The 124736-nt window shown below is 48.2% G+C and overlaps 3 protein-coding genes across 3 annotated transcripts; 2 read left to right on the top strand and 1 right to left on the bottom strand.

Moving 5' to 3' along the window:
- The first annotated feature begins 13534 nt into the window (after positions 1 to 13534).
- MAPK1IP1L (mitogen-activated protein kinase 1 interacting protein 1 like) lies at positions 13535 to 21631 on the top strand. Its single transcript, XM_038756687.1, is given in 5 exon segments — positions 13535 to 13620; positions 18722 to 18742; positions 18821 to 19023; positions 19025 to 19457; positions 21365 to 21631. Coding segments are annotated over 4 exon segments (666 nt in total). The 5' UTR covers positions 13535 to 13620; positions 18722 to 18724; the 3' UTR covers positions 21377 to 21631.
- Positions 21632 to 43610: 21979 nt separating this feature from the next.
- Positions 43611 to 70624, top strand: LGALS3 (galectin 3). The gene is made up of 6 exons (XM_038756482.1): positions 43611 to 43664; positions 55348 to 55369; positions 60697 to 61041; positions 64057 to 64145; positions 67661 to 67829; positions 70379 to 70624. The coding sequence occupies exons 2-6, from the start codon at positions 55352 to 55354 to the stop codon at positions 70532 to 70534; spliced, it is 777 nt and encodes a 258-aa protein (XP_038612410.1). The 5' UTR covers positions 43611 to 43664; positions 55348 to 55351; the 3' UTR covers positions 70535 to 70624.
- Positions 70625 to 72073: 1449 nt separating this feature from the next.
- Positions 72074 to 118730, bottom strand: DLGAP5 (DLG associated protein 5). The gene is made up of 19 exons (XM_038756580.1): positions 118649 to 118730; positions 116755 to 116990; positions 112665 to 112855; positions 111328 to 111390; positions 109514 to 109613; positions 107805 to 107927; positions 106618 to 106694; positions 104801 to 105075; positions 103772 to 103887; positions 100424 to 100559; positions 97809 to 97894; positions 94945 to 95105; positions 89836 to 89928; positions 86510 to 86735; positions 84476 to 84629; positions 79986 to 80106; positions 77129 to 77369; positions 73813 to 73862; positions 72074 to 72588 (listed from the first exon to the last, which is right to left on the bottom strand). Exons 2-19 carry the CDS (start codon positions 116987 to 116989, stop codon positions 72466 to 72468), a joined length of 2571 nt encoding a protein of 856 aa, XP_038612508.1. The 5' UTR covers position 116990; positions 118649 to 118730; the 3' UTR covers positions 72074 to 72465.
- Positions 118731 to 124736: the final 6006 nt, after the last annotated feature.

Below are 124736 nucleotides of genomic sequence, written 5' to 3'. Positions count from 1 at the left end.
GGTTGAAGCCAGCTCTTTGGGGGAATAGAAATAATGATGGTATTTTTTAAGCGCTTCCTACGAGCCAAGTAATAATAATAATAATAATAATAATAATCCTCTCCCCGGCACTTAGTACGCTGCTCTGTACCTGATGGATTGAGAAATGTGGGAAGTGAGAATATGAGGGTTGAAGCCAGCTCTTTGGGGGAATAGAAATAATGATGGTATTTTTTAAGCGCTTACTACGAGCCAAGTAATAATAATAATCCTCTCCCCGGCGCTTAGTACACTGCTCTGTACCGGATGGATTGAGAAATGTGGGAAGTGAGAATATGAGGGTTGAAGCCAGCTCTTTGGGGGAATAGTAATAATGATGGTATTTTTTAAGCGCTTACTACGAGCCAAGTAATAATAATAATAATAATAATAATCCTCTCCCCGGCGCTTAGTACGCTGCTCTGTACCTGATGGATTGAGAAATGTGGGAAGTGAGAATATGAGGGTTGAAGCCAGCTCTTTGGGGGAATAGTAATAATGATGATATTTTTTAAGCGCTTACTACGAGCCAAGTAATAATAATAATAATAATAATAATAATCCTCTCCCCAGCGCTTAGTACACTGCTCTGTACCTGATGGATTGAGAAATGTGGGAAGTGAGAATATGAGGGTTGAAGCCAGCTCTTTGGGGGAATAGAAATAATGATGGTATTTTTTAAGCGCTTACTACGAGCCAAGTAATAATAATCATAATAATCCTCTCCCCGGCGCTTAGTACACTGCTCTGTACCTGATGGATTGAGAAATGTGGGAAGTGAGAATATGAGGGTTGAAGCCAGCTCTTTGGGGGAATAGTAATAATGATGGTATTTTTTAAGCGCTTACTACGAGCCAAGTAATAATAATAATAATAATAATAATAATAATAATAATCCTCTCCCCGGCGCTTAGTACGCTGCTCTGTACCTGATGGATTGAGAAATGTGGGAAGTGAGAATATGAGGGTTGAAGCCAGCTCTTTGGGGGAATAGAAATAATGATGGTATTTTTTAAGCGCTTACTACGAGCCAAGTAATAATAATAATCCTCTCCCCGGCGCTTAGTACACTGCTCTGTACCTGATGGATTGAGAAATGTGGGAAGTGAGAATATGAGGGTTGAAGCCAGCTCTTTGGGGGAATAGTAATAATGATGATATTTTTTAAGCGCTTACTACGAGCCAAGTAATAATAATAATAATAATAATCCTCTCCCCAGCACTTAGTACACTGCTCTGTACCTGATGGATTGAGAAATGTGGGAAGTGAGAATATGAGGGTTGAAGCCAGCTCTTTGGGGGAATAGAAATAATGATGGTATTTTTTAAGCGCTTCCTACGAGCCAAGTAATAATAATAATAATAATAATAATAATAATAATAATAATCCTCTCCCCGGCGCTTAGTACACTGCTCTGTACCTGATGGATTGAGAAATGTGGGAAGTGAGAATATGAGGGTTGAAGCCAGCTCTTTGGGGGAATAGTAATAATGATGATATTTTTTAAGCGCTTACTACGAGCCAAGTAATAATAATAATAATAATAATCCTCTCCCCAGCGCTTAGTACACTGCTCTGTACCTGATGGATTGAGAAATGTGGGAAGTGAGAATATGAGGGTTGAAGCCAGCTCTTTGGGGGAATAGAAATAATGATGGTATTTTTTAAGCGCTTCCTACGAGCCAAGTAATAATAATAATAATAATAATAATAACCCTCTCCCCGGCGCTTAGTACACTGCTCTGTACCGGATGGATTGAGAAATGTGGGAAGTGAGAATATGAGGGTTGAAGCCAGCTCTTTGGGGGAATAGTAATAATGATGGTATTTTTTAAGCGCTTACTACGAGCCAAGTAATAATAATAATAATCCTCTCCCCGGCGCTTAGTACACTGCTCTGTACCGGATGGATTGAGAAATGTGGGAAGTGAGAATATGAGGGTTGAAGCCAGCTCTTTGGGGGAATAGAAATAATGATGGTATTTTTTAAGCGCTTCCTACGAGCCAAGTAATAATAATAATAATAATAATAATAACCCTCTCCCCGGCACTTAGTACACTGCTCTGTACCTGATGGATTGAGAAATGTGGGAAGTGAGAATATGAGGGTTGAAGCCAGCTCTTTGGGGGAATAGTAATAATGATGATATTTTTTAAGCGCTTACTACGAGCCAAGTAATAATAATAATAATAATCCTCTCCCCGGCGCTTAGTACACTGCTCTGTACCGGATGGATTGAGAAATGTGGGAAGTGAGAATATGAGGGTTGAAGCCAGCTCTTTGGGGGAATAGTAATAATGATGGTATTTTTTAAGCGCTTACTACGAGCCAAGTAATAATAATAATAATCCTCTCCCCGGCGCTTAGTACGCTGCTCTGTACCTGATGGATTGAGAAATGTGGGAAGTGAGAATATGAGGGTTGAAGCCAGCTCTTTGGGGGAATAGTAATAATGATGATATTTTTTAAGCGCTTACTACGAGCCAAGTAATAATAATAATAATAATAATCCTCTCCCCAGCGTTTAGTACACTGCTCTGTACCTGATGGATTGAGAAATGTGGGAAGTGAGAATATGAGGGTTGAAACCAGCTCTTTGGGGGAATAGAAATAATGATGGTATTTTTTAGGCGCTTCCTACGAGCCAAGTAATAATAATAATAATAATAATCCTCTCCCCGGCGCTTAGTACACTGCTCTGTACCTGATGGATTGAGAAATGTGGGAAGTGAGAATATGAGGGTTGAAGCCAGCTCTTTGGGGGAATAGTAATAATGATGGTATTTTTTAAGCGCTTACTATGAGCCAAGTAATAATAATAATAATAATGGCATTTATTAAGCGCTTACTATGTGCAAAGCACTGTTCTAAGCACTGGGGAGGTTACAGGGTGATCAGGTTGTCCACGGGGGGCTCACAGTCTTAATCCTCATTTTACAGATGAGGGAACCGAGGCCCAGAGAAATTAAGTGACTGGCCTAAAGTCACACAGCTGACAATTGGCAGAGCCGGGATTTGAACCCATGACCTCTGACTCCAAAGCCCAGGCTCTTTCCACTGAGCCATGCTGCTTCTCATTCATTCATTCAGTCGTATTTATTGAGCGCTTACTGTGTGCAGAGCACTATACTAAGCGCTTGGGAAGTACAAGTCGGCAACATATAGAGATGGTCCCTACCCAATAATGGGCTCACAGTCTAGAAGGGGGAGACAGACAACAAACCATGTATACAGGTGTCAAAATCATCAGAACAAATTGAATTAAAGCTATGTGCACATCAACAAAATAAATAGAATAGTAAAATAGTAGCACTTTGTCTACCAACTCTGATGTACTGTAGTCTTCCAAAAGCCTATTACAGTTCTCTGTACGTAATAAGGGGTCAAAAAATACCACTGATTGAATCACCTCTTTGAACGACCCCCCCCCAAATTTACTTTCTCCACATTTTTTATAAATGTAAAGCACCGATGAACAGAACTAGAGTACATCAATCAGGGAATCTACCAGACAAGAACAAAAGTTTGGATAACTCGTGTATCCTTCTCTGGGGTGGTGATTCTATAGTACTGTTCTAAGTGAGAGCCCACTGTTGGGTAGGGACCGTCTCTATATGTTGCCAACTTGGACTTCCCAAGCGCTTAGTGCAGTGCTCTGCACACCGTAAGCGCTCAATAAATACGATTGAGTGAGTGAATGAATGGGTTCAAGCCCCGGCTCCGCCAGTTGTCAGCTGTGTGACTTTGGGCAAGTCACTTCACTTCTCTGGGCCTCAGTGACCTCATCTGTAAAATGGGGATGGAGACTGTGAGCCCCCCTCATGGGATAACCTGATCACCTTGTAGCCTCCCCAGCGCTTAGAACAGTGCTTTGCACATAGTAAGCGCTTAACATGTTTTGTTTTGTTTTCTGTCTCCCCCTTCTAGACTGTGAGCCCGTTGTTGGGTAGGGACCGTCTCTATATGTTGCCAACTTGTACTTCCCAAGCGCTTAGTACAGCGCTGTGCACACAGTAAGCGCCTAATAAATACGATTGAATCAACAAATGCCATCATCATCATCATTATTATTATTATCATTAAATGTGGGAAGTGAGAATAAGAGGGTCAAAGCCAGCTTTTGGGGTTAATAGTAATAATGATGGTATTTTTTAAGCGCTTACTACAAGCCAAGTACTGTTCTAAGTGCTGGGGTAAGAATAATAATAATGATGGCATTTATTAAGCGCTTACTATGTGCAATGCACTGTTCTAAGTGCCGGGGAGGTTACGAGGTGATCAGGTTGTCCCACGGGGGGCTCACACTCTTCATCCCCATTTTACAGATGAGGGAACTGAGGCACAGAGAAGTGACTTGCCCAAAGTCACCCAGCTGACAAGCGGCGGTGCCGGGATTAGAACCCACGACCGCTGACGCCCAAACCCGGGCTCCTTCCACTGAGCCCCGCCGCTTCCAGGACGGAGGGGAAAGCGAAGGTTCAGTGAAGTCACGGAGCCGATCAAGGGACGGAACAGAGCAAGATCGGGAAAGAGACCGTTTCATTCATTCATTCAGTCGTATTTATTGAGCGCTTACTGTGTGCAGAGCACTGGACTAAGCGCTTGGGAAGTACAAGTTGGCAGCATAGAGAGACGGTCCCTACCCAACAGTGGGCTCACGGTCTAGAAGGGGGAGACAGGCAACAAAACGTATTATAATAAAATAAATAGAATAACTATGTACAAATAAAATAGAGTAATATTTATATATATCATTCATTCATTCAATCGTATTTATTGAGCGCTTACTGTGTGCAGAGCACCGTACTAAGCGCTTGGGAAGTCCAAGTCGGCAACATGTAGAGACGGTCCCTACCCGACAGTGGGCTCACAGTCTAGAAGGGGGAGACAGACGACAAAACAGAACATATTAACAAAATAAAATAGAATAAATAGGTAGAAATAAAAGAGTAATATTTATATATACCATTCATTCAACCGTTTGATATGCATTCATTCGATCGCATTTATTGAGCGCTCACTGTGTGCAGAGCACCGGACTAAGCGCTTGCACCATACGAGGTGCCGGTTTGGACCAGACGGTTAAATCGGAGGAGGTTTATAGGAGCACGACACAGTAATGAGAATAAAGTAACTGAGAGCTAAGGGAGCTCGGTCGTAATAACTTGGATTTTCATTCATTGAATCATATTTATTGAGCGCTTACTGTGTGCAGAGCACTGGACTAAGCGCTCGGGAAGTCCAAGTTGGCAGCATATAGAGACGGTCCCTACCCAACAGTGGGCTCACAGTCTAGAAGGGGGAGACAGAGAACAAAACCAAACAGATTAACAAAATAAAATAGAATAAATATGTACAAATAAAAGAGTAATATTTATATATATCATTCATTCAACCGTTTGATATACATTCATTCAATCGCATTTATTGAGCGCTCACTGTGTGCAGGGCACCGGACTAAGCGCTTGCACCATACGAGGTGCCGGTTTGGACCAGACGGTTAAATCGGAGGAGGTTTATAGGAGCACGACAGTAATGAGAATAAAATAACAGAGCTAAGGGAGCTTGGTAGTAATAACTTGGATTTTCATTCATTCATTCAATCGTATTTATTGAGCGCTTACTGTGTGCAGAGCACTGTACTAAGCGCTCGGGAAGTCCAAGTTGGCAACATACAGAGACGGTCCCTGAAACGTTAACTTTTTACGCCCGGGGCAGGCGGGGACGGCCCAGCCGCGCGAAGGACGTCAACACCGGAGAGCCTCGAGGAAGGTCGGAGTAGAGGCCGTTGGCAAGAGGAGCGAGGCGGAGACGGGATTTACGAGTTGGGAATCTCGGCCTCGCTTCCGAGAAGCAGCGCCAACGGTGGATAGAGCCGGGGCCTCTGTCGCCCGTCGTCCGGGGATGGGTTCGTTCAGTGATCGGCGAGGCGAGAGAGCAAGAGGCCGGGGACGGAAAGCCTAAGTTTTCTATAAAATTTATTCCGCGAGGTGAATTGAATTTATGTAATTGTTTAGGCGCAATGGATTGAGCTTCCCTTTCGGGAGGAATATAATCAATTAGCAATATTAGAGCTTCCCTACACGGGAGGAACACAATCATCCTTTAATCGCACGTGGGTGAGTTGGTTAACTCTCACCCATGTGCACTTCCCACTCGGGAAGAATCCACTTACTTTCCCACATGGGAAGAATTCATCCCATTCCCCGCGCACGTGGCGGGCGGCTAGCTCTCACAGTGTGCTCTCCCTACGTGGGAGGAATCATCATCATCAATCGTATTTATTGAGCGCTTACTATGTGCAGAGCACTGTACTAAGCTCTTGGGAAGTACAAATTGGCAACATATAGAGACAGTCCCTACCCAACAGTGGGCTCACAGTCTAAAAGGGGGAGACAGAGAACAAAACCAAACATACTAACAAAATAAAATAAATAGAATAGATATGTACAAATAAAATAAATAGAGTAAAAAAAAATATGTACAAACATATATACAGGTGCTGTGGGGAAGGGAAGGAGGTAAAATGGGGGGATGGAGAGGGACGAGGGGGAGAGGAAGGAAGGGGCTCAGTGTGGGAAGGCCTCCTGGAGGAGGTGAGCTCTCAGCAGGGCCTTGAAGGAGGAAGAGAGCGAGCTGGGCGGATGGGCAGAGGGATTGGGGGCATTCCAGGCCCGGGGGAGGCCGGGGGTCGATGGCGGGACAGGCGAGAACGAGGCCTAACGGTGAGGAGATCAGCGGCCGAGGAGCGGAGGGTGCGGACTGGGCTGGAGAAGGAGAGAAGGGAGGTGAGGTAGGAGGGGGCGAGGGGATGGATGGACAGCCTTGAAGCCCAGGGTGAGGAGTTTCTGCCTGATGCGCAGATTGATTGGTAGCCACTGGAGATTTTTGAGGAGGGGAGTGATATGCCCAGAGCGTTTCTGGACAAAGATAATCCGGGCAGCAGCATGAAGTATGGATTGGAGTGGAGAGAGACACGAGGATGGGAGATCAGAGAGAAGGCTGGTGCAGTAGTCCAGACGGGATAGGATGAGAGCTTGAATGAGCAGGGTAGCGGATGGGATGGAGAGGAAAGGGCGGATCTTGGCAATGTTGTGGAGCTGAGACCGGCAGGTTTTGGTCACGGCTTGGATGTGAGGGGTGAATGAGAGAGCGGAGTCGAGGATGACACCACTCATAATCCACTCATAATTCCCATCAGCAGCGGGATACCTGGGTCCCACCCACGAGACACTCACCCATCCCGCGGCCCTTGCCTCAGTGTGTCCTGGTTGTAGAATGGGCATCTGGCCTTCTGGGCAGGGAGAGACACGCTCCTGCGTGTCCTGGTGTTCTGACCCCAAAGGTCAGAGGCGACAGGTATTTATTGCCTGTGCCCCTAGGCCATTCCAGCTTCCGGCCTCAGTCTACCCAATCTCTGCCCTCCCCCCCTCCTCCTTACCTAATTTGATTGGCACGGGGGCGAGGGACACCTGTATTCCCAGCTTGGGCCGTCAATCTAGCAGATTTGGTCGCGGGAGCCGTATCCCACCCTCACTTCCGAGTTCCGCCTGCTGGCTCAGGTGGTCACGAGATAACTTTTGACCTTGAGATGGCCGGTACCCGAGGGTCACCTCGGGACAGCCTCGGAGACGGAAAGACCTGGGTTCTAATCCCAACTCTGCCAGTCACCACGGTAGTGATAAAACGCAAAACCGCGCGCCAGGCACCGTTGTGAACGCTGAAGCAGATACAAGGTAATCCGGTTTGGGACACAGTCCCTGTCCCACATGGGGCTCATGGGCTCAACCCCCATTTTCCAGATGTAACTGAGGCCCGAAGAAGTGACTTGCCCGAGGTCACGGAGCAGACCGGCGGCGGAGCCGGGATTCGAACCCACGTCCTCCGACTCCCGAGCCCGGGCTGTACGTGTTTCATCCCTTCTGGCGTGTTTTCGGGACATCCGTCAGTTCTCGATATTCCATAAAATAATAATGATGGCATTCACTAAGTTTGCCACGTGCCAGGCACTGTTCTAAGCGCTGAGGTAGATCCAAGTTACATTTTCTAACTTCCCCAACCCCCCAAAAAAGAAAGAATTCGCACAAAATGGTCATACGTGATCTTCCTATCACCCCAGTGTGCCCTTGAATAATTTAGAGGGGAGTGCTTTAAAGGAAATCCCAATACGAAGGCGATGGAAGGAAGCTTTTAGTCAGGTCTGGGGCTAGATTTATTGATTTTTTTTTTTCCTTTTTGATCAATCCTGGGTTCTTCCCTCTGTTTAGAGGGAGTAGCCAACTGTGGCTAGTGAGTTTGGTCAGAAATCAAAGAAACAGATTTATTGATTTTTTTTTTTCCTTTTTGATCAATCCTGGGTTCTTCCCTCTGTTTAGAGGAAGTAGCCAACTGTGGCTAGTGAGTTTGGTCAGAAATCAAAGAAACAGATTTATTGATTTTTTTTTTTCCTTTTTGATCAATCCTGGGTTCTTCCCTCTGTTTAGAGGGAGTAGCCAACTGTGGCTAGTGAGTTTGGTCAGAAATCAAAGAAACAGCGTGGCTCAGTGGAAAAGAGCCCGGGCTTTGAAGTCAGAGGTCATGGGTTCAAATCCCAGCCCTGCCAATTGTCAGCTGTGTGACTTCGGGCAAAGCACTTCACTTCTCTGGGCCTCAGTTCCCTCATCTGGAAAATGGGGATGAAGACTGTGAGCCCCCCCGTGGGACAACCCGATTACCTTGTAACCTCCCCAGCGCTCAGAACAGTGTTTTGCACATAGTAAGCGCTTAATAAATGCCATCATTTTTATTATTATTATTAATAAATCATACAGAGACTGTCCTGGGATGAAAGGGGAGCCCAGCATTCACTTATTCTTTGCAAAAAAAGAACAAATGTGACAAACAGAGCCCAGTTGTAATTTTTGAAATCAGATAAGTTTCTCTTATCTTTTACAAGAAAATACATACAGCACGACATTACTTATTCATGAATGAAAGCCATTAAGGGAATAAATCAAATCAGCAGCTTCCTGCCTCCAATTTGAATCGTTTTATAGATCATGTATCAGAAAGGCAGCTTCCTTCCCCTGAAACAGAGACCTGGCACTCGATGGGATTTTTTTTTTTCTTTAATAATCGTAACTTTCTCTTTTAAAACATTCCTTTTTTTTTATTTCCTCGTCACTTGTCGCTGCAACTCAATTAGTAAGGAACCTGGATGATGACTGTAATTTCGCCGTGAATTTTTCTTTTTTAATTTAAAATTAGCAAGTGGTATCTGTGTAGTGCTTGATATCTGTATTCACCATAAAGAAACCTTGCATAAAAGTTGTTCCGCAAAGAAGTTAGGGGTTTGAGTCTAATGTGAGTCATCCTTTTTCACTTGGGAAAAATTCCCTGCCTCCCATTCTTCCCAACCACATCTTAAGGGAAGGAAAACTCGTGGGTAGGGAATGTCTTCTGTTCTTCTATTATTTTCTCCGAACGCTTAGTACGGCGCGCTGCCCCCCGTAAGCACTCGATACATTCCGTCGATTAATCGATTGGAAAGGTAGCCAAAGACTATTTGAAAAGCTCACGCTGGGAAAATCATCATCATCATCATCAATCGTATTTATTGAGCGCTTACTATGTGCAGAGCACTGTACTAAGCGCTTGGGAAGTACAAATTGGCAACATATAGAGACAGTCCCTACCCGACAGTGGGCTCACAGTCTAAAAGGGGGAGACAGAGAACAAAACCAAACATACTAACAAAATAAAATAAATAGAATAGATATGTAGATATAGAAAATGACAAAAAAAGGTGGAGTTTTCTCTCCAGGATCGGTAATGGATCCCAGTTTCTCTTTGAGCGATAGGGTGGTTTGGCCCGCGTGACTGCGACTCACCTGGAATGAACTCTTAGGAACGGGAATACCGGGCGTGCGGAAAGAAGACCGGGTCATCTGCTTCATTCCTTGGTTTTTCCGAAGGCGGGGCCTGTCGAATCATCATCATAATCATCATTGAGCGCTTACTGGGTGCAGGGCACTGTACTAAGCGCTTGGAAGAGTACAACACGGTTGGCACAGACGTTCCCGGCCCACAGTGACCTTACAGCCTTGCAGTGTGAGGTGAGAACGCTAAACTACAACTTCAAACGGTAAAATCAAACTGAATAAATAAAAGAAAACCTGAATTAAAACAATTTCAAGGCCCCATTAACCTGAATTAAAATCATCCCCCAAAGTGGGGGTTTATTCCCTGAAAAACCCATTCAGCACTCATGAATCAATTGATGCTAAGGTTAGCGGGGGTTTTGCGGGTACAAACGAATCGTATGTTCCAATAATAATAATGGCATTTATAATAATAATAATAATGGCATTTCCAAGCGCTTAGTCCAGTGCTCCGCACGCAGTAAGTGCTCAGTAAATACGAATGAATGGACTGTGGGACGGCAGTGTGGTTCTTTCGGGGAAGAGATGGTGATCTGCCAAGACAGATCATATCACGTCTTCAGGAGATTAAAAAAAAACCTCATTTTGTCGTAGAAAATCAGTAGATTCGATGCCTCTCTTCGGGTCTGGATATTAATACCTGATAAATTCGCAAATTTAGTAGCGAGTGGAGGTATATGTGACTGTATTCACGGACAATTTCTCGGTAGTCACGTTGGTGGTCTTCTAGACTGTGAGCCCACTGTTGGGTAGGGACCGTCTCTATATGTTGCCAACTTGTACTTCACAAGCGCTTAGTACAGTGCTCTGCACATAGTAAGCGCTCAATAAATACGATTGATGCTTAGTACAGTGCTGTGCACGCAGTAAGCGCTCAATAAATTCGAATGAATGAATGAATGGCCAGACGGTCTAGATTTTAAAGTCGTCATGGGTGTGGAACGTCCCCGTTCACTGTTGTACTTTCCCGAGTGCTCAGTGTACTTCCCAAGCGCTTAGTACAGTGCCCTGCACACAGTAAGCGCTCAATAAATACGATTGAATGAATGACTCCCCACAGCACCTATGTATCAATCTGTAATTTATTGTTTTATCTATTTGTATTAATGTCTGTCTCCCCCACTAGACCGCGAGCTCGTTGTTGGGTAGGGACTGTCTCCATATGCTTCCAACTTGTACTTCCCAAGCGCTTAGTACAGTGCCCTGCACACAGTAAGCGCTCAATAAATATGATTGAATGAATGACTCCCCACAGCACCTATGTATCAATCTGTAATTTATTGTTTTATCTATTTGTATTAATGTCTGTCTCCCCCACTAGACCGCGAGCTCGTTGTTGGGTAGGGACTGTCTCCATATGCTTCCAACTTGTACTTCCCAAGCGCTTAGTACAGTGCTCTGCACATAGTAAGCGCTCAATAAATACGATTGAATGAATGACTCCCCACAGCACCTATGTATCAATCTGTAATTTATTGTTTTATCTATTTGTATTAATGTCTGTCTCCCCCACTAGACCGCGAGCTCGTTGTTGGGTAGGGACTGTCTCCATATGCTTCCAACTTGTACTTCCCAAGTGCTTAGTACAGTGCCCTGCACACAGTAAGCGCTCAATAAATACGATTGAATGAATGACTCCCCACAGCACCTATGTATCAATCTGTAATTTATTGTTTTATCTATTTGTATTAATGTCTGTCTCCCCCACTAGACCGCGAGCTCGTTGTTGGGTAGGGACTGCCTCCATATGCTTCCAACTTGTACTTCCCAAGCGCTTAGTACAGTGCTCTGCACATAGTAAGCGCTCAATAAATATGATTGAATGAATGAATGCTCAGCGCACAGTAAGCGCTCGATAAATCCGACTGAACGAATGAAGAGAGCGTGCTTATTCCCCGCTCCTGCCCAAAAAGCCTCCTGAATTTCTCTTCCGACTCCTATCTCTGGAAACTGAGGCTGGACTGCTTTCTTCTTTAATGCCTTGCCTTTTCTTTCGTGTAAAAGAGTGAAGTAAAAGCTTTTCTGTCTGAACAAGACGGAATTTCTGTGGGATTAAAGCCTGGTAAATGCAGTGTGGTATCCCCCGGCACTTAGAACAGCGGCACATAGTAAGCGCTTAACATCATCATCATCATCAATCGTATTTATTGAGCGCTTACTATGTGCAGAGCACTGTACTAAGCGCTTGGGAAGTACAAATTGGCAACATATAGAGACAGTCCCCACCCAACGGTGGGCTCACGGTCTAGAAGGGGGAGACAGAGAACAAAACCAAACATACTAACAAAATAAAATAAATAGAATAGATATGTACAAGTAAAATAGAGTAATAAATAATGGTCACCTTGTGTGTCCCCATTGCTTAGAACAGTGCTTGGCACATAGTAAGCGCTTGAGAAATGCCATTATTATTATTTTTATTATTATTGCAGCCACCCCAGTTTTTAGAACAGTGCTCTGCACCTAGTAAGTGCTTAACAATTACCATTATAATTATAATAATAATTATTATTATTACTTGTAAGTAGGCCCAGAAGCCGTCGACGCCTCGCAGCTGAGGCGAGCGGGGCGCGCCCCCCCCGCGCCTGCGCAGTGAGGTGGAGCTGCAGGGCTGAGGGCAGCCGGTAGGGGGAGCGGGCGCCGGACCCCTCCTCGCGCCTGCGCAGTGAGGGGGTGCTGCAGGGCAGGGGGTGGCCGGTAGGGGGCGCGGGCGCCGGGCCCTTCCCCGCGCCTGCGCAGTGAGGCGGAGCTGCGGGGCAGGGGGCGGCCGATAGGGGGCGCGGCGCCGGAAGCGCGGACACTGCCCCCCTACGCCTGAGCAGTGACGGGGAGCTGAGGGGGGCCGGTAGGGGGCGCGGCGCCGAAATTTAGTACTGTATTTATTTTACTTGTCCATATTTATTATATATATTTTATTTTGTTGTATGTTTTGCTTTGTTGTCTGTCTCCCCGTCCTAGACTGTGAGCCCGCTGTTCGGTAGGGACCGTCTCTATATGTTGCCAACTTGTACTTCCCAAGCGCTTAGTACAGTGCTCTGCACACAGTAAGCACTCAATAAATACGATTGAATGAATGAATGAAGACGATTGAATGAATGAATGAATGAATGAATGAATGAATGAAGCGCGGGCATCGCCCCACGCGCCTGCGCAGTGAGGGGGAGCTGAGGGGCTGAGGGCGGCCGGTAGGGGGCACGGCTCCGGAAGCGCGGGCACCGGCCTCCGCGCCTGCGCAGTGAGGGGGAGCTGTAGGTCAGGTCAGCCGGTAGGGGGTGCGGGCGCCGGTCCCTTACCCGCGCCTGCGCAGTGAGGGGGAGCTGCGGGACTGAGGGTGGCCGGTAGGTGGCGCGGGCACCGCGCCTGCGCAGTGAGGGGGAGCTGAGGGCTGCCGGTAGGGGGCGCGGCTCCGGAAGCGCGGGCACCGCCCTCCGCGCCTGCGCAGTGAGGGGGAGCGGCGAGGCTGAGTAGGGCCGGTAGGGGGCGCGGGCGCCGGCCCCCTCCCCGCGCCTGCGCAGTGAGGACGCGCTGCGGGGGTCAAAGGGCGCGACGCCGGAAGCTGGTGCTCCGGGCGGGCCGGGCACTTCCGGTTCCGGCGCGGGGAGGGCGTCGACTGTGTGAGCGGCCGCCCGTTGCCTCCGCCCGGACTCCGGAGCCGCGGGGAACCGTCGGGGCGGCCAGAGGTGCGGGGGGGTCCGGAGGGGGTCCGGAGGGGGGGATGGGGCGGGGGTGGGAGGGAGATAGAGGCCGGGGGGGAGGGGCGGGACGCCCTTCCCTCCCCCCCCCCCCCCGACGGCGCCTCACGCTCTGCCCCCCCCACCGGCCCCGCGCGCCGGTGACGTAATCGGCCGTGACGTCACGCGCGCGCTTCCCTGCCCCGCCGGCAGGGGGCGGCGCCGCCCCCCCCACCAGCGCCATCATCATCATTCATTCATTCACTCATTCATTTATTCAGTCGCATCTATTAATAATAATCAGGGTGCCATTTATTAAGCGCTTACTACGTGCCAAGCACTGTTCTAAGCGCCGGGGAGGTTACCAGGTGATGGGGTTGTCCCACGGGGGGCTCCCAGTCTTCATCCCCATTTCACAGATGAGGTCACTGAGGCCCAGAGAAGTCAAGTGATTTGCCCAAAGTCACACAGCTGACAAGTGGCGGAGCTGGGATTTGAACTCATGACTACTGAGGCCCAGAGAATAATAATAAGAATAATAATACTAGCGATGGCATTCATTAAGCGCTTACTATGTGCAAAGCACTGTTCTAAGCGCTGGAGGGGGGTGCAAGGTGATCAGGTTGTCCCACGGGGGGCTCACGTTCTTCATCCCCATTTTCCAGATGAGGGAACTGAGGCCCAGAGAAGTGAAGTCACCCGCCCAAAGTCACCCAGCTGACAAGCAGCGGAGCCGGGATTTGAACCCACAACCTCTGACTCCAAAGCCCGGGCTCTTTCCACTGAGCCACGCTGTTTCTTACTTCGTAGTAATAATTATAATAATAATAATAATAATGGTGGTATTTGTTAAGCGCTTACTATGTGTAAAGCCCTGTTCTAAGCACTGGGGAGGTTACAAGGTAATCGGGTTGTCCCACTTGAGGCTCACAGTCTTCATCCCCATTTTCCAGATGAGGGAACTGAGGCCCAGGGAAGTGAAGTGACTTACCCAAAGTCACCCAGCTGAACGCTGGGGGGATACAAGGTGATCAGGTTGCCCCACTTGAGGCTCACAGTCTTCATCCCCATTTTCCAGATGAGGGAACCGAGGCCCAGAGAAGTGAAGTGACTTGCCCAAAGTCACCCAGCTGACAGTTGGCGGAGCCGGGATTTGAACCCACGACCTCCGACTCCCAAGCCCGGGCTCTTTCCACTGAGCCGCGCTGCTTCTAGAATCAATTCTGCTGCAGTAGAATCAGTGTTATGATGATGGTTAGCGTTGTTATTAATGTCGGCCCTCGAGCCGTATAATAACATTACCAAGAATCATTGCTATCCTTATGGTTAATTAGTATTATCATTAGGTGTCATCGAGTCATATGATAGTATTACTTAGGATCGTTGTTATCATTATCATTATTATTAGGTCCCATCGAGTCGTATAATAACATTACTGAGAATCGTTATCATTATGCTTAATTATTATTACTAGGTTTCCTCGAGTCGTATAATAACATTACTAATAATCATTATCATTACTATTATTAGGTGCCGTCGAGCCACATGATAATATTACTTAGAGTCGTTGTTATCATTATTGTTATTATTATTAGGTTCCATCGAGTCGTATAACATTACTGAGAATCGTTGTTATCATTATGCTTAAGTATCATTATTATTATTAGGTGTCCTTGAGTCATATAATGACATTACTAATAATCATTATCATTAGTATTATTAGGTGCCGTCGAGTCATATGATAACATTACTAAAAATCATTGTTATCAATTTTATTATTATTATTTTTAGGAGCCATCGAGTCGTATAATAATATTACTAAGAATCGTTGTTATTGTCATTATTAAGTGCCGTTGAGTCATATAATGTTATTAATAATCGCCATTATCGTTATTGTCATTATTATTAGGTGCCGTCGAGTCGTATAATAATATTACTAAGAATCACTGTCATTGCTACTATTAGGTGCCGTCGAGCCATATAATGATATTACTATGGATCACTGTTATCATGGCTAATTATTATTATTAGGTGCCCCCGAGTCGTATAATAATAGTACCGAGAATCGTTGTTTTCATTATTGTCATTGCTAGGTGCTGTCGAGTCGTATAATAATATCACTAAGAATCGTTATTATTATTGTTATTATCATTAGGTGCCGTTGAGTCGTATTATATATTACTAAGAATTGTTGTCATTATTATTATTAGGTGTCGTTGTGTCATATAATAATATTACTAAGAATCGCTGTCATTATGGTTAATTGTTATTATTAGGTGCCCTCGAGTCGTATAATAATAGTACCGAGAATCGTTGTTATCATTACTGTCATTATTATTAGGTGCCGTCAAGTCGTATAATAATTACTAAGAATCGTTGTTTTTATTGTTATTATTAGGTTCCGTTGAGTCGTATAATATATTACTAAGAATTATTGTTGTCATTATTATTATTATTAGGTGCCGTCGAGTCATATAATAATATTACTAAGAATCTCTGTTATCATCATGGTTAATTATTATTATTAGGTGCCCTCGTCGTATAATAATATTACCGAGAATCATTGTTATCATTATCGTCATTATCGTGTGCCGTCAAGTCGTCTAATAATATTACTAAGAATCGTTATTATTATTAGGTGCCGTTGAGTCGTATAATATGTTACTAAGAATTGCTGTCATTATTATTATTAGGTGCCGTTGTCGTAGAATATTACTAATAATCGTTGTTACCATTATCATTGTTATTATTAGGTGCCATTGAGTCATATAATATTACCGAGAATAGTTGTTATCAGAGAACCGTTGTTAAGAGAAGCAGCGTGGCTTAGTGGAAAGTGCCCAGGCTTGGGAGTCAGAGGTCGTGGGTTCTAATCTCGCCTCCGCCCCTTGTCAGCTGGGTGACTTTGGGCAAGTCACTTCACCGGGCCTCAGTTCCCTCATGCTGTGTATTGAGCGCCTTCTCCGTGCGTTTAGGTTTATTTATTGAGCGCCTGCCGAAGGCCGAGCGTGGCACAAAGCGGTTGGGAGACTCCTGTGTGCAGAGCACTGTGATGATAATAATAATAATAATAATAATAATTGTGGTATTTGAGAGAAGCAGCGTGGCTCAGTGGAAAAGAGCCAGGGCTTTGGAGTCAGAGGTCGTGGGTTCAAATTCCGGCTCCGCCACTTGTCAGCTGGGTGACTCTGGGCAAGTCACTTCACTTCTCTGGGCCTCAGTGGCCTCATCTGTAAAATGGGGATGAAGACTGGGAGCCCCCTGTGGGACAACCTGGTCACCTTGTAACCTCCCCAGCGCTTAGAACAGGGCCTTGCGCATAGTAAGCGCTTAATAAATGCCATCATTATCATTATTATTATTATTATTATTTGTGAAGCTCTGACTATGGGCGTGGCTCGGTGGAAAGAGCCCGGGCTTTGGAGTCGGAGGTCACGGGTTCAAATCCCAGCTCTGCCAATTGTCAGCTGGGTGACTTTGGGCCAGTCACTTCACTTCTCTGGGCCTCAGTTCCCTCCTCTGTCAAATGGGATGAAGACCGGGAGCCCCGCCGTGGGACAACCTGATCACCTTGTAACCTCCCCGGCGCTTAGAACAGTGCTTTGCACATAGTAAGCACTTAATAAGTGCCATCATTATTATTATTACTTGACTTCTCTGGGCCTCAGCTACCTCATCTGGAAAATGGGGATTAAAACCTTGCACCCAGGTGGGGCGGGGACTGTTTCTGACCCCGTTACCTTGCATCCACCCCGGCGCCTAGGACATAGTAAGCGCTTAGCAAACATCGGGCGCGGCGTGGCTCAGTGGAAAGAGCCCGGGCTTGGAAGTCAGGGGTCATGGGTTCTAATCCCCGCTCCGTCGCTTGTCCGCTGTGTGACTTTGGGCGAGTCACTTCACTTCTCTGGGCCTCAGTGACCTCATCTGGAAAATGGGGATGAAGACTGCCAGCCCCCCGTGGGACAACCTGATCGCCTTGTATCCCCCCCAGCGCTTAGAACAGTGCATTGTACGTAGTGAGCGCTTAACTAGAAGCGGAGAAGCAGCGTGGCTCAGTGGAAAGAGCCCGGGCTTTGGAGTCAGAGGGCATGCGTTCAAATCCCGGCTCTGCCACTTGTCAGCTGTGTGACTTTGGGCAAGTCACTTCACTTCTCTGGGCCCCAGTTCCCTCATCTGTAAAATGGGGATTAAAACTGTGAGCCCCCCATGGGACAACCTGATTACCTGGGTCATAATAATAATAATGATGATGGCATTTATTAAGCGCTTACTATGTGCCAAGCACTGTTCTAAGCGCTGGGGAGGTTACAAAGTGATCAGGTTGTCCCACGGGGGGCTCACGGTCTTAATCCCCATTTTACAGATGAGGTAACTGAGGCCCAGAGAAGTGAAGTGACTTGCCCAGAGTCACACAGCTAATTGGCGGAGCTGGGATTTGAACCCACGACCTCTGACTCCAAAGCCCGGGCTCCGCCAACTGTCAGCTGTGTGACTGGGCAAGTCATCGTTCCCTCATCTGTATAATGGGGATTAAAGACTGTGAGTCCCCCGTGGGACAACCTGATCACCTTGTAACCTCCCCAGTGCTCAGAACAGTGCTTGGCACATAGTAAGTGTTTGACAAATACCATCATCATCATCAATCGTATTTATTGAGTGCTTACTATGTGCAGAGCACTGTACTAAGCGCTTGGGAAGTACAAATTGGCAACATATAGACAGTCCCTACCCAACAGTGGGCTCACAGTCTAATTATCCCTTATTATTATTATAAGGGAGAGGGCAGAAGGGCTCCATTATTATTATTATTAATAAATGCCATCATTATTATAAGGGAGAGGGCAGAAGGGCTCCATTATTATTATTATTAACAAACGCCATCGTTATTATTATAAGGGAGAGGGCGGAGGGGCTTCACACCCGGATTCTCTCCCTCTTCCCAAGCGGGACCAGGGGGGTCCCGAGGGTCGGCGATCTCAGCTCCCGAGGCGGGCACAGTGGGCACATCCGAATCGGGAAGTCACAAAGCCGCTTCCTGCCAGGGGGGTCAACCGCCGTCCCCGGAAATGCCATCGCTGAACCTTTTCTCTCTCCCTTTTTTATTTTTCAGAAAATGTCGGATGAGTTTTCGGTAAGTCAGCCTCCGGTCCCGGGGCGGGCGGGCGGGGAGGTGGGGAGGGCGGTGCCAACGGTGCCCTGTGTCCCGCAGCTGGCGGACGCGCTCCCTGACCGGTCTCCGGCCAAGACCCCCAATGTGAGCAACAGCAAGCCGGGCCAGCCGCCGCCGCCGCCGCAGCCTCCGCCCCCGCCGCCGGGCTGGCCCGCCTCCGGGCCCTGGACGGCGCCGCCGGCCGCCCCCGGCGCCAGCGTGCCGTTCGGACCCGCCCCGACGGGCATCTACCCCTCGGTGCCGCCCGGCCCCCCCGGCGCCCTTCCCCCCGGCCTCCGGACCCTCCTGCCCCCCGCCCCCGGGCGGCCCCTACCCGAGCCCCTCGGGGCCGTACCCGGCCCCCAACGTGCCCTATCCCGACGTCCCGCGGCCGTACGGGGACCCGGCCGGCCCGCTGGGCCCCTGGGGGGCCGGGCCCTCGGGAGCCTGGGCCCCGGGCATGGGCGGCCAGTATCCCGCGCCCACCGTGCCGTTCCCGTCCGCGGGCCCGTACTCCACGCCGCCCCCGGCCCCCGGGGCCGCCCCCAGCGTGCCGTGGGGCGCCGTCCCCCCCGGGCCCTGGGGGCCCCCGTTCCCCGGGCCCTACCCCGCGCCCGCAATGTACCCCGGCTCCAGCGGGCCCTTCCAAGTGCCTCCTAGACCCGCCGGTGCCCCCTCCGTGCCCGGGGGGCCGCAAGTGAGTATTCCTGCTCCGCGGAGCCCGGGTCGGTGGGGAGCGGCGTCCCACTGGCGGAGACGTGGGCCGCCCGGGGCAACCGTGGCCGAGATCCTTGGGTTGTCCTTCTCCCTTCCCCTGGGGACCGCGTCCTTCCCTTCCTTATGGGAAGCAGAGGGGGTAGAGCACCCTCCTGGGAGTCAGAAGGCCCTGGGTTCTAATCCCTGTCTGCCGTGTGACTTCAGGCGAGTCACTTCTGTCTCATCTCATTTTATTTTGTTAATATGTTTTGTTGTCTGCCTCCCCCTTCTAGACTGTGAGCCCACTGTTGGGAAAGGGCCGTCTCTTTATGTTGCCGGCTTGTACTTCCCAAGCGCTTAGTACAGTGCTCTGCACGCAGTAAGCGCCCAATAAATACGATTGATTGATTCTGTGGGCCTCAGTTCCCTCGCGATGGGGACGTAATAATGACGATGATCACGGTCTTCGTTAAGCCCTTACTACGTACCGGGCGCTGTTCTAAGCGCCAGGGTAGATGCAGGCTGATCAGAGCCGGTCCCTGTCATCATCATCATCATCAATCGTATTGATTGAGCGCTTACTATGTGCAGAGCACTGTACTAAGCGCTTGGGAAGTACGAATTGGCAACATATAGAGACAGTCCCTACCCAACAGTGGGCTCAGTCTCCATCCCCATTTTCCGGAGGAGGAAACTGAGGCCCAGAGAAGCAAAGGGACTCGCCTAAGGTCACACAGCAGACAGACGGCGGGGCTCCATCCACCAGGCCACGCGGCTCCGCGTTATCCCCTGCCCCTCGCTCCCGGGGGGTCCGCGGGCCGAAACGCAAACCAGAGGGGGTGGGGGGAAGAGAGCCGCGTCATCATCATCATCATCATCATCAATCGTATTTATTGAGCGCTTACTATGTGCAGAGCACTGTACTAAGTGCTTGGGAAGTACAAATTGGCAACATATAGAGACAGTCCCTACCCAACAGTGGGCTCACAGTCTAAAAGGGGGAGACAGAGAACAAAACCAAACATACTAACAAAATAAAATAGAATAGAATAGATATGTACAAATAAAATAAATAAATAAATAGAGTAAAACATATGTACATATATACAGGTGCTGTGGGGAAGGGAAGGAGGTAAGATGGGGGGTGGAGAGGGGGGCGAGGGGGAGAGGAAGGAATGGAATTCATTGAGCACTTACTATGCAGTAAATAATAATAATAATCAATCAATCATATTTATTGAGCGCTTACTGTGTGCAGAGCACTGTACTAAGCGCTTGGGAAGTCCAAGTTGGCAACATCTAGAGACAGTCCCTACCCAACAGTGGGCTCACAGTCTAAAAGGGGGAGACAGAGAAGAAAACCAAACATACTAACAAAATAAAATAAATAGAATAGATATGTACAAATAAAATATATAAATAAATAGAGTAAAAAAAATAGGTACAAACATATATGCATATATACAGGTGCTGTGGGGAAGGGAAGGAGGTAAGATGGGTGGAGAGGGGGACGAGGGGGAGAGGAAGGAATGGAATTCATTGAGCACTTACTATGCAGTAAATAATAATCAATCATATTTATTGAGCGCTTACTGTGTGCAGAGCACTGTACTAAGCGCTTGGGAAGTCCAAGTTGGCAACATCTAGAGACAGTCCCTACCCAACAGCGGGCTCACAGTCTAAAAGGGGGAGACAGAGAAGAAAACCAAACATACTAACAAAATAAAATAAATAGAATAGATATGGACAAATAAAATAAATAGAGTAAAAAAAATATGTACAAACATACCTACATATATACAGGTGCTGTGGGGAAGGGAAGGAGGTAAGATGGCATCGAGGCAGAGACCCCTGGGTTTGGGGCCCCATTCCCCGCGCTTAGTACTCTTCCTTCCGTTGTCCTTGCAGCCCTACCATTGAGTTGACGGTGGACTTTGAGACGTGCCTCTTCACTTCGAGAGTTGTTTTATATATATATGTGTGTATATATATATATATATATATATATATCTGTCCTTCTCACTCTAATGTCCTCCCGGCCCCCACCCCCCCGGGGGGAACCGACCGAGAATCCTCTCACCTCGCCAAGAAGAACCCTCGCCTCTGCCACGCGGACGTCTGGTCGCGGTGCGAAGGAGAACGTAGATTTAAGCATAAACTTGAGTTTGTACCACCGGGTGCCGTTTGGTTTATTACGGGAAACGAGGGGGAAACTGAGGCCGGCCGAGGGGGGGATCGGGTGGCGGATCGCCGCGCTCCACGTCTGTCCTCCCGTCGTCCCTTCCCCTCGGGGGGGCCGGCCCGGGGGCCCGCCCCAAGTCCCCCCGCCGTCTTCGAGGAGCAGCGTGACTCGGTGGGAAGAGCCCGGGCCTGGGAGCCGGAGGTTGTGGGTTCTAATCCCGACTCCGCCGCTTGTCTGCTGCGGGACTTGGGGCAAGTCACGTCTCTGGGCCTCAGTTCCCTCATCTGTAAAATGGGGGTGAAGACCGGGAGCCCCATCAACCCTGTATGCCCCTCCCTGGTGCTGAGAGCAGTGCTTCGCACATAGTAAGCGCTTAACAAATGCCATCGTTATCACCATCTTGGCCGGCCAAGGGGCAAGCGTGATGTCGAAGCGGGGCGACGGGCTTCGCCAGCCCGAAGGCAAATGCCGCTTCTCCCATCCTCGTCCTCACCGCCTCTCCCCCTCTCTGTACGCTTAAAGGCAACCCAGCCAGTGTAGACGGAGCACCCCCGTCTTGCCCCCGGGAATCCAGGGGTCTGACCTGCTCCGTATCCTGAAAAGAAGGGCACCCTCCTCCCGACCCCAGGATCCGGTGCCGTCCACAGAACTGGTCTTTCCAGCGCTCGCCTTTCCCTGCCCTTCCACGGTGGGGTGAAGTGAATGCCAACTGCCAGGCTGGTAACATGGGGCAGCGTGTCTTTTTTCTTTTAATTCGTTTCTAAAACTCCGTGGACCCAAGTTAGGAAATGTTTCACCTCCGCAGCGGTCCGTGTCCTCTTAGCCGTCTCTCCGCCCAGTAAGTAGTCGAAGCCACGGACAGCAGCGGTCGAAATTCAGAGCGGGCAGGCTTTTCTGCCCAGCGCGCACAACCTGCCGTGTTTCAACATTTCCTCCCGGGCGCCAAGTGGAGGGTTTTCCCGGGGAAACGACTAAGGAATAACGACGGTCGGTTCCGAATTCCAGGGTTCCCAAAGGGCCGCGTTGAGCCCGGATCCCTTTCTCTGATCCCTGTTAAAGGAAGGACCGCCAGGGTAGCGGCATCTTGGTTTTGTCGACGCCGAAGCGGGAAAAGAGTTCTCGCCGCGAGGTGGTCTCAGTTAAAACCGGCTCCGGGCTCGGATTTTGGAGAGCTAGGAGGATAGTTTTTATAGAGAGAATTTAAGTGGGGGCGGGAGGAATCAGAGAAGCGGCGTGGCTTGGTGGCTCTTTGGAGATCGGAGAGCTTGGAGGATATTTTTTTCTTTACATATATAGAGAAAATTTAAGTGGAAGCTGGGAGAAATCAGAAGCGGGGTGGCCTGGTGGGTCTTTGGAGATCGGAAAACTAAGGAATTTTTTTTACATATAGTGAGAGAATTTAAGTGGGAGCTGGGAGAAATCAGAGAAGCAGTGTGGCCTGGTGGGTCTTTGGAGATTGGAGAGGTAGGAGGATTTTTTTTATGTATAGAGAGAATTTAAGTGAGGGCCGGGAGAAATCAGAAAAGTGTCGTGGCCTGGTGGGTCTTTGGAGATCGAAGAGCTAGGAGGAATTTTTTTTTTACATGTAGAGAGAGAATTTAAGTGGGAGCCGGGAGAAATCAGAGAAGCAGTGTGGCCTGGTGGGTTTTTGGAGATCGGAGATCTCGGATGATATTTTTTTTACATATAGAGAGAGAATTTAAGTGGGAGCTGGGAGAAATCAGAGAAACAGTGTGGCCTGGTGGGTCTTTGGATATCGGAGAGCTAGGAGGATTTTTTTTTTACATATAGAGGGAGAATTTAAGTGGGGGCCGGGAGAAATCAGAGAAGCAACGTGGCCTGGTAGCTCTTTGGAGATCAGAGAGCTAGGAGGATTTTTTTTTTTTACATATAGCGAGAGAATTTAAGTGGGAGCTGGGAGAAATCAGAGAAGCACTGTAGCCTGGTGGGTCTTTGGAGATCGGAGAGCTAGGAGGAATTTTTTTTTTTACATATAGAGAGAGAATTTAAGTGGGAGCCGGGAGAAATCAGAGAAGCGGTGTGGCCTGGTGGGTCTTTGGAGATCGGAGAGCTAGGAGGATATATTTTTTTTTACATATAGAGAGAATTTAAGTGGGGGCCGGGAGAAATCAGAAGTGGTGTGGCCTGGTGGATCTTTGAAGATCGGAGAGCTAGGAGGAATTTTTTTTACATATAGAGAGAGAATTTAAGTGGGGGCCGGGAGAAATCAGAGAAGCAGTGTGGCCTGGTGGGTCTTTGGAGATCAGAGAGTTAGGAGGATATTTTTTTTTACATATAGAGAATTTAAGTGGGGGCCGGGAGAAATCAGAAGCAGTGTGGCCTGGTAGGTCTTTGACAATCAGAGAGCCAGGAGGGTATTTTTTTTAGCATATAGAGATAATTATAGTGGGGGCGGAGGGTGGTGATACTTGGTAATACTTGATTTCTTTTTTCACAGTCGTTTTAGACTGTGAGCCCACTGTTGGGTAGGGACTGTCTCTATGTGTTGCCAATTTGTACTTCCCAAGCGCTTAGTACAGTGCTCTGCACATAGTAAGCGCTCAATAAATACGATTGATTGATTGATTGATTGATTTTCCAAGGGGCACGTTTTCAGGACGGAAAGCGGTGGCGGGGATCCGTTGGGTGGCCACGACGGGACTCAGTTTTGTCCAGGAGACCCAGGTTAAAACCCGAAGCGAGGTTGCTGCTTGCTGATCGCCTCTGGTCAGGAACTAGACGCAAAGCCAGCTTTGGCGACCGGAAGGTCGCCGTCTTAGGGCGCTTAAGCGTCTGCAGACGTCTTTCATCACCATCATCAATCGTATTGAGCGCTTACTATGTGCAGAGCACTGTACTAAGCGCTTGGGTAGTACAAATTGGCAACATATAGAGACAGTCCCAACCCAACAGTGGGCTCACAGTCTAAAAGGGGAAGACAGAGAACAAAACCAAACATACTAACAAAATAAAATAAATAGAATAGATAGGTACAAGTAAAATAAATAGAGTAATAAATATGTACAAACACATATACATATATACAGGTGCTGTGGGGAAGGGAAGGAGGTAAGAAGGGGGGGATGGAGATATATATATATATATACACATCAGAACAAGTAAAACAGGCATTAATAGAAATAGAATTATAGATATGTACATATATACACAAGTGCTGTGGGGTGGGGAGAGGAGAGACCTTCAAGGCCCTGCTGAGAGCTCACCTCCTCCAGGAGGCCTTCCCAGACTGAGCCCCTTCCCTCCTCTCCCCCTCGTCCCCCTCTCCATCCCCCCATCTTACCTCCTTCCCTTCCCCACAGCACCTGTATATATGTATATATGGTTGTACGTATTTATTACTCTATTTATTTATTTATTTATTTATTTTACTTGTACATTTCTATCCTACTTATTTTATTTTGTTGGTATGTTTGGTTCTGTTCTCTGTCTCCCCCTTTTAGACTGTGAGCCCACTGTTGGGTAGGGACTGTCTCTATGTGATGCCAATTTGTACTTCCCAAGCGCTTAGTCCAGTGCTCTGCACATAGTAAGCGCTCAATAAATACGATTGATTGATTGATTGATTGATTGATTGGCGGATTTGAGGAAGGAGGGCATTCCATGTCGGAGGTCGGAGGTGGGCCACGGATCGCTGGCAGGACAGGTGGGAACGAGGCCCAGTGAGATTAGCGGCACCAGAGGAGCGGAGTGTGCGGGCATTTGGTCCTGGGACACGGCGTATCGCTGGACGACCCCCGAGAGTCGGTTCTTGAAGCCCACCGCCTCAGTTTCCCCGACCCAGAATAGGCAATCGCGGTCTGGAATCGACGTTTGGCTATTTTGATTTTTATCGACTGCCGCTGCCGGGTTTTCTGTGCCGGAAGAGGCGGCGGAGGTGAGACGGGGTGTCTTTAAAGCCAAGGCCGTTCTACTTTTGTAGGTTACACCTGGGAAATAAAATATTTTCACACCTTAGTGGGTTCCTCGTCCGTCCATCGGCCGAGCGCTCTCTGTGTGCAGAGCTCTGGACTTAGCGCTTGGGACAGGACAATGTAACGGAGTCGGTAGAGCCTGGCCTAGTAGAAAGGGGACAGACTGGGGATTTGGAGGATCTGGGTTCTAATCCTGATCCCCAGCGCTTTGGCCTGTAGTGAATAATGATAATAATAGCATTTATTAAGCGCTTACTATGTGCAAAGCACTGTTCTAAGGGCCGAAAGGCGTTGATGAAGTGTTCACTTTCTGCTTTGTTTCACTTTCTGCTTTGGCCTGTAGTGAATAATGATAATAATAGCATTTATTAAGCGCTTACTATGTGCAAAGCACTGTTCTAAGGGCCGAAAGGCGTTGATGAAGTGTTCACTTTCTGCTTTGTTTCACTTTCTGCTTTGGCCTGTAGTGAATAATGATAATAATAGCATTTATTAAGCGCTTACTATGTGCAAAGCGCCGTTCTAAGGGCCGAAAGGCGTTGATGAAGTGTTCACTTTCTGCTTTGTTTCACTTTCTGCTTCTCCCCCTTTTAGACTGTGAGCCCACTGTTGGGTAGGGACTGTCTCTATGTGTTGCCAATTTGTACTTCCCAAGCGCTTAGTCCAGTGCTCTGCACATAGTAAGCGCTCAATAAATACGATTGATTGGTTGATTGATTGATTGCTTTGGCCAGTACAGGGAAAGCTGCCGGAGAAGCAGGGTGGCCTAGTGGATAAAGCCTGGGCTCTAATCATTCATTCATTCATTCAATCGTATTTATTGAGCGCTTACTGTGTGCAGAGCACTGGACTAAGCGCTTGGGAAGTCCAAGTTGGCAACACATAGAGACGGTCCCTACCCAACAGCGGGCTCACAGTCCAACCTCGACTGGTTTCTCCCTCTAGACTGTGAGCTCACTGTGGGCAAGGACTGTGGCTGTTTATTGCTGTGACTTTGGGCAAGTCACTTCACTTCTCTGGGCCTCAGTTCCCTCATCTGGAAAATGGGGATGAAGACTGTGAGCCCCCCATGGGACAACCTGATCACCTTCAAGGCCCTGCTGAGAGCTCACCTCCTCCAAGAGGCCTTCCCAGACTGAGCCCCCTCCTTCCTCTCCCCCTCATCCCCCTCTTACCTCCTTCCCTTCCCCACAGCACCTGTATATATGTATATATGTTTGTACAGATTTATTACTCTATTTATTTATTTTACTTGTACATATCTATTCTATTTATTTTATTTTATTTTGTTAGTATGTTTGGTTTTGTTCTCTGTCTCCCCCTTTTAGACTGTGAGCCCACTGTTGGGTAGGGACTGCCTCTAGATGTTGCCAACTTGTACTTCCCAAGCGCTTAGTACAGTGCTCTGCACATAGTAAGCGCTCAATAAATACGATCGATTGATTGATTAATTGTACCCTCCCCAGCGCTTAGAACGGTGCTTTGCACATAGTAAGCGCTTAATAAATGCCATTATTATTATTATTATTATTACCGTCCCCTCCCAAGCGCTTAGTACAGTGCGCTGCACACAGTGAGCGCTCACTAAATAGCCGCGCACGGAGCCACCTCGTCCACAAGAGGGCGCTGCGACCCCGGATTCCTGCAGCCGGCGGGAATCAGGGTAGACTCGTGGGCGGGCCAAGGCCTTTGGGAAGATTTTTCAGGAATTTTCACTTCCAGCTTCCCTCGGCCAGAAGGAGGTGGAAACGCAAAGGGGGCAACCGGCAAAGTCGTAGCCGGTAGGGGCTATGTATTAGGCGCTGGTGGAAGCGAGAAGGTAATCAGGTTGGTTTCGCACACGGGGTTTGCAGTCTATTGTAGAGGGAAGATAGTTATTTAAATCCCCCTTTGGTGGATAATAAAAATAATAATAATAATGATGATATTTGTTAAGCGCTTACTATGTGCCAAGCACTGTTCTAAGTGTTCTAACCAGGTGATCAGGTTGTCCCACGGGGGGCTCACAGTCTTCATTCCCATTTTCCAGATGAGGTCACTGAGGCCCAGAGAATAATAATACTAACGATGGCATTTATTAAGCGCTTACTATGTGCAAAGCACTGTTCTAAGCGCTGGGGAGGATACAAGGTGATCAGGTTGTCCCACGGGGGGCTCCCAGTCTTCATCCCCATTTTCCAGATGAGGTCACTGAGGCCCAGAGAATAATAATACTAACGATGGCATTTATTAAGCGCTTACTACGTGCCAAACACTGTTCTAAGCGTTGAGGAGGTTACAAGGTGATGAGGCTGTCCCACGGGGGGCTCACAGTCTTCATTCCCATTTTCCAGATGAGGTCACTGAGGCCCAGAGAATAATAATACTAGCGATGGCATTTATTAAGCGCTTACTATGTGCAAAGCACTGTTCTAAGCGCTGGGGAGGATACAAGGTGATCAGGTTGTCCCACGGGGGGCTCACAATCTTCATCCCCATTTTCCAGATGAGGTCACTGAGGCCCAGAGAATAATAAAACTAACGATGGCATTTATTAAACGCTTACTATGTGCCAAACACTGTTCTAAGCGCTGGGGAGGTGACAAGGTGATCAGGTTGTCCCACGGGGGGCTCACAAGTCTTCATCCCCATTTTCCAGATGAGGTCACTGAGGCCCAGAGAATAATAATACTAACGATGGCATTTATTAAACGCTTACTAGGTGCCAAGCACTGTTCTAAGCGCTGGGGAGGTTACAGGGTGATCAGGTTGTCCCACGGGGGGCTCACCGTCTTCATCCCCATTTTCCAGATGAGGTCACTGAGGCCCCGAGAATAATAACACTAACGATGGCATTTATTAAACGCTTACTATGTGCCAAGCACTGTTTTAAGCGCTGGGGAGGATACAAGGTGATCAGGTTGTCCCACGGGGGGCTCACGGTCTTCATCCCCATTTTACAGATGAGGTCACTGAGGCCCAGAGAATAATAATACTAACGATGGCATTTATTAAATGCTTACTACGTGCCAAGCACTGTTTTAAGCGCTGGGGAGGATACAAGGTGATCAGGTTGTCCCACGGGGGGCTCACGGTCTTCATCCCCATTTTACAGATGAGGTCACTGAGGCCCAGAGAATAATAATACTAACGATGGCATTTATTAAATGCTTACTACGTGCCAAGCACTGTTTTAAGCGCTGGGGAGGATACAAGGTGATCAGGTTGTCCCACGGGGGGCTCACGGTCTTCATCCCCATTTTACAGATGAGGTCACTGAGGCCCAGAGAATAATAATACTAACGATGGCATTTATTAAATGCTTACTACGTGCCAAACACTGTTCTAAGCGCTGGGGAGGTTACAAGGTGATCAGGTTGTCCCACGGGGGGCTCACAGTCTTCATCCCCATTTTACAGATTAGGTCACTGAGGCCCAGAGAATACTAATAATAATAATAATGGCATTGGTTAAACACTTACTATGTGCCAAGCACTGTTCTAAGCGCTGGGGAGGTTACAAGGTGATCAGGTGGTCCCACGGGGGGGCTCACAGTCTTCATCCCCATTTTCCAGATGAGGTCACTGAGGCCCAGAGAATAATAAAACTAACGATGGCATTTATTAAACGCTTACTATGTGCCAAACACTGTTCTAAGCGCTGGGGAGGTTACGAGGTGATCAGGTTGTCCCACGGGGGGCTCACCGTCTTCATCCCCATTTTACAGATGAGGGAACTGAGGTCCAGAGAAGTGAAGTGACTCGCCCAAAGTCACACTGCTGACAAGTGGCGGAGCCGGGATTTGAACCCATGACTTCTGACTCCAAAGCCCGGGCTCTCTCCACCGAGCCACGCTGCTTCTCATTCATTCAATCGTATTTACTGAGCGCTAACTGTGTGCAGAGCACTGTACTAAGCGCTCAGTAATGATGGCATTTGTTAAGCGCTTACTATGTGCAAAGCACTGTTCTAAGCGCTGGGGGAGGAGATACAAAGGTGACCAGGTTGTCCCACGGGGGGCTCCCAGTCTTCATCCCCATTTTGCAGATGAGGGAACCGAGGCCCAGAGAAGTGAAGTGACTCGCCCAAGACGTGGCGGAGCTGGGATTCGAACCCACGACCTCTGGCTCCCCAGCCCGGGCTCTTTCCACCGAGCCACGCTGCTTCTCTGCAGATTCATTCCTGCCTTCAGTCAGTCAATCCTGTTTATTGAGCGCTTCCTGTGTCCAGAGCACTAGACTAAGCGCTTGGAAGAGTCCAATACAATGATAAATAGCCTCATAAGCGCTCAGTACAGTGCTCTGCACAGAGTAAGCACTCAATAAATACGATTGATGATTTCCGGCCCACAGTGAGCTTCCAGGGCTTCCTTACGGCTTCCCACCGGGTGAAGCCCTGCTGAGAGCTCACCTCCTCCAGGAGGCCTTCCCAGACTGAGCCCCTTCCTTCCTCTCCCCCTCGTCCTCCTCTCCATCCCCCCCATCTTACCTCCTTCCCTTCCCCACAGCACCTGTATATATGTATATATGTTTTTGTACATATTTATTACTTTATTTATTTATTTTACTTGTACATATCTATTCTATTTATTTTATTTTGTTAGTATGTTTGGTTTTGTTCTCCGTCTCCCCCTTTTAGACTGTGAGCCCACTGTGGGGTAGGGACCGTCTCTAGATGTTGCCAATTTGGACTTCCCAAGCGCTTAGTACAGTGCTCTGCACATCATCATCATCATCAATCGTATTTATTGAGCACTTACTATGTGCAGAACACTGTACTAAGCGCTTGGGAAGTACAAGTCGGCAACATATAGAGACAGTCCCTACCCAACGGTGGGCTCACAGTCTAAAAGGGGGAGACAGAGAACAAAACCAAACATACTAACAAAATAAAATAAATAAAATAGATATGTACAAGTAAAATAAATCATCATCATCAATCGTATTTATTGAGTGCTTACTATGTGCAGAGCACTGTACTAAGCGCTTGGGAAGTACAAATTGGCAACATCTAGAGACAGTCCCTACCCAACAGTGGGCTCACAGTCTAAAAGGGGGAGACAGAGAACAAAACCAAACATACTAACAAAATAAAATAAATAAAATAGATATGTACAAGTAAAATAAATCATCATCATCAATCGTATTTATTGAGTGCTTACTATGTGCAGAGCACTGTACTAAGCGCTTGGGAAGTACAAATTGGCAACATCTAGAGACAGTCCCTACCCAACAGTGGGCTCACAGTCTAAAAGGGGGAGACAGAGAACAAAACCAAACGTACTAACAAAATAAAATAAATAGAATAGATATGTACAAGTAAAATAAAGAAATCATCATCATCAATCGTATTTATTGAGCGCTTACTGTGTGCAGAGCACTGTACTGAGCGCTTGGGAAGTACAAATAGGCAACATCTAGAGACAGTCCCTACCCAACAGTGGGCTCACAGTCTAAAAGGGGGAGACAGAGAACAAAACCAAACATACTAACAAAATAAAAGAAATAGAATAGATATGTACAAGTAAAATAAATAAATCATCATCAATCGTATTTATTGAGCGCTTACTATGTGCAGAGCACTGGACTAAGCGCTTGGGAAGTACAAATTGGCAACATCTAGAGACAGTCCCTACCCAACAGTGGGCTCACAGTCTAAAAGGGGGAGACGGAAAACAAAACCAAACGTACTAACAAAATAAAATAAATAGAATAGATATGTACAAGGAAAATAAATAAATAGAGTAATAAATCTGTACAAACATATATCCAGGTGCTGTGGGGAAGGGAAGGAGGTAAGATGGGGGGGATGGAGAGGGGGACGAGGGGGAGAGGAAGGATAGATATGCACATAGTAAGCGCTCAATAAATACGATTGATGGTGATGATGAAGGGTGGCGTGGAGAGGAGGGAGGTTTTGCCCACCCCCCAGGGGTGTCTCTCCCACCCTCTGTCCCGTCACTTGGGGCGTCTCCCCCAGTGTCCCCACGCCCCCACAGAGCCATTCCTGCGGCCTCTGACTCACCCAGGCGTGGGAAGGCCGGGCACCATTCCAGCCGCAGGGACAGGCCCAGGCCCGCTCCGCTGCCCTTGGGTGGGGGTGGCAGTGGGGGAGAGACCCCCTTGGTGATGATGATGATGGCATTTATTAAGCGCCTACTATGTGCCAAGCACTGTTCTAAGCGCTGGGGAGGTGACAAGGTGATCAGGTTGTCCCACTGGGGGCTCACAGTCTTCATCCCCATTTGACAGCTGAGGGAACTGAGGCCCAGAGAATAATAATGATAATAATAATAGCATTTATTAAGCGCTTACTAGGTGCCAAGCACTGTTCTAAGCGCTGGGGAGGTGACAAGGTGATCAGGTTGCCCCACGTGGGGCCCACGGTCTTCATCCCCATTTGACAGCTGAGGGAACTGAGGCCCAGAGAATAATAATGATAGCATTTATTAAGCGCTTACTATGTGCAAAGCACTGTTCTAAGCGCTGGGGAGGTTACAAGGTGATCAGGTTGTCCCACGGGGGGCCCACAGTCTTCATCCCCATTTGACAGATGAGGGAACTGAGGCCCAGAGAATCATAATGATAATAATAATAATAATGATAGAATTTATTAAGCGCTTACTATGTGCCAAGCACTGTTCTAAGCACTGGGGAGGTTACAAGGTGATCAGGTTGTCCCACGTGGGGCCCACGGTCTTCATCCCCATTTGACAGATGAGGGAACTGAGGCCCAGAGAATAATAATGATAATAATAATAATGATAGCATTTATTAAGCGCTTACTATGTGCCAAGCACTGTTCTAAGCGCTGGGGAGGTGACAAGGTGATCAGGTTGTCCCACGGGGGGGGCTCACAGTCTTCATCCCCATTTGACAGATGAGGGAACTGAGGCCCAGAGAATAATAATGATAATAATAATAATGATGATGGCATTTGTTAAGCGCTTACTATGTGCCAATCACTGTTCTAAGCGCTGGGGAGGTGACAAGGTGATCAGGTTGCCCCACGGGGGGCTCACGGTCTTCATCCCCATTTGACAGCTGAGGGAACTGAGGCCCAGAGAATAATAATGATAATAATAATAATAATAATAATAATAATAATAGCATTTATTAAGTGCTTACTATGTGCAAAGCACTGCTCTAAGCGCTGGGGAGGTTACAGCGTGATCAGGTTGCCCCACGGGGGGTCACAGTCTTAATCCCCATTTTACAGATGAGGGGACTGAGGCCCAGAGAAGTGAAGTGACTTGCCCAAAGTCACCCAGCTGGCTATCGGCAGAGCCTGGATTGGAACCCGCGACCTCTGACTCCAAAGCCTGGGCTCTTTCCACTGAGCCACGCTGATGGTATTTGTTAAGCGCTTACTATGTGCCAAGCACTGTTCTAAGCGCTGAGGAGGTTCCAAGGTGATGAGGTTGTCCCATGGGGGGCTCACAGTCTTCATCCCCATTTTCCAGATGAGGGAACTGAGGCCCAGAGAATAGTAATGGTATTTGTTAAGCACTTACTATGTGCCAAGCACTGTTCTAAGCGCTGGGGAGGTTACAAGGTGGTCGGGTTGCCCCACCTGGGGCTCACAGTCTTCATCCCCATTTTACGGATGAGGAAACAGGCTCAGAGAATAATAATAATAATAATGATGGTATTTGTTAAGCGCTTACTATGGGCCAAGCACTGTCCTAAGTGCTGGGGGGGATACAAAGTGATTGGGTTGTCCCACTGGGGGCTCACAGTCTTCATCCCCGTTTTACAGATGAGGTCACTGAGGCACAGAGAATAATAATAATAATAATTTTGGTATTTGATAAGCACTTATTATAATACTGATAATGATGGCATTTGTTAAGTGCTTACTATGTGCAAGGCACTGTTCCAAGCGCTGGGGAGGATACAAAGTGATCAGGTTGTCCCATGTGGGGCTCACAGTCTTCAACCCCATTTTCCAGATGAGGTCACTGAGGCCCAGAGAAGTGAAGTGACTTGCCCAAAGTCACCCAGCTGACAAGCGGCGGAGCCGGGATTAGAACCCACAACCTCCAGCTCCCAAGCCACTGAGCTACACCGCTGATTTCCGGCGTCTCTATATGTTGCCAACTTGTACTTCCCAAGCGCTTAGTATAGTGCTCTGCACACAGTAAGCGCTCAATAAATACAACTGAATGAATGAATGAATGATAGATCACGGGACTGGGAGTCGGCAGGTCATGGGTTCTAATCCCGATCTCGCCACTTTCATCCATTCAATCGTATTTATTGAGCGCTTACTGTGGGCCGAACACTGGACTAAGTGCTTGATTGCTGTGTGGCCTGGGCTGAGTCGCTTCCCTTCTCTGGGCCTCAGTTCCCTCATCTGGAAAATGGGGTTGGAGACGGTGAGCCCCGCGCGGGACAGGGACCGCGTCCGACCCGATTGGCTTGGATCCACCCCGGCGCTCAGTCCAGTGCCTGGAACGTAGTAAGCGCCGAACAAATACGACAATTACGATTACAGAGAAGGCAATAAAGAACCAAAAACAGAGAACAGTGCTTTGAACATAGTAAGCGCTTAATAAATGCCATCATTATTATGTTCGTACATATTTATTACTCTATTTTACTTGTACATATCTATTCTATTTATTTTATTTTGTTAGTATGTTTGGTATTGTTCCCCATCTTCCCCTTTTAGACTGTGAGCCCACTGTTGGGTAGGGACTGTCTCTAGATGTTGCCAACTTGGACTTCCCAAGCGCTTAGTACAGTGCTCTGCATACAGGAAGCGCTCAATAAATACGATTGATTGATTGATTATTATTATTATTATTTAGCAGACACGTTCCCTGCCCGCAAGGAGCTTCCGATCTCCTCCTGGCTCCTCTTGGGCCCGAGGTGGGTCTCTGGAAGCCCCCAGGGGCGAGGAGGAAGAGTCCCCTCTACGCTGTAACCTCCCCGGCGCTTAGAACAGTGCTTTGCACGATAGTAAGCGCTTAATAAACGCCGTCATTATTATTATTATTATTTAGCAGACACGTTCCCTGCCCGCAAGGAGCTTCCGATCTCCTCCTGGCTCCGCTTGGGCCTGAGGTGGGTCTCTGGAAGCTCCCAGGGGTGAGGAAGAAGAGTCCCCTCTACCCTGTAACCTCCCCAGCGCTTAGAACAGTGCTTTGCACCATAGTGAGCACTTAATAAACGCCATCATTATTATTATTATTATTTAGCGGACACGTTCCCTGCCCGCAAGGAGCTTCCGATCTCCTCCTGGCTCTGTTTGGGCCCGAGGTGGGTCTCTGGAAGCCCCCAGGGGCAAGGAGGAAGAGTCCCCTCTACCCTGTAACCTCCCCAGCGCTTAGTACAGTGCTTTGCACATAGTAAGCGCTTAATAAACGCCATCATTATTATTATTATTATTTAGCGGACACGTTCCCTGCCCGCAAGGAGCTTCCGATCTCTTCCTGGCTCCGCTTGGGCCCGAGGTGGGTCTCTGGAAGCCCCCAGGGGCGAGGAGGAAGAGTCCCCTCTACCCTGTAACCTCCCCAGCGCTTAGTACAGTGCTTTGCACATAGTAAGCACTTAATAAACGCCATCATTATTATTATTATTATTATTTAGCGGACACGTTCCCTGCCCGCAAGGAGCTTCCGATCTCTTCCTGGCTCCGCTTGGGCCCGAGGTGGGTCTCTGGAAGCCCCCAGGGGCGAGGAGGAAGAGTCCCCTCTACCCTGTAACCTCCCCAGCGCTTAGAACAGTGCTTTGCACCATAGTAAGCGCTTAATAAATGCCGTCATTATTAGTATTATTATTTAGCAGACACGTTCCCTGCCCGCAAGGAGCTTCCGATCTCCTCCTGGCTCCACTTGGGCCCGAGGTGGGTCTCTGGAAGCCCCCAGGGGCGAGGAGGAAGAGTCCCCTCTACCCTGTAACCTCCCCAGCGCTTAGAACAGTGCTTTGCACCATAGTAAGCGCTTAATAAACGCCGTCATTATTATTATTATTATTTAGCAGACATGTTCCCTGCCTGCAAGGAGCTTCCGATCTCCTCCTGGCTCCGCTTGGGCCCGAGGTGGGTCTCTGGAAGCCCCCAGGGGCGAGGAGGAAGAGTCCCCTCTACCCTGTAACCTCCCCAGCGCTTAGAACAGTGCTTTGCACCATAGTAAGCGCTTAATAGACGCCATCATCATAATTATTACCAACCAAACCTGGCGCCGGGCCCGCGGCCTCCTCACCCCCGGGGTAGCGGCCTTCGAAACACGCACTTTGGTAAGCGCCCGGGCAAGCCCAGCTGTACCCTTTGCCAGGTGGGTGAGGTTGCCGGGGAAAATTACCATATACCATGCAAATACCATAATAATAATAATAATAGTAAAATAATAATGGCATTTATTAAGCGCTTACTATGTGCCAAGCACTGTTCTAAGCACTGGGGAGGTCCCAAGGTGATCAGGTTGTCCCACATGGGGCTCCCAGTCTTCACCCCCATTTTACAGCTGAGGGAACTGAGGCCCAGAGAAGGGAAGTGACCTGCCCAAAGTCACCCAGCTGACAAGCGGCGGGGCGGGATTTGAACCCACGACCTTCTCCCCCTTCTAGGCTGTGAGCCCGCTGTTGGGCAGGGACCGTCTCTATAGGTTGCCAACTTGGACTTCCCGAGCGCTTAGTACCGTGCTCTGCACACAGTAAGCGCTCAATAAATACGATTGAATGAATGGATGTTGCCAACTTGGACTTCCCAAGCGCTTAGTACAGTGCTCTGCACACAGTAAGCACTCAATAAATACGATTGAATGAATGAATGTTGCCAACTTGGACTTCCCAAGCGCTTAGTACCGTGCTCTGCACAAAGTAAGCGCTCAATAAATACGATTGAATGAATGAATGTTGCCAACTTGGACTTCCCAAGCGCTTAGTACCGTGCTCTGCACACAGTAAGCGCTCAATAAATACAATTGAATGAATGAATGTTGCCAACTTGGACTTCCCAAGTGCTTAGTCCAGTGCCCTGCACACAGTAAGCGCTCAATAAATACGATTGAACGAACGAACGACCTCTGACTCCAAAGCCCGGGCTCTTTCCACTGAGCCACGCTGCTTCTCCAAATGCCAGGCTCTGTACTAAGCGCCCGGGTGGGTACAAGGTGATCGGGTCGGACACGGTCCCCGTCCCACGTGGAGCTCACGGTCTTCATCCCCATTTTCCAGATTCAGAGGCCTGACTTCCAAGCCTTATCAGAGGCCCATCTCCTCCAGGAGGCCTTCCCTGACTGCACCCTCCTTTCATTCATTCAATCGTATTTATTGAGCACTTACTGTGTGCAGAGCACTGTACTAAGCGCTTAATCTTCTCCCGTTCCCTTCTGGGTCGCTCTGACTCACTCCCTTTCTTCATTCCCCCTCCCAGCCCCACAGCACATGTCTATATCTGTAATTTATGTATGTATAATTAAAGGCTGTCTTCCCCTCTAATAATAACAATAATAATGATGGCATTTGTTAAACGCTTACTATGGGCCAAGCACTGTTCTAAGCTCTGGGGGGGATACAACAATAATAATAATAATAATAATGATGGCATTTATTAAGCGCTGACTATGTGCCAAGCACTGTTCTAAGCGCTGGGGAGGTTACAAGGTGATCAGGTTGTCCCACGGGGGGCTCACAGTTTTAATCCCCATTTTACAGATGAGGTAACCGAGGCCCCGAGAAGTGAAGTGACTTGCCCAAAGTCACCCAGCTGTCAAGCGGCGGAGCCGGGATTTGAACCCACGACCTCTGACTCCAAAACCCGGGCTCTTTTCCACTGAGCCACGCTACTTATCTAACTTCTCTTTTTCTTCTCTAACTTCTCTGGGCCTCAGTGCCCTCATCTGTAAAATGGGGATGACGACTGTGAGCCCCACCATGGGACAACCCGATCACCTTGTAACCTCCCCGGTGCTTAGAACAGGGCTTTGCACATAGCTGTGTGACTTTGGGCAAGTCACTTCACTTCTCTGAGCCTCAGTCCCCTCATCTGTAAAACGGGGATTAAGTCTGTGAGCCCCCCGTGGGACAACCTGATCACCTTGGAACCTCCCCAGCGCTTAGAACAGGGCTTTGCACATAGTAAGCGCTTAATAAATGCCGTCATTATTATTATTATTATATAGTAAGCGCTTCTAGACTGTGAGCCCGCTGTTGGGTAGGGACCGTCTCTATATGTTGCCAACTTGTACTTCCCAAGCGCTTAGTCCAGTGCTCTGCACACAGTAAGTGCTCAATAAATATGATTGAATGAATAACAAATAATAATAATAGCAATTATTAAGCACTTACTATGTGCAAAGCACTGTTCTAAGCGCTGGGCAAGGTGATCAGGCTGTCCCACTGGGGGCTCACAGTCGTCATCATTATTATTATTATCAGGTTGTCCCACGTGGGGCTCACGGTCTTCATCCCCATTTTCCAGATGAGGGAACTGAGGCCCAAAGAAGTGACTTGCCCAAAGTCAACCAGCTGACAAGCGGCAGAGCCGGGATTCGAACCCACGACCTCCGACTCCCAACCCCGGGCTCTTTCCGCTGAGCCACGCTGCTTCCTCAAACGATCGGATGAGGGAATGAAGGAGAAAGGGGATACAAACCGTGAGCCCACTGTTGGGTAGGGACCGTCTCTATATGGCGGACTTCCCAAGCGCTTAGTACAGTGCTCTGCACACAGTAAGCGCTCAATAAATACGATTGAATGAATGAATGAATGAGTGAAATACATTCACGGCCCGCCTGGCTTCGTTTTAATCAGGAGGGGAAAGGTCATTTTTAACTGGGAGTGGAGGCCTCCCAGGGTTGGCACGAGGAAGGCCGTGGAAAAACCCAGAATCCGGAAAGAAAATCCAGGACATTCCCTGCCGGCCCCGATTTCCCCTCTCGCCTGTGGCAAAACAGGCTCCAAGCTAGACCGTGGGCCTGTTGTTGGGTCGGGATTCATTCATTCAATCGTATTTATTGAGCGCTTGCTGTGTGCAGAGCACTGGGCTAAGCGCTTGGGAAGTCCAAGTTGGCAACATATGGAGACGGTCCCTACCCAACAGCGGGCTCACGGTCTACAAGGGGGAGACAGAGGACAAAACAAAACATATTAACAAAATAAAATAAATAAAATAAATATGGACAAGTAAAATAAAGAGTAATAAATATGTACAAACATATATATATGCACACACACACACACACACACACATACATATATACATATACAGCCACTTGTCAGCTGGGTGACTTTGGGCAAGTCACTTCACTTCTCTGGGCCTCAGTTCCCTCATCTGGAAAATGGGGATGAAGACTGTGAGCCCCCACCGTGGGACAACCTGATCACCTTGTACCCACCCCAGTGCTTAGAACAGTGCTTAGCACATAGTAAGCACTTAAATGCCATCATCATCATCATCATTATTATCTTATCTGGCCTGCCCTTCTCCAGGGCAGACCCTAACTTTGGTCATCAATCAATCAATCAATCGTATTTATTGAGCGCTTACTGTGTGCAGAGCACTGTACTAAGCGCTTGGGAAGTCCAAGTTGGCAACATATAGAGACGGTCCCTACCCCACAGCGGGCTCACAGTCTAGAAGGGGGAGACAGACAACAAAACATATTCACAAAAGAAAATAAATAGAATAAATATGTACAAACAAAATAAATAATCAATCGTATTTATTGAGCGCTTACTGCGTGCAGAGCACTGTACTAAGCACTTGGGAAGTCCAAGTTGTCAACATATGGAGACGGTCCCTACCCGACAGCGGGCTCACAGTCTGCAAGGGGGAGACAGACGACAAAACAAAACATATTCACAAAAGAAAATAAATAGAATAAATATGTACAAATAAAATAAATAAATAATCAATCAATCGTATTTATTGAGTGCTTACTGTGTGCAGAGCACTGGACTAAGCGCTTGGGAAGCCCAAGTTGGCAACATCTAGAGACAGTCCCTACCCAACAGTGGGCTCACAGTCTAGAACCGTCTTAGAGCAGTGCTTTACACATAGTAAGCGCTTAACAAATACCATCATTATTATTATTATTATTATATAGCTATAATCCTATTTATCCTGATGGTTTTGACCCCCGTCCACATGTTTGGTTTTGTCGTCCGTCTCCCCCTGCTAGACTGTGAGCCCGCTGTTGGGTAGGGACCGTCTCTAGATGTTGCCAACTTGGACTTCCCAAGCGCTTAGTCCAGTGCTCCGCACACAGTGAGCGCTCAATAAATACGATTGAGTGAATGAAGGACACCACCCCTGACCCACTAGGGACTCCCCGGCTAAACTGGAGGGAGATTAGGACAGTGTGAGTCATCTGGGCTACCCAAGATGACACTGTCTCCTTGGCAACGGCCTGGCTATTTAGTTTTCTCCTCGCCAACAGCCAAGACTTACGTGATAGGCGCCTCTCGCGGACTTGTGACTTTGTGACTCAAGGTCTTGGGTTTACAGCGCCCTGATAATTTTTTTTAATCTCTTTATCTTTAAAAGCTCACTGGGCTCACTGTTGGGTAGGGACTGTCTCTATATGTTGCCAATTTGTACTTCCCAAGCGCTTAGAACAGTGCTCTGCACATAGTAAGCGCTCAATAAATACGATTGATGATGATAATAACTCTTTCTCCTCCTTTTCTCCACCATCTCCTCCTCCTCCTCCCCCACTACCTCCTTCGCCTCCTCTTCCTCCTCAATCTCTTCCTCCTCCGGCCAGCTCAGCGGAAAGAGCCCGGGCTTTGGAGTCAGGGGTCGTGGGTTCGAATCCCGCCCCTGCCAATTGCCAGCTGGGTGACTTTGGGCACGTCGCTTCACTTCTCTGGGCCTCAGTTCCCTCATCTGGAAAATGGGGATGAAGACTGGGAGCCCCCCGTGGGACAACCTGATCTCCTTGTAACCTCCCCGGCGCTTAGAACAGGGCTTTGCACATAGTAAGCGCTTAATAAATGCCATCATCATTATTATTATTCCCCTTCAGGAGCCCAGCCTTGGGAGTCAGAGGTCGTGGGTTCGAATCTCGGCTCCGCCACTTGTCTGCTCTGTGACCTTGGGCAAGTCACGTCGCTTCTCTGGGCCTCAGTTACCTCACTTGTAAAATGGGGATGAAGACTGTGAGCCCCCGTGGGACAGCCTGATTACCTTGTATCCCTCCAGCTCTTAGAACAGTGCTTTGCACATAGTAATAATAATAATAATAATGATATTGTACATATTTATTACTCTATTTATTTATTTATTTATTTTACTTGTACATATCTATCCTATTTATTTTATTTTGTTGGTATGTTTGGTTTTGTTCTCTGTCTCCCCCTTTTAGACTGTGAGCCCACTGTTGGGTAGGGACTGTCTCTATGTGTTGCCAATTTGTACTCCCCAAGCGCTTAGTACAGTGCTCTGCACATAGTAAGCGCTCAATAAATACGATTGATGATGATGATGGCATTTATTAAGCACTTACTATGTGCAAAGCCCTGTTCTAAGCGCTGGGGAGGTTACAAAGTGATCAGGTTGTCCCACATGGGACTCATAATAATAATAATAATGGTATTTGTTAATTCATTCATTCATTGTCAGTCATATTTATTGAGCGCTTACTGTGTGCAGAGCACTGTACTAAGCGCTTGGGAAGTCCAAGTTGGCAACATATTGAGACGGTCCCTGCCCAACAGCGGGCTCACAGTCTAGAAAGGGGAGACAGGGAACAAAACGAAACACGTAGTCAAGTGTCAAGTTATCAGAATAAATAGAAGTTAAGCTAGAGGCACATCATTGACAAATAGAATAGTAAATATGTACAAGTAAAACAAATAGAGTAATAAATCTGTAGAAACATAGATACAGGTGCTGTGGGGAGGGGAAGGAGGTGGTGGGGGATGGGGAGGGGGAGAGGGGGCTCAGTCTGGGAAAGCCTCCTGGTTAAGCGCTTAGTATGTGCAAAGCACTGTTCTAAGCGCTGGGGAGGCTACAAGGTGACCAGGTTGCCCCACAGGGGGCTCATAGTCTTCACCCCCATTTTGCAGATGAGGGCACAGGGAAGTGAATAATAATAAATAATAATAATAGCATTTATTAAGCGCTTACTATGTGCAAAGCACTGTTCTAAGCACTGGGGAGGTTACAAGTTGATCAGGTTGTCCCACGGGGGGCTCACAATCTTCATCCCCTTCTTCAAGGCCCTACTGAGGGCTCACCTCCTCCAGGAGGCCTTCCCAGACTGAGCCCCCTCCTTCGTCTCCCCCTCCCCATCCCCTTCATCTTACCTCCTTCCCTTCCCCACAGCACCTGTATAGATGTATATATGTTTGTACGTATTTATTACTCTATTTATTTATTTATTTATTTTACCTGTACATATCTATTCTATTTATTTTATTTTGTCAGTATGTTTGGTTTTGTTCTCAGTCTCCCCCTTTTAGACTGTGAGCCCACTGTTGGGTAGGGACTGTCTCTATATGTTGCCAACTTGTACTTCCCAAGCGCTTAGTACAGTGCTCTGCACACAGTAAGTGCTCAATAAATACGATTGATTGATTGATTGATTGATCCCCATTTGACAGATGAGGGAACTGAGGCACAGGGAAGTGAAGTGACTTGCCCAAGGTCACCCAACTGACAGTTGGCGGGGTCGGGATTAGAACCCATGACCTCTGACTCCCAAGCCAGAGCTCTTTCCACTGAGCCACGCTGCTTAACAAATACCATGGTTATTATCATTATTATTATTATTATTATTATTAGTGGGCGTGGCTACGAGGAGCGGGGACCAATCGGGGCAGGGGCGGAGGCAGGGGGCGGGGCCACAGGTGGGCGGGGCCGGTGTGGTCGGGGCGGGGACCAATAGAAGCGCAGACCGAGGAGGGGGCGTGGCCTTCGGTGGGCGGGGACCAATCGGAGCGAGGGCTGGGGAAGGGGGCGTGGCTGCACGAGGCGGGGACCAATAGAAGCCCAGCCTGAGGAAAGGGGCGTGGCCTCCGGAGGTGGATTGGCCTGTGTGGGCGTGGCCTCGCGGAGCGGGGTCCAATCGGAGAGCGGCGTGAGGCAGGGGGCGGGGCCTGTGCGGGCGTGGCTGCGCGGGGAAGGGACCAATCGAAGGGCGGCATAGGGAAGGAGGCCTGGACTCTGGGGGCGTGGCGTGGCGGGCACCAATCGGAGCGCGGCCTGGGGAAGGGGGCGTGGCCCGTGGGGCGCGGCTACGCGGAGCGGGGCCAATCGGAGCCCGGAGTGCAGAAGGGGCGCGGCCTCCGCTGGGCGTGGCATGTGTGGGCGTGGCCACACGGAGCGGGGACCAATCGAAGCGCGGCCTGTTGAAGGGGCGTTGCCCCCCTGTGGGCGTGGCTGCACGGGGCGGGACCTGCGTGGGCGGGCCTCCGGTGGGTGTGACCTGTGTGGCCGTGGCTACGAGGAGCAGGTACCAATCGGAGCGCGGCGCGAGACAGGGGGCGTGGCCTCCTACGGGTGCGGTATGTGTGGGCGTGGCTGCGCGGAGCGGGGACCAATCGGAACGCGGATGAGGCAGGGGGCGTGGCCTGTGTGGACGAGGCTGCACGGGGCGGGAACCAAGCGAAGCGCGGCCTAGGGAAGGGGGCGTGGCCTCCGGCAGGCGCGGCCGGTGTGGGCGTTGCTACGCGGAGCGGGGACCAATCGGAGTGCGGCATGGGGAAGGGGGCGTGGCTGCACAGGGCGGGGACTAATCGGAGCGCGGGGTGAGAAAGGGGCGTGGCTTTTGTGTGGGCGTGGCTGCGCGGAGCGGGTACCAATCAGAGCGCGGTGTGAGGAAGGGGGCGCGGCCTATGGGGGCGTGGCTACGCGGAGCGGGGCGCATTCGGAGTGCGGCACGGTGAATGGGGCGTGGCCTCTGGTGGGCGTGGCTTCACGGGGCGGGGACCAATCGGAGCGCGGCGTGAGGAAGGGGGCGTGGCCTATGGAGGCGTGGCTGCACGGGGCGGGGACCAATCGGGGCGCGGCCTGAGGAGGGGGCGTGGCCTCCGGTGGGCGTGGCCTCGCGGGCTTTTTAGAGCTGCGTTTGGAGCGCTCCCCCCCCGCAGTCTCCGGGCAACGGCGGCTCTGATCAATCAATCAATCAACCAGCCGTTCAATCAATCAATCCATCCAGCAACAGGTAGGCAGGGGTCCGGCTCGGGTCGGGACTTTCCCTCCGTCTGAGCTTGCCGCCCTCCTCCTCTTCCTAATAATCATCCTAATAATAATGATGGTATTTGTGAGGCGCTTACTATGTGCCAAGCACTGTTCTAAGCGCTGGGGGAGATGCAAGGTGATCAGGTGGTCCCACTGGGGGGCTCACGGTCTTCATCCCCATTTGACAGATGAGGGAACTGAGGCCCAGAGAAGTGGAGTAATAACGGTGTTTGTTAAGCGCTTACTATGTGCAAAGCACTGTACTAAGCGCTGGGGAGGTTACAAGGTGATCAGGTTGTCCCACGGTGGGCTCATGGTCTACATCCCCATTTGACAGATGAGGTCACTGAGGCCCAGAGAAGTGAAGTAATAACAGTGATAATGGTATTTGTTAAGCGCTTACTATGTGCAAAGCACTGTACTAAGCGCTGGGGAGATACAAGGTGATCAGGTTGTCCCACGGGGGGCTCACGGTCTTCATCCCCATTTAACAGATGAGGGAACTGAGGCCCAGAGAAGTGAAGTAATACAGTGATAATGGTATTTGTTAAGCGCTTACTATGTGCAAAGCACTGTTCTAAGCGCTGAGTGGGATACAAGGTGATCGGGTTGTCCCATGGGGGGCTCACAGTCTTAATCCCCATTTTACAGCTGAGGGAACTGAGGCCCAGAGAAGTGAAATGACTTGCCCAAAGTCACCCAGCTGACAAGGGGCGGAGCCGGGATTAGAACCCATGACCTCTGACTCCAAAGCCCGGGCTCTTTCCATTGAGCCACGTTACTTCTCTAATAATAATAGTAATAATGGTTTTTGTGAAGTGCTTACTACTGCTACTACTACTACTACTACTAATAATAATTTTGATATTTTTTAAGCGCTTACTATGTGCCAAGCACTGTTCTAAGCGCTGGGGAGGATACAAGGTGATCAGGTTGTCCCCCGTGGGGCTCACAGTCTTCATCCCCATTTTACAGATGCTGTAACTGAGGCCCAGAGAAGTGAAGTGACTTGCCCAAAGTCACACAGCTGACAACGGGTGGGGCGGGATTTGAACCCATGACCTCTGACTCCAAAGCCCGGGCTCTTTTCCACTGAGCCAAGCTGCTTCTCTACTAGCTACTCTACTTAGCTTCTCTACTTAGCTACTACTACTACTACTAATAATAATAGTAACAGTGGCATTTGTTAAGCGCTTACTATGTGCCAAGCACTGTTCTAAGCACTGGGAAGATTACCAGGTGATGTGGTTGTCCCACGGGGGGCTCACAGTCTTCATCCCCATTTTACAGATGAGGGAACTGAGGCCCAGAGAAGTGAAGTAATGATAATAATATTTGTTAAGTGCTTACTAGGTGCCAAGCACTGTTCTAAGCCCTGGGGGAGATACAAGGTCGTCACATTGTCCCCCGTGGGGCTCACTGTCTCATTCCCCATTTTACAGATGAGGGAACTGAGGCCCGGAGAAGTGAAGTGATAACAGTAATAATGGTATTTAAGCACTTACTATGTGCCGAGCACTGCTCTAAGCGCTGGGGGGGATAGAAGGTGATGAGGTTGTCCCCCGTGGGGCTCACAGTCTTCATCCCCATTTTCCAGGTGAGGTCACCGAGGCACAGAAAAGTGAAGTAATAACAGTAATAATGGATTTTGTTCATTCATTCATTCAATCGTATTTATTGAGTGCTTACTGTGTGCAGAGCACTGTACTAAGCGCTTGGGAAGTACATTTTGTTAAGCGCTTACTATGTGCCAAGCACCGCTTTAAGCCCTGGGGGAGATACAGGGTAATCAGATTGTCCCCCGTGGGGCTCCCAGTCTTCATCCCTATTTTACAGAGGAGGGAACTGAGGCACAGAGAAGTGAAGTAATAACAGTAATAATGGCATTTGTTAAGCGCCTACTATGTGCGAAGCACTGTTCTAAGCGCTGGGGGAGATACGAGATGATCGGGTTGTCCCCCGGGGGGCTCCCAGTCTTCAAACCCATTTTCCAGATGAGGGAACTGAGGCCCAGAGAAGTGAAGTGGCTTGCCCAGGGTCCCACAGCTGACGGCAGTGTGTGCACAGAGGCTTTTCAATCAGTCAGCGAGGTTTATTGCGCGCTTACAGTGCGCAGAGCACTGTACTGAGCGCCCCAACAATAGACACATTCCCTTGCCCACCAGGCTTAGCTCATGTAGCAGCCATTTATTATTAAAGGACTACGGAGGAAGAAAGGGGAGCTGATTAAAAGGGATAATAATAATAATGGCATTTATTAAGTGCTTACTACGTGCCAAGCACTGTTCTAAGCGCTGCGGAGGTTACAAGGTTGATGAGGTTGTCCCACGGGGGGCTCACAGTCTTCATCCCTATTTTACAGGGATTTTTCTGATTTATTCATTCATTCATTCATTCAATCGTATTTATTGAGCGCTTACTGTGTGCAGGGCACTGTACTAAGCGCTTGGGAAGTACAAATCGGCAACATATAGAGACGGTCCCCATCCAAAAAACGGGCTCACAGTCTAGAAGGGGGAAACAATCAATCAATCATATTTATTGAGCGCTTACTATGTGCAGAGCACTGTACTAAGCGCTTGGGAAGTACAAATTGGCAACATATAGAGACAGTCCCTACCCAACATTGGGCTCACAGTCTGAAAGGGGGAGACAGAGAAAAAAAAACAACAAAAAACAAACATAACAGACAACAAAACATGTAGACAGGTGTCAAAACGGTCAGAATAAACAGAAGTAGAGCTATATTATCATCATCAATCGTATTTATTGAACGCTTACTGTGTGCAGAGCACTGTACTAAGCGCTTGGGAGGTACAAGTTGGTAACATATATGCACATCATTAATAAAATAGAGTAGTAAATATGTGCGGATAGATCATTTTTACTGTAAAGTGACTTTATTTGGGTTAATTTTCTTATAAAGTTATGAAAACAGGAAAAAATTTCCATTTCAAACACTACCGCTTTTTGAAGATTTGAATCTGTTAGCAAAAATCACAAGTTAGTTCAATAAGCAGTATTAACAGGCGTGACAGCTGACTTTCTCCACACACGACTGTTCAAATAAACTAAATAAGAATAGAAGAAAAGCATTTGGTATTTCACAGTCTTTTAGACTGTGGACTTGGACTTCCCAAGCGCTTAGTACAGTGCTCTGCACGCAGTAAGCGCTCAATAAATACGATTGGCAACACAGAGAGACGGTCCCTACCCAACAGTGGGCTCACAGTCTAGAATCCATCAATCAATCGTATTTATTGAGCGCTTACTGTGTGCAGAGCACTGGACTAACAATCGTATTTATTGAGCGCTTACTATGTGCAGAGCACTGTACTAAGCGCTTGGGAAGTACAAGTTGGCAGTATATAAGTCCTATCGATCGGCTCACAAGCTGCTAATTAATTTTTCCCAAGTTGCTGCTCAGAACGTCTTTGGTTTCACAATCATCATCATCAATCGTATTTATTGAGCGCTTACTGTGTGCAGAGCACTGTACTGAGCGCTTGGGAAGTACAAATTGGCAACATCTAGAGACAGTCCCTACCCACCAGTGGGCTCACGGTCTAAAAGGGGGAGACAGAGAACAAACCAAAACATACTAACAAAATAAAATAAATAGAATAGATATGTACAAATAAAATAAATAAATAATCAGACAAGGAAGTCGACTTCTTGATAGCATTTTTACTCCTTCAGTCGTATCTATTGAGCGCTCACTGTGTGCAGAGCACTGGACTAAGCGCCCCAACTTGGACTTCCCAAGCGCCTAGTCCAGTGCTCAGCACACAGAAGAGAAGCAGCGTGGCTCAGTGGAAAGAGCCCGGGCTTTGGAGTCGGAGGTCATGGGTTCAAATCCCGCCTCCGCCCCTTGTCAGCTGGGTGACTTTGGGCAAGTCACTTCACTTCTCTGGGCCTCAGTTCCCTCATCTGGAAAATGGGGATGAAGACTGGGAGCCCCATGTGGGACAACCTGATCACCTTGTATCTACCCCAGCGCTTAGAACAGTGCTTGGCACATAGTAAGCGCTTAACAAATACCAACATTATTATTATTATTATTAATAAATGCGACTGAAGGAGTGAACAAACTACAAATCGGCAACAGATAGAGACGATTCCGGCCCAACAACGGGCTCACAGTCTAGAAGGGGGGGCACGGGCGACCAAACAAGTGTATGGAGACGTCCAGGAAGTAGTCAGTTGGTGTCATTCACTCAGTTGTACTTATTGAGCGCTCACTGTGTGCAGAGCACTGGACTAGGCGCTTGGGAAGTACAAGTTGGCCACGCAACATTGTTGCCAACATAACTCACAAACACGGGTTCCCTCTTAAAGAAGGGTTGGGAAATGGGCGGAGGGGGGAAGGAATTTGCGTTTTTGTTTTTTTCCTCCATAGCAACTCCGGGAAGTTGTGTAAGGAGAGCCTGCTTATCGGCCTATTCATCTAGGTTGCTGCTGAGATCATAATAATAATGATAATAATGGCATTTATTAAGCGCTTACTACATGCAAAGCACTGTTCTAAGCGCTGGGGAGGTTACAAGGTGATCAGTTTGTCCCACGGGGGGCTCACAATCTTCATCCCCATTTTCCAGATGAGGGAACTGAGACCCAGAGAAGTGAAGTGACTTGCCTAAAGTCACACAACTGACAAGTGGTGGAGCCGGGATTCGAACCCATGACCTCTGACTCCAAAGCCCGGGCTCTTTCCACTGCTTCCCCATGGATTGATGGATTGATAATCCCTCAATCCACCGTCTTTATTGAGCGCTTACTGTGTGCAGAGCACTGGACGGAGCGCTTGGGAAGTCCAAGCTGGCCAATCAATCAATCAATCAATCGTGTTTATTGAGCGCTTACTGCGTACTAAGCGCTTGGGAAGTCCAAGTCGGCAACATCTAGAGACAGTCCCTACCCAACAGTGGGCTCACAGTCTAAAAGGGGGAGACGGAGAACAAAACCAAACACACTAACAAAATAAAATAAATAGAATAGATATGTACAAGGAAAATAAATAAATAAATACATGGAGCAATAAATCATCATCATCATCATCAATCATATTTATTGAGTGCTTACTACGTGCAGAGCACTGTACTAAGCGCTTGGGAAGTACAAATAGGCAACATCTAGAGACAGTCCCTACCCAACAGTGGGCTCACAGTCTAAAAGGGGGAGTCGGAGAACAAAACCAAACACACTAACAAAATAAAATAAATAGAATAGATATGTACAAGGAAAATAAATAAATACATAGAGTAATAAATCATCATCATCATCATCATCAATCGTATTTATTGAGCGCTTACTGTGTGCAGAGCACTGTACTAAGCGCTTGGGAAGTACAAATAGGCAACATCTAGAGACAGTCCCTGACCAACAGTGGGCTCACAGTCTAAAAGGGGGAGACAGAGAACGAAACCAAACACACTAACAAAATAAAATAAATGGAATAGATATGTACAAGGAAAATAAATAGAGTAATAAATCTGTACAAACATATATACAGGTCACATAAATTAGGTTAAAAGCTCTCCCCGAAAAGACCCTCAGGCTGACGGCTGTTGTGTCGATCAATCCATCGTATTTATCGAGCGCTTACTGTGTGCAGAGCACTGCGCTAAGCGCCAAAATGTGTCATCTGTGGGTGGGTGGGGGCTCTCGGGGAGGTGGAATTAAAAAAAAAAAATGATGTTTAAACGTGTGTACACCCGCTCCGCAAACTGGCACCTTTCTCAACATTTCAGGAAGCCTGAGTCATCAGCTGGAGCGGACTGACCAAAACAAGATTTTATTTTCCGGGCCTCCAAAACCGGTTTTTAACCCCTCAGAGAGCTGTGGAAGGGAATAGACTTCTAAGTGAATTAATTCACATTTACAGGGGCCTCGAAGATCCAGAGATGAAAGGCCCCGGAAACCCGCAGCCTGCTCATTATAGGCGTCTATATATTTTTTTAATCGTTGGACGTCTGTATATTTTTTAATTGTTGGACGTCACGTAGCGCCCAAGGGTGGAAAAACCCAAACCGTCGGCTAAATTTTGCTATCAGGGAGGAAACCCGGCTTTAATCTGGCAGGTCGTGGGGCCTAAATGGGTCAGAAAATAAAACCAAAGCAGAAGTTGTCAAGGGAGTCAACGTGGAACCTTTGACCGTCCTCCGTTTATGGTTTTCTGAACGTCCTTGGGCTTTATGATGATGATGATGGTGTTTGTGAAGCGCTTACTATGTGCCAAGCACTGTCCTGAGCGCTGATGTTCTCTCCCTTCCCAGGGCTTGGGAGGAAAGTTCACTTTCAGGTTGCTAATTGGCCATTTATGTTGGTGCCGGGATGGGGCAAGTCCAGGATTATGACATGAGACCCAATCCCTTTCCCACACCGGGTTCGCAGCCTATAATAATAATAATAATGGTGGAATTTATTAAGCGCTTACTACGTGCAAAGCCCTGTTCTAAGCGCTGGGGAGGTTCCAAGGTGATCGGGTTGTCCCATGTGGGGCTCACAATCTTCATCCCCATTTTCCAGATGAGGTCACTGAGGCCCAGAGAAGTGAAGTGACTTACCCAAAGTCACCCAGCTGACAAGTGGCAGAGCCGGGATTTGAACCCACGACCTCTGACTCCAAAGCCCGGGCTCTCTCCTCTGAGCCACGCTGCTTATTATAATATTATAATAATATTGTTATAATAATAATAATTGTGATCTTGGTTAAGTGCTTATTATGTGCCGGGCACTGTTCTAAGCAGTGAGGTGGATCCAAGCAAATGGGGTCATTCAGTTGTATTTATTGAGCGCTTACTGTGTGCAGAGCACTGGACTAAGCGCTTGGGAAGGACAATTCAGCAACAAAGAGAGACCATCCCTGCCCACAGCGGGCTCACAGTCTAGAATGGGGAAGACAGACAGCAAACATGTAACAGGCATCATTCATTCATTCTGTCATATTTGTTGAGCGCTTACTGTGTGCAGAGCACTGTACTAAGCGCTTGGGAAGGACACTTCAGCAACAAAGAGAGACCATCCCTGCCCACAGCGGGCTCACAGTCTAGAAGGGGGGAGACAGATGACAGCAAAACATGTAACAGGCATCATTCATTTGTTCTGTCGTATTTATTGAGCGCTTACTGTGTGCAGAGCACTGTACTAAACGCTTGGGAAGGACAATTCAGCAACAAAGAGAGACCATCCCTGCCCACAGCGGGCTCACAGTCAAGAAGGGGGGAGATAGCAAAACATGTTACCGGCATCATTCATTCATTCTGTCGTATTTATTGAGCGCTTACTGTGTGCAGAGCACTGTACTAAGCGCTTGGGAAGGACAATTCAGCAACAAAGAGAGACCCTCCCTGCCCACAACAGGGTCCCCGTCCTACATGGGTTTCGCGGTCTCCATCCCCGTTTTACAGATGAGGTCACTGAGGCCCACAGAAGTGAAGTGATTTGCCCAAGGTCACACCACAGACCTTGGTACAAGCGCTTAGTACAGTGCTCTGCACACAGTACGTGCTCAATAAATACGATTGAATGAATGAACAGACAAGTGGCAGAGCAGGGATTAGAACTCATGACTTTCTGGCCCCCCGGGCTCGTGCTGTATCCGCTGTGCCATGCTGTGGCAGGGAGGATGGATAAATTGCTTTATTATTATTAAAAATTACTTATTTATTCCTATTAATGTCTCTCTCCACCTCTAAACTGCAAGCTCATTATGGGCAGGGAACAATCTGCTAATTCTGTCCTGTTTTATTTATTCGATTGTATTGAGCGCTTTTGGCGCGCAAACCACTGTACTAAGCGCTTGGGAGAGTACACTATAACAACAAATAGACCCATTCCCTGTCCGCAACAAGCTTACAGTCTGAAGGAATATTTATTTTATTTTATGATGGTATTTGTTAAGTGCTTACTATGTGCCAAGCACTGTTCTAAGTGCTGGGGTAGATACAGAATCAATCAATCAATCATATTTATTGAGCGCTTACTGTGTGCAGAGCACTGTACTAAGCGCTTGGGAAGTCCAAGTTGGCAGCGTATAGAGACGGTCCCTACCCAACAGCGGGCTCACAGTCAAGAAGGGGGAGACAGACGACAAAACCAAACATATTAACAAAATAAAATAGAATAAATATGTACAAGTAAAATAAATAAATAGAGTAATAAATCATCATCATCATCAATCGTATTTATTGAGCGCTTACTGTGTGCAGAGCACTGTACTAAGCGCTTGGGAAGTACAAGTTGGCAACATAAATATGTTGCCAAATATATGTATGTACATATGTAAATATGTACAAGTAAATATGTACAAACATATATACATATATACAGGTGCGGGTCAGCAGGTTGTCCCACGTGGGGCTCGCAGTTTTCATCCCCATTTTACAGATGAGGGAACTGAGGCCCAGAGAAGTGAAGTGAAGCAGCGTGGCTCGGTGGAAAGAGCCCTGGCTTTGGAGTCCGAGGTCGTGGGTTCGAATCCCGGCCCCGCCAATTGTCAGCTGGGTGACTTTGGGCAAGTCACTTCACTTCTCTGTGCCTCAGTTCCCTCATCTGTAAAATAGAGATTGAAACTGTGAGCCCCTTGTGGGACAACCTGATCACCTTGTAACCTCCCCAGCACTTAGAACGGTGCTTGGCACATAGTAAGCGCTTAATAAACGCCATTAAAAAAAAAAAGTGACTGGCCCAAAGTGGAGGCAGGATTAGAACCCACGACCTCCGACTCCCAAGCCCGGGCTCTTTCCACTGAGCCACGCTGCTGCGGGAGCTTATTTTAGAAATCAGCTACAGACCCGTGGGGGAAACTTTATGAAGGCCGAGGTTAGAACAAGAAGGCCCTTATTTCCCATCCGTGGAAGATTTTTCCTTCTTTCTTCCTGTTCCTTCCTCCCCTCTCCCCCGCCGACTGGATTTTTCCACCCTAGTTTATTTACACAGAGCAACGCCTTGGCTGAAGTGTATTTAATTTTTTTTTTTATGGTATTCGGTAAGCGCTTACTTTGTGGCAGGCCCCGTATTAAGCAATGGGGACGAGCCAAGATAATCAATCAATCGATCGTATTTATTGAGCGCTTACTGTGTGCAGAGCACTGGACTAAGCACTTGGGAGTCCAAGTTGGCAACATATAGACTGTTGGGTAGGGACCGTCTCTATATGTTGCCAACTTGGACTTCCCAAGCACTTAGTACAGTGCTCTGCACACAGTAAGCGCTCAATAAATACGATTGATTGATCTAGAGACGGTCCCTACCCAACAGCGGGTTCACAGTCTAGAAGCGGGAGACAGAGAACAAAACCAAACAGATTCACAAAATAAAATAAATAGAATAGATATGGACAATCAATCAATCGTATTTATTGAGCGCTTACTGTGTGCAGAGCACTGGACTAAGCGCTTGGGAAGTACAAATTGGCAACATCTAGAGACAGTCCCTACCCAACAGTGGGCTCACAGTCTAAAAGGGGGAGACAGAGACCAAAACCAAACATATTAACAAAATAAAATAAATAAAATAGATATGGACAAGTAAAATAATAGAGTAATAAATATGTACAAACATATATACATATGTACAGGTGCTGTGGGGAAGGGAAGATAATTAGGCCGGATACAGTCCCTGTTCCATGTAAATAATAATAATAATGTTGGTATTTGTTAAGCGCTTAGTATGTGCCAAGCACTGTTCTAAGCGCTGGGGGAGGATACAAGGTAATCAGGCTGTCCCACGGGGGGCTCACAGTCTTAATCCCCATTTTTTCCAGATGAGGGAACTGAGGCCCCGAGAAGTGAAGTGACTCGCCCAAAGTCACCCCAGCTGACAAGTGGCAGAGCCGGGATTTGAACCCACGACCTCTGACTCCCAAGCCCGGGCTCTTTCCACTGAGCCACGCTGCTTCTCAATTTAATTAATTTAATCAATCAATCAGTCGTATTTATTGAGCGCTTACTGTGTGCAGAGCACCGGACTAAGCGCTTGGGAAGTACAAGATGGCAACATATGGAGACGGTCCCTACCCAACAGCGGGCTCACAGTCTAAAAGGGGGAGACAGAGAACAAAACCAAACATGCTAACAGAATAAAATAAATAGAATAGATGTGTACAAGTGAAATAAATAAATAAATAGAGTAATAAATATGTACAGACATATACTGTGTGCAGAGCACTGGACTAAGCGCTTGGGAAGTCCAAGTTGGCAACATCTAGAGACGGTCCCTACCCAACAGTGGGCTCACGGTCTAAAAGGGGGAGACAGAGAACAAAACCAAACATACTAACAAAATAAAATAAATAGAATAGATATGTACAAGTAAAATAAATACATAAATAGAGTAATAAATATGTACAGACATATACTGTGTGCAGAGCACTGGACTAAGCGCTTGGGAAGTCCAAGTTGGCAACATATAGAGACAGTCCCTACCCAACAGTGGGCTCACAGTCTAAAAGGGGGAGACAGAGAACAAAACCAAACATACTAACAAAATAAAATAAATAGAATAGATATGTACAAGTAAAATAAATAAATAGAGTAATAAATATGTACAGACATATACTGTGTGCAGAGCACTGGACTAAGCGCTTGGGAAGTCCAAGTTGGCAACATATAGAGACAGTCCCTACCCAACAGTGGGCTCACAGTCTTAAAAGGGGAGACAGAGAACAAAACCAAACATACTAACAAAATAAAATAAATAGAATAGATCTGTACAAGTAAAATAAATAAATAAATAGAGTAATAAATATGTACAGACATATATACAGGTAAATTAAATTAATCAATTTAATCAATCGCTTCTCAATAAATGAAGATAGTGGGGGTTTAAAGGTGGAGACAGTGACCTCCCGTCGGATCTGCGGAGCGAGGGCGTGCCAGGCCCGAGGCAGGGTGTCCAATATATAGACCTAGAAATTAAACATATTTACACAAAAGTCGATTGGAATTGGAAGCCAGAGCTCCGGGCGTCAGTCGGCTGAGGGTGGAGTGACTCGGTGTCTCCGTCTGCAAAATGGGACTTTGATACATCCGGGATTGAATTAGCTTGGAGGGCCACTATTCGTTCACTCAGTCGTATTTACTGAGCGCCTACTGGGTGCAGAGCACTTCCCAAGTGCTTAGTCCAGTGCTCTGCAGACAGTAAGCGCTCAATAAATACGATTGATTGGTCAATCAATCAATCGTATTTATTGAGCGCTTACTGTCTGCAGAGCACTGTACTAAGTGCTTGCTTAGTACTAATAATGGACTAGTAATGGACTAATAATATTGGCATTTATTAAGTGCTTACTATGTGCAAAGCACTGTTCTAAGCACTGGGGAGGTTACAATGCATTCAATTGTATTTATTGAGCACTTACTGTGTGCAGAGCACTGTACTAAGCGCTTGGGAAGTCCAAGTTGGCAACATATAGAGACGGTCCCTACCCCACAGTGGGCTCACAGTCTATCGTGGGGTTTCTTAAGCGCTGGCTATGTGCGAGGCACTGTGGTAAGCGCTAGGGTGGATAGGGGACGCAGGCCCCATCCCATGTGGGGATCCTGGCCTTCATCCCCATTTTCTGGACGGGGAAACTGAGGCCTAGAGAAGTGAAATGACTCGCCCAAGGTCACCCAGCGGAGCCGGGATTGATTCTCTTTCTCTCTCTTTTGTTTTCTTTTTAGGAAAATGGCAGACGGTTTTTCCGTAAGTGTCTTTGGCCTCTCCCTCGTGGTGTTGCGGGAATGGGGAGGACGAGATCCCCTGGGGTTTTGTTTCCTAACGGGGAAGGCCGGGCTCTTCCTAATCATGGCATTTGTTCATTCATTCATTCAATCGTATTTATTGAGCGCTTACTGTGTGCAGAGCACTGGACTAAATCAATCAATCAATCGTATTTATTGAGCGCTTACTGTGTGCAGAGCACTGGACTAATCAATCAATCGTATTTATTGAGCGCTTACTGTGTGCAGAGCACTGGACTAATCAATCAATCAATCAATCGTACTTATTGAGCGCTTACTGTGTGCAGAGCACTGGACTAATCAATCAATCGTATTTATTGAGTGCTTACTATGTGCAGAGCACTGGACTAAATCAATCAATCAATCGTATTTATTGAGCGCTTACTGTGTGCAGAGCGCTGGACTAATCAATCAATCAGTCGTATTTATTGAGTGCTTACTGTGTGCGGAGCACTGGACTAATCAATCAATCAATGGTATTTATTGAGCGCTTACTGTGTGCAGAGCACTGGACTAATCAATCAATCAATCGTATTTATTGAGCGCTTACTGTGTGCAGAGCACTGGACTAATCAATCAATCGTATTTATTGAGTGCTTACTGTGTGCGGAGCACTGGACTAATCAATCAATCAATGGTATTTATTGAGCGCTTACTGTGTGCAGAGCACTGGACTAATCAATCAATCAATCGTATTTATTGAGCGCTACTGTGTGCAGAGCACTGTACTAAGCGCTTGGGAAGTACAAGTTGGCAGCATATAAAGATGGTCGATAAGCGCTTACTCTGTGCCAAGCACTGGGGTCAATTTGAGGTAATCGGGTTGGACGTAGACCTTGTAATAATAATGATGGCATTTATTAAGCGCTTGCTATGTGCAAAGCACTGTTCTAAGCACCAGGGAGGTTACAAGGTGATCAAGTTGTCCCACGGGAAGCTTGCAGTCTTCATCCCCATTTTCCAGATGAGGGAACTGAGGCCCAGAGAAGTGAAGTGACTTGCCCAAAGTCACCCAGCTGACAATTGGCAGAGGCGGGATTTGAACCCCTAACCTCCGACTCCCAAGCCCGGGCTCTTTCCACTGAGCCACGCTGCTGCTTCTTTATAGTAACAATAATAATGATGGTATTTGTTAAGCGCTTACTCTGTGCAGAGCACTGTTCCAAGCGCTGGGGAGGTTACAAGGTGATCAGGTTGTCCCACGGGGGGCTCGCAGTCTTCATCCCCATTTTACAGGTGATGATGATGGCATTTATTAAGCGCTTACTACGTGCAAAGCCCTGTTCTAAGCTCTGGGGAGGTGACAAGGTGATCAGGTTGTCCTACTGGAGTCTCACAGTCTTCATCCCCATTTTTACAGCTGAGGTCACTGAGGCCTCAGTGAAGTGAAGTGACTTCACTCAGAGAAGTGAAGTGACTCGCCCAAAGTCACACAGCTGACAATTGGCGGAGGCGGGATTTGAACCCATGACCTCCGACTCCAAAGCCCGGGCTCTTTCCCCTGAGCTCACTGAGGCTCAGAGAGCGCTTAGAACAGTGCTCTGCACATAGTAAGCGCTTAACAAATACCATCATTATTATTATTATCATCAAGTGACCTGCCCAAAGTCACGCCGCTGACGGTTGGCGGAGCCGGGATTTGAACCCATGACCTCCGACTCCAAAGCCCGGGCTTCTTCCCCTGAGCCACGCTGCTGCTTCTTTATCCCTCGTGGGGCTCACCTGGGAGGATTTGGGGGCCATTGGGAGTCCTGATGAGAGAGTGGGGGCTCCCCAACTCATCAGGGGAGGGGATAGACTGAGCCCCCTCCTTCCTCTCCCCCTCATCCCCCTCTCCATCCCCCCCGCCTTACCTCCTTCCCCTCCCCACAGCACCTGGATATGTATATGTGTAATAGATTTATTACTCTATTTTACTTGTACATATTTATTCTATTTATTTTATTTCGTTCATTCATTCATTCAATCGTATTTATTGAGCGCTTACTGTGTGCAGAGCACTGTACTAAGCGCTTGGGAAGTCCAAGTTGGCAACATCTAGAGACAGTCCCTACCCATGTTAATATGTTTTGTCGTCTGCCTCCCCCTTCTAGACTGTGAACCCGCTGTTGGGTAGGGACCGTCTCTAGATGTTGCCGACTTGGACTTCCCAAGCGCTTAGTCCAGTGCTGTGCACACAGTGAGCGCTCAATAAATACGATCGAATGAATGAGACGGGGACGTGCCACTCTCCCTCCCGCCCAGGCCGGAAATCCTGGTGGACCGGAACCGAGCCTCCCTCTCCTCTTGACCTTGGCCCAGCCGGGCGGTCGTGAGTCATTCATTCATTCATTCAGTCGTATTTATTGAGCGCTTACTGTGTGCAGAGCACCGGACTAAGCGCTTGGGAAGTCCAAGTCGGCAACATAGAGAGACGGCCCCTACCCAACAACGGGATCATTTGTTAAGCTCTTACCATGTGCCAAGCACTGTTCTAAGCGCTGGGAGAGATCCAAGGTCATCAAGGTGCCCCCCACGTGGGGCTCACCGTCATTCATTCATTCAATGGTATTTATTGAGCGCTTACTGTGTGCAGAGCACTGTACTAAGCTCTTGGGAAGTCCAAGTCGGCAACATCTAGAGACGGTCCCTACCCGACAGCGGGCTCACAGTCTAGAAGGGGGAGACGGAACAAAACAAAACATGTAGGCAGGCGTCAAAATCGTCAGAACAAATAGAATTAAGGCCATATCAATATCAATAATAATAAATCGTATTTATTGAGTGCTTACTATGTGCAGAGCACTGTACTAAGCGCTTGGGAAGTACAAATTGGCATCACATAGAGACAGTCCCTACCCAACAGTGGGCTCACAGTCTAAAAGGGGGAGACAGAGAACAGAACCAAACATACCAACAAAATAAAATAAGTAGGCCATATGCACATCATTAACAAAATAAATAGAATAATAAATATGTACAGGTAAAAAAAAATAGAGTAATAAATCTGTAAGGTGCTGTGGGGAGGGGAAGGAGGTAGGGTGGGGGAGATCAATCAATCAATCAATCCATCGTATTTATTGAGCGCTTCCTGTGTGCAGAGCACTGTACTAAGCGCTTGGGAAGTCCAAGTTGGCAGCGTATAGAGACGGTCCCTACCCAACAGCGGGCTCACAGTCTAGAAGACGTCACTCTAGAATTCATCCCGCCGTCAAGGCTCGGCCGTTTGGAAAAGACGCGGGCTGAAAGGCAGCAGGGTGGAGGGCGGGGACACGGTAAATGTGGAAGTGCCGCTCACCACATCAATCAATCAATCAATCCATCATATTTATTGAGCGCTTACTGTGTGCAGAGCACTGGACTAAGCGCTTGGGAAGTCCAAGTTGGCAACATCTAGAGACGGTCCCTACCCAGCAGCGGGAGATGGGGAGGAGGAGGGGGGAAAAGGGGGCTCAGTCTGGGAAGGCCTCTTCGTCCCCATTTTCCAGATGAGGGAACTGAGGCCCAGAGAAGTGAAGTGACTTGCCTAAAGTCACACAGCCCTTCAGCGGCAGAGCCCAGAACCCAGGTGTCCCGGTTTCCCGCAGGCCTCGGGTACCCCCCGTTTCGACGATCGGCGCCCAGGCCCGAGGCCGGTGGATCCCCTAGTTGGATCCCACTAAGGTCGGGAGCTACTGGGCTGGACTGGTTTAGACTGGGCTGACCCGCCCTTGGCCCTTTTCGCTAACATTCATTCATTCAGTGGTATTTCTTGAGCGCTCACAGTGGGCCGAGCACTGGACTCAGCCCCAGGAAGAGGACCCGCTGTTGTCTCTATATGTTGGACTTCCCAAGCGCTTAGTCCAGTGCTCTGCACACAGGAAGCGCTCATTAAATACGATTGAATAAATGAATGAATGAGGACAGCAGAACAATAAGTAGACACATTCCCTGCCCGCAACGAGTTTACAGTCGTCTTGGCGGGGCCCGGGGAGACGAATATTACTCTATTTATTTATTTATTTATTTATTTATTTATTTTACTTGTACATTTCTATCCTATTTATTTTATTTTGTTGGTATGTTTGGTTTTGTTCTCCGTCTCCCCCTTTTAGACTGTGAGCCCACTGTTGGGTAGGGACTGTCTCTATGTGTTGCCAATTTGTACTTCCCAAGCGCTTAGTCCAGTGCTCTGCACATAGTAAGCGCTCAATAAATACGATTGATTGATTGATTGATTCACCGAAAGAAATATACCATTTTTCTCCCCCGTCTAGACCGTGAGCCCGTTGTTGGGTCGGGACCGTCTCTAGATGTTGCCGACCCGGACTTCCCAAGCGCTTAGTCATTCATTCATTCATTCGATCGTATTTATTGAGCGCTTACTGTGCGCAGAGCACTGGACTAAGCGCTCTGCACGCAGTAAGCTCTCAATAAATACGATCGAATGAATGAATGAACACCGACCGTAAAATGTCAGCCAACTGGGCAGTGTGGTCTTAGTAGAAAGTGGCTCAGTGGGAAGAGCCCGGGCTTTGGAGTCGGAGGTCATGGGTTCGAATCCCGGCTCAGCTGGGTGACTTTGGGCGAGTCACTTCTCTGGTCCTCAGTGACCTCATCTGTAAAATGGGGATGAAGACCGCGAGCCCCCCGTGGGACAACCTGATCACCTTGTAACCTCCCCGGTGCTTAGATCAGTGCTTGGCACATAGTAAGTGCTTAATAAATGCCATTATCATTATTAAAGAATGCAGGAGATCCGGGTTCTAGTCCCTGCTCCGCCCTGCTGCTGGGTGACCCTGGCCCGGCTATTTAACCTCTCTGGGCCTCGGATCCCTCATCCGCGAAAGGGGGATGATAGTCCCAGCCTCCCGGGGATGGGAGGAGGAAAAACCAGGTAATTATTAATAGCCTCGAAGAGTTGAAACGGGCCTGAATTTGAACGTGGCATTTCTGCTGAGCGCCGTACTAAGCACCGGGATGGATTTGAGGTTGTCGGGTGCCACGGGGGGCTCCCGTTGTAAGCGGGAGAGAGAACGGCTATCGAATCCCCGTTTTCCAGAGGAGGGAAGCGAGGCCCAGAGAAGCGAAGCGACCTGCCCGCGGCCGCACAGCAGCAGACGGGTGGCGGAGCCGGGATCAGGACTCAGGTCCTCCCGACGGGTCTCTCTAGTAACAATGATAATAATTTTGTTATTTGTTAAGCGCTTACTCCGTGCAAAGCACCGTTCTAAGCGCTGATGCAGCACGGGTTGTCTTGGCCGTCGACATCCCAAGTGTTCCGTCCCCGGGCCTGAGATTCCCGTTTGGTTTTTCCGCTTTTCCTTCCAGCTGACCGACGCCTTGTCCGGACCGGGCAACCCCAACGCCCCGGGCTGGCCGGGGGCTCCGGCTCCGGGGGCTTATCCGGGCTATCCCGGGGCCTACCCGGGCCAGGCTCCTCCCGGGGCCTACCCGGGCCAGGCTCCTCCCGGGGCCTACCCGGGCCAACCGCCCAGCGCGCCCGGGGCCTACCCGGGCCAGGCTGCCCCCGGGGCCTACCCGGGCCAACCGCCCAGCGCGCCCGGGGCCTACCCGCCTTACCCGGGCCAGGCTCCGCCCGGGGCCTACCCGGGCCAACCGCCCAGCGCACCCGGAGGCTACCCGCCTGCTGGCCCCACTTCCTTTGGGCCCTTGGTGAGTCACTCAGTCCATTCCATTGCTTTCCTTTTGCTCTTCTTTCTTTTCTCCTCTCTTCTTTCTCTTCTCCTTTCTCTTCTCTTTCTTTCCTTTTCTCCTCTTTCTCTTCTTATTTCCTCCTCTTTCTCTTCCCCTTTTTCTTCTCCTCTTTCTCTTCTTTTCTTCTCTCTTCCTTTCTTTTTTCTTTTCTCCTCTTTCTCTTTTCTCCTGTTTCTCTTCCTTTCTTTTTTCTTTTCTCCCCTTTCTCCTCTTTTTTTCTCCTCTCTTCCTTTCGCTTTTTTTCTTTTTTCTTTCTCACTCTCTCTTCCTTTCTCTTTTCTTTTCTCCTCTCTTCCTTTCTCTTTTTTCCTCCTCTTTCTCTTCCCTTACTTCCTCCTCTCTCTTCCCTTTTTTCTTTTCTCCTCTTCCCTTTTTCCTCCTTTCCCTTCCCTTTTTTCTTTTCTCCTCTCTCCCTTTCTCTTTTCTCCTCCTTTTTCTTTTCTTCTCTCTTTTTTCTCTCTTCCTTTCTTTTTTCTTTCTTCCTTTTTTCTTTTCTCCCCTTTCTCTTATCTTTTCTCCTGTTTCTCTTCCTTTCTCTTTTTTTCTCCCCTTTCTCTTCTTTTTCTCCTATTTCTTTTTTAATTTTCTCTTTCTTTCTCGCTCCCTTCCTTTCTCTTTTCTTTTCTCCTCTCTTCCTTTCTCATCTTTCTCTTCTCCTCTTTCTCTTCCTCTCTTCTTTTTTTCTCCCCTCTTCTTTCTCTTCTCCTCTTTCCCTTCCTTTCTCTTCCCTTTTTCTTTTCTCCTCTCTCTTCCCTTTTTTCTTTTCCCCTTTCTCTTTTTTCTCCCCTTTTCTTTTTTCCTTTCTCCCTTTTTTCCTTTCTCCTTCTCCTCTTCCTTTCTTTTTTCCCCTTTCTCTTTTTTCCTTTCTCCTCTTTCTCTTCCTTTCTTTTCTCCTCTTTCTCTTCCTTTCTCTTTTCTTTTCTCCTTTTTCTCTTTTTTCTTTTCTCCTCTTTCTCTTCCTTTCTCTTTTTTCTTTTCTCCCCTTTCTCTTCTTTCTTTTCTCCTCTTTCTCTTCATTTCTCTTTTTTCTGTCTCTCTTCCTCTCTTCTTTTCTCCTCTTCCTTCTCTTTTTTCTTTTCTCCTTTCTCTTCCTTTCTTTTTTCTTTTCTCCCCTTTCTCCTCCTTTCTCTTTTTTCTTTTCTCCCCTCTTCTTTTTTCTTCTCTCCTCTCTTCTTTCTCTTCTCTTTCTCTTCCCTTTTTTCTTTTCTCCTCTTTCTCTTCCTTTCTCTTCCCTTTTTTCTCCTCTCTTCCTTTCCCTTCCTTTTTCTCCTCTTTCTCATCTCTATTTTCTCTTCTCTTCCCTTCCTCTCTCCTTTGTTCTCTTTCCCTTCCTTTCTCATCTATTTTTGGACTTCCTTTTCTTCTCTTCCTCTCTTCTCCATTTTCTCTTCCTTTCTTTTCTCTTCTCTCCTCAGGCATTTGTTAAGTGCTTACTATGTGTCAGGGCACTGTACTAAGTGCCGGTGTGAATACAAGCTAATCAGGTTAGACATAGTCCATGTCCCACATGGGGCTCACTGTCTTAATCCCTCATCTTCCAGATGAGGTAGCTGAGGCCCAGAGAAGTGAAGTGACTTGTCCAGGATCACAAGGTGGACCAGTAGTGGAGCTGGGATTAGAACCCAGGTCCTTCTGACTCTCAGGTCTGTGGGCTGAGCACTGTACTAAGCACTTAGGAAAGAACACTAGAGCAGACACCTTCCCTTTTCTCCTCTCTCTTCCTTTCTCTTCTTCCTTTTCTCCTCTTTCTCTTCCTTTCTCTTCTTCCTTTTCTCCTCTTTCTCTTCCTTTCCCTTCTTTCTTTTCCCCTTTCTCTTCCTTTCTCATATTTCTCTTCCTTTCTCTTCTTTCTTTTCTCCTCTTTCTCTTCCTTTCTCTGCGAGCTTACAGTCTAGGTGGGGAGACGGACATGAGTAGAAATAAACTACAGAAAAATATGGACCGCCTCACAGATTTGCATGCCACCTTTGTGCAGGGTGCGTGAGAAGTTCTCATTGCGACCCTCACCTTCGACACACTCAGTGGCTTTTATTAAAAGTGCTTACCGTGTGCAGAACACTGTACTGAGTGTTTGGGAGGGTACAGTAGAACAGAGTTCATTCAATCGTATTTATTGAGCGCTTACTAAGCGCTTGGGAAGTCCAAGCTGGGCAACATATGGAGACAGTCCCTACCCTACAACGGGCTCACAGGCTAGAAGGGGGAGACAGATGACAAAACAAAATATCAGTCAGTCAATCAGTGGAGTTTGAGTGCTTACCGTGTGCAGAGCACTGTACTAAGCGCTTGGGAAAGTGCAATACAACAGTAAACAGTGACATTCCCTGTCCACAATGAGCTCGCAGTCCAGAGTGGGGGAGACAGACAGCACTACAAATAAATAAAATGACACATCGGGACATCAGCGCTTCAGGACTAGAAGGGAGGAAGAGCAAGAGAGCAAGCCAGGGTGATGCAGGAGGGCGGGGGAGAGGAGGAAAAGTGGGGCTTAATCAGGGAAGGCTTCTTGGAGGAGATGGGCCTTCAGTAAGGCTCTGAAGGCGGGGAACAGTCGTTGTCTGGTGGATTTGAGGAGGGAGGGCGTCCCGGGCCAGAGGCCAGACGTGGGTCGGCGGCGAGACAGGAGAGATCGGGGCCCATCATCATCAATCGTATTTATTGAGCGCTTACTATGTGCAGAGCACTGTACTAAGTGCTTGGGAAGTACAAATTGGCAACATATAGAGACAGTCCCTACCCAACAGTGGGCTCACAGACTAAAAGAGGAGGCCCAGTGAGGAGGTGAGCGGGGGCAGAGGAGCGGAGGGTGCAGGCTGCGATGGACGAGGACAGAAGGGACGGGAGGGAGGAGGGGGCCGGGGGGTGGGCGGCTTTAAAGCCAACGGTGACGAGTTTTCGTTTGACGCGGAGCTGGATGGGCAACGACGGGAGGTTTGTTGACGAGGGGGGTGACCAGTCCCTTCTGTCCCCCAGACCGTGCCCTATGAACTGCCCTTGCAAACCGGGTTCCTGCCCCGCACCATGATCACCATCGTGGGCACGGTGAACCCCCAGGCCAACAGGTAAGCGGGGAAGCGCCCCGGGGCATCCGGGTGCACCGCAGGGGATGGCAGGGGAGGGCAGAGGTGGCCGTTTCAGCCTCCATTCATTCATCCAATGGTATTTATTGAGCGCTTACTGTGTGTGCAGAGCACCGGACTAAGCGCCTGGGACGTCCAAGTCGGCAACAGAGACGGTCCCTACCCAACAACGGGCTCGCAGTCTAGAAGGGGGAGACAGACGACAAAACAAAACATGGGGACAGGTGTCGAGTCGTCAGAATAAGGCTAGATGCACATCATTAACAAAATAAATAGAATAGTAAATAGGTCCAAGTAAGATAGAGTAATAAATCGGGACAAATATCTATACAGGTGCTGTGGGGAGGGGAAGGAGGTAGGGCGGCAGTGGGGTGGGGAGATGGTTCGGCACTTACTGGGGGCCAACTGTTGGGGCGAATGAAGGAGGAGAGGCTCATTCATTCACTCGAGGGATTGGAGGTGATAATAGTATCATCATCAATCGTATTTATTGCGCGCTTACTATGTGCAGAGCACTGTACTAAGCGCTTGGGAAGTACAAATTGGCAACATATAGAGACAGTCCCTACCCAGCAGCGGGCTCACAGTCTAAAAGGGGGAGACAGAGAACAAAACCAAACATACTAACAAAATAAAATAAATAGAATAGCTATGTACAATATAGAGTAATAAATCTGTACAAACATATATCCATATATACAGGTGCTGTGGGGAAGGGAGGGAGGTAAGATGGGGGGGATGGAGAGGGGGACGAGGGGGAGAGGAAGGAAGGGGCTCAGTCTGGGAAGGCCTCCTGGAGGAGGTGAGCTCTCAGCAGGGCCTTGAAGGGAGGAAGAGAGCGAGCTTGGCGGATGGGCAGAGGGAGCAGGGCATTCCAGGCCCGGGGGAGGACGGGGGCCGGGGGTCGATGGCGGGACAGGCGAGAACGAGGTATGGTGAGAGTAGTATTTGTTAGGTGCTTACTATGAGCCAGGCACTGCACTAAGTGCCGGGGTGCTTATAAGCAAATTGTCCCAGTCTTCATTCCCATTTTGAGAAGCAGCGTGGCTTAGTGGAAAGAGCCCGGGCTTGGGAGTCAGAAGCCATGGGTTCGAATCCCAACTCTGCTGTGTGACTTTGGGCAAGTCACTTAACTTCTCTGCGCCTCAGCTGCCTCATCTGTAAAATGGGGATTAAGATTGTTAGCCCCACGTGGGACAACCTGATCACTTTGTATTCCCCCCAGCGCTTAGAACAGTGCTTGGCATATAGTAAGCGCCTAACAAATGCTGTTAAAAAAAAAAAAAAAGCAGCATGGCTCAGTGGAAAGAGCCCGGGCTTTGGAGTCAGAGGTCATGGGTTCGTATCCCAGCTGGGTGACCTTGGGCAAGTCACTTCACTTCTCTGTGCCTCAGTTCCCTCATCTGTAAAATGGGGATGAAGACTGTGAGCCCCCTGTGGGACAACCTTGATCACCTTGTAACCTCCCCAGTGCTTAGAACAGTGCTTTGCACATAGTAAGCACTTAATAAATGCCCTTATTATCATTATTATTACCCCAGCGCTTAGAACAGCGCCCAGCCCATAGTCGGTGCTTCACGAAGACCCCCGTCGTCATCATGGATAAATACAATCAAGCGGATGAAAAGCTCCTCTCGTTCATTTTTTTTAAAATGGCATTTATTAAACGCTATGTGCAAAGCACTGTTCTAAGCGCTGGGGAGGTTACAAGGAAATCATGTTGTCCCCCGGGGGGCTCACAGTCTTAGTCCCCGTTTTCCAGATGAGGGAACTGAGGCCCAGAGACGTGAAGTGACTTGCCCAAAGTCACCCAGCCGGCAATGGGCGGAGCCGGGACTTGAACCCGTGACCTCGGACTCCAAAGCCCGGGCTCTTTCCACTGAGCCACGCTGCTTCTCTTATTTCAATCGTCATTATTGAGCACTTACTGTATACTACTACTACTACTACTACTACTACTAATAATAATAATAATAATGGCATTTATTAGGATAGAGAAAATCCAAAGTGGGTAGGCCTTAAGAGTATCTAAGCAGGTTGGTTTTCTTGTAACTGTAAATGATCACAGTCGAGGCGACATGACAGAGGACTGAGGAAAGGCCTGAATATCCAGGGGATTCCACCTTTCTGATGCCAGAGAAGCACTGTGGCTCAGTGGAAAGAACTTGGGCTTTGGAGTCCGAGGTCATGGGTTCAAATCCCGGCTCTGCCTATTGTCAGCTGGGTGACTTTGGGCCAGTCACTTCACTTCTCTGGGCCTCAGTGACCTCATCCGTAAAATGGGGATTAAGGCTGTGCCCCCCTATGGGACAAAAGACACAGTCTTTTAGACTGTGAGCCCACTGTTGGGTAGGGACTGTCTCTATATGTTGCCAATTTGTACTTCCCAAGCGCTTAGTACAGTGCTCTGCACATAGTAAGCGCTCAATAAATACGATTGATGATGATGATGATGATGATGACAACCTGATCACCTTGTAACCGCCCCAGCGCTTAGAACAGGGCTTTGCACATAGTAGGCGCTTAATAAATGCCAATATTATTATTATTATTAAGCGCTTACTGTGTGCAAAGCCCTGTTCTAAGCGCTGTTCTAAGTACTGTATACTAAGCGCTTGGGACAGTGCTTCGCACATAGTAGGTGCTTAATAAAGGCCATCATTATTATTATTATTATTAAGCGCTTACTATGTGCAAAGCACTGTTCTAGGTGCTGTTCTAAGTACTGTATACTAAGCGCTTGGGACAGTGCTTCGCACATAGTAGGTGCTTAGTAAATGCCATCATTATTATTATTATTATTAAGCGCTTACTATGTGCAAAGCCCTGTTCTAAGCGCTGTTCTAAGTACTGTATACTAAGCGCTTGGGACAGTGCTTCGCACATAGTAGGTGCTGAATAAATGCCATCATTATTATTATTATTATTATTAAGCGCTTACTATGTGCAAAGCCCTGTTCTAAGCGCTGTTCTAAGTACTGTATACTAAGCGCTTGGGACAGTGCTTCGCACATAGTAGGTGCTGAATAAATGCCATCATTATTATTATTATTAAGCGCTTACTATGTGCAAAGCACTGTTCTAAGCGCTGTTCTAAGTACTGTATACTAAGCGCTTGGGACAGTGCTTTGCACATAGTAGGTGCTTAATAAATGCCATCATTATTATTATTATTAAGCGCTTACTATGTGCAAAGCCCTGTTCTAAGCGCTGTTCTAAGTACTGTATACTAAGCGCTTGGGACAGTGCTTCGCACATAGTAGGTGCTGAATAAATGCCATCATTATTATTCTTATTATTAAGCGCTTACTATGTGCAAAGCCCTGTTCTAAGCGCTGTTCTAAGTACTGTATACTAAGCGCTTGGGACAGTGCTTCGCACATAGTAGGTGCTGAATAAATGCCATCATTATTATTCTTATTATTAAGCGCTTACTATGTGCAAAGCGCTGTTGTAAGTAGTGTCTACTAAGCGCTTGGGACGCACCTCTCGTTCAGACTGGCCTTGGATTTCAAGAAGGGGCCGCAGGACGTGGCCTTCCACTTCAACCCCCGCTTCAACGAGGACAACAGGCGGGTCATCGTCTGCAATTCCAAGCTGGACAACGCCTGGGGCCGAGAGGAGAGGCAGACCACCTTCCCCTTCGAGGCGGGAAAGCCCTTCAAGGTAAGCGACCCGCCCACGGGGACCCCAAAACCCTCCTCCCGCACCCCCTATTTCAGAACGGTGGCATTGGTTAAGCGCTTACTACGTGCCAAGCACTGTTCTAAGCCCTGGGGGAGATACGACGTCATCAGGTTGTCCCACGCGGGGCTCCCGGCCTTCACCCCCGTTTTCCAAATGAGGGAACCGAGGCCCAGAGAAGTGACGTGACACGCCCAAAGCCCCCCCAGCTGACAGTTGGCGGAGCCGGGATTTGAACCCAAGACCTCTGGCTCCAAAGCCCGGGCTCCTTCCACTGCTTCTACGTGCCAAGCACTGTTCTGAGCGCCGGGTTCGGGATGAGGTCCCACTTGGGGCTCCCAGTCTCCATCCCCGTTTTACAGAGGAGGGAACCGAGGCCCAGAGAAGTGAAGTGACTTGCCCAAAGCCCCCCCAGCTGACAGTTGGTGGAGCCGGGATTTGAACCCAAGACCTCTGGCTCCAAAGCCCGGGCTCTTTCCACTGCTTCTACGTGCCAAGCACTGTTCTGAGCGCCGGGTTCGGGGCGAGGTCCCACTTGGGGCTCCCAGTCTCCACCCCCGTTTTACAGAGGAGGGAACCGAGGCCCAGAGAAGTGAAGTGACTTGCCCAAAGCCCCCCCAGCTGACAGTTGGCAGAGCCAGGATTTGAACCCACGACCTCTGGCTCCAAAGCCCAGGCTCTTTCCACTGCTTTTACGTGCCAAGCACTGTTCTGAGCGCCGGGTTCGGGACAAGGTCCCACTTGGGGCTCCCAGTCTCCACCCCCGTTTTACAGAGGAGGGAACCGAGGCCCAGAGAAGTGAAGTGACTTGCCCAAAGCCCCCCCAGCTGACAGTTGGCGGAGCCGGGATTTGAACCCAAGACCTCTGGCTCCAAAGCCCGGGCTCTTTCCACTGCTTCTACGTGCCAAGCACTGTTCTGAGCACCGGGTTCGAGACGAGGTCCCACCTGGGGCTCCCAGTCTCCATCCCCATTTTACGGAGGAGGGAACTGAGGCCCAGAGAAGTGAAGTGACTTGCCCAGCTGACTAAGTGGTGGAGCTGGCCATGGCTCAGTGGAAAGAGCCCGGGCTTTGGAGTCAGAGGTCGTGGGTTCAAATCCCGGCTCCGCCAACTGTCAGCTGGGTGACTTTGGGCAAGTCACTTCACTTCTCTGGACCTCAGTTCCCTCATCTGGAAAATGGGGATGAAGACTGTGAGCCCCCTGTGGGACCACCTGATCACCTTGTAACCTTCGCAGCGCTTAGAACAGTGCTTTGCACATAGTAAGCGCTTAATAAATGCCATCATTATTATTTTTATTTGAACCCATGACCTCTGCCTCCAAAGCCCAGGCTCTTTCCACTGAGCCACGCTGCTCCTCCTAACCTGATCACCTTGTATCCCCCCAGCGCTTAGAACAGTGCTTTGCACATAGTAAGCGCTTAACAAATGCCATCATTATCATTATTCATTCATTCATATTTGAGCGCTTACTGTGTGCAGAGCACTGTACTAATCAATCAATCATATTTCTTGAGTGCTTACTGTGTGCAGAGCACTGGACTAATCAACCAATCGTATTTCTTGAGCGCTTACTGTGTGCAGAGCACTGTACCAAGCGCTTGGGAAGCACAAGTTGGCAACACATACAGTCGTCATCATCATCAATCGTATTTATTGAGCGCTTACTGTGTGCAGAGCACTGTACTAATCAACCAATCGTATTTCTTGAGCGCTTACTATGTGCAGAGCACTGTACTAATCAACCAATCGTATTTCTTGAGCGCTTACTGTGTGCAGAGCACTGTACCAAGCGCTTGGGAAGCACAAGTTGGCAACACATACAGTCGTCATCATCATCAATCGTATTTATTGAGCGCTTACTGTGTGCAGAGCACTGTACTAATCAACCAATCGTATTTCTTGAGCGCTTACTGTGTGCAGAGCACTGTACCAAGCGCTTGGGAAGCACAAGTTGGCAACACATAGAGACAATCATCATCAACTGTATTTATTGAGCGCTTACTGTGTGCAGAGCACTGTACTAAGCGCTTGGGAAGTCCAAGTTGGCAACATATAGAGACAGTCCCTACCCCACAGTGGGCTCACAGTCGAGAAAACTTGGGAAGTACAAGTGGGCATGACCTCCAACTCCCAAGCCCTGGCTGTTGCCACCGAGCCACACTGCCCTTTGATCATATTTATTGAGCGCTTAGTAGGTGCAAGGCGCTTTTACACTTCACTCACCCAAGTGCTTAGTAAAGGACAGGCGCATTTCCCGCCCGCGCCGAGCTCGCCACGCTGCTTCTCCTTGCCGGGGAAGGGGCACGGCCCTGAGGCCCTCGGCCCGCGCCGCAACGGGTGGGACGTCCATCATCATCATCAATCGTATTTATTGAGCGCTTACCGTGTGCGGAGCACTGGACTAAGCGCTTGGGAAGTACAAATTGGCAACGTATAGAGACGGCCCCTACCCCACAGTGGGCTCACAGTCTAAAAGGGGGAGACAAAAGCAACCCCCCCCGCCCCGCCGATTCCCGTCCCCATCCAGATCATGGTCCTGTGCGAGACGGACCATTTCAAGGTCGCCGTCAACGACGCCCACCTGCTGCAGTACAACCACCGCCTGCGCAACCTCAACCAAATCACCAGCCTGGCCATTTCGGGCGACGTCACCCTCACCAGCGTCACCCCCACCGCCTTCTGAGGCCGCCCCCGACCCCGCCAGGAGGAAGATCGTCGCCTCCCCCCCGCCCCGGCTCCCGAATATCCGCGTCTAATAAATGCTCTTCCAGGAGACCGTCTCCCTGGGCTGGCGTCGAGGGTGGCCCGGAGAACCGCACTCCCGAAAAGGCCACGTGCAGATCCAGAACCGGGATACAATCAATCAATCAATCAATCAATCGAGCGCTTACTGTGTGCAGAGCACTGGACTGAGCGCTTGGGAAGTCCAAGTCGGCAACACATAGAGACGGTCCCTACCCCAACAGCGGGCTCACAGTCTAGAAGTCTAAATTCGAACCCGTGACCCCTGACTCCAAAGCCCGGGCTCTGGAGACTGGGAGCCCCACGGGGGACAGGGACTGCGTCCAGCCTTGTATCTACCCCAGCGCTTAGTACAGTGTCTGGCACATTCTCAGGACTTATATTTATTGAGCCCTTACTGTGTGCAGAGCACTGTACTGAGCGCTTGGGAGAGAGTGGTATAACGGGGTGGTAGAAACATTCACCTCGTAACCTCCCCGGCACTTAGAACAGTGCTTTGCACATAGTAAGCGCTTAATAAATGCCATCATCATCATTATTCCCTGCCCACAATGACAGCGCTTACAACAGTGCTTTGCACATAGTAAGCGCTTAATAAATGCCATCATTATTATTATTATTATTCCCTGCCCACAATGACAGCGCTTAGAACAGTGCTTTGCACATAGTAAGCGCTTAATAAATGCCATCATTAATTATTATTTCCCGCCCACAATGACAGCGCTGACAACAATGCTTTGCACATAGTAAGCGCTTCATAAATGCCATCATTATTATTTTTTCTGCCCACAATGACAGCGCTTACAACAGTGCTCTGCACATAGTAAGCACTTAACATTCCTGCCCACAATGACAGCGCTTACAACAGTGCTTTGCACATAGTAAGTGCTTAACAAATGCCATTATTATTATTATCCCCATTTGACAGATGAGGAAACCAAGGCTCAGAGAAGGGAAGTGACTTTCCTCTTATTATTATACTCTGCCCACAATGACAGCACTTAGAACAGTGCTTTGCACATAGTAAGCGCTTAATAAATGCCATCATTATTATTATTATCATTATTTCCTGCCCACAATGACAGCGCTTAGAACAGTGCTTTGCACATAGTAAGCGCTTAATAAATGCCATTATTATTATTATTATTATTATTTCCTGCCCACAATGACAGCGCTCAGAACAGTGCTTTGCACATAGTAAGCGCTTAATAAATGCCATCATTATTACTATTATAATTATTATGGCATTTATTTAAGCGCTTACTATGTGCAAAGCACTATTATTATTCCCTGCCCACAGTGGGCTCACGGTCTAGAGGGACTGTTTTAAACGCCATTAAAAAAAGAAAATACAAACACATGTCACGCAGTAATAAGCTCACTCACTTCAGACCTCGGAAGACTCAACCGGAGGGGTTCGAGTGTGTCACCCGACGCTTACGTTTCTAAAGCAATTCTAAGGAAAGAAACCAGATTCTAACCAATTCAGGAGCATTTAATACTTTACCAAGATTACACATAAATAGGTTTTAACGGGCCGGCCTCGCGAGGCAGTTTCCATCTTCTTCGGGAGGGGGGAAGCAGGGTCGGAAAGGAAAAACAACAAAAAAGATTAAAACCCCGGACGCACTCCGCGGGTCAGAAACTCGGACAGAAATGACAAAACACCGCGTACACACACACACACACGCGATTCAGTTAATAGCCTTCATCGAACTAATAATGTACGTTTCCTCTGATTGAACGTCCCGTCTTCCGACCGGGAACGTTTGGCGAGTGTAGCCCGCCACTTAGGCGGTTTTCCCGAGCTAAGCGCCAGCAGGCCGGGGGGGCTCGGATGAATAAATCCTAAATGAATTTTGGAATCGGGGCTCAGATTCCCCCCGGCTTTTCCTCCCCGGGAGGGAGAGGGGAAAATTGGATGAGGTCGGCGCCGAGGGTCAGGGTTTTACACGGCTGGCGGGCGAAGGGGTCGTCGTCGCCTCTGGGGTCCGGCTAGGAGGGAGAAAAGGAAGCGTTACTACGGCAACCACCATCCAACTCCCGATCCCATCGCTCCCAGGATTGGTTTTTGGGGACGGAGGAGAGTCCGGGAGGACGAGGGGTCGGCTTCTTCAGTCACTCGGTGGTGCTCAGTGAAGCAGCTCAGTGGCTCAGTGGAAAGAGCCCGGGCTTGGGAGGCAGAGGTCGGGGGTTCGAATCCCGGCTCCGCCACATGTCTGCTGTGTGACCTTGGGCTGGTCACTTCTCTGAGCCTCAGTTACTTCATCTGTAAAATGGGAATTGACTGTGAGCCCCCCCGTGGGATAACCTGATCACCTTGTATCCCCCCCAGCGCTTAGAAAAGTGCTTTGCACACAGTTAAGCACTTAACAAATGCCATTATTATTATTATTGTTATTATGGGTTCGAATCCCAGCTCCGCCACGTGTCTGCTGTGTGACCTTGGGCCGGTCACTTCACTTCTCTGAGCCTCAGTTCCCTCATCTGTAAAATGGGGATTGACTGTGAGCCCCCCGTGGGACAACCTGATCACCTTGTACCCCCCCCAGCGCTTAGAACAGGGCTTTGCACACAGTAAGCGCTTAACAAATGCCATCATTATTATTATTATTATGGGTTCGAATCCCAGCTCCGCCACATGTCTGCTGTGTGACCTTGGGCCGGTCACTTGACTTCTTTGAGCCTCAGTTCCCTCATCTGTAAAATGGGGATTGACTGTGAGCCCCCCGTGGGACAACCTGATCACCTTGTATCCTCCCCAGCACTTAGGACAGTGCTTTGCACAGAGTAAGCGCTTAACCAATGCCATCATTATTATTATTATAATGGGTTCGAATCCCAGCTCCGCCACGTAATAATAATAATAATAATGGCATTTTTTAAGCGCTTACTATGTGCAAAGCACTGTTCTAAGCGCTGGGAAGGTTTCAAGGTGATCAGGTGGTCCCAAGGGGGGGCTCACAGTCTTAATCCCCATTTTCCAGATGAGGGAACTGAGGTACAGAGAAGTGAAGTGACTTACCCAGAGTCACCCAGCTGACAAGTGGCAGAGCCGGGATTTGAACCCATGACCTCTGACTCCAAAGCCCGGGCTCTTTCCACTGAGCCACGCTGCTTCTTTTGTTGTGCATTTTGTCGTGACCCAGCCAGCTGTATCAGAAGACAAGTTGTTACGTGTGTCGGATCGGCGGAGGGGGAGGGGGAAAGTGAACTTACCGACCCAAAAAGGTTCCATTCAGAAGCTTCTGATTTACCCTGGAAGGAACCTGGAACATAAATTTGATTGATTCATTAATAATAATTAATAATAATGATGGCATTTATTAAGCGCTTACTATGTGCAAAGCACTGTTCTAAGCGCTGGGGAGGTTCCGAGGTGATGAGGCTGTCCCACAGGGTGGCTCACAGTCTTCATCCCCATTTTCCAGATGAGAGAACTGAGGCCCAGAGAAGTGAAGTGACCTGCCCAAAGTCACCCAGCTGACAATCGGCGGAGCTGGGGTTTGAACCCAAGACCTCTGACTCCCAAGCCGGTGCTCTTTCCAATAATAATAATAATAATAATGATGGTACTTGTTAAGCGCTTACTATGTGCAAAGCACTGTTCTAAGTGCTGGAGGGATACCACATGTCTGCTGGGTGACCTTGGGCAAGTCACTTCACTTCTCTGTGCCTCAGTTCCCTCATCTGTAAAATGGGGATTAAGACTGTGAGCTCCACATGGGACAACCTCTTCTCGTTGTATTCCCCCCAGCACTTAGAACAGTGCTTTGCACATGGTAAGCGCTTAACAAATACCAACATTATTATTATTATTATCCAGTTGTCCCATGGGGGGTTCACAGTCTTCATGCCCATTTTACAGATGAGGGAACTGAGGCGCAGAGAGGAGAAGTGACTTGTCCGAAGTCACACAGCTGACAATAATAATAATAATAATAATGGCATTTATTAAGCGCTTACTATGTGCAAAGCACTGTTCTAAGCGCTGGGGAGGTTACAAGCGTGATCAGGTTGTTCCACGTGGGGCTCATCGTCTTCACCCCCATTTTACAGATGAGGGAACTGAGGCACGGAGAAGTCCAATGAGCCCCGCCGCCTCTCAATCGTATTTACTGAGCGCTTACCGCGCGAGGAGCGCTGTACTAAGCGCTTGGGAGAGCACGGTGCAACAATAAGCAGGCACGTTCCCTGCCCACAGTCTGGAGGGGGAGACGGGCACGAATAAATAAATGAGAGATCTGGACGGAAGCGGTGCGGGGCCGAGGGATGGGGGGGAAGAAGAAAGGGAGGAAGTCGGGGCGACGCGGACGGGAATGGGAAAAGAGGAAATGGGAGGCCAGTTTGGGAAGGCCTCCTGGAGGAGCTGGGCCTTCAATAAAGCTTTGAACTCATCAGGATTTCCAAGCAAGGCGGTGACTACCGGTTTCGACCCGTTCGGATATCGGGACTGACTCACGCCTGTGACACGATCCCGTCATCCGGCTGGGAATCGTCTCTATCCGTTGCCGAATTGCACTCTCCGAGCGCCTAGTCCAGTGCTCTGCCCACGGTAAGCTTCCCGTAAATACGATTGACTGAATAATCAATCAATCAATCGTATTTATTGAGCGCTTACTGTGTGCAGAGCACTGGACTAATCAATCAATCGCATTTATTGAGCGCTGACTGTGTGCAGAGCACTGGACTAAGCGCTTGGGAAGTCCAAGTTGGCAACATCTAGAGACGGTCCCTACCCAACAGTGGGCTCACAGTCTAGAAGGGGGAGACAGAGAACAAAACAAAACCTATTAACAAAATAAAATAAATAGAAAAGATATGGACAAGTAAAATAAATAGAGTAATAAATCTGTACAAACATCTATACATATATACAGGTGCTGTGGGGAAGGGAAGGAGGTAAGGCGGGGAGGGATGGAGAGGGGGAGGAGGGAATAAATGAATGACATCCCTATAAAATCAGACGGACAATTGAGGACGTGTTTTAGATAATAATAATAGCTTTTATTAAGTGCTTACTATGTGCAAAGCACCGTTCTAAGCACTGGGGAGGTTACAAGGTGATCAGGTTGTCCCACGGGGGGCTCACAGTCTTTAATCCCCATTTTACAGATGAGGCCCAGAGAAGTGAAGTGACTTGCCCAGTGTCACCCAGCTGACAAGTGGCGGAGCCGGGATTTGAACCCACGGCCTCTGACTCCAAAGCCCGGGCTCTTTTCCAGCGCTTAGATCAGTGCTTTGCACATAGTAAGCGCTTAACAAATACTATCACCTAGCTGACAAGTGGCGGAGCCGGGATTTGAACCCACGGCCTCTGACTCCAAAGCCCGGGCTCTTTTCCAGCGCTTAGAACAGTGCTTTGCACATAGTAAGCGCTTAACAAATACCATCATCATTATTATTATTATTTTCCACTGAGTCACACTGATTTGGGGCTTCCAAGTTTTTCCTGCAGACCGCGAGGTTCACTTATGATCTTTTTAAAAGAAACAGTGTGGGCCAGTGGCTAGAGCCTAGGGGCTGGGAGTCAGAAGGCCATGGGTTCAAATCCCGGCCCCGCCAACTGTCAGCTGTGGGACTTTGGGCGAGTCACTTCACTTCTCTGGGCCTCAGTTCCCTCATCTGGAAAATGGGGATGAAGACCGTGAACCCCCCATGGGACAACCTGATCGCCTTGTAACTTCCCCTAGTGCTTAGAACAGCGCTCGGCACATAGTAAGCGCTTGATCAATCAATCAATTGTATTTATTGAGCGCTTACTATGTGCAGAGCACTGTACTAAGCACTTGGGAAGTACAAATTGGCAACATATAGAGACAGTCCCTACCCAACAGTGGGCTCACAGTCTAAAAGGGGGAGACAGAGAACAAAACCAAACGTACTAACAAAATAAAATAAATAGAATAGATATGTACAAGTAAAATAAATAGAGTAATAAATCTGTACAAACATATATACATATATACGGGTGCTGTGGGGAAGGGAAGGAGGTAAGATGGGGGGGATGGAGAGGGGGACAGGAGGATGGCATTGATAAACGCCATCGTTATTATTATTCTAATCCCGGCTCCGCCACTTGCCCGCTTTGCACATAGTAAGTGCTTAATACTTACTATGCCTTCCTTCCTCTCCTCCTCGTCCCCCTCTCCATCCCCCCATCTTACCTCCTTCCCTTCCCCACAGCACCTGCATATATTTATATACGTTTGTACAGATTTATTACTCTATTTATTTATTCATTTTACCTGTACATATCTATCCTATTTATTTTATTTTGTTAGTATGTTTGGTTTTGTTCTCTGCCTCCCCCTTCTAGACTGTGAGCCCGCTGTTGGGTAGGGACTGTCTCTAGATGTTGCCAACTTGGACTTCCCAAGCGCTTAGTAAAGTGCTCTGCACACAGTAAGTGCTCAATAAATATGATTGATTAATAAATGCCATCATTATTATTATTATGATTGGCGCGCAGTAAGCACTTGGCGAATCCCGTCGTTATTCTTGGTTATTATTAGACGCCGAACCTCACGCTCACCGGGCAGACAGGTGGGGCCTCGGGCCTCCTCGGCAGGCCAGGGATCCGGCTCCGGAGATGGGGCCGTTTTTTCCGGGGTGCTCATCACGACGTCTTCAACCGCGCCGGAGGAATTCAGGTCCATGGCTTCCGGCTCGTCCGGGATCTCCTCGCCTTCTCCCCTCGCCGCCGACGGGGAAGGATTTTGACCGGGCCCCGTCTCCGAGAGGCGTCCCATCCTTAGGTTCTCCTCGGCGGTTTCCTGGAGAAGAGGAAGGAGGTCGGGCAGAGGGGCACGTGCCGGGCGGGATGAGGAATTTGGAACAAATCCATTTCTCGAGTCTTTTTTTTTTTTTAAATAGTATTTGTTCATCCATTCGATGGTATTTTTTAAGCGCTTACTGCGTACGGAGCACTGTACTAAGTGCTTGGAAGAGTACTGAACAGTTCTCATCATCATCCATTCGATGGTATTTTTTAAGCGCTTACTGCGTACGGAGCACTGTGCTAAGGGCTTGGAAGAGTACTGAACAGTTCTCATCATCATCAATCGTATTTATTGAGCGCTTACTGTGTGCAGAGCACTGTACTAAGTGCTTGGGAAGTCCAAGTTGGCAACATACAGAGACGGTCCCTACCCAACAGTGGGCTCACAGTCTAAAAGGGGGAGACAGAGAACAAAACCAAACATACTAACAAAATAAAATAAATAGAATAGATATGGACAAGTAAAATAAATAAATAGAGTAATAAATATGCACAAACATATATATAAGTTCTCCCCCTTCTAGACTGTGAGCCCACTGTTGGGTAGGGACCGTCTCTATATGTTGCCAACTTGGACTTCCCAAGCGCTTAGTCCAGTGCTCTGCACACAGTAAGCGCTCAATAAATACGATTGAATGAATGAAGAAGGTGGTCTTCTAAACTAAGACCAAAGGGGAAAAAAAGCAGTAAACTCGCTGCGGGCAGGGAATGTGTCTGTTTATTGTCCCAGGCGCTCAGTACAGTGCTCCGCCCACGGTAAGTGTGCAATAAATACGATCGACTCATGCTGGAGAGACTCCTCCCGCCCCCGCCCAAGTCCTTGGGAAAGACGGGGAATCCAGGATGGACAGGCTGGCAGGAGAAGACCCACAAAGAATAAGAAGGAGCATGGCCTAGTGGATATATTGCCAATTTGTCCTTCCCAAGTGCTTAGTACAGTGCTCTGTACACAGTAAACGCTCAATAAATACGATTGATTGATTACTCTGCACACAGTAAGCGCTTAATAAATACGATTGAATGAATGAATGATAGCGCAGAGGCCTGGGAATCAGAAGGTCCTGGGTTCTAATCCCAAGTCGGCCACTCGTCTGCTTTGTGACCTTGGGCGAGTCACGTCAATTCTCCGGGCCTCCGTTTCCTCCTCTGTAAAATGAGGATTGAGTCAGTGAGCCCCATGGGGGACGGGGACCGATTCCAACCCGATCGGCTCGGATCCACCGATCGAGCCATGGAGAAGCAGCATGGCCCAGTGGAAAGAGCCCGGGCTTTGGAGTCAGAGGCCATGGGTTCAAATCCCAGCTCTGCCAATTGCCGGCTTGGTGACTTTGGGCAAGTCGTTTCACTTCTCTGGGCCTCAGTTCCCTCATCTGTAAAATGGGGTTGAAGACTGTGAGCCCCCCGTGGGACAACCTGATCACCTTGTAACCTCCCCAGCGCTTAGAACAGTGCTTTGCACATAGTAAGTGCTTAATAAATGCCATCATTATTATTATTATTATATCCCAGCTCTGCCACTTGTCAGCTGTGTGACTTTGGGCAAGTTCGCTTCACATCTCTGGGCCTCAGTTCCCTCATCTGTAAAATGGGGATTAAGACTGTGAGCCCCCCATCGGGCAAGCTAATCACCTTGTAACCTCCCCAGCGCATAGAACAGTGCTTTGCACGTAGTAAGCGCTTAATAAACGCCATCATTATTATTATTATTATAATATCCCAGCTCTGCCACTTGTCAGCTGGGTGACTTTGGGCAAGTCGCTTCACTTCTCTGGGCCTCAGTTACCTCATCTGCAAAATGGGGGTGAAGACTGTGAGCCCCCCATGGGACAACCTGATCACCTTGTAACCTCCCCAGTACTTAGAACAGTGCTTTGCACATAGTAAGCACTTTAATAAATGCCATCATTATTATTATTATTATATCCCGGCTCTGCCACTTGTCAGCTGGGTGACTTTGGGCAAGTCGCTTCACATCTCTGTGCCTCAGCTACCTCATCTGTAAAATGGGGATGAAGACTGTGAGCCCCCCGTGGGACAACCTGATCACCTTGTAACCTCTCCAGCGCTTAGAACAGTGCTTTGCACATAGTAAGTGCTTAATAAATGTAATCATTATTATATCCCGGCTCTGCCACTTGTCAGCTGGGTGACTTTGGGCAAGTCCCTTCACTTCTCTGGGCCTCGGTTCCCTCATCTGTAAATTGGGGATGAAGACTGTGAGCCCCCTGTGGGACAACCTGATACACCTTGTAACCTCCCCAGCGCTTAGAACAGTGCTTTGCACATAGTAAGCGCTTAATAAATGCCATCATTATTATTATAATATCCCGGCTCTGCCACTTGTCAGCTGGGTGACTTTGGGCAAGTCGCTTCTCATCTCTGTGCCTCAGCGACCTCATCTGTAAAATGGGGATGAAGACTGTGAGCCCCCCAGTGGGACAACCTGATCACCTTGTAACCCAGCGCTTAGAACGGTGCTAAGCGCTTATTATTACCCACCCCGGGCGCTTAGTACAGTGCCCGGACCGTAGCGAGCGCTTAACGAATACCGTGATGATTATTATTGTCGGTGGGAAACCGGGAGGAACCCGGATGCTCAGAAGTGACTCACGGCGCTTATCTCGGGTGCGACCTCTGATCCGGGGCGTGGGGCGTCTTCAACCGCGGTGTCCGTGACCATCCCGACTGGACTTCGGCCCCCTGGGCATCGGATGTCGTCGGCAGCGGGATCGCTGAGAAGAGGAAGAGAGAGAGAGAGGGATCCGAGGGGAACCACCACGTCAAAACCAGACCTCAATGTCTGTGTGCCCTTCCTCTTTGCCCTGAGAAGCAGTGTGGCCTAGTGGCTAGAACCCAGGCCCGGGAGCCACTAGGTCACGGGTTCTAATCCCGGCTCCGCCGCTGGTCTGCCGAGCGACGGCAGGTTATACTGAGATTCATTCATTCATTCAGTCGTATTTATTGAGCGCTTACGGTGTGCAGAGCACTGGACTAAGCGCTTGGGAAGTCCAAGTTGGCCACATCTAGAGACGGGCCCTACCCACCAGCGGGCTCACAGTCTAGAAGAGGGAGACAGACCACAAAACATTAACAAAATAAAATAAATAGAATAAATATGTACAAATAGAGTAATAAATATATACAAACATATATACATACATACAGGTGCTGTGGGGAGGGGGAGATTATTAATTGAGAAGCAGCGTGGCTCAGTGGCGAGAGTCCGGGCTTGGGAGTCGGAGAAGCAGCGTGGCTCAGTGGAAAGAGCCCGGGCTTTGGAGTCAGAGGCCATGGGTTCAAATCCCGACTCTGCCAGCTGTCAGCTGGGTGACTTTGGGCAAGTCACTTCACTTCTCTGGGCCTCAGTTCCCTCATCTGGAAAATGGGGATGAAGACTGTCAGCCCCCCGTGGGACAACCTGATCACCTTGTAACCTCCCCAGCGCTAAGAACGGTGCTTGGCACATAGTAAGTGCTTAATAAATACCATCATTATTACTATTTCTAATCCCGGCTCTGCCAATTGTCAGCTGGGTGACATTGGGCAAGTCACTTCACTTCTCTGGGCCTCAGTTCCCTCATCTGGAAAATGGGGATGAAGACTGTGAGCCCCCCATGGGACAACCTGATCACCTTGTAACCTCCCCAGCGCTAAGAATGGTGCTTGGCACATAGTAAGCGCTTAATAAATACCATCACTATTACTATTTCTAATCCCGGCTCTGCCGCTTGTCAGCTGGGTGACTTTGGGCAAGTCACTTCACTTCTCTGGCCCTCAGTGACCTCATCTGGAAAACGGGGATGAAGACTGTGAACCCCCTATGGGACAACTCGATCACCTTATATCCTCCCCAACACTTAGAACAGTGCCTTGCACATAGTAAGCGCTTAACAAATGCCATCATTACTATTATTATAATTTTTAAATTCATGTTAATGTCTGTCTCCTGCTCCAGATGGGAAGCTCATAATGGGAAGGGAGCGTGTCTGCTAATTCTTTTGTATTGTACTCTCCAAGTGCCTAGTCCAGTGCCCCGCATAGAGTAAGCGCTCCATAAATACCATTGATTGATTAGACGGTGACCAACAGAGAAGCAGCGGGGCTCAGTGGAAAGAGCCCGGGCTTTGGAGTCAGAGGTCGTGGGTTCAAATCCCAGCTCTGCCAATTGTCAGCTGTGTGACCTTGGGCAAGTCACTTCACTTCTCGGTGCCTCAGTTCCCTCATCTGTAAAGCGGGGGTGAAGACTGTGAGCCCCCCGTGGGACAACCTGATCACCTTGCAATAATAATGACGGCATTTATTAAGCGCTTACTATGTGCCAAGCCCTGTTCTAAGCACTGGGGAGGTTCCAAGGTGATCAGGCCGTCCCACATGGGGCTCCCAGTCTTCATCCCCATTTTACAGATGAGATAACTGAGGCCTGGAGAAGTGAAGTGACTCGCCCAAAGTCACCCAGCTGACAAGTGGTAAACCCACAAGTTGTGTTGCCAACTTGTACTTCCCAAGCGCTTGGTCCAGTGCTCTGCACACAGTAAGCGCTCAATAAATACGACTGATGATGATGATGACCTCTGACTCCCCAGCATTTAGAACAGTGCTTGGCATGTAGTAAGCGCTTAATAAAACGCCACCGTCATTAAGGGGAGGTGAACCACCCTGGCTTTCCTCCACCCCGATCGTAATCTCATTATGGGCAGGGACCGGGCGCTATCTCCTGGACTGTGCCCTTAGTCCGCTGCTCCACACCTAGTGAGCGCTCAGTAGGTAGGATCGACAATGCCAGTTTAATGAGCGGAAACCTTGGCACAGTGACTAATTGCGGGGCATGGGTCAGCGAGCAGCCTGCATTTCACTTCCTCCACGGGTCACAGGGGCCGAGTGAGTCCCGCCTCGCCCAGCTCCCGGAGCGCGGGGGGCAGAGCTGAACAGGCGCGCCCCATTTCCCCTCCTCTGGGCCGGGAGGAATCGCCAAATTTCCGGCCGGAACATGGAGGGGGAATTTCCATCTTTCCGGCGAGAGCACGCGACCCGCACTCGGCCGACGGCCGCCATCCCAGCGTGGCTCAGTGGAAAGAGCCCGCCGGGCTTTGAAGTCAGAGGTCATGGGTTCAAATCCCGGCTACTTGTCAGCTGGGTGACTTTGGGCGAGTCGCTTCACTTCTCTGGGTCTCAGTTCCCTCCTCTGTAAAATGCGGATGAAGACTGTGAACCCCAAGTGGGACAACCTGATCACCTTGTAAATTCCCCAGCGCTTAAAACAGTGCTTTGCACATAGTAAGCACTTAATAAATGACATTATTATTATTATTATTATTATTATCCCATTCCGTTGGCTTCGCTCCTCTAATGGGCCCCCGTCTCGACTATCTCGCCGCCGACCTCTCGCCCACTTCCCGCCTCAGGCCTGGAATGCCCTCCCTCCCTCAAATCCGACAGACAATGACTCTTCCCTTCCAATTCAATCAATCGTATTTATTGAGCGCTTACTGTGTGCAGAGCACTGTACTAAGCACTTGGGAAGTACAAGTTGGCAACATATAGAGACGGTACCTACCGAACAGTGGGCTCACAGTCTAAAAGCCTTATTAATCAATCAATTGTATTTATTGAGCGCTTACTGTGTGCAGAGCACTGGACTATCTTCAGGGCTATTTTATTTTGTTAGTATGTTTGGTTTTGTTGTCCATCTCTCCGTTCTAGACTGTGAGCCCACTGTTGGGTAGGGACTGTCTCTATATGTTGCCAACTTGGACTTCCCAAGCACTTAGTACAGTGCTCTGCACACAGTAAGCGCTCAAGAAATACGATTGATTGATTGATTGTACTAAGCGTTTATTAAAGACCCATCTCCTCCCAGAGGACTTCCCTGATTAATTTCCCTTTCCTCTTCTCCCGCTCCCTTCCGCGTGGCCCCGACTCGCTCCCTTTCTTCATCCCCCCACCACTTAATAATAATAATAATAATGATGATGATGGCATTTGTTAAGCACTTACTATGTGCGAAGCACTGTTCTAAGCACCGGGGAGGTTACAAGGTGATCAGGTTGTCCCACGGGGGGCTCACAGTCTTCATCCCCATTTTCCAGATGAGGAAACTGAGGCCCAGAGAAGTAATGTAATGTAATGATGGCATTTGTTAAGCACTTACTATGTGCGAAGCACCGTTCTAAGCGCCGGGGAGGTTACAAGGTGATCAGGTTGTCCCCCGTGGGGCTCACAGTCTTCACCCCCATTTTACAGATGAGGGAACTGAGGCCCAGAGAAGTGAAGTGACTCGCCCACAGTCACCCAGCTGACAAGTGGCGGGGCTGGGATTTGAACCCATGACCTCTCAAAGCCCGGGCTCTTTCCGCTGAGCCACGCTGCTTCATTCATTCAGTCGTATTTATTGAGCGCTTACGGTGTGCAGGGCGCTGGACTGAGCGCTCGGGGAGTCCAAATGGGCAACAGATAGAGACGGTCCCTACCCAACAACGGGCTCACGGTCCCGAAGGGGCAAGTGATTGAGTGATGATGATGATAATAATGGCATTTGTTAAGCGCTTACTATGTGCAAAGCACTGTTCTAAGCGCCGGGGAGGTCACCAGGTGATCAGGTTGTCCCACGGGGGGCTCACGGTCTTCACCCCCATTTTCCAGATAAGGTCACTGAGGCCCAGAGTAGTGAAGTGACTCGCCCACAGTCACCCAGCTGACAAGTGGCGGGGCTGGGATTTGAACCCATGACCTCTCAAAGCCTGGGCTCTTTCCGCTGAGCCACGCTGCTTCATTTAGCGCTTAGTACAGTGCTCTGCACATAGTAAGCGCTCAATAAATACGATTGATGATGATTCATTCAATCGTATTTATTGAGCGCTTACTGTGTGCAGGGCACTGGACTGAGCGCTCGGGGAGTCCAAATGGGCAAATAGAGACGGTCCCTACCCAACAGCGGGCTCACGGTCCCGAAGGGGCCAGCGATTGAGCGTTTCTGGAAGAGGAGCCACCACGTTTGCCACCGGTTGTGGCGGGAAAAGGAGACCCTCAGGGGGGCCGGCACGTACACACCTGTACACACATTATTATTATTATTATTATTATTATTATTATTATTATTATTACCTGTCTGCGGGAGCGCGGTCAGGCGCAGGGGTTGTCGTCTTACTAGCTCTGGCCGCGGCCGAGCTCTGAAGCAGCGATCTCCTGGCCCGGCTCGGGGTGGCCCGCGGCTGGGAAATGCCCTGGGACGGTGTGAAGCGGGCTCTTGGGGCGGACGCTGGGAAACAAGGACAAGACGAGGTGACTACCAAATAGCCGCCTCCACCTCCGAGCGGAGACCGGCCCGGCTGGGTCACCCAGCAGATGAGGGAGAAGCGGCGTGGCTCGGCGGAAAGAGCCCAGGCTTTGGAGTCAGAGGTCATGGGTTCAAATCCCAACTCCGCCAATTGTCAGCTGGGTGACTTTGGGCGAGTCACTTCACTTCTCTGGGCCTCAGTTCCCTCATCTGGAAAATGGGGATTAAGACTGCGAGCCCCCCCATGGGACCACCTGATCACCTTGTAACCTCCCCAGCGCTTAGAACCGTGCTTTGCACATATTAAGCGCTTAATAAATGCCATCATTTTTATTATCACTATTGGGGACAACCTGATCACCTTGTAACCTCCCCAGCGCTTAGAACCGTGCTGTGCACATATTAAGCGCTTAATAAATGCCATCATTTTTATTATCACTAATGGGGACAACCTGATCACCTTGTAACCTCCCCAGCGCTTAGAACAGTGCTTTGCACACTCATTCATTCATTCAATCGTATTTATTGAGCGCTTACTGTGTGCAGAGCACTGTACTAAGCGCTTGGGAAGTACAAATTGGCAACATATAGAGATGGTCCCTACCCAACAGCAGGCTTCATATCTACCCCGTCGCTTAGCACGGTACTTTGGCACTTATTTGTTAAGCACTTACTCTGTGCAAAGCACTGTTCTAAGCACTGGGGAGGATACAAGGTGATCAGGTTGTCCCAAGGGGGGCTCACAGTCTTAATCCCCATTTTACAGATGAGGGAACTGAGGCCCAGAGAAGTGAAGGGACTTGCCCAAAGTCACCTCGCTGACAAGTGGCAGAGCCGGGATTAGAACCCATGACCTCTGGCTCCCAAGCCCGGGCTCTTTCCACTGAGCCACGCTGCTTCTATCTACCCCATCACTTAGCACAGTGCTTTGACACTTAGTAAATACTTAAAAAATGCCACAGTTGCACATAGTAAGCGCTTAATAAATGCCACCATTGTTATTAGTAGTAGTAGGAGTGGAGTTATTATTATCATTATTATTAGTAGTAGTAGAGTTATTATGATCATTATTATTAGTAGTAGTAGAGTTATTATCATTAGTAGTAGTAGTAGTAGAGTTATTATTATCATTATTAGTATTAGTAGGAGTCATTATTATCATTATTATTATTACTAGTAGTAGTAGTAGTAGAGTTATTATTATCATTATTATTACTATTAGTAGCAGTAGTAGAGTTATTATTATCATTAGTAGTAGTAGAGTTATTATTATCATTCTTATTATTAGTAGTAGAGTTATTATTATCATTATTATTATTAGTGGTAGAGTTATTATTATCATTATTATTAGTAGTAGAAGAGTTATTATTATCATTATTATTATCAATAGTAGTAGTGGAGTTAGTAGTAGTAGAGTTATTATTATCATTAGTAGTAGCAGTAGTTATTATCATTAGTAGTAGTAGTAGAGTTATAATTATCATTATTATTAGTAGTAGCAGTAGTAGTAGTAGAGTTATTAGTAGTAGTAGTAGTAGTAGTAGAGTTATTATTATCATTATTATTAGTAGTAGTAGAGTTATTATCATCATTATTATTAGTAGTAGTTATTATTATCATTATTATTATTAGTAGTAGTAGTAGAAGAGTTATTATCATTATTATTATTATAATCATTAGTAGTAGAGTTAGTAGTAGTAGTAGAGTTATTATTATCATTAGTAGTAGTAGTAGTAGAGTTATTATTATCATTAGTAGTAGTAGTAGAGTTATTATTATCATTATTATTAGTAGTAGTAGTAGTAGCAGTAGTAGTAATAGTAGTAGTAGTAGTAGCAGAGTTATTATTATACAGGGCGGACCTGAGAGCGATTTTGCCGGGCTTTCGATTCTGAAGAATCCCGCGTCAAACACGATCTTGTCCCCTGGCTGGGGTAAGGCCGGGGCTGGCCCGCCTGCCGGGGGCCGGCCCGGCTCCGTCTTCTCCCTCACGGCCGCCGCTCTGACGGCCGCCAGGCGGCTGCGGGCCGCGGCCCTCGCGCCGTCCGTCTCCCTCGGTTTCCCCGCTCCGCTCGGGACCGCTTTCCTCTGCGCCGAGACACGGCGGGGGGGCAGAAAAAAAGAAAGACGGTCGGTCGTGAGTCGCTAATTCCGAACCTCGGAATCGCCGCGGATCCGGCTACAGAAAGAATGAATTTCATCTTTCCGTCGCTTTCATTCATTCAATCGTATTTATTGAGCGCTTACTGTGTGCAGAGCACTGTACTAAGCGCTTGGGAAGTCCAAGTTGGCAACATCTAGAGACGGGCCCTACCCAACGGCGGGCTCACAGTCTAGAAGAGTGGGCTCACAGTCTAGAAGTCAGAGGTCAGAGGTCATGGGTTCAAATCCCAGCTCTGCCAACTGTCAGCTGGGTGACTTTGGGCAAGTCACTTCACTTCTCTGACCCTCAGTTCCCTCATCTGTAAAATGGGGGTGAAGACTGTGAGCCCCATGTGGGACAGCCTGATCACCTTGGAACCTCCCCGACGCTTAGAACAGTGCTTGGCACATAGTAAGCGCTTAATAAATGCCATCATTAGTATTATTATTAGTGGCAAACGCCCAGGCTGGAGAGTCAGAGGTCGTGGGTTCCCATCCCGGCTCCGCCACTTACCAGCCGGGTGACTTTGGACAAGTCACTTCACTTCTCGGCGCCTCAGTGACCTCATCTGGAAAATGGGGATTGAGACTGGGAGCCCCACGGGGGACAATCTGATTATCTTGTATTTACCCCAGCGCTTAGAACAGTCCTTGGCACACAGTAAGTGATTAACAAATATCCTCATTATTATTATTATTTTTCACTTCCCAAGAAAATTCAGGCAGTGGCGCTTGGCACATAGTAAGTGCTTAACAAATATCACCATTATTATTATTATTATTATTTTTCGCTTCCCAAGTAAATTTACGCAGTGGTCCTTAGCACATAGTAAGCACTTAAATATTGTTATTATTATTATTATTATTATTATTATTCACTTCCCAAGTAAATTCAGACAGCAATACTTGGCACATAGTAAGTGCTTAACAAATATCATTATTATTATTATTATTATTATTTTTCGCTTCCCAAGTAAAGTCAGGCGGCAGTGCTTGGCACATAGTAAGTGCTTAACAAACATTATTATTATTATTATTATTTTTCACTTCCCAAGTAAATTCAGGCGGCGGTGCTTGGCACATAGTAAGTGCTTAACAAACATTATTATTATTATTATTAATTTTTCGCTTCCCAAGTAAACTCAGGCGCTGGTGCTTGGCACACAGTAAGCGCTTAACAAATATCATTATTATTTTTCGCTTCCTAAGTAAATTTAGGCGGTGGTGCTTGGCACATAGTAAGCGCTTAACAAATATTGTTATTATCATTATTATTATTATTCACTTCCCAAGTAAATTCAGGCGGTGGTGCTTGGCACATAGTAAGTGCTGAAAAATATCATCATCATTATTATTATTATCATTACTATTTTTTGCTTCCCAAGTAAATTCAGGCGCTGGTGCTTGGCATATAGTAAGCGCTTAACAAATATCATTATCATTTTTCACTTCCCAAGTAAATTCAGGCGGTGGTGCTTGGCACACAGCAAGCGCTTAACAAATATTGTTATTATTATTATTCACTTCCCAGGTAAATTCAGGCGGTGGTGCTTGGCACATAGTAAGCGCTTAAAAGATATCATCACCATTATTATTATTATTACTATTTTTCGCTTCCCAAGTAAACTCAGGCGCTGGTGCTTGGCACATAGTAAGCACTTAACAAATATCATTATTTTATTATTATTATTATTTTTCACTTCCCCAGTAAATTCAGGCGGTGGGCCAGAGACCCCTGGTGGTAAGTAGAGGAATTGCATCAGCCTTTGGAGGAAGAATTGGGGGGAGGTCTGGACTAAAAATAACTGATATTTATAATAATAATAAAAATAATAATGGCATTTATTAAGCGCTTACTATGTGCAAAGCACTGTTCTAAGCGCTGGGGTGGATCCAAGCCAATTGGTTTTTTCCTCGCCCCCCTCCATCCCCTGGCCTTACCTCCTCCCCTTCCCCACAGCACCTGTATATATGTTTGTATGTATTTATTTCTCTATTTATTTTACTTGTACATATCCTATTTATTTTATTTTGTTAATATGTTTTGTTTTGTTCTCTGTCTCCCCCTTTTAGAATGTGAGCCCACTGTTGGGTAGGGACCGTCTCTATATGTTGCCAACTTGTACTTCCCAAGCGCTTAGTACAATGCTCTGCACACGGTAAGCGCTTAATAAATACGATTGATTGATTGATTAAGCGCTTACTATGTGCAAAGCACTGTTCTAAGCGCTGGGGAGGTTACAAGGTGATCAGGTTGTCCCACGGGGGGCTCACAGTCTTTAATCCCCATTTTACAGATGAGGCCCAGAGAAGTGAAGTGACTTGCCCAAAGCTGACAATCGGCAGAGCCGGGATTTGAACCCATGACCTCTGACTCCAAAGCCCGGGTTCTTTCCACTGAGCCACGCTGCTTCAATAAATACGACTGAAGGAATGAATGAATGCTTCTCTTAGCACTGGGGAGGTTCCAAGGGGATCAGGTTGTCCCACGGGGGGCCTCACAGACTTCATCCCCGTTTTCCAGATGAGGGAACTGAGGCCCAGAGAAGTGAAGTGACTCGCCCAAAGTCACCCAGCGGACAATTGGCGGAGTCGGGATTTGAACCCATCACCTCTGACTCCAAAGCCCGGGCCCTTTCCGCTGAGCCCCGCCGCTTCTCTTAGCGCTGGGGAGGTTAGAAGGTGATCAGGTTGTCCCACGGGGGTGGGGGCTCACAGTCTTCATCCCCATTTTACAGATGAGGAAACTGAGGCCCACAGAAGTGAAATGACTTGCCCAAAGTCACCCAGCTGACAAGGGGCGGAGCCGGGATTTGAACCCGTGACCTCTGACTCCAAAGCCCGGGCTCTTTCCCACTGAGCCACGCTGCTTCTCAAACACAGACCCTGTCCCCCAGTCTTAACCCCCACTCTAATAATGATGATAACGGCATTTATTAAGCGCTTACTATGTGCAAAGCACCGTCGCACTTCTCCCGGAGCGCCCAGTACAGCGCTCCGCATGTGGCGCTCAACAAATAAACCCCGGACCGATCGATCAGCTCACCCGGACGACTTTCCGGCTCGGGGGATTAACTTCGTGCCAGCCGTTCGCCTGGCGCTTGCTCAGGTTGTCGAATTTTTGGGTCACGTCGTCTACCTGTCGGGGAGCCAAGAAGAGCAGGCCGTCAGACTAAGGCTTCGCTGACAAATCAATCAATCAATCAATCAATCGTATTTACTGAGTGCTTACTATGTGCAGAGCACTGTACTAAGCGCTTGGGAAGTACAAATTGGCAACACATAGAGACAGTCCCTACCCATAGAGACAGTCCCTACCCAGTTAGCTACGCCACAGAGCAACCGACGCATCTTTTAATTTAATTCCTGCATTCATTCGATCGTATTTATTGAGCGCTTACTGCGTGCGGAGCACTGGACTAAGCGCTTGGAAAATACAAGTCGGCAACATCTATTCTATTTATTTTATCTTGTTAGTATGTTTGGTTTTGTTCTCTATCTCCCCCTTTTAGACTGTGAGCCCACTGTTGGGTAGGGACTGTCTCTATGTGTTGCCAATTTGTACTTCCCAAGCGCTTAGTACAGTGCTCTGCACATAGTAAGCGCTCAATAAATACGATTGATGATGATCTAGGGACGGTCCCTACCTGACAGCGGGCTCGCGGTCTAGAAGGGGGAGACGGACGACAAAACAGGTAGGCAGGTGTCAATGCCATCAGAATAAATAGAATTGTAGCTATAAACACATCATGAATAGAGTAATAAATATGTACAAATAGATAATAAATACGTATAAATCTATACAAGTGCTAATCTCTTGCCGTTGGTGAAAGAGGAGAAGGCCCTAAGCAGATTGAATCCAGACTTCAGACCAACCGAGGCACTTTTCCTTCTAGACCGTGAGCCCGCTGTTGGGTAGGGACCGTCTCTAGATGTTGCCGACTTGGACTTCCCGAGCGCTTAGTACAGTGCTCTGCACACAGGAAGCGCTCAATGAACACGGTTGAATGAATGAATGAGCTCCCAGACCAGCCGTGGAATTTTTCCTCGGATACTTGGAGTCGAAGCAGTTTCCCCGTCGACAGCATGGGAGAAAACGACCGTAATAATAATAATGATGGCGTTTATTAAGCGCTTACTGTGTGCCAAGCACTGTTCTAAGCACTGGGTGATCAGGTTGTCCCACGGTGGGGGGGGGCGGGGTCACAGTCTTCATCCCCATTTTACAGATGAGGGAACTGAGGCGCAGAGAAGTGACATATATAAGTCACTGTATATATTCATTCATTCATTCAATGTATTCATTGAGCGCTTACTGTGTGCAGAGCACTGGACTAAGCGCTTGGGAAGTCCAAGTTGGCAACATCTAGCGACGGTCCCTATTTATTATTCTATTTATTTATTTATTTTACTTGCACATATCTATTCTATTCATTTTATTTTGTTAATATGTTTGGCTTTGTTCTCTGTCTCCCCCTTCTAGACTGTGAGCCCACTGTTGGGTAGGGACCGTCTCTAGATGTTGCCGACTTGGACTTCCCGAGCGCTTAGTACAGTGCTCTGCACACAGGAAGCGCTCAATGAACACGGTTGAATGAATGAATGAGCTCTCAGACCAGCCGTGGAATTTTTCCTCGGATACTTGGAGTCGAAGCAGTTTCCCCGTTGACAGCATGGGAGAAAACGACCGTAATAATAATAATGATGGCGTTTATTAAGCGCTTTCTATGTGCAAAGCACTGTTCTAAGCACTGGGTGATCAGGTTGTCCCACGGTGGGGGGGTCACAGTCTTCATCCCCATTTTACAGATGAGGGAACTGAGGCGCAGAGAAGTGGCATATATGTCACTGTATATATGTATATATTCATTCATTCATTCAATCATATTTATTGAGCGCTTACTGTGTGCAGAGCACTGGACTAAGCGCTTGGGAAGTCCAAGTTGGCAACATCTAGCGACGGTCCCTATTTATTACTCTATTTATTTATTTATTTTACTTGCACATATCTATTCTATTTATTTTATTTTGTTAATACGTTTGGCTTTGTTCTCTGTCTCCCCCTTCTAGACTGTGAGCCCACTGTTGGGTAGGGACCGTCTCTAAATGTTGCCAACATGGACTTCCCAAGCGCTTAGTACAGTGCTCTGCACACAGTAAGCGCTCAATAAATACGACTGATTGATTGAATAACTTGCCCAAAGTCACACAGCTGACAATTGGCGGAGCCGGGATTCGAACCCATGACCTCTTGACTCCAAAGCCCGGGCTCTTTCCACTGAGCCACGCTGCTTCTCTTATAATCACGAGGCTCTTACCTTTGAGGTACATCCCTGCCTCAGTTTCCTCATCCATTAAAAAAGGGGCTAAAACACCTGCTCTCCCGCCGGCTGAGAAAGGGGTCCATTGCGGGACGGACACTGTGTCCGATTCAATCATCTTTCCTCTCTCCTATCGCTCGGCACATAGTGAGCGCTTCACGAAGACCGTCATTACGTCATTATGGGAAAGACTGTCATTGTCATTATGGGAAGCAGCATAGCTCACTGGAAAGAGCCCGGGCTTTGGAGTCAGAGGTCATGGGTTCAAATCCCGGCTCTGCCAACTGTCAGCTGTGTGACTTTGGGCAAGTCACTTAACTTCTCTGGGCCTCAGTTCCCTCATCTGGAAAATGGGGATGAAGACTGGGAGCCCTCCGTGGGACAGCCTGATCACCTTGTAACCTCCCCAGGGCTTAGAACAGTGCTTTGCACATAGTAAGCACTTAATAAATGCCATCATTATTATCATTATTATTATTATTATTACGAGCCATCGACTTGCACCGAAACCCAAATCAGCTAGCCGCTTCGAGACCCGGGCGGTTAATTAAACCCATTTAGCTCTCGATCGATGCTATTTATTGAGCGCTTACTGCATGTGGAGCACCGTACTAAGGCTTTTCTCTCTCCTATCGCTCGGCACATAGTGAGCGCTTTATGAAGACCGTCATTACGAGCCATCGGCTTGCACCGAAACCCGAAACAGCAGCCGCTTCGAGACCCGGGCGGTTAATTAAACCCATTTAACTCTCGATCCACGCTATTTATTGAGCGCTTACTGCGTGTGGAGCACCGTACTAAGTCTTTTCTCTCTCCTATCGCTCGCACATAGTGAACGCTTTACGAAGACCGTCATTACGAGCGATCGACTTGCACCGAAACCCGAATCAGCAGCCGCTTAGAGACCCGGGCGATTAATTACACCCCTTTAGCTCTCGATCGACGCTATTTCTTGAGCGCTTACTGCGTGTGGAGCGCCGTACTAAGTCTTTTCTCTCTCCTATTGCTCGGCACATAGTGAGCGCTTCACGAAGACCGTCATTACGAGCCATCGACTTACACCAAGCCCGAATCAGCTAGCCGCTTCGAGAGCCGGGCGGTTAATTAAACCCATTGAGCTCTCGATCGATGCTATTTATTGAGCGCTTACTGCTTGTGGAGCACCGTACTAAGTCTTTTCTCTCTCCTACTGCTCGGCACATAGTGAGCGCTTCACGGAGACCGTCATTACGAGCCATCGACTTGCACCGAAACCCGAATCAGCTAGCCGCTTCGAGACCCGGGCGGTTAATTAAACCCGTTTAGCTCTCGATCGACGCTATTTATTGAGCGCTTACTGCGTGTGGAGCACCGTACTAAGTCTTTTCTCTCTCCTATCGCTCGGCACATAGTGAGCGCTTCACGGAGACCGTCATTACGAGCCATCGACTTGCACCGAAACCCGAATCAGCTAGCCGCTTCGAGACCCGGGCGGTTAATTAAACCCGTTTAGCTCTCGATCGACGCTATTTATTGAGCGCTTACTGCGTGTGGAGCACCGTACTAAGTCTTTTCTCTCTCCTATCGCTCGGCACATAGTGAGCGCTTCACGAAGACCGTCATTACGAGCCATCGACTTACACTGAGCCCGAATCAGCTAGCCGCTTCGAGAGCCGGGCGGTTAATTAAACCCATTTAGCTCTCGATCGACGCTATTTATTGAGTGCTTACTGCGTGTGGAGCACCGTACTAAGTCTTTTCTCTCTCCTATCGCTCGGCACATAGTGAGCGCTTCACAAAGAAAGTCATTGCGAGCGATCGACTTACACCGGGCCCGAATCCGCTAGCCGATTCGAGAGCCGGGTGGTTAATTAAACCCATTTAGCTCTCGATTGACGCTATTTATTGGGCGCTTACTGCATGTGGAGCACCGTACTAAGCCTTTTCTCTCTCCTATCGCTCGGCACATAGTGAGCGCTTCACAAAGACCGTCATTGTGAGCGATCGACTTACACCGAGCCCAAATCAGCTAGCTGCTTCGAGAGCCGGGCAGTTAATTAAACCCATTTAGCTCTTGATCGACGCTATTTATTGAGCGCTTACTGCATGTGGAGCACTGTACTAAGTCTTTTCTCTCTCGTATCGCTTGGCACATAGTGAGCGCTTCACAAAGAAAGTCATTGCGAGCGATTGACTTACACCGGGCCCGAATCCGCTAGCCGCTTCGAGACCCGGGCGGTTAATTAAACCCATTTAGCTCTCGATCGATGCTATTTATTGAGCGCTTACTGCGTGTGGAGCACCGTACTAAGTCTTTTCTCTCTCCTATCGCTCGGCACATAGTGAGCGCTTCACGAAGACCGTCATTACGAGCCATCGACTTGCACCGAAACCCGAATCAGCTAGCCGCTTCGAGAGCCGGGCGGTTAATTAAACCCATTTAGCTCTCGATCGACGCTATTTATTGAGCGCTTACTGCGTGTGGAGCACCGTACTAAGTCTTTTCTCTCTCGTATCGCTCGGCACATAGTGAGCGCTTCACGAAGACCGTTATTACGAGCAATCGACTTACACCGAGCCCGAATCAGCTAGCCGCTTCGAGAGCCGGGCGGTTAATTAAACCCATTTAGCTCTCGATCGACGCTATTTATTGGGCGCTTACTGCGTGTGGAGCACCATACTAAGTGCCGGGGAGAGTACGGCGTCAGTAGCCACGTTCCCTGCCGTCGACGACCCTGCGGTTTGATCCGAAGCGGGCAAACCGGAGGCATGCTCCAATCCATCCTGTTTTGGATAATTCCCCGGGGAATTACGGGCTATTTCGGAGCGCGAACGGCGGACCGGGAATAACTCACCTGAAAACTAACCATATCCCAAAATCCGTCCAGGTCCGTGCAGGTGGTTTCCCTCTGACCACGTTGAAAATCACAGTCGTCCACCAGGCCCTCGAACTGTTTGAACCGCTCCGTCATCAGGAGCCTCGTTTGGCCGACCGTCGTACGGATGAGGTCTTTGGCTAGTGTAAAAGGGACTTTTTAAGATTAATATTCCCGGGACGGCATGAAAAAGAATAAAACCTTAGAGAGGCAGCGTGGTCCAGTGGATAGAGCCCGGGCCTGGAGCCAGAAGGGCGTCTAGACTGTAAACTCATTGTGGGCAGGGAATGTGTCCGTTTGTTGTTGTACCATCCTCTCCCAAGCGCTCAGTCCAGTGCTCTGCACACAGTAAGCGCTCAGTAAGTACGACTGAATGAATAAATGGGCAGGGAACGTAGCTGCTTATTTTGCTGCACGCTCCCTGAGCGCTTAATACAGTGCCCTGCACACAGTAAGCACTCAATAAGTACGATTGAATGAATAAATGGGCAGGGAACGTAGCTGCTTATTTTGCTGCACACTGCCTGAGTGCTTAATACAGTGCCCTGCACACAGTAAGCGCTCAATAAGTACGATTGAATGAATAAATGGGCAGGGAACGTAGCTGCTTATTTTGGTGCACGCTCCCTGAGTGCTTAATACAGTGCCCTGGCACACAGTAAGCGCTCAATAAGTATGATTGAATGAATAAATGGGCAGGGAATATAGCTTATTTTGCTGCACATTCCCTGAGCGCTTAATACAGTGCTCTGCACACAGTAAGCGCTCAATAAGTACGATCGAATGAATAAATTGGGCAGCGAATGTAGCTGCTTATTTTGTTGTACTCTCCCTGAGCGCTTAATACAGTGTTCTGCACATAATAAGCGCTCAATAAATACGATTGAATGAATAAATGGGCAGGGAACGTAGCTGCTTATTTTGTGGTACTCTCCCTAAGCGCTTAATACAGTGCTCTGCACATAGCAAGTGCTCAATAAATACCATGGATTGATTGACCTGTAATTTATTTCTACTAATGCCTGTCTCCCCCTCTAGACTGTTAGCTCGTCATGGGCAGGGAATGTGTCTGCTTATTGTTCGACTGTAATAATAATAATAATAATAATGATGGCATTTGTTAAGCGCTTACTATGTGCCAAGCACTGTCCTAAGCGCTGGGGAGGATACGAGGTGATCAGGTTGTCCCACGGTGGGCTCACAGTCTTCACCCCCATAATAATAATAATGGCATTTATTAAGCGCTTACTATGTGCAAAGCACTGTGGAGGATACAAGGTGATCAGGTTGTCCCGTGGGGGGGCTCACAGTCTTCACCCCCATTTTCCAGATGAGGGAACTGAGGCCCAGAGAAGTGAAGTGACTTGCCCAAAGTCACACAGCTGACAAGGGGCAGAGCTGGGATTTGAACCCATGAACTCTGACCCCCAAGCCCGGGCTCTTTCCACAAGTCCTTCAAATTCACTCATTCAATCGTATTTATTGAGTGCTTTCTGTGTGCAGAGCACTGGACTAAGCGCTTGGGAAGTACGAGTCGGCAACAGATAGAGACGGTCCCTCCCAAACAACGGGTTCACAGTCTAGAAGGGGGAGACGGACAACAAAACTAAACATTCATTCATTCAATCACATTTATTGAGCGCTTACTGTGTGCAGAGCACTGGACTAAGTGCTTGGGAAGTCCAAGTTGGCAACGTATTCATTCATTCAATCGCAGCATGGCTCAGTGGAAAGAGCCCGGGCTTTGGAGTCAGAGGTCACGGGTTCGAATCCCGGCTCCACCACATGTCTACTGTGTGACCTTGGGCGAGTCACTTAACTTCTCTGAGCCTCAGTTCCCTCATCTGGGAAATGGGGATTAAGACCGTGAGCCCCAAGTGGGACAACTTGATCACCTTGTATCCCCCCCACAAGCGCTTAGTACAGTGCTCTGCACACAGTAAGCGCTTAACAAATGCCATCATTATTATTATTATTATTATTTATTGAGCGCTTACTGTGTGCAGAGCACTGTACTAAGCGCTTGGGAAGTACAGTTTGGAGACGGTCCCTACCCAACAGCGGGCTCACAGTCTAGAAGGGGGAGACAGACAACAAAACATATTCACAAAATAAAATAATTAGAATATGTACAAATAAAATAGAGTAATAAATCCGTACAAACATATATACATATACACAGGTGCTGTGGGGAGGGGAAGGAGGAGGAGGGACAGGTGAGCCTCTCCACTCAATAATTCAATTATTTATTTATTTATTTTACTTGTACATATTTATTCTATTTATTTTATTTTGTTAGTATGTTTGGTTTTGTTCTCTGTCTCCCCCTTTTAGACTGTGAGCCCACTGTTGGGTAGGGACTGTCTCTCTATGTTGCCAACTTGGACTTCCCAAGCACTTAGTCCAGTGCTCTGGACACAGTAAGCGCTCAATAAATACAATTGATGATGATGATGTACAAATAAAATAGAGTAATAAATCCGTACAAACATATATACATATATACAGGTGCTGTGGGGAGGGGAAGAAGGAGGAGGGACAGGTGAGCCTCCATTCAATCTGAGTTTCTACCGCTAAATTTCACACCTCTTCCCTTCTTTCCCGGATCAAGGAGCGGCATTTACTTCCTGCAGAGACTTTTCTTAAAACCTAAATCCGCCCCAAATTCCAGGGACGAAGAGCCCGGGTTAGGAACATCAATCCCAATTTGGGCCAACGGGCCGCCTCTGTCTCGGCCCGCGATTCCCATACGGTTGTCGTTCGCCGGGATAAACCCAGCGATCGCCTCTTCGGCTGGAAAGAAATCTCAGACACCACGGAGGACGCGACGGTTATTCTCGTACCATCTTCCGGAATGTCCAGTTCCAGTTTCTTTTCCCACTCGTGACACTGTGCGGTTAATTTCTCCGTCTTGGAGCGGAGAATCCGTCTGAAATCAAGGGGAAAAAGGAGAACGCTTGGGTTTTTCCCGGCGGTCAGACGACAATCCCCACTTATGAAAAACGTGGAAAGGAGGAGGCCCGTCCAGAGAACCGTTTAAACATCTTCTGGGTTACGGTTAAGCCGAGGGCTCTTCACCGGCTCTGCCTCTTATCTTATAATAATAATAATAATAATGGCATTTATTAAGCGCTTACTATGTGCAAAGCACCGTTCTAAGCGCTGGGGCGGTTACAAGGTGACCAGGTTGTCCCACGGGGGGCTCACAGTCTTCATCCCCATTTTACAGATGAGGTCACTGAGGCCCAGAGAAGTGAAGTGACTTGCCCAAAGTCACCCAGCCGACAACTGGCAGAGCCGGAATTTGAACCCGGGTTTTGGAGTCGGAGGTCATGGGTTCAAATCCCGGCTCTGCCAACTGTCGGCTGGGTGACTTTGGGCAAGTCACTTCACTTCTCTGGGCCTCAGTTCCCTCATCTGGAAAATGGGGATTGAGACTGGGAGCCCCCCGTGGGACAACCTCCCCAGTGCTTAGAACAGGGCTTTGCACATAGTAAGCGCTTAATAAATGCCATTTAAAAAAAAAAACAATTATCAAAAAGAAAAACAGTCCGTGTCTTTTACCATTAAACACTGGAAACTGTCCGTGGGTAGGGAAATCCATCGCTAATTTGCGGGCTACTTTCTTCAGTGCTTAGCATCGTTTCTATTTGTTGCTAAATTGTTCTTTCCAAGCGCTTAGTCCAGTGCTCTGCACACAGTAAGCGCTCAATAAATACAACTGAATGAAAAACCACAATTATTATTATTAGCCTGATTAGCTTGGTTAATCTCAGCGCTTAATACATTGTCTTGCACATAGCCAGTGCTTAATAAAAGCCAACACTTCCCCCTCATCCCACCCTTTCCTACGCACACATCCACACAAACACACAAAAAAACCCACAACCACAACACAAATTCACTGTAAATCTCTACTTTCAAAGCACGACTCTCCCAAACTCAACAATTCTCAAAAAGAAAAACGGTCCGTGTCTTTCTCCATTAAACACTGGAAACTCTCCGTGGGTAGGGAAATCCGTCGCTAATTTGCGGGCTACTTTTTTCAGCGCTTAGCATCGTTTCTATTTGTTGCTGAATTGCACTTCCCAAGCGCTTAGTCCAGTGCTCTGCACACAGTAAGCGCTCAGTAAATATGACTGAATTAAGTACCACAATTATTATTATTAGCCTGATTAGCTTGGTTAATCTCAGCGCTTAATACATTGTCTTGCACATAGCCAGTGCTTAATAAAAGCCAACACTTCCCCCTCATCCCACCCTTTCCTACGCACACATCCACACAAAAAAAACCCACAACCACAACACAAATTCACTGTAAATCTCTACTTTCAAAGCACGACTCTCCCAAACTCAACAATTCTCAAAAAGAAAAACGGTCCGTGTCTTTCTCCATTAAACACTGGAAACTCTCCGTGGGTAGGGAAATCCGTCGCTAATTTGCGGGCTACTTTTTTCAGCGCTTAGCATCGTTTCTATTTGTTGCTGAATTGCACTTCCCAAGCGCTTAGTCCAGTGCTCTGCACACAGTAAGCGCTCAGTAAATATGACTGAATTAAGTACCACAATTATTATTATTAGCCTGATTAGCTTGGTTAATCTCAGCGCTTAATACATTGTCTTGCACATAGCCAGTGCTTAATAAAAGCCAACACTTCCCCCTCATCCCACCCTTTCCTATGCACACAAACACACAAAAAAACCCACAACCACAACACAAATTCACTGTAAATCTCTACTTTCAAAGCACGACTCTCCCAAGCTCAACAATTCTCAAAAAGAAAAACGGTCCGTGTCTTTCTCCATTAAACACCGGAAACTCTCTGTGGGTAGGGAAATCCATCGCTAATTTGTGGGCTACTTTCTTCAGCGTTTAGCATCGTTTCTATTTGTTGCTGAATTGTACTTCCCAAGTGCCTAGTCCAGTGCTCTGCACACAGTAAGCGCTCAGTAAATATGACTGAATTAAGTACCACAATTATTATTATTAGCCTGATTAGCTTGGTTAATCTCAGCGCTTAATACATTGTCTTGCACATAGCCAGTGCTTAGTAAAAGCCAACACTTCCCCCTCATCCCACCCTTTCCTACGCACACATCCACACAAAAAACCCCACAACCACAACACAAATTCACTGTAAATCTCTACTTTCAAAGCACGACTCTCCCAAGCTCAACAATTCTCAAAAAGAAAAACGGTCCGTGTCTTTCTCCATCAAACACCGGAAACTCTCCGTGGGTAGGGAAATCCGTCGCTAACTTGCGGGCCACGTTCTCCAGCGCTTAGCACAGGGTCCTACACAGCAGGAGCTCAAAACCACAACTAGTCCAGAGGGGAAGAGCCGGGGCTCAGGGGCCCAAAGGGCTGGTTTCAGTTCGGGTTCACCTTCCATTCTGGTAAGAAAGGGTTTAAATTCAAAATTTAAAAGATGTCGGCTCCGGTCGGGGAAGAACGAACCTGAAATATGGCACGTCGTGTTGTGGTGGTTCCGTTGCCGGGGCTGCCGGCCTCGAGTCAGGCTGCCGAGGAGCTGAACGGATGGGAGAGCGATGGAAATTCCCAGTCGTATCTTCGTTTGTCTTCAAGCCACGTTCTGCAAATGGGGCACGGAAAACGGACCCGCCGGGCGGATTTATGGAGCGCTTCCTCTGCGCGGAGCCCTGTCCTAAACGCTTGGGAGAGGACAGTAGAAAGGAAACGTTCCCTGCCCACAAAACGCTTCAAGTCTTGAATGCTTGAAGTCTTCTTTTAGACTCTGAGCCCATTTTTCTGCAGAGACCTCCTCAAAAGTATTCAGCATTAAATCAAAGGTACTCCGGCACTTACTGTGCACACCCTGTCCTAAACGCTTGGGAGAGGACAGTAGAAAGGACACATTCCCTGCCCACAAAACGCTTGAAGTCTTGAATGCTTGAAGTCTTCTTTTAGACTCTGAGCCCATTTTACTGCAGAGACCTCCTCAAAAGTATTTAGCATTAAATCAAAGGTACTCCGGCACTTACTGTGCACACCCTGTCCTAAACGCTTGGGAGAGGACAGTAGAAAGGACACATTCCCTGCCCACAAAACGCTTCAAGTCTTGAATGCTTGAAGTCTTCTTTTACACTGTGAGCCCATTTTTCTGCAGAGACCTCCTCAAAAGTATTTAGCATTAAATCAAAGGTACTCTGGCACTTACTGCGTACACCCTGTCCTAAACGCTTGGGAGAGGACAGTAGAAAGGAAACATTCCCTGCCCACAAAACGCTTCAAGTCTTGAATGCTTGAAGTCTTCTTTTACACTGTGAGCCCATTTTTCTGCAGAGACCTCCTCAAAAGTATTTAGCATTAAATCAAAGGTACTCCGGCACTTACTGTGCACACCCTGTCCTAAACGTTTGGGAGAGGACAGTAGAAAGGAAACATTCCCTGCCCACAAAACGCTTGAAGTCTTGAATGCTTGAAGTCTTCTTTTAGACTCTGAGCCCATTTTTCTGCAGAGACCTCCTCAAAACTATTTAGCATTAAATCAAAGGTACTCCGGCACTTACTGTGTACACCCTGTCCTAAACGCTTGGGAGAGGACAGTAGAAAGGACACATTCCCTGCCCACAAAACTCTTGAAGTCTTGAATGCTTGAAGTCTTCTTTTACACTGTGAGCCCATTTTTCTGCAGAGACCTCCTCAAAACTATTTAGCATTAAATCAAAGGTACTCCGGCACTTACTGTGTACACAGCATTCGCTCGATCGTATTTATTGGGCTTTGCAAATACCAAGCGCTTAATAAATGCCATTATTATTATTATTTTTAGACTGTGAGCCCACTGTTGGGTAGGGACTGTCTCTATATGTTGCCAACTTGGACTTCCCAAGTGCTTAGTCTGGTGCTCTGCACACAGTTAGCGCTCAATAAATACGATTGATTGATTGATTGATTGATTGAGGACAAACTTCCCATCTAAATCTCTCAAGTGGAGGCAGCCAGGGAAGCTTTTTCTTATTAGCCAAAGGACACATTGCTTCTCTCCGTTTTTAGGGCCGTTTCCTCCTCACTTCACTTCCCCATCGATTTTCGTTCGTTCGCGCAATCATATTGATTGAGCGCTTGGGAAGTCCAAGTCGGCAACGTATAGAAGCAGCGTGGCTCAGTGGAAAGAGCCCGGGCTTTGGAGTCAGAGGTCACGGGTTCAAATCCCGACTCCGCCAATTGTCAGCTGTGTGACTTTGGGCAAGTTTGGGCCTCAGTTACCTCATCTGTAAAATGGGGATGAAGACTGGGAGCCCCCCGTGGGACAACCTGATCACCTTGGAACCTCTTCAGTGCTTAGAACAGTGCTTTGCACATAGTAAGGGCTTAATAAATGCCATTATTATTATTATTATTATTATTTTTTAGTACACCTGGGTGTACTAAATTGTCAGCTGTGTGACTGTAGGCAAGTCGCTCAACTTCTCTGTGCCTCAGTTACTTCATCTGTACAATGGGGATGAAGACTGTGAGCCCCCCGTGGGACAACGTGATCACCTTGTAAGCTCCCCAGCGCTTAGAACAGTGCTTTGCACATAGTAAGCGCTTAATAAATGCCATTATTATTATTATTACAGTGCCTGGCACAAAGTGTTTAACAAATACCATTAAAAAAATTATATATCAGCCATGTTTCCTGCCCATAACGAGCTTACATAACGAGCTTACAAGTTGTTGCCAACTTGTACTTCCCAAGTGCTTAGTACAGTGCTCTGCACACAGTAAGCGCTCAATAAATACGATTGATTGATTACATAGTAAGCGATTAACAAATACTATTAACACAAACATACGCACACGAAATTGATTGATTACATAGTAAGCGATTAACAAATACCATTAAACACAAACATACGCACACAAAATTTCTCTCTGGAAATCACTGCTCCAAACAGATCTCTAGTAAATTGCATTTGTTCAGCCTAAGCCAAATTCATTCATTCAATCTTATTTACTGAGCGCTGCGTGCAGAGCACTGTCCTAAGCGCTCGGGAAAGTATAATAATAATAATAATAATAGTAATAATGGCATTAAGCGCTTACTATGCGCAAAGCACTGTTCTAAGCACTGGGGGGGATACAAGGTGATCAGGTTGCCCCATGTGGGGCTCACAGTCTTCATCCCCATTTTACAGATGAGGGAATGAGGCACAGAGAAGTGAAGTGACTTGCCCAAAGTCACACAGCTGACAAGTGGCGGAGCCAGGATTTGAACCCATGACCTCTGACTCCAAAGCCCCGGGCTCTTTTCCACTGAGCCACACTGCTTCTCAACAATACAACATAATACAACAATACAATAATACAACAATAAATAGTGACATCCCCTGCCCACCATGAGCTCACGGTCTAGAGTTGGGGAGACGGACGTCGATACAAATAAATAAAATGACACAACAGGACGTCAGTGCTTTGGGGCTAGAAGGGAGGGGGAGAGGAGGAAAAATGGGGCTCAGTCTGGGAAGGCCTCTTGGAGGAGACGGGCCTTCAAAAAGGACTTTGAAGTGGGGGAGAGTAAATTAAATCAATCAATCAATCAATCGTACTTATTGAGCGCTTACTATGTGCAGAGCACTGTACTAAGCGCTCGGGAAGTCCAAATTGGCAACATCTAGAGACAGTCCCTACCCAACAGTGGGCTCACAGTCTAAAAGGGGGAGACAGAGAACGAAACCAAACATACTAACAAAATAAAATAAATAGAATAGATATGTACAAGTAAAATAGAGTAATAAATATGTACAAACATATATACATATATACATTTTAAATTAAATGTAAAATCTGGTGCCAAACCTCCGTCCACAGTTGCCGGTGAACCCGAAGGACTGGGGAGTTCGTCTCCATTGGGTGGAGCGGGGTCACTGCTTGGGGCTTCACACGTTTGTGCCATGGTTTCTTCGGTTTTACCGCTGGGGGAAAAAGGAAAAGGAAAAACAAAACAAAAAAAACAAGATAAAAAGCTTGTAACCTCACCTGACAGAACTTCAATTAAAAAAAAAAAACCCAAAACATTCCCACAGATGGATTTGAGCCCCACTTCATTCAGTCAATCGTATTTATTGAGTGGCTACCGTGTGCAGAGCACTGTACTAAGCGCTTGGGAGAGTACAGAAGAACAAAAAGCGGACATTCCCTGCCCTCAACGAGCTTACAGTCTAGAGGAAAAGAGCGTCCTGCCAAAACCCGGGATCAATCCCAGACTGAGCCCCTTCCTTCCTCTCCCCCTCGTCCCCCTCTCCATCCCCCCCATCTTACCTCCTTCCCTTCCCCACAGCACCTGTATAGATGTCTGTACATATTTATTACTCTATTTATGTATTTATTTATTTTACTTGTACATATCTATTCTATTTATTTTATTTTGTCAGTATGATTGGTTTTGTTCTCTGTCTCCCCCTTTTAGCCTGTGAGCCCACTGTTGGGTAGGGACCGTCTCTATATGTTGCCAACTTGGACTTCCCAAGCGCTTAGTCCAGTGCTCTGCACACAGTAAGCGCTCAATAAATACGATTGATGATGATCAATCGTATTTATTGAGCGCTTACTGTGTGCAGAGCACTGGACTAAGCGCTTGGGATCGAACCAGGGACCTTTAGATCTTCGGTCTACCACTCTCCCAACTCCGCTACCACTTCCAACGTCCCTTCTTTTGAATTCTCTTGGGGATTTCAATTTAGATGGACCTTTCAGCGGCAGCTCGGACTCGGTGAGCGCTGAATAAATATGACTGAATGAACGAAGACGACCGAGATTTTTGCCCTCCTCCTCCTCCGAAGGATTAATTTTTCCAGGAAGCGGAGCGACTAGGAGGAAGGTTCTTACTCATCTGTCTTCAAAGGACTCCAGGCGAAGGCTTTTTGACCCCGGGCATCGGGGCCCAGCGCGGTTTTGGGTGTGATGCTGTAGATTTTGAGACCGTCTATGGGCCAAAACCTGAAATCTTTCGGCGCGAAAGAAATCCTCTCTCTGTCTTTCGGGGGGCCGCTCCTCTCGGGTTCATCGTTCTTCTCGAGATCAAGTTCTCGGGCCGCTGGGTTTTGGGAGGTCGCGGTGGGGTCTTCAGGGGGGTCCGCGGACACGGCTCTGCATTCTTGGGGCTAGAAGAAGAAGGAGCAGAAGACACGGAGTCCCTCCTCCGCAATCTTTATCATCATCATCATCATCATCAATCGTATTTATTGAGCGCTTACTATGTGCAGAGCACTGGACTAAGCGCTTGGGAAGTACAAATTATCTTTATGGTTACGGACAACCAGGATGGAGGGGAAAGAGGGGAGGAGAAGCAGCATTTCCCCCTTCTAGACCGCGAGCCCGCCGTTGGGTATGGACCGTCTCTATATGTTGCCAACTTGTACTTCCCAAGCGCTTAGTACAGTGCTCTGCATACAGTAAGCGCTCAATAAATACGACTGATTGATTGATTAGTGGATCGAGCCCAGGCTTGGGTTCTAATCCCGCCCCTGCCGCTTTTCAGCTGCGCAACCTTAGGCAGGGTCGCTCCATTTCTCTGGGCCTCAGTTACCTCGTGGGTAAAATGGGGATTAATAATAATAATAGTGATGGTATTTGTTAAGCGCTTACTATGTGCCAAGAGCTGGGGGGTTACAAGGTGATCAGGTTGTCCCACGTGGGGCTCACAGTCTTCATCCCCATTTTACAGATGAGGTAACCGAGGCACAGAGAAGTTAAGTGACTTGCCCAAAGTCACACAGCCAAAGACTGGTCATCATGTGTCTATCCTAGCACTTAGTGCAGTGCTTGGCACATAATAATAATAATAATAGTAATAATAATAATAATAAAATTGTGGCACTTGTTAAACACTTACTATGTGCCAGGCACTGTATTGAGCGCTGGGGTAGAGACATGCAAATCGAGTTGGACACAATCCCTGTCTCACATGGAGCTCACAATCTTACTCCCCATTTTACAGATGAGGTAACTGAGGCCCAGTGAAGTGACAGTGACATAATAATAATAATAATAATAATAATTGTGGCACTTGTTAAACACTTACTATGTGCCAGAACTGTATTGAGCGCTGGGGTAGGGACATGCGAATTGGGTTGGACACAATCCCTGTCTCACATGGAGCTCACAATCTTACTCCCCATTTTACAGATGAGGGAACTGAGGCCCAGTGAAGTGACAGTGACATAATAACAATAATAATAATAATAATAATAATAATAATAATTGTGGCACTTGTTAAACACTTACTATATGCCAGGCACTGTACTGAGCACTGGGGTAGAGACATGCGAATAGAGTTGGACACAATCCCTGTCTCACATGGAGCTCACAATCTTACTCCCCATTTTACAGACGAGGTAACTGAGGCCCAGTGAAGTGACTTGCCCAAGGTCACACAGTCGACAGCTTTCGGAGCAGGTTAGTGCGCTTTTCCATTAAGCCGCCCTGCCAACTTGTAGATAACATAAAAGTCCTGAAGCTTTATTATATTTAACAAAAAAAAATATTGACTATTCCGGGAAATATAAAAGCGATTTTTTTTTCAGTTTGTAGCATGAAAGTAGCTCTGAATTTCAACCGCCTAAAATAACGAACCTTTTGGTTTTGAAATCCACCCTCCCCACATACCCGTATTTTAAAAAGTACTTAGAAATGCTACGTTTTACCTCTACCGTGTCAGCTTTGACTTCGATTTGTTTCAGGGGCCCCTCTCTTCCAGTTGCCCTCCTTTGCGGCTGATTATCTGAAGGATGGAAGAAATTCCAAGTCATTACAAATACCGCCTCATTTTTGCGATTCCCAACGGACGCTACTTGTACCAACGCCCCCCCCCATCATCCAAAAAAACCCCACAATCAATCAATCGTATTTATTGAGCGCTTACTGTGTGCAGAGCACTGGACTACAAACCCAAATATCTTATAGAAAGGAGAATAAGTGAATGATGAAAAAAGGACCGTGCGATGGAGGAGGCGGGGAACGGGACAAATGAGAGATATTTTTCTGCGGAGACCTCCTCGAAAGTATTTAGCATTAAATCAAAGGTACTCCAGCACTTACTGTGTACACAGCATTCGTTTGATCGTATTTATTGAGCGCTCACTGTGTGCGGAGCACTCTTCTGAGGGCTAACACTGTATTAAACGCTTGGGAGGATACGCTACAGTGGGTAGACGCCCGCTCAGAGAAGCAGCGTGGCTCAGTGGAAAGAGCCCGGGCTTGGGAGTCAGAGGTCGTGGGTTCGGATCCCGGCGCCTCCCCTTGTCAGCTGGGTGACTTTGTGACTTCTCTGGGCCTCGGTTCCCTCATCTGGAAAATGGGGATGAAGACTGTGAACCCCACCTGGGACCACCTAATAACCCCAGTGCTTGGCCCATAGTAAGCGCTTAGTAAATACCATCATTACTATCATTATTATCATGAGAAGCTGACCATCTAATAGCAATGATGTTTTGTACAGTGCTCTGCACGCAGTAAGCGCTCAATAAATACGATTGATGATGATGATGTTTTATTTCTTTGAAGACCTCCTCTTCTACCCAGGGACTTCCTATATCCCCCATCTTACCTCCTTCCCTTCCCCACAGCACCTGTATATATGTTTGTACAGATTTATTACTCTATTTATTTTACTTGTACATATCTATTCTATTTATTTTATCTTGTTAGTATGTTTGGTTTCGTTCTCCGTCTCCCCCTTTTAGACTGTGAGCCCGCTGTTGGGTAGGGACCGTCTCTAGATGTTGCCAACTTGGACTTCCCAAGCGCTTAGTCCAGTGCTCTGCACACAGTAAGCACTCAATAAATATGATTGATGATGATGATGATGATGATTTTAGTCCTGTCCACTCACCAGTGGCGGTGTTGATTTTCCTCGGAGGAGCCAGGCCGGCTGCTTTGGAGATCTGTTTCGAGGCGGCCGTGGCTGACCTGGTCAGTCTTCCGTTGGCCGCTGCGGGGATTTCTTTTGCAGCCGCTGTCGAGAGGAAGTTGCATTTCAAGAATTAGCGCAGAAATAAATCTCTTCAGCCGTTTAAACAGGTGGAAACTCCAGACTCACGTCCTACCTCTCAAATCCTCTCTCCTCAATTCCGACAGATGATTCCTCTACCCCCATTCAAAGCCTCTACCCCCATTCAAAGCCTTACGGAAGGCCCATCTCCTCCAGGACGCCTTCATTCATTCATTCAATCGTATTTAATGAGCGCTTACTGTGTGCAGAGCACTGTACTAAGCGCTTGCCCTAAGCCCCCCCTCTCCTCCCACTCCCTTTTGCGTTGTCCCGACTAGACTGTCTAGACTGTGAGCCCACTGTTGGGTAGGGACTGTCTCTATATGTTGCCAACTTGTACTTCCCAAGCGCTTAGTACAGTGCTCTGCACACAGTAAGCGCTCAATAAATACGATTGATTGACTGGCTCCCTTTCTTCATCCCTCCTCCCAGCCCCACACTGCTTACGTCCACATCCGTCCTTACTTTCTATTCGTGTCCGTCTCCCCCTCCTCTAGACTGTAAGCTCGTTGTGGGCAGGGACTGTGTCTGTTCATTCATCCATCCATTCATTCATTCATTCATACAATCGTATATATTGAGCGCTTCCTGTGTGCACAGCACTGTACTAAGCGCTTGGGAAGTACAAGTTGGCAACATCTAGAAACGGTCCCTACCCACCAGCAGGCTCACAGTCTAGAAGGGGGAGACAGATGACAAAACAAAACATATTAACAAAATAAAATAAATAGAATAGTAAATATGTCTGTTCATTCATTCAATCGTATTTATTGAGTGCTTACTGTGTGCCGAGCATGGTACTAAGCGCTTGGGAAGTACCAGTCGGCAACATATAGAGATGGTCCCTACCCAACAGTGGGCTCACAGTCTAGAAGGGGGAGACAGATGACAAAACAAAACATATTAAATAAAATAAATAGAATAGTAAATATGTCTGTTCATTCATTCACTCAATTGTATTTATTGAGCACTTCCTGTGTGCAGAGCACTGTACTAAGAGCTTGGAAAGTCCAAGTCGGCAACATATAGAGACGGTCCCTACCCAACAGCGGGCTCACAGTCTAGAAGGGGGAGACAGACAACAAAACATATTAACAAAATAAAATAGGATAGTAAATAGGTCTGTTCATTCAATCACTCATTCGTTCAATCGTATTTATTGAGCGCTTACTGTGCGCAGAGCACTATACTAAGGGCTTGGGAAGTCCAAGTTGGCAGCATCTAGAGACGGTCCCTACCCAACAGCGGGCTCACAGTCTAGAAGGGGGAGACAGAGAACAAAACAAAACATATGAACAAAATAAAATAAACAGAATAGTCAATATGTCTGTCAATTGTTGACTTGTCCTCCCCCAAGCGCTTAGTACAGTGCTCTGCACACAGTAAGCGCTCAACAAACTTTTAGACTGTGAGCCCACTGTTGGGTAGGGACTGTCTCTAGGTGTTGCCGACTTGGACTTCCCAAGCGCTTAGTCCAGTGCTCTGCACATAGTAAGCGCTCAATAAATACGATTGACGATGATGATGACTGAATGAAAGTCTTGCCTTACCGGGTCTCGCTTTGCCGACGACTCTGTTCTCGGATGTTGGCCTTGGAATAGCTTGGACTACGCTTGCACCGGGCGCTTTTCTGACAGGATCAACATAAATCTATCAAGAGAAGGTTAGGCGGTGAGAGAATTGTCCATCCACATGGACACGAAAAGCAGTGTGGCTTAGTGGGGAGAGCATTGGCCTGGGAGCCGGAAGGACCTAGGTTATTATTATTATTATTATAGTTAATATAATAATATCATATATTATAATATAATAACAATATAATACTATAACAATAATATAATAATATATTATAATAACAGTACTGTAATTATTCTAATAATAATACTATAATATTAATATAATATAATAATACAACAATATTATTAATAATAATAATAATTACGGTACTTCTTAAGCGCTTACGATGCACCAAGCATCTTTCTAGGCACTGGGGTAGATACAAAATTAATCAGGTTGGACACAGACTCTGCCCCACCTGGGACTCACATTCTTAATCCCCATTTTCCAGGTGAGGTAACAGCTTTCCGTTCTAGACTGTGAGCCCACTGTTGGGTAGGGACCGTCTCTATATGTTGCCAACTTGGACTTCCCAAGCGCTCAGTACAGTGCTCTGCACACAGTCAGCGCTCAATAAATACGATTGATTGATTCCCTGCCCAAAATGAGTTTACAGCCTAGACTGGGGAAGACGGCCGTTGATACAAATGACAGATAAATATAAAAATAAAAATAATAATGATGGCATTTATTAAGCACTTACTATGTGCCAAGCACTGTTTTAAGAGCTGGGGAGGTTACAAGGTGATCAGGTTGTCCCACTGGGGGCTTACAGTCTTCATCCCCATTTTACAGAGGAGGTCACCGAGGCAGAGTGAAGTGAAGTGACTTGCCCAAAGTCACCCAGCTGACAAGTGGCGGAGCCGGGATTCGAACCCATGACCTCTGACTCCAAAGCCCGGGCTCTTTCCACTGAGCCGTGCTGCTTCTCATAATAATAATGATGGCATTTATTAAGTGCTTACTAGGTGCAAAGCACTGTTCTAAGCGCTGGGGAGGTTACAAGGTGATCAGGTTGTCCCACGGAGGGCTCACAGTCTTAATCCCCATTTTACAGCTGAGGTTACTGAGGCCCAGAGAAGTGAAGTGACTTGTCCAAAGTCACATATCTGACAAGTGGTGGAGCCGGGATTTGAACCCATGACTTTCGACTCCAAAGCCCGGGCTCTTTCCACTGAGCCACGCTGAGATTCATTCATTCATTCAATCGCATTTATTGAGTGCTCACTGTGTGCAGAGAACTGTACTAAGTGCTTGGGAAGTACAAGTTGGATAATCAGCTTGGTTAATCAATCAATCAATCGTATTTATTGAGTGCTTACTGTGTGCAGAGCACTGGACTAAGCGCTTGGGAAGTCCAAGTTGGCAACATCTAGAGACGGCCCCTACCCAACAGTGGGCTCACAGTCTAAAAGGGGGAGACGGAGAACAAAACCAAACATACTAACAAAATTAAATAGAATAGATATGTACAAGTAAAATAAATAAATAGAGTAATAAATATGTACAAACATATATACAGGTATATATGTATATATATTGGTCCCAGTTCCTGTCCCTTATGGCGTTCACGGTTTTCACCTCCACTTTTACAGGTGAGGTAACCGAGGCCCAGAGAAGTGAAGCGACTTGCCCCAGGTCACACAGCCGACAGGCGGCAGAGGCGGGACTCGAACCCACGTCTTTCTGAATCCCCGCGTCACGGCCTTTCCGCTAGGCCTCGCGGTTTCTCGTATAGAAGAGATACCTTATTCTGTTCCGCTTGGTCCTTCGTCTTGGATCTGGTCAGCCTCACTGAAGTAGGAGCCACCTGCAAAGACACCAAAAGGGATTGAAAAAGCAGCACGGAAAGAGCCCGAGCTTTGGAGTCCGAGGTCATGGGTTCAAATCCCGGCTCCGCCGCTCGTCAGCTGGGTGACTTTGGGCCCGTCGCTTCACTGGGCCTCAGTTCCCTCATCTGTCAAATGGGGATGAAGACTGTGAGCCCCACGTGGGACAACCTGATCACCTTGTATCCCCCCCCAACGCTTAGAACAGTGCTTTGCACATAGTAAGCGCTTAACAAATGCCATTATTATTATTTCCCAAGTGCTTAGTACAGTGCTCTGCACACCGTAAGCGCTCAATAAATCCGATTGAATGAATGAATGCAGAGTGTGAGCCCCATGTGGGACAGGGACTGTCTCCAACCCGATTACTTGAGAACAGTGTCCAAACAGTGTCTTCTAGACTGTGATCCCACTGTTGGGTAGGGGCCGTCTCTGTATGTTGCCAACGTGTACTTCCCAAGCGCTTAGTCCAGTGCTCTGCACACCGTAAGCGCTCAATAAATCCGATTGAATGAATGAATGCAGAGTGTGAGTCCTATTTATTTATTTATTTTACTTGTACATATCTATTCTATTTATTTTATTTTGTTATTATGTTTGGTTTTGTTCTCTGTCTCCCCCTTTTAGCCTGTGAGCCCACTGTTGGGTAGGGACTGTCTCTATATGTTGCCAATTTGTACTTCCCAAGCGCTTAGTACAGTGCTCTGCACATAGTAAGCGCTCAATAAATACGATTGATGATGACGTGGGACAGGGACTGTTTCCAACCCGATTACTTGAGAACAGTGTCCGAACAGTGTCTCTTCTAGACTGTGATCCCACTGTTGGGTAGGGGCCGTCTCTGCATGTTGCCAACGTGTACTTCCCAAGCGCTTAGTACAGTGCTCTGCACACCGTAAGCGCTCAATAAATCCGACTGAATGAATTAATGCAGAGTGGGAGCCCCACGTGGGACAGGGACTGTCTCCAACCCGATTACTTGAGAACAGTGTCCGAACAGTGTCTCTTCTAGACTGTGATCCCACTGTTGGGTAGGGACCGTCTCTATATGTTGCCAACGTGTACTTCCCAAGCGCTTAGTACAGTGCTCTGCAACCGTAAGTGCTCAATAAATGCGACTGAATGAATGGACAGTGCCTGGCACATAGTAAGCGCTTAATACCGTAATTATTTCTTATTATTAGGCCCCGCTGCTTCTCCTGTCGCAGCGCAGAGCACCGGAGCCGTTCCCATTCGGTCAAAGTTGATCATTTACCGGCTTCTTGGGCTCAGTTTTCCCTGTGCTCTTCAGGGGGATGGACGCGAGGAAAGCCGGGGCCCCGGGCCTGAAACGCCCCACTTTAAAGACATCCCGTTTCGCCTTCTCCCGCTGCTCTTTGAGCTTCTGCAGTTGCTTCTCTTCCTTGTACCGCCGGAGCAGTTCTTTCCGCTGATCCACGGACTCTTCTGATGTCGCCGGAGGAAGCGATAAAGGGAAAAAATAAAAAATAAAAATAAGAGGGGCATTCATTCATTCAATCGTATTTATTGAGCGCTTACTGTGTGCAGAGCACTGGACTAAGCGTTTGGGAAGTACAAGTTGGCAACATCTAGAGACGGTCCCTACCCAAGGCATCACCAGTCTTGAAACATTTGAATGCAAGCGAGATCTTGAAATATTTGAAACCCATTCATTCATTCATTCAATCGTATTTATTGAGCGCTTACTGTGTGCAGAGCCCTGGACTAAGCGCTTGGGAAGTCCAGGTTGGCAACATCTAGAGGCGGTCCCTACCCAACAGCGGGCTCACAGTCTAAAAGGGGGAGACAGACGATAAAACAAAACATATTAACAAAATAAAATACACAGAATAAATATGTACAAATAAAATAAATAAACCCAGGGAGAACTTGATGCGAAGAGAACCAGAAACTAGAGCTCTCTTAGGAAACTTGACATTTGTTCACATGTTTTGTTTTGTTGTCTGTCTCCCCCTTCTAGACTGTGAGCCTGTTGTTGGGTAGGGACCGTCGCTACATGTTTCCAGCTTGGACTTCCCAAGCGTTTAGTCCAGTGCTCTGCACACAGTAAGCGCTCAATACGACTGAATGAATTAAACAAAAAGGCCTCTTAAATTGTTAGAAAAGAGCGGAAATCTAGCGCAGCTGTTGTATTTGCCATCTTATTATCAAGACGGTTTGTTGTCCGTCTCCCCCTTCTAGACTGTGAGCCCGTTGTTCGGTAAGGACCGTCTCTATATGTTTCCAACTTGGACTTCCCAAGCGCTTAGTCCAGTGCTCTGCACACAGTAAGCGCTCAATAAATACGACTGAATGAAACAAAAAGGCCCCTTAAATTGTTAGAAAAGAGCGGAAATCTAGCGCAGCTGTTTTATTTGCCATCTTATTATCAAGAGGGTTTGTTGTCCGTCTCCCCCTTCTAGATTGTGAGCCCGTTGTTCGGTAAGGACCGTCTCTATATGTTTCCAACTTGGACTTCCCAAGCGCTTAGTCCAGTGCTCTGCACACAGTAAGCGCTCAATAAATACGTTTGAATGAATGAAACAAAAAGGCCTCTTAAGTTGTTAGAAAAGAGCGGAAATCTAGTGCAGCTGTTGTATTTGCCATCTTATTACCAAGAGGGTTTGCCCACTTTGGAAAAAATACTGAAAAGAGATTGGTGGGCGGGGGAAAAATGGACTTATTTGGTGATTATAAGAGAAGAAGAGGAATATGAATAAAACAAGATTCTCTCTGTTGGAGCCTTTGAGACCTTCTCTGCCAGGGCTTCTTGTTTCTTGTTTCAGCGCTTAGAACAGTGCTTTGCACATAGTAAGCGCTTAATAAATGCCATCATTATTATTATTATTCAACTCTTTACGTCTAAAATGTAAGCTCCTTGTGAGGAGGGAATGTGTCCGTTTCTTGTTCCATTGTCCTCTCCCAAGCGCTTAGCGCAGTGCCACAGCAAGCGCTCAGTAAATACACCGATTGAACGGGAGGGCTAGCTATGGCTTCCCAAATAACCACCGGGTAGCCCACCTCAAAGCAAGAGGCATGCCTAAATTAAACCTTCACCCTAGCTTCAACTTCCTTATCCTAGATGATCCCTAAGACACGGAGGAATAGGAGAGGGATTTTTCCAGTTTCACCCCCATTTAACCCGATTTCTACCCCCACCGCGTTTTTTCAGCTAGGGTTAAACTCCAAAAATTGTTGTGTTAGGGTTTTTAAGTGTCTTTTCACCGTCATCCATTCAATCGTATTTCTTGAGCGCTTACTGCGTGCAGAGCACTGGACTAAGCGCTCGGAAAGTCCAAGTCGGCAACAGAGACGGTCCCTACCCGACAACGGGCTCACAGTCTAACAAGTCAAAATCTTTTCACTATCAAAAAAGACTAGCCGACTTACAAATCCAGCCCGATTCTGCCACTACCAGAAAAGTGCTTTAAAAAAAAAAGGAGAAACACAGAACTACGCTGTTGGCAATAGAATGAACGTGTATTTTCATTCATTCGTATTTATCGAGCGCTTACTGTGTGCAAAGCACTGTACTAAGCGCTTGGGAGACGCGTTCCCTGCCCAGTTTGAGTCGCGATACTGGAAACGTTTGGACTTTATAAAAAATGTGCCCGTGTTTTGTGGGGGTTTTTTTTCTTTCCCGCCCTCCAGGAGAAATTTTCCTACACTTAACTCGATAAAAAGTCAGGTATTCCTCTTGCTGATTTGCCCCATGGTCAGTTTTGGCCTATCTCTTCCCTCCCAATCCCTCTCGTTCCACTCGACCCATCCCCAAAACTGATACCCAAATATAAGGAAAATAAAAAGGTTAAATTTTACTGTAGTTGATGACATTTTCTTATGAGAGATGTCACCTAGCGACCCTACAAAAGGGTAGATACATACATGATTTGGGGTGCTACATCCTAACTCTAGGGAAATGCAGAGTGATGCTTCGTGTTTTTGCAGCTGTAATAATCATGGGAATAATGGTATTTGTTAAGCGGTTATTATGTGCCGGGCACTGTACTAAGCGCCGGGGTGGTTACAAGCAAATCAGTTTGGACTCAGTTCCTGTCCCACATGGGGTTCACAGTCTCAATCCCCATTTTTCAGATGACGGAACTGAGGCACAGAGAAGTGAAGTGACTCGCGCAAGGTGACACAACAGGCAATAATAATAATAATACTGATGGCTTTTGTTAAGCGCTTACTATGTGCAAAGCACTGTTCTAAGCGCCGGGGAGGCTACAAGGTGATCAGGTTGTCCCACAGGGGGCTCACAGTCTTAATCCCCATTTTACAGATGAGGTAACTGAGGCCCTGAGAAGTGAAGTGACTCGCGCAAGGTGATACAACAGACAATAATGATAATGATGGTATTTGTTAAGCGCTTACTATGTGCCAAGCACTGTTCTAAGTGCTAGGGAGGCTATAAGGTGATCAGGTTGTCCCTTGTGAGGCTCAGTCTTAATCCCCATTTTCCAGATGAGGTAACTGAGGCCCAGAGAAGTGAAGTGACTCGCGCAAGGTGACACAACAGACAATAATAATAACGATGGCATTTGTTAAGCGCTTACTATGTGCAAAGCACTGTTCTAAGTGCCAGGGAGGTTATAAGGTGATCAGGTTGTCCCTCATGGGGCTCAGTCTTAATCCCCATTTTCCAGATGAGGGAACTGAGGCACAGAGAAGTAAAGTCATACAGCTGACAAGTGGCAGAGCCGGAATTTGAACCCATGACCTCTGACTCCCAAGCCCTTGCTCTTTCCACTGAGCCAAGCTGCTTCTCGTGGCGGACCCGGGATTAGAACCCACGACCCTTGGACTTTCGGGCCCGTGCGCTATCCGCTACGCCATGCTGCTTCTCAATTATTAAATATACACCCGGTGGCCTCAACATCCTTGGCAAGTTTAAAGCAATAAATTTGCTTTATTTAAAAGCAAGACCCTGAAAACAGCCTCTCCTAATTCTCTTTTTCTTGAAAGCGTTTTCTTGAAAGCATTTTCTGCTAGGGGACGATCACTCTTTTAGATCAAACATCCTGAGACTCTCAAGAGAGAAGCAGCGTGGCTCTGTGGAAAAGAGCCCGGGCTTGGGAGTCAGAGGTCGTGGGTTCAAATCCCAGCTCCGCCAATTGTCAGCTGGGTGACTTTGGGCGAGCCACTTCACTTCTCTGGGCCTCAGTTCCCTCATCTGGAAAATGGGGGTGAAGACTGTGAGCCCCCCGGTGGGACAACCTGATCACCTTGTAACCTCCCCAGCGCTTAAAACGGTGCTTTGCGCATAGTAAGCGCTTAATAAATGCCATCATCATGATGATTATTATTAAGAGAACTGCCATTCGACAACAATTTCTACTCACTCGACTTAACGCCCTTCCCCGGTAAGATGGACTCATTCGTCTCATCCAGCGGAGAGAGGGCCCTCCCTTCCGAGATGGGGATATTGGCGTCTTTTAAGCTAAACTGTCTACTTCTTTCAAATTCCTTGTGTCTGTTCTCCTTCTGAGACATTGATTTCCGACGGGCAGCTTTCGTTCTGATCATTTCCGTGCTCGTGTCCTTTCGGTATCGATCGGCAAACCGGGTTGAAGCCATCCTACAGGGAAGATATTGAAGTGATAATAACAGTTCTTAGGGCATCTATTACTTACTCCGTGCTAAATGCTGGGGTAGAAGCATTTCTCCCTCCCTCCCCATCCCCTCCTCAGGGACCCCTCCCTCCGAATCCCTTCCTCCCTCCTCCTCAGGGAGCCCCCTCTCTCCAAACCCCTCCCTCCCCAGAGAACCCCCAAACCCCTTCCTCCCCAGAGAACCCCCTCTCTCCAAACCCCTCCCTCCCCAGAGACCCCCTCTCTCCATACCCTTCCCTTCCCAGAGACCCCCTCTCTCCAGACCCTTCCCTCCCCAGAGACCCCCTCTCTCCAGACCCTTCCCTCCCCAGAGACCCCCTCTCTCCAGACCCTTCCCTCCCCAGAGACCCCCTCTCTCCAGACCCTTCCCCCCCAGAGACCCCCCCAAGCCCCTTCCTCCCCAGAGACCCCCTTTCCAAACCCTTCCCTCCCCAGAGGCCCCCCTCTCTCCAGACCCTTCCCTCCCCAGAGACCCCACCTCTCCAGACCCTTCCCTCCCCAGAGACCCCCACTCTCCAAACCCTTCCCTCCCCAGAGACCCCACCTCTCCAAACCCTTCCCTCCCCAGAGACCCCCCTCTCCAGACCCTTCCCTCCCCAGAGACCCCCCTCGCCAGACCCTTCCCTCCCCAGAGACCCCCTCTCGCCAGCCCCTTCCGTCCCCAGAGACCCCCTCTCTCCAGACCCTTCCCTCCCCAGAGACGCCCCCTCTCTCCAAACCCCTCCCTCCCCAGAGACCCCCCCTCTCCAAACCCCTCCCTCCCCAGAGACCCACCTCTCTCCAAACGTTTCCCTCCCCAGAGACCCCACCTCTCCAAACCCTTCCCTCCCCAGAGGCCCCCCCCGTTCCAAACCCTTCCCACCGCAGAGGCCCCCCCAACCCTTCCCACCTCAGAGGCCCCCCCTCTCCAAACCCCTCCCTCCCTAGAGACCCCCCTCCAAACCCCTCCCCACAGAGAACCCCCCAAACCCCTCCCTCCCCAGAGACCCCCCCCTCTCCAAACCCTTCCCTCCCCAGAGACCCCCCTCCAAACCCTTCCCTCCCCAGAGACCCCCCTCTCTCTAAACCTTCCCTCCCCAGAGACCCCCCTCTCTCTCAACCCTTCCCTCCCCAGAGACCCCCTCCCTCCAAACCCCTCCCTCCCCAGGGACCCCCCTCCAAACCCCTCCCTCGTCATAGGGACCCCCCCCAACAATCCCCCTCTCTCCAAACCCTTCCCTCCTTAGAGGCCCCCCTTCTCTCCAAACCCCTCCCTCCTCATAGAGACCCCCCCAACAATCCCCCTCTCTTCAAACCCCTCCCCACAGAGAACCCCCAAAACCCTCCCTCCCCAGAGACCCCCCTCTCTCCAAACCCTTCCCTCCCCAGAGGCCCCCCTCTCTCCAAACCCCTCCCCAGGGATGACCCGTTTCCTCTCCCCCCCCAACCCCTCTTCCTCCAACCCCCCAAGGCTTCCTCCCCAGGGGCTCCCCAACTCTCCCCTCCCAAGACCCCTCTATTCCCCCCATCCATCCCCGTCCCCAGGACACCTCACCCCCCCAGGACCCCCCATTCCCCCCATCCCATCCCACCCCACCCCACCCCTCCCCCCATCCCATCCCACCCCACCCCTCCCCCTCCGTACCTGCAGAGCCCCCGGGCGCGCCCCCTCCCCAAATGAAAAACCACAAAAAAAAGGGGGGGAAAAATCCCCAGCCGCGCGCGCAGCCGCCGCCACCGCCGCCCGTTTATTGGCCGGTGCCGGAATTCAAACTTCCCGCCGCCGAGCTCTGATTGGCCGGCTCCCGCTCCCCGCCTAGCCAATCGGCGCGGGGCGCTCGACGCCAAGCGGGACGCCGCGGGATCCCATTGGTCCGAAGGCGGAGGGGGCGTGGCCGTCCCGAGCCCTCCCTCTCGAGGGGCGGGGGAGGGGGCGTGGCCTGGGAAGGGGCGTCGAGGGATCCCATTGGCCCTGAGACGTAGAGGGGCGTTGCTAGAAAGGGGGGGCGGTGCGGGATTCCATTGGTCAGGAGGCGGCTAGGGGGCGTGGCCTGCGCGAGCCCTCCGTCTCGAGGGGAGGGAGATCGAGGGATCCCATTGGTCCCGAGGCGGGGAGGGGGCGTGGCCTGAAGGCGGGGGGGGGCACGCGGGATCCCATTGGTCAGGAGACCCACGGGGGCCAACCTTTCATTCATTCACTCAATCGTATTGAGCGCTTACTGTGTGCAGAGCACCGTAGTAAGCGCTTGGGAAGTACAAGTTGGCAGCATAGAGAGACGGTCCCTACCCAACAGGGGGCTCACAGTCGAGAAAGGGGAGACAGAGAACAAAACAAAACATATTAACAGAATAAAATAAATAGAATAAATAGGGACAAGTAGAATAAATAGAGTAATAAATACGTCCAAACATATATACAGGTGCTGTGGGGAAGGGATGGAGGTAAGGCGGGGGGATGGAGAGGGGGAAGAGGGGGAGAGAAAAAAGGGGGCTCAGTCTGGGAAGGCCTCCCGGAGGAGGTGAGTTCTCAGTAGGGCCTTGAAACCTGATCACTTTGTGTCTACCTCAGCGCTTAGAACAGTGCTTGGCACGGGGTAAGCGCTTAACAAATACCATCATTATTATTAGTAGTAGTAGTAAGCGCTTAGCAATTATCATCATTATTATTATTATTAGTCTTCCCAGGAGGACTCTTACTCTGTTGCTCATTCTTTTTGTCACTGTGTCCCAATCCTTGGGTGAGAAGGCATTTTAAGAACTGAGGGGCTCTGCTTATTTTTGTGTATATATGCATACCTGTATCTATGTATATATGTTTGTACATATTTATTACTCTATTGGTTTATTTTACTGGTACATATTTATTCTATTTTGTTAACATGTTCGTGAAAAGCACTGTTCTAAGTGCTTGCACATATTTACTGTTCTATTTATTTTGTTAATGATGTGCATCTACCTTTACTTCTATCTGATGACTTCTATTCTGTACATCTATTCTGATGTACAGATTTATTACTCTATTTTACTTGTAGCTCTTTACTATTCTACTTATTTGGTTAATGAGGTGCATTTAGCTTTAATTCTACTTGTTCTGACAACTTTGACGCCTGTCTCCATGTTTTGTTTTGTCGTCGGTCTCCCTCTTCTAGACCGTGAGCCCGCTGTTGGGTCGGGACCGTCTCTAGATGTTGCCAACTTGCACTTCCCAAGCGCTCAGTACAGTGCTCTGCACACAGTAAGCGCTCAATAAATACGATTGAATGAGTGAATGAATGAATGAGGCGGTGAGGGGGCGTGGCCGGCGCGAGCCCTCCGTCCCGAGGGAGGGGTGGGCGTGGCCGGGTGGAGGAGCATCGCGGGATCCCATTGGTCGGGAGGAGGATCGGGGGCGTGGCCTGATGGCGGGGCGGGATCCCATTGGTCCTGAGGCGGCGAGGGGGCGTGGCCAAGGGCAGAGCGCGTGGCGGGAAAAAGACGAGGCCGCGTGCCACGGGAGCAATGGCCGCCGGCCCCCCTGAGGGAAAGATCCTCTTCCTCCTCCTCATCCTCCCTAATGCTGCTTCTCCTTGTTGATGCCCAAGGAACGATAATAATATTCATTCCTTCAATCGTATTCATTAAGTTCCTTCTCATTAGGAAGCGCTTGGGAAGTTCATTAAGTTCCTGTCCGCCTCCTTCGCTCTTATGCTCGAGCTGCCGAACGCTGCTGGCGAAAGTCTAAACACCATGCCAACCTCGTTCACTTCAAGTTTATCCTTTCCTGCCTTAACTCAGCCCTCTCTTCTGCCAGACAAAACTATTTCTCCTCCCTTATTGACACCCATGCCCATCACCCCCGCCAGCTCTTCCGTACATTCAACTCCCTTCTCAGGCCCCCGGTTCCTCCCCCTCCTCCTTCCCTCACCCCCAACGATCTGGCCTCCTACTTCATTAACAAAATTAAATCCATCAGGTCCGACCTCCCCAAAGTCTCTTCCCCCCTTTCTCCAACCCCCCGGCTCCCAACATTCTCTGCTACTCTCCCATCCTTCCCAGTGGTATCCTCAGAGGAACTCTCCTCCCTCCTCTCAAGTGCTACTCCGGCCACCTGTGCTTCTGACCCCATTCCCTCTCATCTTATGAAATCTCTCGCTCCATCCCTTCTCCCCTCCTTAACTTCCATCTTCAACCGCTCACTCTCCACTGGTTCCTTCCCCTCTGCCTTCAAACATGCCCATGTCTCTCCCATCCTAAAAAAAACCCTCTCTTGACCCCACCTCACCTTCTAGTTATCGTCCCATATCCCTCCTACCATTCCTTTCCAAACTCCTTGAACGAGTTGTCTACACGCGCTGCCTAGAATTCCTCAACAACAACTCTCTCCTCGACCCCCTCCAGTCTGGCTTCCGTCCCCTTCATTCCACGGAAACTGCGCTCTCAAAGGTCACCAATGACCTCCTGCTTGCCAAATCCAACGGCTCATACTCTGTCCTAATCCTCCTCGACCTCTCAGCTGCCTTTGACACTGTGGACCACCCCCTTCTCCTCAACACGTTATCTGACCTTGGCTTCACAGGACTCCGTCCTCTCCTGGTTCTCCTCTTATCTCTCCGGTCGTTCTTTCTCAGTCTCTTTTGCAGGCTCCTCCTCCCCCTCCCATCCTCTTACTGTGGGAGTTCCCCAAGGTTCAGTGCTTGGTCCCCTTCTGTTCTCAATCTACACTCACTCCCTTGGTGACCTCATTCGCTCCCACGGCTTCAACTATCACCTCTACGCTGATGACACCCAGATCTACATCTCTGCCCCTGCTCTCTCCCCCTCCCTCCAGGCTCGCATCTCCTCCTGCCTTCAGGACATCTCCATCTGGATGTCCGCCCGCCACCTAAAGCTCAACATGTCGAAGACTGAGCTCCTTGTCTTCCCTCCCAAACCTTGTCCTCTCCCTGACTTTCCCATCTCTGTTGACGGCACTACCATCCTTCCCGTCTCACAAGCCCGCAACCTTGGTGTCATCCTCGACTCCGCTCTCTCATTCACCCCTCACATCCAAGCCGTCACCAAAACCTGCCGGTCTCAGCTCCGCAACATTGCCAAGATCCGCCCCTTCCTCTCCATCCAAACCGCTACCCTGCTAATTCAAGCTCTCATCCTATCCCGTCTGGACTACTGCACTAGCCTTCTCTCTGATCTCCCATCCTCGTGTCTCTCTCCACTTCAATCCATACTTCATGCTGCTGCCCGGATTATCTTTGTCCAGAAACGCTCTGGACATATCACTCCCCTCCTCAAAAACCTCCAATGGCTACCGATCAATCTGCGCATCAGGCAGAAACTCCTCACCCTGGGCTTCAAGGCTCTCCATCACCTCGCCCCCTCCTACCTCACCTCCCTTCTCTCCTTCTACTGCCCAGCCCGCACCCTCCGCTCCTCCACCACTAATCTCCTCACTGTACCTCGCTCTCGCCTGTCCCGCCATCGACCCCCGGCCCACGTCATCCCCCGGGCCTGGAATGCCCTCCCTCTGCCCATCCGCCAAGCTAGCTCTCTTCCTCCCTTCAAGGCCCTCCTGAGAGCTCACCTCCTCCAGGAGGCCTTCCCAGATTGAGCCCCTTCTTTCCTCTCCCCCTCGTCCCCCTCTCCATCCCCCCGCCTTACCGCCTTCCCCTCCCCACAGCACCTGTATATATGTATATATGGTTGTACATATTTATTACTCTGTTTATTTATTTATTTATTTATTTTACTTGTACATTTCTATCCTACTTATTTTATTTTGTTGGTATGTTTGGTTCTGTTCTCTGTCTCCCCCTTTTAGACTGTGAGCCCACTATCGGGTAGGGACTGTCTCTATGTGATGCCAATTTGTACTTCCCAAGCGCTTAGTACAGTGCTCTGCACATAGTAAGCGCTCAATAAATACGATTGATTGATTGATTGATTCTCATCCCGGCTGTGCCACTTGTCAGCTGGGTGACTTTGGGCAAGTCACTTCATCTGTGAAATGGGGATGAAGACTGGGAGCCCCATGTGGGACAACCTGATTACCTTAATGATGGCATTTATTAAGCGCTTACTATGTTTAAAGTGCTGTTCTAAGCGCTGGGGAGGTTACAGGGTGATCAGGTTGTCCCACGGGGGGCTCACAGTCTTCATAACTTCTCTGTGCCTCAGTTCCCTCATCTGTAAAATGGGATATTCATTCATTCAATCGTATTTATTGAGCGCTTACTGTGTGCAGAGCACTGTACTTAGCGCTTGGGAAGTCCAAGTTGGCAACATATAGAGACGGTCCCTACCGAACAGCGGGCTCACAGTCTAGAAGATTAAGTCTAGGGATTAAGACTGTGGGCCCCATGTGGGGCAACCTGATCAATCAATCAATCGTATTTATTGAGCGCTTAATGTGTGCAGAGCACTGGACTAAGCGCTTGGGAAGTCCAAGTTGGCAACATATAGAGACGGTCCCTACCCAACAGCGGGCTCACAGTCTAGAAGATTAAGTCTAGGGATTAAGACTGTGAGCCCCATGTGGGACAACCTGATCACCTTGTATCCCCCCAGCGCTTAGAACAGTGCTTTACACATAGTAAGCGCTTAACAAATGCCATTATTATTATTATTATTCATCCCCATTTTCCAGATGAGGGAACTGAGGCCCAGAGAAGTGAAGTGACTTGCCTAATGTCACCCAGCTGACAGTTGGCAGAGCTGGAATTCGAACCCATGACCTCTGACTCCAAAGCCCTGGCTCTTTCCACTGAGCCACGCTGCTTCTCTACCTTGTATCTCCCTCAGTGCTTAGGACAGTGCTTTGCACATAGTAAGCGCTTAACAAATGCCATCATTATTATTATTCATCCCCATTTTCCAGATGAGGGAACTGAGGCCCAGAGAAGTGAAGTGACTTGCCCAAAGTCACACAGCTGACAATTGGCGGAGCTGGAATTCAAACCCATGACCTCTGACTCCAAAGCCCGAGCTCTTTCCACTGAGCCATGCTGCTTCTCTACCTTGTATCTTCCCCAGCGCTTAGAACAGTGCTTGGCACATAGGAAGTGCTTAAAAACCATCATCACTGATTTGTACCTCCCAAGCGCTTAGTACAGTGCCCTGCACACAGTAAGTGCTCAATAAAGAGAAGCAGCGTGGCTCGGTGGAAAGAGCCCGAGCTGTGGAGTCAGAGGTCGTGGGTTCAAATCCCGAATCCACCAATTGTCAGCTGGGTGACTTTGGGGAAGTCACTTCACTACTCTGGGCCTCAGTTCCGTCATCTGGAAAATGGGGGTGAAGATTGTGAGCCCCACGTGTGACGACCTGATTACCCTGTATCTCCCCCAGCGCTTAGAACAGTGATTGATTGGCACATAGTAAGCCCCTAACAAATACCAAAATTATTATTATTATTAATAAATACAATTGAATGAATGAATGAGCCCCACATGGAACAACCTGATGACCTTGTACCTACCCCAGCGCTTAGAACAGTGCCTGGCACATGGTAAGCGCTTAACAAATATTATTATTATGTTTATTTATTATTATTATTATTATTATCATTAGTATTATTAGTATTATCATTAGCACCGCTCATCCTAACACAACCGTCCCCATGGTCCGGCCTGCCCGCTCTCCCCGGGTAGTGGCGGCGACCGGCCTGCAGGGGGAGCTGCCGGACGCGCCTGCGCAGCCCCGCCCCCGGGCTCCCCGGTGATTGGCCTAGCCTCCTCGGAGTGACGTCAAGCGCCCCAACCGGG

This window comes from Tachyglossus aculeatus, chromosome 14 (genome assembly GCF_015852505.1).
Source record: "Tachyglossus aculeatus isolate mTacAcu1 chromosome 14, mTacAcu1.pri, whole genome shotgun sequence".
Lineage (NCBI taxonomy): Eukaryota > Metazoa > Chordata > Mammalia > Monotremata > Tachyglossidae > Tachyglossus > Tachyglossus aculeatus.
Note: the sequence above shows the minus strand (reverse complement) of the source record. Positions and strands in the feature narration are given on the sequence as shown.

Bases quoted from the DNA above. Each gene is read 5' to 3' on its own strand.
- LGALS3 (XM_038756482.1), top strand. The intron at 64,146-67,660 runs GTAAGCGGGGAA...CCTCTCGTTCAG, and splicing joins GTGAACCCCCAGGCCAACAG to ACTGGCCTTGGATTTCAAGA. The intron at 67,830-70,378 runs GTAAGCGACCCG...GTCCCCATCCAG, and splicing joins AGGCGGGAAAGCCCTTCAAG to ATCATGGTCCTGTGCGAGAC.
- DLGAP5 (XM_038756580.1), bottom strand. From the start codon at position 116,989: ATGGCTTCAACCCGGTTTGCCGATCGATACCGAAAGGACACGAGCACG. The intron at 106,695-107,804 runs GTGAGTGGACAG...TCCATCCTTCAG, and splicing joins GAAAATCAACACCGCCACTG to ATAATCAGCCGCAAAGGAGG. The intron at 77,370-79,985 runs GTGAGTCACTTC...CCTCTTCTCCAG, and splicing joins TCGCACCCGAGATAAGCGCC to GAAACCGCCGAGGAGAACCT.